General features: G+C 32.3%; 4 protein-coding genes across 6 annotated transcripts; 3 read left to right on the forward strand and 1 right to left on the reverse strand.

Annotated features, from left to right (window-relative positions):
• Positions 1-10,577: 10,577 nt before the first annotated feature.
• Positions 10,578-64,099, forward strand: LOC139489293 (voltage-dependent calcium channel gamma-5 subunit-like). 2 transcript variants are annotated; one of them, XM_071275570.1, is made up of 5 exons: positions 10,578-10,692; positions 59,461-59,825; positions 61,631-61,717; positions 62,684-62,818; positions 63,715-64,099. In XM_071275570.1, exons 2-5 carry the CDS (start codon positions 59,582-59,584, stop codon positions 63,993-63,995), a joined length of 747 nt encoding a protein of 248 aa, XP_071131671.1. In that variant the 5' UTR covers positions 10,578-10,692; positions 59,461-59,581; the 3' UTR covers positions 63,996-64,099. The 2 variants fall into 2 exon arrangements, with proteins under 2 accessions (XP_071131671.1, XP_071131672.1); XM_071275571.1 differs by lacking the exon at positions 10,578-10,692 and adding an exon at positions 50,302-50,418.
• A 2,671-nt stretch (positions 64,100-66,770) lies between these two features.
• LOC139489294 (trypsin-1-like) lies at positions 66,771-76,663 on the forward strand. The gene is made up of 7 exons (XM_071275572.1): positions 66,771-66,871; positions 69,825-69,967; positions 72,271-72,374; positions 73,392-73,657; positions 74,300-74,442; positions 75,369-75,426; positions 76,513-76,663. Exons 1-7 carry the CDS (start codon positions 66,826-66,828, stop codon positions 76,614-76,616), a joined length of 864 nt encoding a protein of 287 aa, XP_071131673.1. The 5' UTR covers positions 66,771-66,825; the 3' UTR covers positions 76,617-76,663.
• Positions 76,664-95,943: 19,280 nt separating this feature from the next.
• Positions 95,944-108,816, reverse strand: LOC139489296 (meiotic recombination protein DMC1/LIM15 homolog). Of its 2 annotated transcripts, none has more exons than XM_071275573.1 (14): positions 108,704-108,816; positions 107,704-107,771; positions 107,008-107,052; positions 106,210-106,260; positions 105,970-106,065; positions 105,617-105,699; positions 104,258-104,352; positions 103,586-103,658; positions 102,829-102,920; positions 102,538-102,611; positions 101,840-101,954; positions 100,137-100,197; positions 97,118-97,234; positions 95,944-96,326 (listed from the first exon to the last, which is right to left on the reverse strand). In XM_071275573.1, exons 2-14 carry the CDS (start codon positions 107,761-107,763, stop codon positions 96,257-96,259), a joined length of 1,032 nt encoding a protein of 343 aa, XP_071131674.1. In that variant the 5' UTR covers positions 107,764-107,771; positions 108,704-108,816; the 3' UTR covers positions 95,944-96,256. The 2 variants fall into 2 exon arrangements, with proteins under 2 accessions (XP_071131674.1, XP_071131675.1); XM_071275574.1 differs by having other exon boundaries at positions 108,662-108,776.
• A 16-nt stretch (positions 108,817-108,832) lies between these two features.
• On the forward strand, positions 108,833-115,329 carry LOC139489297 (NHP2-like protein 1). Its single transcript, XM_071275575.1, has 5 exons — positions 108,833-108,951; positions 111,948-112,065; positions 112,648-112,751; positions 114,031-114,064; positions 114,794-115,329. Exons 1-5 carry the CDS (start codon positions 108,949-108,951, stop codon positions 114,916-114,918), a joined length of 384 nt encoding a protein of 127 aa, XP_071131676.1. The 5' UTR covers positions 108,833-108,948; the 3' UTR covers positions 114,919-115,329.
• The last annotated feature ends 17,911 nt before the right edge of the window (positions 115,330-133,240 follow it).

Below are 133,240 nucleotides of genomic sequence, written 5' to 3' on the forward strand. Positions count from 1 at the left end.
TTTCCATAGGAAATATCCAATTGTTACTCTTAAAAACATCCAAACAGGTCAATACAAGGTCTTTGATTATAATCAGGTGTCTATATGATATATAGTTATCAAAGGTGTCAGGCTTATAATTTGATGCGTCAGACGCGGGGTTTTTCATAATACTCATCAGTGACGTTTAGATGAAAATAGTTAGAAACCCAAACAAATAAAAAAAGATGAAGAGCTTTGAAGCCCCAAAATTCCAAAAAGTTGTGCCAAATACGTCCAAGTCTAAACAAAAGTGTATGTAGATTTTTTGAAATTTCTTATTTATTAAAAAGTCCAAAGCTCAGTTGTAGTTTTCGGACAATAACTGCTGTCTGCTGTTCTTGACACGTGTATGGATATAGGACACATGTTTCTCCACTATATATCATTGGTGATGCATCAACATATGTTTTTAGATAATCTGTCATAGTTTAATCTATAGTTCAGTTAAAGTTAAAATAAGGAAAAATATTTAAGGTATAATAATTACGCCTAACAAATATATGGGATAACGCTCGTGGCAAACTAGGGGGAAGCCAAAAATATATGTATAGAACTGTAAAGTGCGATGGTACTCTAAAGTACGATGGTCACGCTAAAGTGTGATAGTGTACGCTAAAGTACGATGCTGTTTCACGCTAAAGTGCAATGAACAAAAAGTGTAATGTTAAAGGGCTTAAAACGTTAAAGAACACGGATGTTGATAAAAAGTTTTTTTTTGTAAAAGCTAGAATGCTAAGGTTTTACAACATATGTGATAGGCTTTATAATGTACCGGTAGTTTTAAGTGAGTGTTTCTGAATTTTAAAGACCGACCATATGATAATTGTTGAAATGGTAATTTAGGTGGGACAAACATCTATATATCTTGTGTATGATTTTTTTTTAAATCGGGCTTATCAAATATTTTTATAATTATCGTAGCTTGCAGTTCACATGTAGTCTATCCCTTATGTGAACATCTCCTCCTAAAGTCGTCATCGTAAATTACGGATACGAAATTCGTTCATTGTCTAACATTCATTTATTAAAATCTTAATTTAAATAAGAGAGAAATGCAATGTTCTTCGAGCTTTCTCCTTTTTCGCAGCGAGTACAGGTTGTATTTTCCTACAGTGTACAAAATAATGTGTTAGCGGACAACTTATGATTTACGCATGAAATAATGTACCTTTATTTTACCGACTCTAATTTTTAATAAAATCGACAATAGTTTAACGGAGACCGCAACAACTGCAACATAAACAATTATTTCAATGTAGACGTTAGAAACTAGATAAAGGATACTAGTGCGCATACTTTTATATCTGTATAGTAAAATGGTCGACTACAGGACACAAGTACTTCTTCCAGGAGACCGGAAAAAACAACATTTGCATCAGCCGGCACAGCACGGTTATGTTTACAATAAAAAAGTCATGGTCATTTGGTTTAAAGTTGTTAATCAAATATTTTACATTTTTCTTTCGGCAAATTCATTTTTTGCTTGTATAAATGACTGTTCACGTCATAATCCATAGTACGTTTATTAAGTTTATACTTTCGCGGACCATTGCACTTTAGCGTGTGTAGGCATCGCACTTTAGCGAAGACCATCGCACTTTAGACTTCTACATATATTATATATATATATACATATAGCGAAAGCTCTTTTTTTGAGAGCCCAGGTGGTCGTGTGGTCTAGCGGGACGGCTGCAGTGCAGGCGATTTGGTGTCACGATATCACAGTAGCATGGGTTCGAATCCAGGCGAGGGAAGAACCAAAAATTTGCGAAAGCAAATTTACAGATCTAAGATTGTTGGGTTGATGTTTAGACGAGTTGTATATACATTATGTACACAGCCATGTATCACTATCATTGATGGCGATCCGATGGATACATCTGTTGTAGAGTTGTCACTGACTCAGACGTACTTATAAATTTAATTATTTTCTGTGACTGTATATTACATTAATTTGTAGGATCCTTTACTATAGATAATTTAGCTGATCTGTAACAATAACATCTTCATGCCTTATATATCATGTACTGTAGTACGCCGCTAGATTAAAACTGACGAGGAAAGGTAACACATGGCCAGCGAAAGCTCTTTTTTTGAGAGCCCAGGTGGTCGTGTGGTCTAGCGGGTACGGCTGCAGTGCAGGCGATTTGGTGTCACGATATCACAGTAGCATGGGTTCGAATCCCGGCGAGGGAAGAACCAAAAATTTGCGAAAGCAAATTTACAGATCTAACATTGTTGGGTTGATGTTTAGACGAGTTGTATATATATACATATATATATATATATTGTGAGCATTCAAACCAACTAGACATAAACAATACAGCATAAATTCTATGGTCAGCTTAATCTTAAGGAGTTGAAACATAAGTGTTGGCAAACGGTAAACAGTGAAATAATTTAAACAAAATAAGCGATAAAAAAAAACACAAAAGAAAGTAAAAGAAAATGTCTTTAAATTATCGGTGTTGTGTGATGATAATGTTCTCATGGAAATAGGTCACAGAAATAAAATCAAGAATGGATACGGGAATATGTCAAAAAGACAACAAACCGAGTGCAGAAAATAGACACAAACCAACAAAGGAAACATGGTTCTAAAACATGAAATTTCAAATAACTGAAATTAAAGGATGAGAACATGAGGTAATTTGGATTACTATCAGCTTTAAATGTAGTGACATGTGCGTGTTTACCACAACAATTTGTATTTCAAATGTTTCATTCTGAGAATCATCTCATTTATATCTTGAAAGCAATGAGTCTATGTCGTTGTTCTCCTCTTATATTTAATGCGTTTCCCTCGGTTTTAGTTTGTTACCCCGATTTTGCTTTTTGTCCATGGATTTATGAGTTTTGAACAGCGGTATACTACTGTTGCCTTTATCTACACAGAAGATGAATTTAATTCTTGAATTTGTACTTAGAGCATTTATATTTGGGTCTACACACAGGAAATAGTAATCAAAGGTACCAGGATCATAATTTAGTACGCCAGACGCGCGTTTCGTCTCCATAAGACTCATCAGTGACGCTCAAATCAAAATATTTATAAAGCCAAACAAGTACAAAGTTGAAGAGCATTGAGGATCCAAAATTCCAAAAAGTTGTGCCAAATACGGCTAAGGTAATCTATGCCTGGGATAAGAAAATCCTTAGTTTTTCAAAAAAATCAGAGTTTTGTTTTCAGGAAATTTATAAAAATGAGCACATTATTGATATTCATGTCAACACCGAAGTGTTGACTACTGGGCTGGTGATACCCCTCGGGGACGAAACGTCCATTAGCAGTGGCATCAACCCAGTGGTGTAAATAGTTATCAAAGGTACCAGGATCATAATTTAGTACGCCAGACGCACGTTTCGTTATTATTGAGGAACAACATTTCATCGGATTCGCCGATTATTATTCTTAAGCAAAGGAAAAATGAGTCCCAGAATCAAAGAAAATCCTATCAGAGGCAAACCATATAAGGGTCAAGGGTTAAAAACAAAATGATTTTCGAGGCAACAGAGAAAATACTGTGTGTTGGAATCCAAAACAAAATTCTGTCCAAGGTAAACAAAAAAATCTTGTCGAATGCATTCACAAAAAAATGCTATTGGAAGCAACCCAGAAAATTCTACAGAAGACAAAGCAGAAAATTCTGTTCATAATATTGAGCGAAGGCACATCAAACCACCCTGTTTTATGCACCCAACAAATCTTGTTCGAGCCAGACCATAAATTCTTGACAAGGACAAAAAATAAAATACTGTCCAGTCAACCGCAAAAATCAAGCCATGGGCAAACCTTTAAATCTGAGGCAATCATTAAAATTCTGTTCGATGCAAATCATAATATTTTCTTCATAGCCACCTTCAAAATCATGCACATGTCAAACTAAAAGATACTGCCCCACGCAAAAAAAAAATTCACATCGTCATAGACAAATATAGAGACCAAACAAACAAGACATTTTGAGATCAGTGAACAACTCACTCACACAAAATGTTTCTTTATTGTAATTCTTTAAAGTTTTATATTTGGATCACAAAGGAAATATTTGATATTAATACCAATTACTATGTTACCACTTATATGCTGTCGTCAAAATATAATAATTCATTGCAGGATTTTAGGTTTTACTATTAAATCATTACTTTGGAAAATGATTATATGGTGCATTTAGTGGCATCGACATAACTGATGTTTTATGTTGCGTTTAAAAAAAAATGAAGGATCTATTTTTGAACGAACCCATTAATAATTGTGCAGTTTAATTCCAAAACTTATTTTTGTGGCAGTTCTGATGAATAAAAAGCACGGAACACACTTTATTTTGGTAATTACAATGTCAGAAAATGATTTACATCGACATACAGGGTGACAACTTCATAATTGAAAATAAAAATGAATATTCATATACACAGAAAAATGTCATGGTGATTGACTAAAACCATATTCATTACTTTGTATCGATTTTGATCTGAAAATATTATTTACAGATACAAGATAAGCATCTAAAGTCTCCTAAAGGTATAATTAATACCAGTAATTGGTCATTACAACGTGCAAAACAAACAGGTTAATGTCAATTACCAATAAATATATTTTAAATCGCCACAAATCGCTTTCTTATAGATCATCGGGGTAATTTAAATCTCTTTTGAACAAAATAAAAATAAAATAAAAAATAAAATAAAAATTCGAAAAAGCGTTTGGATAGTAAGAAAGTTGTTGTTTACATGTTCTAATAGAAATTTTTTTCCACCATTGTTTTCAGTAATTATTAAATTTTTAATGTGTTTTTTTTTTTTGTTATTCTTAACTGTTGGCGTTGCAACGTAAAGTAATGATTATATATAGAATAATACATTCACCACGAGAAACCAATAGCAGTCCCGAGGGTCGAAGATCCCGAGGGCTGATATTGGCCGAGTGGTGATACAGCATGCGATCCGGATTTTGCCATGCATTATTCTGTTTATCATAAACTTTAATAGAATAAGATTCATGGGATATCCCCTTTTTTTTAAATCGTCCGAAATTATCAGCTAGAAAAGAACGTTATCAATATTTTGCTTTATTTTTCCAGCTGACTTTTTTTTTTATAGACTTCCTTATTTGCTTAATATCCACATCATAATGTCTCCTTTAGCCTTAATACTTTCTCAATATACGTTAAAGACCATGCATTAAAATGTATCCACTAACGATACTGTCCTATTATTTCAACTAAAATTAATAGTTATCAAATTAGATGTAGAAATGTTTTAAGTTTTATTGTTTATTTGGCGATGGTATTATTTATGATCATTTTGATTTTCTAACGAGTTGAACAGCAAGAAAAATATTTCCTGAAAGTTTGTTATCTATTCTTACCAAATTATAAAACCGTAAAAAATTGCATTTGTGTTAATGAAAATTATGACCAAATAAACAATAAAACTTCAGACATTTCTACATCTTATTTTGTCTTTATATATATATATATATATATATATATATATATATATATATATATATATATATATATATATATATATCGCTCGTAAAGTTACTGGGTAATAATTTTTGGAAAAATATAGATTTTAGTTGAAATGATAGGACTTTTTTTTTATTGGGAATTCATTTTTTCCTATCAGGAAATACAGCAACTGGACGTCATAGGTCAAACGTTGACGTCATTCGAATTATGACGTCACGCAAGGTATGCGATACGGGTTTTGCTATGCGGTATGGGGTATGCGATACAGGGTATGTGATACAGGGTAGGTAATACAGACTGAAAAAAAGAACCTTTATAAGATATACAAAATTGCTGTATTTTGTTCTAAGTATAGGATAAATAGAATCATTGGTTAATCAAATAATATTTTTGGGGCAACTATGTCACTTTCAATATCACCCTGGCGCGAATACTTGGCATAACAAAAAAGATACGGCAATTTTCCTGACTTTAACCACACCACGAGCCAGTTTTTAATCTTTACTAAAATGTAAATTGTTTTGGTTAAACTGAGAGGATCTAACCATATCATATTGTATTTCCAATCATGTTACCAAATTAAAAATGCTTTTAGCTGAATGAAAGAGGGACGAAAGATACCAAAGGGACAGTCAAACTCATAAATCTAAAACAAACTGACAAACGCCATGGCTAAAAATGAAAAAGACAAACAGAAAAACAATAGTACACATGACACAACATAGAAAACTAAAGAATAAACAACACGAACCCCACCAAAAACTAGGGGTGATCTCAGGTGCTCCGGAAGGGTAAGCAGATCCTGAAAAATGCATCAATAAATAATTTTGGCAAATTTCAAAGGGTTAAAACAAAACAAACAAGAAATAAACAAACAAACAAGCGCGAAAGAACTAAAAGTCACTTCAAAGTAGAATAATATATTATCTTTATGGTACAAACTGTTATATACTGACCGACTTTAGAAAAGCAACACTTGATTATGTTTGTGTTTTTTTTTTTTAATGAATGTGTCACCGTCAAAAACGGTGACAGTCTGTTACAAACGCCAATATGATTGTCAGAAAGGTCAACAAAATCTGTCTGACATGTTTTAGGTTCTGTTTTACACCTTCTGATTTTGCATTTGTTCAACCCGTTTATTGGTTTTGTCAATTAAGCGGTTGGAACTTGAGGGTTTTAAAGGTTTTCCTTCAGTCGATTCTTTGGCAATTCAGTAGATGGGAAACATTTATGGTATGATCTGTACTAAATGACACTGCGCAATTTGATTAGCAGTTGACGTTGCGGCCGTAAACATGTCTTGCAAATGACGTTGCGTATTAAAATTCTGTTGACGTTTCATTGTCACTACACGTTGATCTGTTCATTGATGGCCAGCAACAAATCTTGTCTACTTGTATCGTTGTCGGAAGGACAGAGTTGCTGAAGTCACAAAGTATGGTTGCAGCACGTTTATGTTTTCATGTTTGCAATATTCGTAAGGGCTAATTCAGTTTTTGATTTCTCAGTCTTGGCAAAATGGAGATGCAACATTTTTCGACTGAATTAAGTGGGGCAAAGGATTGAAAGAACTGTTTCACAAAGCAAAAAAAACTGAAACAATCTTTCATGGGTCCAACATTTCGCTTTAAGAAATTCGTGCGACTTAACAAATTCGGTATTTTCAATAACCACAGGTTAGTCAGATTTAGATTTTTTGTAAGGAGAAAGATGTATGATAAGCATGAAAAGAAGTTAAAAGAGAATCAACCAAGATTTGGTAAAAAAAATCAACAAAATGAGTGTTGCGTTTCTAAAGTCGTTCAGTATATATATATAAACTTGGGCTTTACTATGTTTCATCACCTTTAGTCTTCGATTCTATGAAAGAATTAAATGCATGAAAAATGTTCAAATCTCTGTTTGTTGTACTATGGAGTTTCTATGTAAGCCTTGTATATAACATTTTGTCAACGAGTTGATTATATTGCTTTTTTTTTTAATTTTGCTATTTACAAAAAAAAAAGTAAGGAACAAAAATATTGAACTGCAGGGGAAATTCAAAATGGCAAAACTAAAATCTTAAACAGATCTAACGAAAAACCAAAAAAACGTTCACATTCCTGTAACCAAAGTAGACAGTCATTATACACAATATATAATATATAACAATTCCAGTCTAGGATTATATTTGACGCTAACCTTTTTGTGATTAGAACATGTAGAAGAACGTCAGACTTTCAACATATTGATCTCATAAACGCACAATATCCTGAGCTAGTCCACTTGCTGACAAATGATGCTGAAATAACAATTTATATCTGTGCAATTAATTTTATTCCATTAATACAATTGAAAGTGGTGATATAGTATTTATTCAGGACACAACACCTTATTTCAAGCTTATAACCATGCATGCAAAACATGACAATGCTGTACTATCAATTCTGCTTTGTTTTATCGTACTCAACGTCTTTTTAATCCATCATTTTCAACACAGGAAAATATCTGTGACAATTCAGCAATATAACAGTTGTTTTCCATTCATTTGATGTGTTTGATCTTTTGAATTTTCCATTTGATAAGGGACTTTCCGTTTTGAACTTTCCTTTGCCTTCGAATTTTTATTTTTTATTTTACTTTTGACAATTACAGATCAGTTCATTCAATTTTAATGAAAAAAGAAAATTATGAATTTAACATTTCTTATTTTCACATACCGTTATTGGAATTTTTGTTATCATGGTATAATTCTAAGTCGGTCATTCATTTTAAACAAGTGTTTGCATCAATCTTTGACTCAAGTTAGATTATAGTAATAAAGTTCGATAAGACATTTAAATGCAATGCAGCTTTATTTCAATGCATCCATAATGTTCATGATGAAACTAAACAGCAATGAAAACCATGGTACTTCTCTATAACGATAACAAGATTTGAAATGCTGACATTTCAATTCTTCCAAAATTACCATGATGTTTTGTATCTGCTAGTTGGCATTATGAATTAACTTCGACATATAAATCACCGCTGCGCTTCCTAATTCAAGACAATTCATTAAAAAGGCAATAATTAACTTTAAATAAATTGAGAATGGAAATGGTGATTTTAAACACTTTCACAGATTATCAGTTTTTGAACCAAATATATCAATAGAGCATTATTTTCCTTTCAAAATATCCAATTTACAAACCAACCAATGACCCATGGCGCGAAATGTTATCACTTTACCAATCGAGCATGAGGGGCGTTATGCACTCGTTTCACTTTGATCTGTTTTAATAAGCATTAAATCATACCGTATCCCCACATTTTCATATTATCATTTCATCGTCATATTTGAACATATTACATTTTAGTTATACCCTCTATGGTATAGCAACTAAAAGAAAGGTTCATTTTCTATATGTCAACCTCTAAATTGCTAAAAGTCTAGGCAAACCACAACTATATTTAACGCATAGATAACCCCTAGTTTTTTGGTGGGGTTCGTGTTGTTTATTTTTTAGTTTTCTATGTTGTGTCATGTGTGCTGTTGTTTGTTTGTCTTTTCCATTTTTAGCCATGGCGTTGTCAGTTTGTTTTAGATTTATGAGTTTGACTGTCCCTTTGGTATCTTTAGTTCCTCTTTTATCAAAGATTTGCACCATCACCAAAATACACTAACGGACTGTAATTTGCATGAAAAAGATAAACCATTTACGAGTTTCATAACATTAAGACAGGGCATGTGGCGGAATTAAACCAGTTCCTTGAAATCTCTGATTATTCTTTTTATATTGCGTAGAAAGAAAGTACAAAATGAAAAAGTTCAGAAAAAAACTCTATAAAAACCGGCGCAACCGACAAATAAAAACAAACAATAGTGAAACAGAGATAAACAATCCATACCATAAAATACGGTGGTTATAGAACTCAAACCTTCTGCTATAAACTAAAGCTGTTCAAAACTTTAACAATTGCGGCTTTCATACAGGAATGATATTGTGCTATTCTCAAAGACAAATTTTCTAAAAGACAAAAGAAATAACAAAACTATACAATCTGCATGAATTTGTTTTTGACGCCAAAATAAAAGATCTCCCAATAAACAACATTACGTCCGGAAGTGAGAAATGTTTGATTTATTTCATTTGCCATGATTTGAATTATATTTTGATTAATTTTGGATTGTTTTCCAATAAATGAGCCAATTCCTTCAAACAAATCTGTCGACGAAAACTATCAGTTGTTTTCGGAAAAGCAATGGAATGGTGAATGGTGAGATGTCGTGAAGTTTATGCACACACTGTATTTCATAAAAGACTATGGTGGACTAAATCGAAAGAGCACAGCAAGTCCCCAACATTCAATTTCCAATGAATCGACACAGGTTTTTGTAAATATGTTTTCTCTTTTTCAAGAGCGACACAACATATTCTATTCGAGGCTTTTTAAATCAATTTCTAATCTCAAAGAATAAATGCATATGGATATTAAAGTTGTGAGAAATTATTATTTTTAAACTTAAATATTGACTTAAGTGTCTTTAAAATGAGACACTAGACATATACGTCTTAAACTGTCTCTCAAGTGAGCAATACATTATAATTAAAGATTGTTTAAAAAGAACTCTTTCAAAATAAACAGAGATAAGGGAATATGCCTCACATTTATTGAGAAATGTGTCTTTCTTTTATCGTTCAATATTGCAGAAGATGTCAATAATCTATATACATTATCCGATGTATTAATTATTGTTGCATATCACAGGAAAATGTGATTGACATATTCTCCAACAGAAAACCAGAGTCGGATGCAGGACTATCACGGGAATTGTTAAAAGTGTGAAATTGTTGAAAGCATAGCAATAAAACAGGACTAAATCAAATAAATGAAGGAAAATTTACACAATATAGTAATATAGCTTGCAAGTAATGGATTTTCAGGAATAAAGCAATTGTTTTGACTGAATCGTTAGGTAGTATTTGTTGTTACATGTAAGGTAATTAAAAGAAAGAAAACAAAAATAGAAGCAAATTGGTGAACTAAAGCTAAATAATGGATAAACATTAGACAAGTGACGAGTTTACCAACAAGTGACAATTCACACATTAAATGAACACGGGAGATTATTGCTTCATCCTGATTCGTGGTATCGTAATTTATAAATAAGTTCTTATATCACAACGTGTTTCCAGCTTGTAACAAACATTTTAAGGACGTGGTTTATGTAAAGGTAAGACACATTTAAAGCTAGGTGATTTTTTTATGATTAATATGAATTCAAAGAGAAAAAGAATATCCTTCCAGTAAACAGATCTGAAAATTGGTATACTAATAAAATTTTGTATATGTTAAATCTGAATTCAAAGAGAAAACGATTATTCTTCCAGTAAAATGATCATAATATTGGTCTTACAATTTGAAACAAGTCTTATTTTTCTTATAGAGTCATTTGAATACGTTCATGTTTAAAATCATGGTATTTGATATTTATCGAATGTAAAAAGTATCTCATATCTTGACATTTCTAATGACTAGCACTCGTATTAAAGGTTTAAAGTTGAGTATTTGTTCAGAACTACATAAAAATTCAGTGCAGGATAATAGAAAAATAGATATTTTTTTTTGATATATTTGTCAAAAGCTTTGATATTTGAAAAAATGATTTCCGAATGGATCAAAACAGACACGAGCACCTACTTTTGAAAGTATGTGGTTGGGCCTGAGCATAGAAAACAAATAAATCCGCACAAACCGGTTCGATTAACAGTCTTACCCTTACATTTAAATGTGAAGTATTGTTTAGTTTTTTCGTGGCTTGAGATGATGATCATCAACAACAGCGCTGTATCTTTTTCTCCAATTGAAGTGCGCAAAATGTCACAGTGTCATAAACTAGATTAATACAATTATCCATGCCCTTTGTGTTTTATTCCTTAACAACCCTTAAATTTTATTGAATTATTCATTTTTCCACTGATTATCTAATATATATTTTATATTCTTTAAGACATATCCAGGAAGTATTAGATTATTCGGCAAAATATTCGTGAACGAGGTAATATGCGCCATATTCTTTTTGATTGACCAGTCTATGCATCAGTTCTCATTGAATATAGAAATATACGTGAAACATAAGAATATTATGCTTTAGTTACAAACGGTGATGACAATGACTTGTTCATTGGTATGACTGTGATAAATAACAAACAATCATCTTAATACATATTGTTCTTGATTACAATTATCAAAATAAGTAAGGTTAAATTTTCGATATTAGAAAATGCCTGTACCAAAAGAGGAATATGACAGATGTTATCAATTTGTTTGATATGTTTTAGCTTTTGATTAGAGACTCCCCGTTTAGAATTTTCCTCGGAGTTGAGTATTTTTGTGATTTTACTTTTTCCCACTTGAAAAATGATTATCAAAGTCCAACCAAAAATATATGTCAAATTCATTCAAATATTGTTTTTATTATTGGATCGCTTGGTTGTAAAAGTATATATGTCGTTCGTTAATAATATAGAAAGAATTAAATGTGTTGTTACTATGAAAATGTTTCTCCCACCATTTTCTACACAAGAAAATGCATGTACCTAGTCAAAGAAATATGACAGTTGTTAACTTGTTATCCATTCGTGTGATGTGTTTTTAAAATTTTTTAATTTTGCCATTTGATTAGAGTCTTTTTTATTTGACATTTCCTCGGAATTCATTTTTTTAGGGGATTTTACTTTCAACAGCTTTATGTGACTATATTACTTGCACCATCCTGATTTTTTTTTTTTATTTTATATCACGGCTTCGTGAAGTCTCATATCTTTGACCCGTCTTTGATAACTTAAACCTGGCCTTTGACACGACAGTTTGACCTGCATAACATGTACATTGTTTGACACTCTGTTTATAAGCAGATCTGATCATATCCTCTTCTGAATTGCAAGCAAAGCAAAGAAAGCATATTGTTTTTCTTATTAAAACATACAAATAAAATCAGTTAAATCGGCGATGAAAAGGAAATATTTTTAAACTCGTCCGATGTGTTCACTCATTTAAAATATTCATAATGTGATTTGTAGTTGATATATTACGTATCAATATGCAGAAAACCTGGTAATCGGTACATGTTGCATACATAGCATTTTGTAAAGTAAACGTAAAGAAAAAAAACAAGAAATTCGATTCAAAGAAAGCAAAATGACTCTTCAGCGGCCAAGGATGCACTGAGAAGGATCGTCAATAGGACTGCTCTGAGACAAACGCGTTAAAACAATAGGTACATGGTTACATGGGACATTACATCTATTTTAGATCCGATCAGAACAGCTAAACCCGTGAGTAAATAAGATTTTAACTATGTGTACAATCAAACCATATTACTATGTGCTATACGACACTACTGTAAATACATTTTCTGACATAATCAGATTATTTTGTCACATGCTTTAAATTGTTTGTATTATTTTATGATATATTCTTTAATGAAAACTAGAGTCCACCTAAACTGATTGATTTAAAAAAAAATCATCCTTTTTTAGATGATATGTATAATTATAAACTAAAGATTAGCTTTGGACTGCTATGCATATGTTATGTAAATCCTGGAACAAATTTCAATTATCAGATCACATTATGAAGCTTTGTGAAATTTTAGAAGTAGCTGTAAAGAAGAAAAAAATATTTATCCTATGTAAGAAACAGTTTATTGATAATGTTATAGAATATACATTTCTATCAATAATGATTTAGCCAAGAAAGCTAGATAGGCCTTGTTTGTATTATATTCTATATATTGGTAAATATTGGTAATGTGCCAATCAAAGAAATATTCAGGTTTTTTTATTCATTAGGCAGACCTATATTAGCTAATATTGTGAGTAGTATACACGATCGACTCAAACCTAAAAAAAATTCATGAACGAACGTTTGTGAAGACAGAAAATACAACAATGTTGATCCTATTGTTTTACGGATAATTCACCTTTTAAAAGTTTATAATTTGTCATCTAGCTATTACATTATAAGAACTTCAAGGATGACACATGGAGCTGCGATGCTTTCTATTCAAGTAAAGATAGAAAGACTGTGTGAAGATGGCTCTCTTAAGAAATAAATTCAGACGAAATTAGCCGTACTTCGTTTAAGTGATAATTTTAAAATGTTTTATGTTTTTTTCATAATTTAATTGAAACTTGAACGATTGACGTTTGTGCAGCCTAGTTCAGTGTTTAAACCTTTTAAAACGTATATTATGAAATTAAAACTGTTTTATGTGCGTCCTATACAGATGTTTGGTAAATAATTCATTTAAAAAATTCAACATTGATATATAAACAGCTTAACATACTCAAGAACAATTAATAGATAAGAAGGAGAACAAAAGATAGGATTTGCTATCAACGAAAATCAAAAGTAAAACTATTCCTCATTTGAAAAGGTCGACTTTGAAAAAAGTTATTTTTATTAAATACCGAAAAATGTATGTTTATCCTTTCAAAACTGTGATTTAGACTTTGCGGGAAATTGCAATGAATTTCTGCACGAAAATCACCACATGTTTATGCAGAAAAGAATATATTTAATTTCAATATTTTTATATAAAAAATGATTTCTCAGTTATGACATATTATGAAAAATATTTCATTATAAACATCACAAAACTGTCCACATATATGTGTTAAACAGTAAACTAATAATCAAAATCAGACCCGAAATAAGTTTTCAGCAATGTTGTAGAGAAAAAAATGTTTTCATTTAAAATACATGTGGGGAATTTCCAAGAGGTCTAACACTTTAGATGTAGAGCTGTAGTTCTGTGTATCTTCGTTTGTGGTATTTGTCTTCCACCATTATTTTTTTTAATTCGTTGTCAATTAACACACCTGTTCACAAAGGGTTTTGATATGTATCTTGGTGTGAGTTTATCTGACCACATATACCCTTCCAACTGTATCATTTTCATCGAATACTAAATATAATAATGATTTCCCTTATTATAATTAATTTTAAGATTTCTGACTGAAGTCATGAACTATGGTTCAGTGTCATGGTAATCAAATAAAGGCACATTTCTTATCGACTATTCTGCTAATACCAACAAATGTTTGTATAACTATAAATCACTCAGAATTCTGAAGATTTTGATACAACTAGCTAATATTACAAGGACTGATTGATTATATTATTTATTAAAGTTAATAACTGACACCTATTTTAGTTGGCATTACTGATGACAAGAATATAACGTATGATTGATATCATTTTCAAGACCACAACAACTTGTTTTACTATACGCAAAGTTATGACGTCATCAAAATGTTTTATTGGCAAACTGGACTCTTGCATCTTGGAACGGACAAGGTCATTATTTCTACTTGACATTTCCCAAGCACCGGTCTGTATTCTTACATACATAATTCAAACTTGCCTACATCAATATATTTATTTTATCAATTATTCAATTTATCTTAGCCATAATATCCATTCCTTTGCTTAAAGAACTGACCTTAAAGTTATCCCCAACAAACGCACAAATAACGTAGTATAACGTTATATAAAAACCAAATACTTTTAGACGTGTCACGGTACTTGTCTATCCCAAATTCATGTATTTGGTTTTGATGTTATATTTGTTATTCTCTTGGGATTTTTTCTGATGCTTGGTCCGTTTCTGTGTGTGTTAGTTACATTGTAGTGTTGTGTCGTTGTTCTCCTCTTATATTTATGCGTTTCCCTCAGTTTTAGTTTGTTACCCCGATTTTGTTTTTTGTCCATGGATTTATGAGTTTGAACAGCGGTATACTACTGTTGCCTTTATTTTACACAGTAAAAGTAATAAAACCTTATTTTGACTCTGCTTAACAGAATAGCAGAACATGACATTTCATTTGATATTTCATTGCAAGCATTTAGCCATTACTGATGACGTCACAGATATTAGTTAGAAATATTTTGTGCAATCACTGTGAAACTGTGTATTAAACTAGTTCCAGATAGTTATCAAAGGTACCAGGATTATAATTTAGTACGCCAGACGCACGTTTCGTCTACATAAAACTCATCAGTGACGCTCATATCAAAATATTCAGAGTCACTTTCAATGTGTGCGTGAAGAACCTGTCTTTATAAAACTGATTTCAGAAGTAAAAATTAATCAATACTATATAAAATAGCTTTTAATGAAAACACAACTCTTAAATAAACAAATGACATCGTACACTTCCTGATTGACACGTTTATAATGGTTGTTTCAACTATTGTAAGACATTAGACGCTATGTATATATCAATATTGCCTTACTTTAACTTGGTTTTATTATTATAGCCAGGTTTTAAAGATGTTTTTCATTTAGTTATTTTACTGGAAAAACTTTGAATTCAGTCTTTGTTTGTTCCATCCCTTTTATAATATATGGCTTCTGTTAATATAAAAATATTTAAATTTGCTTGGAATTGTACGGGGAAGATACGTTACTTTATCTTTTTTAACTTTATCTGAAGATTTTGTTTTCATTTCTTTCCAAAATTGTGAATCACCTTAAACACGTCTGAATTAGAAAACTGTTTCCGTTTAAAATTCTCAAAATACGTTATCTCTCTTTTGTATCGGTTTTATCAATGTAGCATTTGAATTCATAATGCACATTTTTTTTTATCTTTCGGACTTAACTATGGCTTATTGCCAACAAATCAGTCATTTTTCGCTTACAAACTGATGGTATTCGACATCAATATTTAAAATATTGTTACATTATATGTTGGTATGCTATAATGTTAAAAATTATTATAAATTAAGGATTGTATCTCCCTCATGCAAAGCTTTGATTCCTTTCACGGATTTGGCTATACTTTTTGGAACGTTTGGATTATAGCTCTACATCTTTTATATAGGCTTTGGATTTTACATATTTTGGCCACGAGCCTCACTGAAGAGACATTATTTGTCGAAGTGCGCATCTGGTGCAGAAAAATTGGCACCGTTAATGTTATTACTATAACATTACAGGAAAATGTCTTTCAATGGTAGACAAACTCAAAATTGATAGATGGATGATATTTGCATATTATAGGTTCAAAATAATTGAATAAGTAGAACTGTATATTGATTGAGCATTTCCTATTTTTTAACATATCTATCTTGATTCACTTGATCGTCATTTGAAATCATTGGTTTTATCATTTTCCCCTTGTCGATATATTTTTCGAAGATCGTTTTCCAAACTCGTAATTTCTACAAAATTTCAAATAATTACATGCTCAAATTTGATGAGCGAAATGGGCAGAACATAACTGTATCAAATTAAACATCCCTGGACATATAAAATGGTATCAATGGAGCAAAGAAAAGTCGTTAACTGATGAAAAATACATTAACTGACGTAAAAACCAATGAACAAGTACTAGTGTGACAAAAAAACCAGAAACAAACAGATAAACAACAAACACATTACATGAAACCTAATATTGAGTAACAAGAACCCAACTATCAGCCGGGCACGACTCAGATGCTCTTTACAGTAAATAATTCGTTAATAATCTCTCGTGTACAAGTCCGAAGATGATTCACAACTTATGATAAATATAATGAGGGAGAGAGGAATTATGTCTACAACATGGTGATATTATCCATGATATGCCAGGTCAGCTGTGACCCAAATCATCATTCCAATTTGAATTGTTCGAATGCACATGACTGCCCCACACGTGACTGTCGTCGGGATGCTTAATAATGTAAAAAGTCAAGAAAACACGTTTTATACAATAATTTAGAATTGAAGAGGGGCGAAAGATACCAAAGGGACAGTCAAACTCATAAATAGAAAATAAACTGACAACGCCATGGCAAAAAAAGGACAAATAGACAAATAATAGTTCAAAAGACACAACATAAAAAAATACTAAGCAACACGAACCCCACCAAAAATTGGGTATGATCTCAGGTACTCAGAAAGGGTAAACAGATCCTGCTCTAGTTGTGGCATCCATCGTGTTGCTCATGTTATTACAAACCCGGTAAATAGTCTAGTTCGGTAGGTCAAGTTCGTCGTGAACGGAAAGCTGGTTGTAATTACAACATAAGGAGCATATCTGATATCATCTGTGAAATGGTTATTCCATAAAGATCAACCAACTCGTGATAGCGAATGAAGAGGATATTCCTTTCATCAGTTTAGTTATTTTATTGACTAATGTTTATAAAATATTGCAAACATAGACTTACAGATAAGGTTAGTGTGCCTTTCGTTAATATAAGTATCAATATATGATCACGACTGTCAATTTGCTTCAAATACACAAAAAGTTGATATACCTCTGACGGAATGTCTTACTAACAAATTTCAGCAACAAGGACAAAATGATTCGTACTAGTATGTTGAATTATAATATCCCTAGATGGCATGAATACAACACCAGACATTTGCTTTAAATGATATAATCTATATATATTAAACTGTTTTATATTTTATAATTCATCTAATAAACGATGTAAAACTCTACTGAAATTGATATTACACATAGGAATATTTAGGTTGATTAGTAACATAAAGCCTACGACAGTTGACTGGTATCTGTTTGTTTACAGCATAATATATAATATTGTCTACAATATCAATTTAGGTAATGGCTATTGTTCAGTTCAGCTTAATGGAAATGCGATGTTATCAGTTTTACATATAACTTTCTCAATGTTACCTGTATCATTTGTGGTTTCCAATTGCAGCAATTCATAACCAATGATCTTCAACTTCGTACTTTATTTGACCTTTTTAACTTTATTTTTATTATAAATTTTATTCATAAATTGACTGTTTACAAAATTTTGATTTTTTAAAAATACTAAGACTTTTCTACCTCAAGCATATATTACCTTAGCTGTATTTGACAAAACTTAGGAATTTTGGTCCTCAATGCTCTTCAACTTCATACTTTATTTTGGCCTTTATAACTTTTTTGGATTCGCGCGTCACTTATGAGTCTTTTGTAGACGAAACGCGCGTCTGGCGTATATATAAAATTTAGTCCTGATATCTATGATGAGTTTATTTAATATAACGTAACTGAAGAGTCTGTGTAGACGAAACGTGCGTCTGGCATAAATAAAAAAAATCAATCCTAGTATCTACGATGTGTTTATTAAGATGCAACGTCTAGTAAATAGACATTGTCTACTCGTCTGTTCACTTTGATTTAACTTTATAACGATTATTTTTTGAAAGGATGCTTTTAATGTTATTGATTCAATACTGTTTTAAGGTGATTCCTAATCTAGTATTCTTTTTAAAACAAAGAGGTTCCACCCGGAAAAGTGGCTCCTATCTAAATACCTTTTATTTCTGTATCCTACAAATCATACACATATGATGTAACTACTGTGAAAGTACTTTAATTCGTGGGTATCAATTTTCGTGGTTTGAGCAATATTTACATGTTCGTGGGTTTTTAAATTCGTGGATTTTAGTTTTCTAAAAAAAAAAAAAATGAAAAATTGAAGCCTTTAGAAACGAAGGTTACAAATAGTCTAGATTGAAGGAAATGGCAAAGTAAACATTGACCCGTGTAAATCGTAGTGATAACACTAATTAACCCATGATAAAGTGATCAACAGATTAAAGACCATCAAAGGTGTTAATTAGGCCATTAACATGTCACCTAAAGAAAACAGTAAAATAAACAAATGCTATGAATTGGCAAATAATTCTTAGCAAAATCAAGACCAGCATAATTTTTTTATTTCTCATATGTACGAGAACTATGAGGATATAAAATGAACATTTTATCATACTAGCATATCAATACCGGAAATCTGACTTTCATTGATCAAAAACAAAAGTTGTACATTTTAGGTTATTAAAGATTAAATGGGTATAATCCTGCATGCGGTTGTAGTTATGTGACTGCTATTAAAGTATTCTCAGAGTTGGTGCTATTCAATATCTTCTCTTAGACTAGATCATACATGTCATATCAGTAGTCAAACCTACCGATTGGGATCTTTCCAGGTCTTGATTTAGACAATGGTTATTTTATTTCGTTGGACACTTAAATTCGTGGATAAAGTCATCCACGAAAACCACGAAAATTGGTACCCCACGAATAAAAGTACTTTCACAGTACTTGCAATTTTCGAACACGACAGTTCCATTGAGCGTCCTGAAGTGATTATGTTAATAATGTTTAGCTATTTATAAAACCCGGTTTAATCCCTCATTTTCTACATAAGAAAATGTCTGTACAAAGTCATATATGTTGTTTTTAAAAAGAATACTACATCATGTATTACCTTTAACAGAATCATTGTGTTCAGTCTATAAGCGATAACATTCAAAGCATCATTTAAAAAAATAAATCGTTATAAAATTATAGCTCTTCTTGTAGTTGTATTTCTACGCGTCAAACAAATATTTACGATATTATAGAATGTAGCTAAAAATATAACTAATGTACCGTTAACCTTATTACACAACCAGCTACTGTCTAATTTCATAATAGTTACAACATTGACGATTGCACAATAGTATTTACGGACTCGATAATAACTATTTAAGCAGAAACAGAGCGTCTTCAAACAGATCAAGGCTTTTAATTTCATTGTTCTTATAATTAACTGAATAAAACAAAACATCACAAACAGATGTGTCTACGTTTATTTAATCATAACAACAATAAGATTGGAATTAACAGAAGGTTGGCTATTGATTATATCGACTTGTTGAATTCTAGAACGACAGCAAGTTGACCATATAAAAGTGCAAAAATTAATATGGTGATACTTTCTGAACAACACATTCCAACAACTTTGTTATAAAAGGTTATATTTGATTCTAAAGTTGGTTTTTTTCTAAGAAAATGTTAACCCCTCAAAGTATCTCTGGTTAGTTGCAGTTTATAGAAATATGAAACAAATCTCTCCCTCTCCAAAAATATCTGGTTAGATGCAATGCAGATAAATGACTTTCTAAAAGCACTATAACATAACCATTAAACAAAGATAAATGCAATGTTCATACTATTTTTCCGCAATTAGGAACGTGGCAAAACACTTTATTATGAGATAAACACCATAACTTCGAAGACAATACAGAATTTAGTTAAAGGTTTACTTAGGAATTTTCCAATAACACCATCCCATAACACAAGCAATTAGTCAAAACAGAAGAAATGGTTGATCTGTGTTCAACGTATAAAAAGTACGACTGAATGATTTTATCATATATTATAAGAATATGTAAGAACCAACAATACCAACCGATATTCAAAACTTAACAAACAAAGGGCAATTTTTGTGCAATCTCAAACTAGTACGAGATAGTAATCATTGACAGGTTTAACGTCTTATACTGACCATGTATGCGTATCAACAGAATTACAAGTACATCTTCAACATGTCAGGACAGGGGTTATGCTCTAACTACTTAATGTAATATAGTAGTTTGTTTGTAAATTCATACTAAAACCCACCAAAAACACGTCTTATAAAGAAGGACATGAATCGGAGCTATGCATTTCTTTTGGTTTTATTCTTTTTTGTACACAAAAGTGTTGTTTTATATGTTATGATAGTTGTAGAAGTTAAAATTAAAACATTCTGAGACAATAGATATCTTTATTGATTGTAAATGACAATATGGCAGAACCTTTTTTGAAACATCATTTGGATTATTACTGTATATTATTATCTGTAAAATGAATATTCCAACAGACAAAAGCCACGTTTTAAGTATAAAATAGTACTATATACAAGATAATCTTGTCAATAAAAGAACAGATATTAATATCGAAAAACAGAATTTTATTCGTGCATGAAGTCATTTCTTTGTGCTGAATTTTCTTATTTTGTCATATTTCAATTTTATGAATTCTTGCTTTGGTTAGTTTTAATTGTCTTTTGCTACATCTTTTTTTATGTTTAATGCTCTGCAAATACGTAGTTGATACTCTGAAGCTGTTTGGTTGCTAATGATAACATTCATATGTTAGTTTTTTTCGCTGGAATGTAATATTTTTACATTAATTAGGCTGTTTGTTTTTTTCGTTTGAATTGTTTTACATTTGTCATTTCGGAACCTTTCTAGCTGACTATGAGGTATGGGCATTGCTAAAGGCCTTACAGCGACATATAGCTGTTGATTTCTGTGTCATTTGCTCTCTGTTGTGGAGATTCGTCTTCTAAGCAATCATGCCACATCTTCTTTTTTATATCATTTGTTAATAGATTTTCAAACTTGAAAAATCATTTGAATACTGGTATGCAAATCTAGATAAAACAGTGCATTGCAAAAAATCTAAACATAGCGACATGGGTGCGTCGACACAACAAGCATCTCTTGTTATTCAGGTGATGACCTGTCATGCAAGTTCAGATACGTCACGAAAAAGTAATAATAGAAAAAGAACAAAATCGGTAAATTTACTTATAAGGCGTGCTTTCATATATTTCTTGATGGTATAATACTAAACACTTAACAGGAGGGATTGTGCCTGATATTCATTTGATGAAGAGATCTGCAGTTGGCATGTCAGTAACTGTCAGTAGTCTGTTGTTATTTATGTATTGTTGTCATTTTGTTTATTTTCATTGATTTCATATTCTGACATCGGACTCAGACTTCTATTCAACTGAGTTTTACTGTGGGTATTGTTGTGCGTTTGTTTTTCTAAATTGTCTAGAGATATAGGGGGAGGGTTGATTTATCAAAAAACATGTTTAACTCCGCCGCAATTTTGCACCTGTCCCAAGTCAGGAGCTTGTGGCCTTATTTATTCTTGTATGAGTTTTAATTTTAGTTTCTTGTGTATAATTCGGAGTTTAGAATGACGTCCATTATCACTGAACTATACATGTTCCAATGGAATTCGGTTTATCTTCCTTGGCCCGATCGTAGTCCGTATTTGAACCATATCAAGCATATATGGGACACTATTGGGCGTAAAGTGCGCGAAAGGACACCCCAGTTCAAACACGTCATGAATTAATCAATGTCCTTCATTTGGAATGGTTGTGGTTACCTAAAAAAAACAAATTAGTCGACTGGTGGCAGGAATCAGAAGACGTTTAGAGGCGGTTATCCGTTTGAATGGTGGCTGCACCAAGTACTAATTCTTTTGCGTATAACGATTAACCATGATGTCAACAATCATCTTAAGATTGATTTTGAAATGTCTGATATTGTAAAGTTCGACTACAGTAAGCAATTCATTTTGTTATCAAAATTGTGGTTAGATAAAACCTTTTTTTTCATACATTTTTTTATTCGTTTTAATGCCAATGTTATCATTAAGTATGTTACAATTAATATTATTTTACAAATATTTTGTCATATTCTATCCAAAATAATAGGCTGATTTTTCAAGGTTTAAAAAATCAAGGTGTTTCAATACTTTTTTCCATGTGTATAGTATACATATTTGTTGAGGGGCCAGTTGAAGGACAGCTCCGGGTGTTGGAATTTCTCGCTACATTGGAGACCCATTTATGGCCTATGGTCGGTTGTTGTCTCTTTGACACATTCCCCGTTTCCATTCTCAATTTTATTTCTACTATATCAGTACAAGAAATTTTATCATAAAAGCTCGTCAACAAATTTGCCAGGAGACTTCAGAGCAAAATTATTTACTCTCAACTATTTAGTTTTATACAGGTCTTCTTTTGAAGAAGATTTCACATAATTTAATATGATCCAGATACAATTAAATACTAATACCAGTAGTAGCATATGTTTATGAAAACTTTTATTTACCTTACTTTGATCAGCTAAAAATTAATTCAAAATTAAATATTGAACATTACTGTGGATTTGTCGACATATTCAAAACAATGATTGCAAAGACTTATTGGTATCTCTTTTTGTTATTTATGAACGATAAACAAAAACAAATTAACCTCAAGGATGTTTCTAGAGCTAACGATAATGTCAAGGCTAAACAATTAAGAAGTCTTAGAAACAAATAGAAAAATTGATAAATATTATGAAGATTTATTCTTATTTAAACTATCATATTCTTACAGAAATTTTGTCTTACAAATACTAGCATTAAGTTACAGCTAGACACATACATAGGTAAATATAAGGAAACAAGATATTGAATATATATACTGCTAAGATTGAAGTGTATTGGTTGCTAAGAACTAGAGAGCCATGTCATCCACAGACAACAAAATATAATCCGGTCTCAAGCCTTTAAATTGTTGGTTTCTTTGTTGTACATTAAAATTGTGTTTGACGTCAAAATCGCTTCTAACATGTAAAAGGTGTTTGTGATTTTTTGAATTAGGAAGATTCGTACCGTTTGATTGGCAATCAATACAAAATTCCAATTTGGATATAAGTTTTTTATTCTAAACATTAAAAGGTACTTTCCACTTAAAAGAACAGACAAGGTTCCAACCAAATATCTTATTAATGATATCTAAGAAATAATTCATGAAAGCCATAGATTGTTGGAAATTTATACATGGCCTGGGCCGTGATATTCGTTAATTTTATCCCTCGCTGTTAAAATAAACGAATACCACGGCCCAGACCATGTGTAAATTTCCAACAATCGATGGCTTCCATGAATTATTTCGATTCTAATAGGACAAATACGGTCATTAAAAAACTGAAGCGAGGGTTGGTTTGGTGTGTGTGTGGCTTATCTTTTTTACTCTCTGTTAGATAAAGCTAAAATATCTTAATTAATCCGTACATTACATGGGTTATTTCGTGAAAAACCGCTAGAAAAAAACCTGTTTAATTTTTCCAATTCTCAAACCCAATTTTTGCCATTTTTAATTTATATGATTTTCTCGTAAAAATCCGTCAAATTCAAAGTTGACATTTCGTAACTAAGTAGCCGCCATGTTGACTTGCTGAAATTAGTAAACATGCAAATAATGCAATAGAATAGAAAATTAAACAAAACCTTCCTCAAAAATAAGTTTTAATACAATTTCATACGAATTTCTATGGTTCATGTAATAGAAAACTTTTAACTTCAGCGATTTCATTTTTATGACGTCATGTTTTGAAGTGACTAAAATGCGCCAAAAAAATTAATAGACTTTCGCGGAATTTTATTTTATTTTTATTTTGTGGATTTCTCCGAGCTCTTGTGCATTACTTCTTTTTATTATGCATCCGAATAAGAATAACAGTTATTTTGTCTTTTTATAATTGCACTTTTTAAAACAATAAAATCGGCAAAGGGTCTACAAATAGGTTCCAATACATGTAGATTTACGTGGGGATTATATTGTAACAGCAATTATTATGTATAACTCTGAGTCTGTGCTTAGTATAGATATATCGAGAATTTTATCACAGTGTTGTTTACAAAGCCAAAAAAGCACGTCATATTAGAATACAATATAACCAAAAAGCGTTAATAACTAATAGATGGCGAAAATATTAGCTAATTTTATAATCTTTAACATAGCAAATAACGTATACATACTGTGACTTGTTTACTACATTCAAGCCATAGAGAGATTTCATGTCAATCACGGACACTTTCTCATAATTATAATTCGTCATCCTGTCTCATTTCTTAGAACTATGTTTAGAATCAATTTGTGTTTTACTGCAAAATGCAATTTTTCTTTTCTTTGTCATTTCCTGACAAAGACGTTAATGATCCCATGTAATAGTTCATTTGCTAGTTAAAGCTGTTAAATATAAAAAGAGAAGATGTGGTATCTAAACACCATATTCAAGAATATTGTTGTTTGTCTTTTTAAAGATTTTTTGGCATGGAGTTCTCTATTTTTCTTTTGTATGAAACAAAATTTTATTCCGTTTTATTTATTTAAATGTTTTATGCACAACAATATTAAACTTTTTTTTTAATATTCATTTTTTATGGTGATACAGAAGACAATGGCATGTCACATTTATTGGGAGTACATTGTTGTGGTTTTTTTCAATCTTGACTTTTTTTTAGTATACTTTTCCAATATTCGTACATTTACGCAGGCACAGTTAGTTGATGATGTTCAGTCGATAAAAAGAAAATTTATCTGTAAACTGTTGCAATAATTGGTTATTTTAGGGAAACAAAAGATGAATGTTATTGACAGAATTAACTCGACTGTAATACTGGCTTATTTAATCAGAACGGCGGATGACTATTTTTAGAAAGCGTTAATAGACAAAATACATTGGTTCAAGTTGCTGCCAATGTTTATGCCGGATAAACAAGTAAATTTTTATGAAAGGTCTTAATCTGACACTTAATCATATTCCCCCTTACAGTATAACATTCTTCTCTATTACCCTCCACCAAAACTTTTCACAAACCTCGACTATTTCATTTCTAGGATTATTCTTTTTGTTGTTTACACTTGAATCTTTTACTGAACGACTTGCTAACATTTGTCAATTACCAATTTTTCTCATTTCTCTACTAGATATTGCAGTCTACTCATGATTTTGTCTGATGAGAATTATGTGTAAGTGTTAAAAAATAGGTCGTCTATATGCAGAATTCATTTACACTTAAAGTGAATTTGACTGCTAGTATGGAAATTCTAGCTATTTTAACAATTATCACGGATGACGAATATTGTCTTGAGTTATAATTTCTGGTACTTTTAAAAATTTGCTCTAAAACATTTTGTGTTAATGACTTTCTAAACTTTAGTCGAAACCTGATGACTATTATTCAAAGACACATGTTTTCTTCATGAAAACAGTATCACAAAGTCATGTTATTAAATACATAACTAAAACTGAGGTTGATACGGAGTCCTTTTGATAAAAAAAACAAAAGTAAAAATGGTAGCATTTCAAAAACAAAATATAAAAAAAATGTAATCGTTTAAATTAAATTAAATTTAATACACTAAATATATAATATTTTGATATAGTTTTCAGCGGTAGTTTTCAGTAGCAATTTAAATTTCTTATTTCATATACGTATATTGGATCATGTCTTATGCAAAAGTGACCTGATTAACATTCCCAGTTACTGATATGGCGTACATGTCTTCATTAGTATATGGTTTTATTAGTTAAAATGCATTTTACAATCATAACAGAACGTAACCGGATTGCATGCCAGGATTTGTCAACTAAAAATAGGAAGGAAATAATTAAATAGGTTTCAAGAATAACACAATTTTAAAGAATATTATGTGTTTCACAACTATCAAATGCTATCCATTGAAACCTTTAAGGCTTAACCAAAGCCTTTTTGTGTATTTAAAACATTATTAAGAACTGGTTGAAAGGGGGGGAGAACTGTAAATTTGGAATACGCTCGGTCATTTGCTTAAAAATTTAAATGTATACAGTCGATGTTTTGGAAATAACAAACGTAATACTATACATCCTTGAGATAAACTTCGAGGAGGCATAATAAGGCATGTAATTTGATATTATGATATTACAGAAAACGTAAAATTCTTCTGTTTTGTGATGCAGTTTGATAAAGAAAAAGAAACTGAGAAGATTTCAATTGTCTACTGTAATCGCAAAGTGATTCTCGTTAGTAGAATTTTTAAACTTGGTTTAGCTGAGCGTATTGCTATGTGTTTCTTTATTCTGCATTGGCTAGAAGTACAGGGGAGGGTTGAAAACTCACAAAACATGTTTAACACCACCGCATTTTTGCGCCAGTCGCAAGTCCAGAGCCTCTGGCCTTTGTTAGTCTTATATATTTTTTAATTTAATTTATACGTTTTGGAGTTTAGTATGAGGTCCATGTTCACTGAACTTGTACTCATTTTATTTAATGACCAGCTGAGGCCGCGGGATTATCTCGCTGCGCTGAAGACCCATTAGTGGCCTTTGGCTGCTATCTACTTTTTGGTCGGGCTGTTGTCTCCTTGACATATTCCCCACATCAATTCTCAATTTTACTACATGGTCATAAAATAAAAAGGACGAAAAAAGACTATCAAGTTCGAAAAGTATCACATATCAACTAAAGACTGAACAACACAAAACCTACATAAACCGGAATTGATCTAAAGTGATCTGGAAGAATCGCGACATCTTTCGTGATTCTCATTAAAATTACTTGTATGCCAGCCGCTATAGTCAGTGAATGGTGCTCATATCACACTTTTGATAGATTTTATACTATAAGTGCTAATGTTGGTGATGATAAAATAGACTGCAAATGCAATATTTGCTGAATTCGTATGATCTTTGCTTTTATTTTTCATTGAAAAAGAAATGTATGTCCATAATGTGTATGCTTTCATTAAATTGGTTTTAACATTTTGCAATTATGCATTATGATAGTTTATTTTAACTAAAAAATATTATGTGTAAAAAGTAAAAACACAAAACTACTGAACTCCGAGGAAAATTCAAAAAGGAAAATCAAAAATCAAAAGGCAAAATCAAAAGTCCAAACACATCAAACGAATGGATAACAACTGTCATATTCCTGACTTGGTACAGGCATTTTCTAATGTAGAAAATGGTGGATTGAACCTGGTTTTATAGCTAGCTAAACCTCTCACTTGTATGACAGTCGCATCAAATTCCATTACATTGTCAACGATGCATGAACAAAACAAACATACTCAAAGAGTAAAAATGTCAAAAAATGTCAAGCATATTTTTTAGCATTTTTAACAATCAATCAAGCTTAAGGTCAAGGATTTGGTCAATCTATTTTGAATTTAATAATACAAGGTAAACGACTGGGTGATTTTAATTCATTGAATCTTTAGATCACCAATGTTTTTGAGTTAATATTTAGATAAGAATATTTACCTCATTTATCTAATTTCAGTCAAGTCCTTTTACCAAAAAAATAGGCGATACAGTTAGATTTTTTTTTGTTTTAAAAGAGAAAAAAATAAAAGTTGTTTTCTTCAATTGACAATAACAAACCTTGATAGAACAGGGCATCCTCCTACGCTGTTAACAATCATGAATACAGCTGTTAAAAATGCAAATGTACACTAATTGCTCATACTGGTCTGTTTCATAAATCTTGACTTTTGCCCAAGGGATATGATCGTTTATCATTGGACAGTAAATTTAACATGCAGAACGTGTATTCATTCCCAATAGTGACTATTACCCTCATTCGTTATATTGTGTCAGATCAGCAAATTAGTAATAGATTGGATTGGCATTCTGAATTATAAGTCTTGATTGATCAATTTTCCAATGTTTTTATCTGCAAATATCTACACCATTTAATATATGACTGAAAGGCAATATCACAACATATTGTGCTGATAGATAAACAAAAACAAAACAAAACAGCATCACGTTTATATGTGATGTGGATAAACAATTTTTGATCTTCTATACACAATGTTTTCCCATTATTATCGCAAGTTATTGACAGTATAAAACACAAAACCCCATATATTTCAACCGTTGCTCTACGAATCATTATCCATCCATTATCAGACATACTATAATTCAGAAAGTAAATATCATTTTTATACATTGGTATTTTAAATAGTATTATACTTTACTGTTTGATGCTTGGATAAAACAATATGTAAGTACCATATACAAAATTATTAATTTTTTTTTATGAATAAGCGTTTTAATATATGTATATGCATATATATTTATTGCTCTGAACTTATACACTTATGTGTGATTTCAGTTTTAGGAAAAGCTACAGTACGATTCAGTATCCTGACGCCAAATCGATAGAGAGAGAATAGGCATAAATATATATGTAAAGATTCAAACACTTTTTCATTAGAATAGAAAGGTGTTTTTTTTTAATTTTGGATTCCGTTTTGTTCTCTGATGGATTCTTATTGAATATCTGTGAATAATAATGTATTTATAGGAACAAATGAACCATGTTCAGTGGTTGTTGTTTGTTGGTGTGGTGAATATGTGTTGCTCGTTATTTTTATATAGATGAGACCGTTGGTTTTCCTATTTGATATCTGTTCGGTGTGAGCATATGCTCCGTGATAAAGATTGTACTTTGACCTATAATGCTTTGCTTTTACAAATTTGTGATTTGGTTTGAGATGTGTATTATTGGCAGTCATTCCAAATCTTTTTATATCTTTTATAAAGATTGTTTTTTATCAGTTTAAATTTTCAGTTAATCTGACTCCATAAATTGATATAAAACTAAACATTTGCGATGTAAGAAATGGACGTGTTTTTATTTTTTTTCATTTTATTTTTTAAGCAGTTGATTCAGTTAACTAACCTATAGTCAAAGTGGCTCGTTTGTTTTTATTTAATTTGCTAGTGATAGAAAACAGGATAAAGCGCGCAACACTTGAATTAGTGTTTTTTATAAGTGTGTTCTTCAAAATATTTTTAAATACTCAGTGTACAATATCCTTTGAGGGATAAACACCATTTTTCTTTCTTTTCATTGCTTTCTAATTGACTGTAAAATTACAAAATGGTTTCGTGTTCTGAAAAATAAAGTGTATTATCTTCTCGATTCAAATCTATAATACGGAAGCTATTATTTTTCTATTTAGAGTATAATTTCGGAAAACCTTGTTCTTGCTGACTTGTATTAATTATAATATCGGGTTAAGGGCTAAAGTTGCAATTGAAATATAATAAAGGCTTTTCTGTGAAATATGATTATAAAGGAGCTTGATGGAAGACTGTATTGCGGTTTACAGCAGTTATGTTTATATTGCACTATTATGATATATATGAAATAATTAGATAGTTCTATAAAGGTGAACGTTTAAATCTCTTATTTAACATGAACCAAGACCGTACTTTGACCTATAATGGTTTACTTTTACACATTGTGTCTTAGATGGAGAGTTGTCTCATTGGCAAACATACAACACCTTCTTATATCTAGTGACTATAATATGAAATTCACCAGATAAAAATTAACCAACAGCAATGTCTGATATGTCGTTTTCATCTTTAAGACGTCGTTATGGTAAGAGCCATTGCCCGAGAAACTTCAAGATGTAGCCTTATCGTTGCAAAAATATATGTTGTTATGTCCCTATGACGTAATAAAGATGCAATATGTGCAAATATACCGACTTATATTGAAGTTGTATCATATTGTACACTCAAAATAACCTAATCGTAAAAAGCATTGAAGTCATAAACACATATGTACTTGTATACGATACGTGTGACGGTAATTTCTTTTCGGCTGAAAACTTGTCAATCATTTCTCGATTGTCATAGGCATCATAAAAGGTGCCACACGAGTACCATGAACTACTTTACCAAATTACTCGAGTTAGTCAAAACAAAATATGGATTACATGGTAAACACTTATTCTACAAGAGGAACGAAAGATACCAGAGGGACAGTCAAACTCATAAATCGAAAATAAACTGACAACGCCATGGCTAAAAAAACCAGACAAACAATAGTACACAGGACACAAAATAGAAAACTAAAGAATAAGCAACACGAACCCCACCAAAAACTAGGGGGGATCGCAGGTGCTCCGGAAGGGTAAGCAAATCCTGCTCCACAAGTGGCACCCGTCGTGTTGCTTATGTGATAACAAATCCGGTAAATAGTCTTATTCGGTAGGTCACATCTATGAAAGGGAAGGGGATTGTAGTTACGACGTAAGGAACATATCCGATATCATTTGTGAAACGGTTATTCCATAACGGTCAACCAACTCGTGATGGCGTCCGTAAAATTTACGAAGGGATGATTTCAACTTCACCATTTGGAACTCTTGGTTTAATAGCTTCCTTGTGAGCAGCAACCTCTATCAAGAAAATCATGATAGGAAATGTAGGCACCGGAATATCGTATCAATTGGGAGATACATACTCCGTATGCAGGTGCTGCTGGAATGTTGCTACCTAGAAATGGAAAGTTCCCAATTGGAAAGCTGAAATCATCTCTTTTGTCGTAAAGTTTTGTTTTCAACCGATCCTCATTGTCTAAGTTTCAATGAAATATTTTATAAGCTTTGTTAGAATATTTTTTTTACTCTAGTAAACAAACTGTATATTTTATGTCATTTTGTGTAACCCCACCAACATATGGTTCAACACATCAAATTTCATACGAAAAAGGATTAACAATTATTCCCTCGAATTTGATCGTTGTGTGTAATCAACTCTGTATTTCATTGCAAAAAAAAGAGTCATAAATATATATCTTTGGTATTATAAAGCCTCATTTTTTCCCTTATTCATATAAGATATTTTGGATAATTGAAGTGACATGGTCACTTAAGCTTGTAAACAGGAAAAAGTGTTGACATTTTATTGATTTATTATCTGGTGATGGTTACAATCTTATATGTAATGAAATATGATACTGTAGATCTATACAAAATAACACTTTACTCATGCCATGTATTTCTTTATTGCAATCAAAGAAACATTCTGCACATTTTTTACAAAAAAAATGTCCATTCAACAGATACCAACAGTGGAAAACAATGGAAAACAGTGGTGGTATTACACCATAATGATTTGTATTGGCCCATTCTTCCTTTGGTTCTAAATGAGTATTACAGATACAGTCAAGTAAGCCACATAATTAAACTTACATCTAGGAATTGACAATAAGGGTTGGCTGAAATAAAATTTTTAGACAAACGACAATATTTCAGCCTCCCAATTGGGAATTTTTCATTTCTATGTAGAAACATTTTATATTCGACGTATGTTATTGAATATCCTTTTGGTATCTTTCATCTTTCTTGGGATTTGGGGGTCTGGATGAGTGGTCCTTCATTTCAGAATTTTCTTACATTTTTAGGCTATTTTCGCTTTTCGTCATTTTTTTTTGTCAATTTTTCTCTATTATTCTTTTTATTTATGGTCTCTTTATCTTCATTATTTATATGTATTTCCCATTATTTTCTATTGAGTTAATCCCCATCAACACCCTCATATATTGAGTTGTCGTCCAATAACAAATAGATAAAAGAGATGTATATGTACTCTATATGACCTTCTTACACGTATTAACCCCTGCTTAAAGTCATTACTCCACAGATGAATCAATATGTGAATGTTATATATGATTATTGAATCACAGTGTTGCCTCTTAATTACGATTTCAAAGAATGAGCACTAATCATTAGAAGGAAAGGAAACCAATACCAGCCAAACAAGTTTTACGATCTGTCGTAATCGTTAGATCTATTTTTTTAATTCTGGAACTTAAAACATTTATCTTAATTCTGTCAGTAGACAAGTTTGTAATCATTAAAATGTAGTGAACAAGATTCTAGATCTAAAGGTTTGTTTGAGTCTAAAATAAAATATTGCTTTTTACTGTTGAAAGAAAGAAAATCGGATTGAGAAAAATACAAAAGTCATTTCGTATTCTTTGTTAAAAACAACGTTGCTTTTTGACGTTAAATCACTATACTGTTTTGTTTAATTAATATTACTTCTAAGTTTTTCTTAGTCTTGGAAATGTTATTTATGTATTTATTTCACGTGGCTAAAAAAGAGGAAAAAGACGATTTTTTGTAGTTTAAAGAACAATTTTATTTTATATGATAACAATCATGCAAACCTGACGCAAGACAACTCATAAGGTTCAGGAAAGCTTTAATTTGATGTGTATGTTAAGACCTTGAGTCTTTAACGTAATCGTAAGATTAACTTACTTTCACCAACAGTTTTCAATATGAAATGACAATTTTCTTTCTAGGCATCAACTTAATCTGATACTGAACAGTGAGATATATAAGAACATAGAAACAATGTATATTATTCTTACTGTTAGTGCCTTGGAAAGCTTGCTTCACTAACTGTCATAACAATATTACATGTAGATGACATCGTCAGTACGTTTCACACTGTAGATAAAGAAATCGTCAATAGTTAGTATCTTCAGAAGTTGTCATTTTGGTAATTAAAATCCAATTTCTGTTATTTGAATATAAAGGACATTGATTATGCACCATAGATAGTCGATTCTCGTTTTAATCATTTTCAGAAGCAATATTTATCATTGTATATATTGATCACTTCGACCAAAGTAAACCGTGAAACAAATTCCCAGTGGATCTTTTTTAATTATTTCGTATAGTTGAAAATGGCTTACGTTGTCCTACCCAATTTCCAATCTCTTTAAACCAATACCAATGTTTTCATTCTATTGTATGATAAATTTAAATATTCATAGGTTGTAGATAACTTGAATGTTGTTTTCTGATCTCTCTGAAGACACTCTGTTTGAAGTTAAATGTGTGGGTTTTTTTAATATTATATATTGGCGAGTTTTGGATGTGTCTGTGAGCCACCCGATATCTCTCGACCGGAAGTCGGAATAAAATTCTCGGAATATCTCGAAAGTTATTGATTATTTATACAGGTATGTATCTACGTCTTTGATATGGTCCCTCTATGGCTATGCTACCATGTGAAATTGTACTATATTCAACAATCAAAGTAAATTGGAAACTAAAACAATAAAGACTAACTTGCAGTTAATAAATCGTTTAAATATATGAACCGATATGCCTTTTCACAAAACATATGTGTTTTTAATAATGTGATTGTTTATAAGCGCATTGATGTGAAAGTTTCTAAACATGTGTAATTACATCCCAGCTCCTTTGTTCTAACAGGTGTGATCTGAGCCGGATCACCCCAAACAGAGCACCCCAGTTTGAGTTTCTTTGTTATGCATGCTTTCCTTTGTTCTGTAACATTTTGGCGGGAATGGCAAATCCACTATAAAACTTATAATTAATTATACGGAAAAGACTATCTATCAAAATTCAGATAGAAAAATCCAGTGTATATGCTGGGATTCGAACCCAAGACCTTTAGCATATCAAGCCACGACACATAACACTACACCAGGACGACTGGATACGAACTTACAGTAATTTAACATACTAAAAGGAAGCAAGATCTTTTTGTAAGTGGGACGAGTTTGCAGACCTTTTCGTTAATAAGTGAGTTGTCAGACTGATTGTTCAATTTGATTTTACGCTTTTTCAAAGTCGGTAAACAAGAGTGGGGCGATTTTTTTATAAAGTGGCGATATAGTGTGGGCCGATTGGCAAGATGGGCGATTTGACATTGTTTGATATCTACTCATCGTGTTCGGGGGTCATAAAGGGTATACATTATATAGTAATATATAAAGTATATTATAATGGTTGTGTGGCGTTCTAAACTAGATTTTGTGAATTGTAAATGTTTTTTTGTCTAATCTATTACAGCTGAGATGTAAAATAGTTATCCCACTCCGACTTGGTGTGTCAGTGTTAGATCACCCTCTGGCCTCCGGTCATCGTGGTGATCTTACACTGACAAACCGCGTCCTTGTGGGATAACTATTAATGACAACGCATTTTTATTTGTTTTGAATCGACTCCTGTACACTGTGTGTATCTAGGTCAATTATAACGTAGTATTATAACATGTAAACTAATTATGTCTGTAATATTGTGTATTTTCATCATAGACTTAGGACAGAACATATTTATATTAGATCGGAAAACAGACAGATAATATTATTAAAAAAGTATTTAATTTAATTAATTTAATAGAAATTAAAGAAATATATACAAAATATTTACTGTATTTATGTTTCTGCTGAAACTAACAATAATTGAAGTCAGAATATTGCAGAGTTGCAGATAAGAAATAAGTATTTTATATGACAAGATGCTCTGTATTGGTATGTTTAAATATTCATGTGTAAATGAAACATAATAATGAAATCTGAATACATCCTTGCATCCTACAAACAAATGTTGATCAAAAATAATCATTATATTTTTACCAATTATTTCATACCGTTTTAGTAAGGTGTTATAAGTAATCGTTATTATTTTATTTGACTGTATTGTTATCTATCCATAAAAAGGATACCTAACTTTGTAATTTATATGGCCTTTTAACTGTTTTCATTCGAACGTCAGGGATGCTTTTTTGTAGACTCAACTCGCGTCTGACGTACATCATTTTAATTCTGGTATCTTTTTATATCTACATACCTTTTTATATAAATTGGTTATTTTGAGAGTATGTACAGGTATTCATTAAACTTCTAAATTAAGATATTTTTTTGGCAAATCGAAGTTTCCTTGTAGAATACTTGAATTGATTTAAGAAAAATCAGGAAATCCTTAAAATATGAAATGTTTTATGAGACCAGAATAAGTCTCTTTATAAGAAGTCCAAATCAATTGCATGCCACAGGTGTCACTACACATGGAAATTGGACTTTAAATTTATCTTTACAACATCTACCATGAGTACATACAACTTCAATGAGCCGAGAATATGAAGGCATCCAGGAAACAAACTATAAGTAATACGTGCATGTCAGTTAACTGCTAGTAGTCTGTTATTATTTATGTATTATTGTAATTTTATTTATTTTCTTTTGTTGCATCTTCTGACATTGGACTCGGACTTCTCTTAAAGTGAATTTTAATGTGCGTATTGTTATGCGTTTACTTTTCTACATTGGCTAGAGGTATAGGGGGAGGGTTGAGATCTCATAAACATGTTTAACCCCGCCGCAATTTTGCGCCTGTCCCATGTCAGGAGCCTCTGGCCTTTGTTAGTCTTGTATGATTTTTAATTCTAGTTTCATGTGTATAATTCGGAGTTTAGTAAGACGTCCATTATCACTGTACTAGTATACATATTTTTAAGGGGCCAGCTGAAGAACGTCTCCTGGTGCGCGAGTTTCTCGCTACATTGAAGACCTTTTGGTGGATTTCGATTGTTGTCTACTCTATGGTCGGGTTGTTGTCGCTTTGACACATTCCCCTTTTACTTTCTCAATTTTATAAAGATATGATAGATAAAATAAATGCATCCAGAATAAGCTGAATTCCAGATCATAAAGCAAACTGATTGCATAGATTTTTATTGCGACTGTTTTTTGCCATTTGAATAAGTCAACCGGTTTGTAGAAATTTGGTTTGCAAAAGGGTTATCATCGGAAAAATAATGTACATTCCCAAGTAATAAATAAATTAGTCGAGCTTCAAAATGTATATTCAAATATTGCCTATAATATACGCTTTCAACTGGCTTCTTCTATTCACAGTCAATTATTTCAAATTTCAAAAGCAAACACAAATTCTGCAACAATCTTTTGGTGACCCGGCAGGCAGCGGTCTTATGTTCACTTATTGCTTTTCTTTTTTTTGTTTAAAGAAAGCAACTTATTTCATTACTTTTTTAAAAAATCCATCAACAGAACAGTGTTTTTGCCTATCAATTTTTTCTGGACTATATCAAACCTACATTTTATATTGAAATGAAAGAAATTTTAAATAAAAGTTTTTGCTTATTTAATGTAGTATAATACACGAAATCTAAACGATTTACTAGGGTATATACAGTTTGACCCGACAGTCTTCAATTGCGAAATTTTAATGCTTGTGATGTAGCCACATCGGTGGTCATAGAGACGTTACATCAAATGATTATTGAAGAGATAGTGAAACGAATTTTAGCTGTAAGAACAATCATAACAATAAGTCTTTGATGGTTCTTTTCAATTGCAAATTTCTGCACTATCAAACATTTCTATTTTTCCTACTAAGAAATGGGAAGTTGATGATGGGGAAAACTTAGAACGTTAGGTTTGTTACAGATCTTTGTTAGAATTGTCTTTCTGTGTTTTTTTCAAGAAATAGATCAATATAAGAAACAGATCTTCTTATTCCCAAGACTCCTTACATGTCATGTTTACATGGATATATGTGATTCAAGCACTCTCTAACACGTCATTTTTATTGTCAGCAGACACAAACTGGTCAAACACGGGGTTTTTTTTTTTGGCATCTTGTCGTTTAATGTTACATGATAAGTTAAGCTTTATTCTTAATCTTTTGATACTTAATATCAAAAAGTAATATCGATCTAGCCAGTAAGCAAAAGTATATCATTTTTGTTCACACGTAAATACAATTGGCTTTAATTATAGTAGTTGTGCGAATTTATAGATGTTATTACTAAAATTGATTTGATTTTTACATTCAACTGCACTTTGTAATATTTAGTAGACTGAAATAGATGGCATATTTTCCCGTTCAATGTATCCGATACCTTTGAGAACGTTATTGGATTTCAGCTATATTTGATAAATTTCAACATGCACACTTTTTAAGTTTGATTACATAATTTAGAGATCATGTGACATATATACTTGTACAAACAAACATTTTTCGCAGAAACTGGAAAAGGGCCATTTTTGGAAAAGTCCATTTTCGTAAATCTTTTCTTATAGATTTGTTAATGTTGCCTGGGTGTTAAGAAATTTATATACTATAGATTGTGTGTGTTTATATTTTGCAAACTTTTCCCTCAATGTATATATTTAAGGTTAAGATTATGTAATTTGCAATTGATATAAATTTAGAGAGAAAAAACACACCTTCTTATATATAAAAAAAAACCATAGGCATATAAACAAAATGTCAGGGTTTAAATTATGGTCATCTATTTTGTTGTTTTTTGTTTATGTTTTGAAGAATTTTGTTATCGTTTTCAAATGGCATTGTCTATGAATATTTTACGTGAATGACGCCGGAGTTCATAGACATAAGTAACTAAACAACATCGAGATGGCATCATATTTGTAATAAATAACCGTAAGTTTTGAGTACGAATACTTAATCTGTTTATACGATATATATTATTTTTCACCGACATACAAGAACATATTTCAAAGTATTTAAATCAATTATGTACTTGAAAATACTTGGTAAAGGCTTTTAATTTATTTTTACAAAAAAGAACATAAATAACTCGTATTTTTTTTATCAAATGCATTAGACTGTAAGTGAGTTGTGTAAATGCATAGATAATTAGTTGGTTTATAGACACTGAATTCTTTTATTTCCGTGGTTATCAATTTTCGTGGATTAGAGAAAAACTTACATTTTCGTGGATATTTACTATCGTGGATTTGCCATAGCCTGCATACAAACCGACATAAAAATAGGCATTCATTGAACTTGTAATTCCGCGGTTCACCTTTACCAACGAAGTCCACAATAATTGCTATCTAAATGTCCTTATTTGAGTATTGTTGCAAAGTATGATAATAGCTCCAGAATTGTTGCAGGTCGCTTATTATTGTTATAGTGAAATCTTATAATCACTCTGGAAACGACTGGAAACCTTTGCGAAGTATAAGTAAACGAGTAAAAATGAACTGATGTACAGCATTCAGAAATGACAAATACTAATAATATACGAACACTTAAATCACATCAAGTACAATCTATTCTTCTATATAACCTTTCGATAATACTGATCTGATGGTGTCATTTTGTAGGTTAAAACTTTTCTTAATACAATAAGTTCGTAGAATGAAATCTCCATTAAACATGTTCAAGTAATACCTACAAAGACATCCTGTCAATTTAAATCCCCTGAACACAATTGTCTTGAAAATCATAAGGTAAATAAAAGAGTTGTTGAAAACCTCTTCAACACTCATGTTTAACTCTAAAACCTGAGGGTATCTTGATTTTAAAAAAGTCTCATTTTTAATAACTCAGGTTTATGCTCTTAACGTATACAAAATATTGAGAATATGTTCGTGCGAAAGTTTTCTCAAATCGTTACTTGCTCTTTGGTTGGATTATTGTTTCTTTGACACGTTCCCGATTAACATTCTCTACTTGACCAAGTAAAATTGAGAATGGAAATGGTGAATTTGTCAAAGAGACAACAACCCGACCATAGAACAGACACAGCAGAAGGTCACTAACAGGTCTTCAATGCAGAGTGTTTTTATTGACTAAGTAGAGTTTTACTTATTGAGATAAATCCATTGTCTGTAATCCTTTTGTTAAATATTTCGAACCATCTTCATAAATAATATATTATGGTCTTAAAGTATAGATTCTAGGTACTGACGTTGTTTATTATCTTAATTAACTGATAAAGTGCTCTTTTATTTGTAAATTATTTACCCATACTGTTTAGCTCAATCTTGCCAGTATGTTATATACCTTTGATAACTATTTACACCACTGGGTCGATGCCACTACTGGTGGACGTTTCGTCCCCAAGAGTATCACCAGCCCCGTAGTCAGTATTTCGGTGTTGACATGAATATCAATTATATGGTAATTTTTATAAATTTCCAATTACAAAAACTTTGTATTTTTCGGAAACTAAGCATTTTCTTATTACAGAAATAGATTACCTTACCCATATTTGGCACAACTTTTTGGATATTTTTGGTCCTCAATGCTCTTCAATTTGGTACTTGTTTGTCTTTATAACTATTTTGATCTGAGCGTCACTGATGAGTATTATGTACACGAAACGCGCGTCGGCGTATAAAATTATAATCCTAGTACCTTTGATAACTAATTATAGTATTGTGGTCTTTTTTAGTTTTCTTGTCTTTCATTTGTGCTTATGTGATTAGTCTTTATGCCGTAATAATTTTTATGTTGACAAATGTGTTATAGTTTCTGATTAGAATTAAAATACAATGTTAAATGTTGCACCCTCTATTTTTTACATTGATTTTTACCTACTGCACTGTTTGTTTTGCTAACACATTGTTGTCAAACTAATGCAATGTATGCGACTGTCATAATAGTTAGAGGAAAAAGTAAAATAACAAAAATGGTGAACTCAGAGGAAAATCAATTCGGAAAGTCCATAATCACATGGCAAAATCAAATAACAAAACGCATCAAAAACGAATGGACAAGAACTGTCATATTCCTGACTTGGTACAGGCATTTTCAAATGTAGAAAATGGTGGATTGAACCTGGTTTTATAGCTAGCTAAACCTCTCACTTGTATGACAGTCACATCAAATTCCATTATATTGTCACCGATGCGTGAACAAAGCAAACATACACAATAGGTAAAAATATCAAAAATAGGGGTACAGCAGTCAACATTGTGTTATCATCTTAATCACTATAAAAACAACAAATGTAACGATGAAGCACAGAGTAGAGGTTTATCTAGCTATAAAGCCAGGTTTAATCAACGTAAGGAAATTCGTGTGCCAAGTCAGGTGTATGACAGTTGTTTTCCATGTGTTTGAGCTTCGGACTTAGCATTCGAATTTCTTGGAGTTCGGTTTCTATTTATTTTTTACAACATGGTAAACGTTTAGTTTTCATCATTCCGGTTGATGTTTTATATGATATTATCCCATAGAATTTACTCAATCATTCTGACGTCATACAAATGATTGTGAACGTTAGATTAAACTGTAAAAAGTCTGAAATTGGAGTAAATTTTTGTTTTCTTAATTTTATCACAACATTTTTGCAGAACATCTCTATAGGGGATGCACTATATTAATACAATATTCCCGGGCGTGTGTTTCTTATCGAGATTTAATTAACAGAGGGTTGCTTCCTATTTAAGTATTTATACAATTTGAGCGTTCCTTTTGAACGTTTCTCAAGGCAACAGTAATTTACCGATGTTCAAATATCATGGTAACAAACAAAACCTAAAGGAATTGCATAAACTCCAAAATGGACGATACCGGTTGCGTCCACAAAGTAAGCTTCCCGGGCTATGTATGCTTCGTCTGCCGTGCTAATCAACACACAATTGAGATGTCACAATCGAAAATAGGACACAATATATGAGATAACCCATTCGGCTTTACTGCTATCTATAAATATACGACTTCTAAAACAAGCCACAAGTTAGTTACGATTAAGCGGAAGTTATATCGTATCGGTCAATCAATTCATGCTAATGATGTTAACATTATATAGTTTCGATATCAGTCATCTCCCACATAAAAGAGGGACGAAAGATACCAAAGGGACAGTCAAACTCATAAATCTAAAACAAACTGACAACGCCATGGCTGAAAATGAAAAGGACAAACAACAGCACATACGACACAACATAGAAAACTAATGAATAAACAACACGAACCCAACCAAAAAACTAGGGGTGATCGCAGGTGCTCTGGAAGGGTAAGAAGATCCTGCTCCAGATGTGGCACCCGTCGTGTTGCTTATGTGATAACAAATCCGGTAAATAGTCTAATTCGGTAGGTCACATTCATGAAAGGGAAGGGGATTGTAGTTACGACGTAAGGAACATATCCAATATCATTTGTGAAACGGTTATTCCATAACGGTCAACCAACTCGTGATGGCGTCCGTAAAATTTACGAAGGGATGATTTCAACTTCACCATTTGGAACTCTTGGTTTAATAGCTTCCTTGTGAGCAGCAATCCTCTATCAAGAAAATCATGATAGGAAATGAAAGCACGGGAATATCGTATCAGTTGGGAGATATATACCCCGTATGCATCTCTGTTATAGAAGAATTTTAATGTAGGGAGCACAACCCTGCAAATACATGCAGAAGATGTGGTATGATTGCCAATGAGACAACTCTTCACAAGAGACCAAATTACACAGAAATTAACAGCTAATTAACACAGTACGACCTTCAACAGTGAACAAAGCCCATACCGCATAGTCAGATTTAAAAGACCCCGATATCACAAATGTAAAACAATTCAAACGAGAAAACCTAACGGCCTAATTAATGTACAAATTCATTAACGAAAAATAAATAAGTAACACAGCAACAAACGACTACCACTGAATTACAGGCTCCAGACTTTGAATAGGCACAAACATACATAATATGGCGGGATTAAACATATTAGCTGGGTCCCAACCCTCACCCTCATCTGGGACAGTGGTGTAACAGAACAACATAAGAACGAACTAGTTGAAAACAGATTAACTCATCAGATGGACACAAATAGAAATATATATAACAAAACCACAGAGAGGACATGAATGGGTACTGGTACATCCGAATAACAAAAAGACATTAGGTACAGATCTGAGAGTACTTGCAGTTACTGACAGAGAGTTCAAAGACAATAACAACTTTAAAATAAAATAATTCATCTAAGACTAAGTAATAAATGAATAAGGTATACATAGTAGTACAATGCACGAGCCAAAAATTGCGCTTAAACGCACCAATCCATATAGTTTTTATTTCACATTTGTTTTTTATGTTATTGGATTAGTCCCTTTTTTTCTTATTTTTCATATCTTTATCCGGCTCGCACCTTTTTATTTTTCTTGAAAAAACTTAATCTGCCCACATCCTTATCATTAGAAAATGATACTTATGATTATTTTAATGTGTTTTTTTCGTTGCAATATTTGAACTAAAATCATTTCAATCTGTAACCAGTAAGCTAAACCAACGTCAAAAAATAATAACGGAAATTTAATGAATACAAACCGATAATAACTGGGATTATATCAGGAAATATTTTTTCTTCTAATGACAGTGACAAATGATTGTTACTTAATCTTTTAACTATGAGCCAGATAATGTCCTTGGAATTAGGACCTTGGAATAGTAATATGTTGAATTATTGATCAAAAGTCATTAAAACTTTACATGATTATATAAATATCTGCTGATGTTAAAGGTTAAAATTAATGTATTCAACATGATGTTACTTTCTTAAACTTTCTGAATCGAAAAGAAAGCATTTAAGGTGGAACCTAACACTGCAGGGAGATAACTCTGTAAAATCAGCTAAACGTTTTAATTACGTTGTGTTGTTGAAGGGATATTAAGCTTCTCAATGATAAAAATGAGTGTTTGTCAAACTGCTATATAACCAGTGTAATTTTTCTGATAAAACGGTTGGTTCAAAATTTTTAAATTTTTTATATTTTTGTCAAAGGGTCAAAGTAAATACTTTGTCAAAATTTTAAGAAAATTAAACGAGTCAAATCAATTTTAGTTACAGTGTTAGGTACCACCTTAATTTCTAATCGAATCCTTACTGCAATAACAAATGATTATCAATGATACAGCTATCCATTGGAGACCAAGTCAGGTAAGTTATGTCACTATATAGCTTTCAACAAGGAGTCTCTTACAGGTCAGACTTCCATATCTAGATCTGGTTTGCTTGTAAGTTAATTTAATTTATTGGAGATTACTGGAAATCGGTAGAAATTTATCTTGATATTACCTTTTTAAAAAAATAAAAAATACGTAAGGTTATACTGATTTCCCTACGCACCCTGCGTGTTTCATTAAACGCTCTTTAAATCCAAAAAATAAAATTCTAAAGGATATAGACAGAACGGTAAAATCATCAGTGCTACCCAAGGGTGATGTATCCTCAGTTTCTTTTAAGATTTAAAAAGTTTATGAAGTAGAACATATGCACATTTTACATTGTCGGCAATTAGTTCTAAACATTTCTCTTTCAAAATTGTGAATGTAGGGGAAATGTTACTCGCGATCAGCGAATTTTGACATTTTATCCGATATTATAAAATTCACAATGGTAATAAAAGCTAAAGGATTTATACGCAGTCTGCATTTACTTTTAAAAGATAATGCCCCTTGGGATTAAGAAAGTTGGAAAATATCAACTGTTAAAATGCATAGTATAGCTTTTAAGATTCTAAAAGAAGAAGTATATTGACAAAATGCATTCAACATAATATAAATTTTATAATATAATACATATATGGGTAAACACATTTCAGTGAATAGTTTAACTGTTTAATTGCACCTCTGAATAATAAAATGATAAAAAAAATGGTCGAGTAATTGGCATCGAGTTTCTATAGCTTGCATATAGTGCAGACTTACTTCCAAAGATTCAGTAATATTGAACATTTCCTATCTTGAATATAGTTATCTAAGGTACCAGGATTATAATTTAGTACGCCAGACGCTCATTTCTCATAATATTTATTTTCTTGGCGAATGAGGCCGTTAGTTTCCTCATTTGGATTGTTTTATTTTATTTTTTTTTCATTTCGAGGCCTTGGTTTAAACATGTTTGTTTATATTGGATTGGGAAACAAGTTTTGCAACTTATATTAATACCTTTCCACTTTGAGGCTGCGAGTGCTGCCTTGTAGCGGCATTAGCCTGCTCTTTTTCCAAATCTACAAGGGTGTCTTTAACGTGCAAGAGATATGACTCTCTCTTAACACGAGTCAGCCATTTATTGTCCCCTTCCGACGGACTACCATCGTTTCCTCGAGACCATACTCGCAAATGGTGTCAAGTGAGAGTCGAGGCCTTGAATACCTGACTATACGATATTGGCTTTGGTCATCGTTGAAGGTCGTACGCTGACCTATAGTTGTTAATTTCTGTATCATTTTGTCTCTTGTTGATAGTTGTCTCATTGGCAATTATACCAGATCTTCTTTTTTATATTGAAATTAAGACATGATTTACAAATATTAGAAAAATTACAAAATAAGGAACGGTAACAAATGTAAGCGACTATTAGAACACAAGGAAAGAAAAACAAAACTAGCGACCATTGCAACATAAGGATCTTTAATAAATGCTAGTTACTATTAGATATTTCCATAAAATAACATAACTTGAAATAAATTGACATAACCTACCTACCTTAACTTATATCAGCCTATTACATTGAAGCATGACGGAGGTGGGCATAGACTTAATGAACCTGTGGTTATTTGAATACATATACCTGGTTTGAATAGAAGATATTAAGGAATTAAACCCACTGCTATTCTAATATTTACATACTTTGATTTAAAATGTGGGATGATTTTATTGACAACAACTGTCGTAATGCAAAAAAGGTGTACACGACTGAATTTGTTTAAGCGTACTTTTGTAAATCAAGATACTTTTGTCAGCGGAAGAAATTCAGATTACCTGATTCTTCCAGTAAATACTTTGTTATTTTCAGTAGAATTTTATAAGAATGCTTTTGTTTAGAAGGATAGTCCTTTTAGTTTTATAACCAACCTCCGAAGGTAATAAGGTAAGAAGAAAACTATATTTCTCGTCTGTGCGTATGTTCGTTTGTCCGTCCAAAAGTTACACCACATTTGCCAAATCAGAGTATCACCAGGATGAAGTGGTTCATTTCATGCGATCGTCATACAAGTGAGAGGTTAAGCTAGCTATAAAACAAGGTTTATTTCACCATTTACTATTTTAGAAAAATGACTGTACCAAGTCAGGAATATAACAGTTGTTATTCATTCGTTTGATGGTTTGAGCATTTGAATTTAAAATTTGATAACGAACTTTCCGTTTTGAATTTTCCTCGGAGTTCAGTATTTTAGTGGTTTTATTTTTTTTCATAGTTTAGAAATTAAAATGAAGACATGTTGACTTCTTTACCATGTACATATAATATTATGATAAAACGGTAAATCATAATAATAATCTCTCTTTATCTATCTTTTTATAATATTAAATTTTTGGCTAGGTGCTTTACTTTTCTGCATTGGCTAGAGGTATAGGGGAGGGTTGAGATCTTACAAACATGTTTAACACCGCCGCATTTTTGCGCCTGTCCCAAGTCAGGAGCCTCTGTCCTTTGTTAGTCTTGTATTATTTTAACTTTTAGTTTCTTGTGTACAATTTGGAGTTTAGTTTGGTGTTCATTATCACTAAACTAGTATAATATATATGTTTAGGGGCCAGCTAAAGGACGCCTCCGGTTGCAAAAATGTCTCGTTGCATTGAAGACCTGTTGGTGACCTTCTGCTGTTGTTTGCTCTATGGTCGGGTTGTTGTCTCTCTGGCACATTCCTCATTTCCATTCTCAATTTTATTCATCATAGCCTAAATCAGCGTGTCGGTTAAGTACAACGTCTGCTCTGTATTTATCTTCTCGTCCTGGATATGCGTATTTGAAAATCATGTGCAGTAAACACTAAATGTATTTTAAGAGGTATGTCATATTTGTACTTAAAACGTCTTTGGGGTTTGTACATTCCAATTAAATAAAATCACACGGAAAAGTCACCAATCGAGCATGCCTTCTCAAATACAACTTATACATGTTATAAAGAGAATGTTTTTACATTTTCAGTTATAAACAATAACATACCTCTTTTTTATGTTTTCATTTATGGACAAATGAAGAATACATTTAATTTATAAATCAGATAGAAGAAATAAATTTATCTCAATTTTCAACTTTATGAAAAGATAAATATTGACAAACACTGATTTCATCATTGAAATTGTCAGAAAAATATCATTCTAAAAATATTTTCCTTTCAAATAATACATAAACAGATGTAGAAAGAAAGAATGTATCGGATAACGAAAATATAAGCATGTAAAATATAAAATGATGGGGCGTTTAATTGCATAGTATTTAGTAAAATAGATGTCAGAACTCTAGTCGATCGTATGCTAGGTTATTGTTTTCTCTTCCTTGTGTTATAAGGTCGCTGACATTTATTACCGTTCCTTGTGTTATAATTTTCGCAAATATTTTATTTTGTAAATCATGTCTTAATCTGAGTTTTCTACGCAGAGAAAAATAGTTATAAGTCTAAGTGGGAAAATGTTCAGCAATCATTGAACATATTATCTATCATTTAAACAACGAAAGCAAATACAGTTGACCGTTACAACATCAGGAACCAAAACAAATAGGTTCCGTTTTTTTTTCACCATGTTAAAATTATTAAATAGGAACGATACAACCGGTGTATGATTTGAACGTCTTGGAATACTTCGTTTAGATTTGAGCGACATATTTGAACAAATTCAGGGGTTTGCAATAACCTGTACCATTATTCTGTTCATCGAGTTACGTACAAATGTCATTTTATCGGAAATCTCTATTACAACATAATGAACAAATCAAAAACTTTTAATCATTTCACGAAAAGTAAAGAAAACAATTGATAGTTACCTTTAAAACAACAGGGAAGAAAACAGTTACTATCGAACTTTACAACTACAGGAACTTAAATAAATACTAGCAACCATTAAAACATAAGCAACGAAAACAAGTACAGTCGACCATGCACCATAAGGAACAAAAACAAACAAGTTCCTTAAAGCTTAGGTTTGAATACATTTTCACCATATTATGCTGTTCTGCAGTAAAATAAATGATAAGGACATAACCGCCGGGATATTTTTTAATTGTTTAAAAATTACACAAAATGTAGCTACGTCCGTTTGTATGGGAACCTTAAATAGTATGTTGCTAGGCAAAAGGTCTCCTTTTGTTTCGTCTCATTTTCAAAGTCATGACCTACATCCTAGTAAACCCATTGAATATGACTACATGTTCGATTTATTCGTATGCTCTTGTCCTAAAAATGCGTGAACTATTTCCCCATGGATTAAACAAAAATAAACCGATAAGAATAATGATAATGTAAGATTTTTTTTAAAATAGATGTCTTACCGATGTAACTTTATCAATTACAACTTATTTACATCTGAGGGCTAATGAATGATAGATGATTTCCATATGAAGATTTATTGAAAATTTAAATTTGACAATAGTTGCATAATATTTATTTGGCCTGTTTTATTATCATGATAAGATATTCAATCATTGAAACTGTACAATTATGATGTTTTGCTCGTCAATTTCAATTCCTAAGACTCCACAGACATAATTAAAACAATGCCAATCATTCATCAATGTCTGAATGTGCGAACCATTTTAGATAATGTGTAAAGTTTCTTATCTCTAAATAACAAATAGATCATAAATGACAAACATGCGATGTGCATTTTTCCTTATATATATTACCACAGTTGAATATTGACAAACTGATGCATTTAATGATTATTTCGTATTTGTTTCTAGTTTCGTTTTAACATTGGTTTTCTATCTAAGGATTAAAAAAAGACTTTTCCGTTCATTTTATAATCGGGTGCTTCTTATGAAGTCTTATTGGGATGTACAAACGTTGACCATTTATGAATATTTAAGCTTACATGTAACTAACTGTATTTAAATAAACACTTTCGTCACCCTCTAACAGAGGTCGAATATACAGCGCTGGAATAAAAAGAAACATAAGTCGTACAAAGATTTATAAACACAAATTCCAAAAACACGTAAGTGATCTTTGCTTGCCAAGGGTTACAACCCAGTTTCCTTCTCTCCATCCTTGGCAGATTAATCTTTCATTTGTGATTACAATACTGCGCCATCTATCGGAAGTTAAAGATAAATTCTGATAAACATTTATTTCGTCATTTCTGAAATTGTAAGAAAAATATCATTAAAAAATACATACATATTATTAACAAAATACATAGATAGACACGCTCATTCCGAAATAAACATTATTGACCAATGGAACCACATTGACTGTCTTTAATGTAGAGGTGTAAAAATGGTCGTGTCTAGTGCTTACCAATTTCGTGAAACAGGAGCTTAAAATATATGTCGACATCTCAACATTTGTGCCAGAACCATTCCCGCGATTAGTTAATTAAGAACTTTAAAATAGTCACCAAATATCGTTCTACAATTTGCGGTTTAAGACTTTTTGTACAATCAGCACGTGGCAGTTGTTTATTAACATTTTCTAGTTACACGTGATCATCTGAAAGATGCTTTTTCATTGGATGCAGCCAGTTGCATATGCGACCAATAGAAATCAAAACTTTGTGTCTACGAAATTCGATCTTAATCCGCCAAGAGTGGAGAGAAGGGATCTGGATCATAACCCTTTGCTAGCGAAGATGAGTAATGATAAACAGTATTCTATTCACTATAAACTCGTGAGCTAAAAAAAGAAATGAACCAATAAAGTGTTTAGTTTAAGAACTAAATTTTTCCTCAACGTGTGTCAACTTTCCTGGGGGTCAAATGTGCTTGATTGGGTTTTTTTCGCGAATATATCTACACTACACCTTCTTATTAGTCGAGTGTTTCTTTGACAGCTTAGGTCAATTGCAGACTGTCATTTACCTGCAAAATTATCTGTAATGATGTTTTATTATGTGTATTTGTTCAGTTATATTAGAGATTGGTTTCGTCAAATTGTGAAATTTTTAATATCTAATCTTATATTCGTGTGCATTGTAAAAGCAAAGCATGTTGGGTTTTTTAACGAGTTAGTATTTGTACAGGATTGAGATTTTTTAGATTTTGTTTACACATTATTATGTACAATCAAACAATGAATAATTTAGGAATGTTTAACTAAAATGAAATGTTCTATCGCTGAAATAAAACGTATATGATTTGTTATTTAGATGAAAATTGGTTCCTTTTAGTTTTGTATGATCTTCCATTTTCAAAAATTACATAAAATTAGTTTTTATTTTGTATGAAAATATCTTCAACCGCTATAGCTTTTTGACATTAAAGATATTTGTAAAACCGTTTAAAATTTGCAACGTAATATCATAAAGCCTCTTTGATATATATAAATCAAAATTTTCTCCAACTCTTTGGTATTTAACTTCGTTAATAAAACAGATTAAAAAGCTATTAGCCAACATGGCAACATTTCGATAATTATACTTTAAAGTTGAAAACAGAAACAAATGACTTGTTACATTTTAAAAGCCAATTCTTGGACATCTTACTTGAGTGGGTTAAGAATTTAAGGTCGCTGTATTAATAAGATTTTTTTTTAAATCTTGCACTTAAATTTTGATCGCGAATACATTGTTACAAAAACTTAATGGTTTTGTTATTACTTATTCATGCATTTTGTATAACAAATTTATGGTATTTTAAAATTTTCTCGGCTGTTCTTTATACTCGTTTGGTCCCAGAATGTCTTAAATTTCAAAACCTGTATATGCTCGGATGTCAGTAATGGTTCATTATTGCGTAATTTCTTTAGTTCAATCGTGAATTATAAATATCGAAGTAGAGAAACTGTTATACATCTTTATTACAGATAAATATTGTATTGTACTTTTATCCAATAAACTACAATTAAACAATTACTATTGACCGAAAACTGCAGTCTTCCATTTTGAACATTTTTGAAACTGACAGCGAGCAGATCACATTGGGTAAAATAAACACGTAATTACATTTTTGATAGATTAAATTTTCTTGGTGTGTTGATCTCTATAATGGCATTTGACAAGGAATCCTTTTTGATTGCTTTGCTTTGGGGACTACTGAAATACAACTACATTTATTTGATAAATTTCTATGCTGCGATTGTAATGGCATTTTTGGAATTAGAAATATGAGAAACGGGACTGCTTTTATATGTGATTAATAAATAATGAGCATGGTTTTTAGATGATATATAACTAAATGTCAAACATAATATTCTTGTTAACAAACAATGCAAGGTGAAGAATCAGGTAGGCTGTACATTTATTTTACCTTAATGTTCTTAGAATGATCTTGTAAAATCGGTTAAATCTGAATTTTTTTTAGCTTGTAAAATGAATTAACTTTCGTCAGAATATTTTTAGAAATAAAAACAACACTTAAAAAATGCCATGCGTCCAGAATGGTACTACTTATTATCGTTTTGCGAGTAACTTTTATTAGTTATATATACCGGTATTTTAGAGGTAAGTGATTTTTTTTTTACCTGATTTTTGAATATTCTTATATTGATCTTTTTATTTTTACCAAAAGATAGAGATTTTGATAGTATCTGTAAAACTTTAAAACGTTTGGTGATTTAAACTTGGATAACAGACTGTAGTGTATTTGTAGATAAGTACTTTTTCAAATTGACGTCGAAGTTGTTTTTTTTCCTAATACGTTATGGAATGTCTTCGGCACTTACTTTTATGTCCTTTTAATTCTCCTCTTCTACCTATATTTTGTTTTTGTCGGTGTACTATAATCTATCGCCATATTTCAAAGTGGTTTTGTTGATGTAGTGCTATTTTCTGTGTAAAAATATAAAGACTTTCAGTTGTCGTTTTTCTTTTTTTCCAAAGTGTTGACTTTGATAAATCATTTCTATCTAAGATATCCACTTCATATGTTCATACTGGTTTCACTTAAACTACTTCGCTTCTACCTTATGAAATAAACTACACACAGTCTATATTCGTGGTTTAAATCAAACAATGTTTGCAAAAATTTCGAAAATTTTAAACAAATATGTGGGACATCTTGAAAAAATAAGTTTTTTTTTAAAATGTTGGGCTTCTTTTTAATTGTAAAAGACAAAAATTACAAATTAGGAAAATTCATAATCTGAATAAAGACACTTATAAAAGGGCATATGGACATTAATTATCTGTTTTCAAATTAGTGTAAAGGCTATTACTTACAAGGATATGTGTTATGTTTAACATATGCGAAGTAGATATTAAGGTAAAAGGAATTCAGATAATTGACTGAATAGCGAAATCGCGATGAAATCGTGGTGAAAAGTTACAATTGCCCAAATGTCGAAGGTTCGATGTGAGAAACGTAACGAGGATTTGATAATTATGTTTTTTGTGATAAATGATTTTCAATTTACGTTAACATGACATAGCTTCAGTGACCGAATACAATACCGTAATATATGTATCGATATAACATAGTGTATCGCAAGAACGCTTTAAGTTAGTAGAAACTTAAAAAGACACACATCGAAGAAAGAGCTATATTTTACGGAAGGAATCAAAGAAGCAAGCATGCACCTAGCAAACAATATAAACAATGTTAAAATTGAGAGTTAGTTTGAAATTGTAAATATACTATTACCTTGTTATGCAATGGGATAAAGGTTGCTTCAGATGAGAGGAAGTGTCTGCTCAGTAGGTGGCACATAGGGTCAAAGGTAATATAAATCCGGAATGAGACGCTAATGAACATATTGATGCATAACAATGAACAAACATACGGTCCTCAGCGATAAAAAATAATTTGTCATAGTGACAATTAGTTCTAAAAGATCTACCACCTTTAGACTTAGGAAGCAAAAACAAATGATATTTTTCTCTTTAGTAAGTACTGCTATAAACCAATGATCTTCTGTAGACGAAACGCGCGTCTGGCGTACTAAATTATAATTCTGATACCTTTGATAACTGTATACATTGTAGCTCCAGTTCTTATATATATATTTTTTCATATATTTTTTTTTAAATTTTGTTGCATTAAAATAAAACGGGTAATCTTTAAGGATATTTTATTCTTCACTTAATTTTCTCACAATGGAAAATTTCAAACCAATTCATGGAGCCAACTTTTATGTTTTGTTGGGTGCAAAGTACCCAATAAAACATAGAAACCTTCCAGTTACTTTTAGGCATAACTATTAAACTAGATTATGAAAAAAGGATTCGGGCTACATGCATGGGAAAAAGTTTTTAAAAAATAACAGAACTTTAAGGACAATTCCAACAGGGGAAGTCCATCAAAACTAACGAAAACATTAAAAGTTATCAACCAAGGGGAGATAACAACTGTCATATTACTGACTTAAGAGAAGAATTTTCTGAAGAAAACGGAGGGTTAAACCTTGTTTTATAGCTAGATTAACCTCCCACTGGTATGGCATTTGTTAATAGTTATCAAAGGTACCAGGATTATAATTAAGTACGCAAGACGCGCGTTTCGTCTACACAAGACTCATCAATGACGCTCATATCAAAATATTTATAAAGCCAAACAAGCACAAAGTTGAAAAGCATTGAGGATAAAAAATTCCAAAAAGTTGTTCCAAATACGGCTAAGGTAATCTATGCCTGGAATAAGAAAATCCTTAGTTTTGTCATGTTATTTTGACAAAATTAGGTGAGCAACCTCAACAGACAAAATAGACAATTGTCACAATAATTGTGATCCAGCAGTCAACATATTGTTTCTCTGTGTTACGTATTTGTTTATTTTGTAGTAATTAAGATTATAACATAATGTTGACTGTTGTACCTACGTATTTAACATTTTTACCTATTATATATGTGGTTTTTTTATTCCAACATCGTTGTCAAAATAACGGAATTGCATGTCACTGTCATACAAAAAAGTTAAATCACAAAAGTACTGAACTTCGAGGAAAATTTATAACGGAAAGTCCCTAATCAAATGACACAATCAAAAGCGCCATCACATCAGACGAATGTATCACAACTGTCATATTACTGACTTTTATACAGACATTTTCTAACTAGAAAACGGTTGGTTAAACCTGGTTTTATAGCTAGCTAAACCTCTCACTTGTATGACAGGCGCATCAAATTTCATTATATGGACAACGATGTATGAACAAAACAAACAGACATAATAGGTTAATTTGTTCATGTCGGAATCTTTAAAACTTGTTACAGTGTTTAAGGTAATTATATTTTGATTGATTACAGGCCTATAGTAACTTACAGTTGCTAACGCCTACGCAACGTCATTCGGTATGTGGTCGATATTGGTCTCTTCATACCACGTCTCCTTACTTTATATTTAGTTTATTCAATGCGAATTGAAAAATTTCTTCGTAATATGTGATTTTATGATCTTAAGATTTTTTTTCTTTTGAATACTAATCCCTATTTTTAAATCCTGTCAACTAGACATTGTTAAGTAATTAAGTTTGTACACTCAGACATACTGTAGTGAATGCTTAGATTAAATCTTTATGAACACTACCAGTTTGACATTTAAAGTTTTCCTCATATGTAAATACAGGATCGTTAAATGCAGCACCATCCTCATACTAATCCTTATACAATGTCACAATTCACGCTGATGCTGTGAAAAGCTTCGCTCTATCAAGCATTTTACTAATTATATCATTTGATCGTTAGTTCTCTTTAAATTCCAAAGTCTAGTCAACGCTTGCAGAAACTTTTCTATCCATGAGCTAATGAAAATCAATTAAGACACATTAATTGCCTTTTAGGAACGGAAATGATAGAGAGTGCTCCCGCAGAAAACAGAAACACATTCTAAATTCTTTTTATCTTTTTCTATATTATCTATACATACAGTGTGGTATTATTGACAATGACATGTCTAGTGTCTGTGCAATTAAGCCGTCACGTTACACAATGTACAGTAAAATTAGGAAGTCATGTGACATCATTGAAAAGTTGATGTCGGGGTAAAGAAATTGCATCGCCCTTTAATTACTTATATATTATTCCAATATATTTCTAACGGATATTTTTATACTTTTTTGGTCTTTACAGGAGATAGTAGTAATAACTAAAGGCAATAGTAGTATACCACTGTTCAAAATTCATAAATCGATAAGGAAAAAACAAAACCGGGTTACAAACTAAAACTAAGGAAAACGTATCAAATATAAGAGGACTACGACACAACACTTAAATGTAACACACACAGAAACGAACTATAATTTAACAATGGCCATTTTCCTGACTTGGTACAGGGCATTTTAACAAAAAAGATGATGGGTTGAACATGGTTTTATGGCATGTCAAACCTCCCGCTTTAACTGAAATGCTTATAATAACATTAAAATGGCAACATTACACGACAGGACTACAATAAATAGATGGGAGAAAATATAGGACAGAGAAAAAAACAAATAATAGCCAACAAAAATAAATAAAATTCATATTTTAAAGATGTTGTTGAAAGCCACTGCATTAGAAATGTATGCTCAGGTCAGTTGTTAATATGTCAAAATGTTGTGCAGTTTTATTGATTATAGAGATTGTATAGTGGTGTCAGGTGATTTGTTCTTAATATACAAAACAGCAATTCTTTCTAATGAAATAATTGTGATTTTTGTCAATTTGTTTGGGACTGAATCATTTCATGATTTGAGTTACCGGTAGGGTCCATAGTCCAAGACCACACCAATGCAAATAAAATAGGTTATGTCACACTTAATCATTAAACATGGAGTTCTTCAGACGATAAATATAAATTTAGTGTATAATACCGTGGTATTATAAATATAAATATGTTTGCATTTCAATTCTTAAAATTCACGGTAAGAATGTTCATATTTATTAACCATATAATGTATAGGTGTCTAGGCTATCAATGATAAGATGGCATCAAAACTACAATAGCAAATTGACGATATAAATATAATTGCAAATGAGACAACCATTTCAAAGTATCAAGTGACGAAAATACCCTCCACAAAACACATCAAAAACAGTTTTATTTTATTGTTATAAGAGTATTAGACAATCGCTTTTTTTCAGCATCAATATATGCACTGTGTCATTTTTTCTGAAGAGAATGAATGTATCTTTTAACATAAGTGTTGGAATAATATAACTATTCACTAAGTAAACTGATCGTCAAAAAACACCATCAAAAAGACAGCTTAAGTTTACGACAAAAGAGATGATTTTAATTTGTTCATAGTGACATTAATTTCCATGCAAATAATTGGGTCCATGTTTAAATCGTGTTTTTGAAGATTTTTTGCTGTATGTCTGTTCGTTGTGGAGGTGGGTTTTTTTTTTTTTGGGGGGGGGGGGGATATTTTGTCCTTTTTCTTCTTGTAATCTTGATTTCACTTTCAGTATCTTCGTCCCCATTATTTAGATCACCCCTAGTTTTTGGTGGAGTTTGTGTTGTCTATTCTTTCGTTTTCTATGTTGTGTCATGTGTACTATTGTTTGTTTGTTTGCCTTTTTCATTTTAAGGCATGGCGTTGTCAGTTTGTTTTAGATTTATGAGTTTGACTGTCCCTTTGGTATCTTTCGTCTCTCTTTTAGAATGTTTTACTTGAATGATAACAACAGGAATCAAGTATGACATATTGAATGAATAAGTCGTTTATAATTAATAAAATATGTTTAATACAGAAATGTAAAAGTTGACGAATTGACAGAGAAATTTGTTTCCTACTTGCAATTAAAATTCTAACGTGGTAATATTGTCAAAGGTCATTAAAAAAAATGTTTTAAAGAGATAGTCGTGTCGCTCATTTGTAGTAACCGAGAAACATAGATTATTAATCCATCAAATTGAATGATCTTCCCGAGTTTAGATTTTAAACAGATAGAACAACGCGAGATCATCAAGTACTAGTATTTGAACATCTTCCTCGTTTAGAAAGTTTGTTGTCTTTTTAGGTTTATAAATATAGGCAACGGTGGTATACCGCCGTTCAAAAGACATAAATCGATTGAGAGAAAACAAATTCGGGTTACAAACTGAAACTAAGGGAAACACTTCAACTATTCGAGGAAACAACGGAACAACAGAAACACTGAAGTGCAACAAAAAAACAACACCAGTATATATACACAGAAACGGACAATTTGATAACCATTGCCTTATAACTTGATACATGACATTTCTATTAAAAATGGTGTGTTGAACCTGATTTTATGGCTAGTCAAAACCTTTCTAATTTTATGGAAATGTTAACAAATATCGCTAAAATGACAATGCTACACTCAGAACAGAGAAATGCATAAATATTATGATAGTACATATATAAGCTCTTCGTATTTTCTTTATGATATTTCAAATACTGGTTTCGAACATCTCTAAATAGAAATTTATTATCGAAATACGGTATCTTGCGAAAAACGTTGGTACATTTTATGTTATTGGACATTTACAAACTATTTCAAAGCATTTCGAGTCCATTGTTTTCATTAATGATAATGTATATACAATACAGAACAGGCTAGAAGAGATGGTAGGCTTTTGTTGGAAAGCATTTGTAAGGGAGTGTTTGCTCATGTCCGTAGTAATCAGTAACTAGTAAATAAACTCGTCATAGATACCAGGACTAAATTTAGTATATACGCCAGACGCGCGTTTCGTCTACAAAAGACTCATCAGTGACGCTCGAATCCAAAAAAGTTAAAAAGGCAAAATAAAGTACGTAGTTGAAGAGCATTGAGGACCAAAATTCCGAAAAGTTTTGCCAAATACAGCTAAGGTAATCTATGCCAGAGGTAGAAAAGCCTTAGTATTTCAAAAAATTCAAAAATTTGTAAACAGTAAATTTATAAATATAACCATATCAATGACAATTCAAGTCAGCACTTTTTTTTTTTTTGGGCTTGTTATACACTCGGGGAAATAAATCTCCACCAGCAGTGGCATCGACTCAGTGGCTGTAAATAAACTCATCATAGATTCCAGGACTTAATTTAGTATATACGCCAGACGCGCGTTTCGTCTACAAAAGACTCATCAGTGACGCTCGAATATTCATCTACAAAAACTTCATGTATTTTGTCTATTCATTAGAGAATTTACAAATTAAATGTATTATACAAACAAGTAAGAAGAAGTAAAATTCTTAATAAATGTAAACAAAACTTTTTATTTGATGTTTTATTTATCAATATAATGATAAAAATGAAAACTGTACGTATTCTGCACAAGATGCTTTGGTTTGTTGGAGACTGATGGAAATAAAAAAAAAAAGAAAAAATGGTTCGTCTACTAATTGTATCAAACTATGAAAATTCGCTTGCCCGGTATATTTTTAGAAAAATGTAGTCTATATATAACAATATCATGAATGATATTTTAAGTAAACTTTGTAATGTTACAGACTTTCCGGACTATTGATTTTTAAAGCCAATAAGATTCCATGCAACCAGTTTTTTTTTTTAAATATATCTGACTATGTAGCTTGTCGGAATAAAGATATATTTCTTTCCTATTTAGACTGACATGGATACAAAATAAAATCCATATGAATAAGACGCGATAAAGGACGATTCTATGGCTTTGTCTTACTCGGCTGTATAAAATTGTGTGCCGGTTTATGATGTTTTATGTAATGTATCCGTTTCTATTCTGTAGTTCGTCACCACTTCGGTTTTATTATGTATATCTATTATATAGTCATTTTATAAAATTTAATGTTTGCAAAAGTATGAATTATTCTAAATAATAAGGTTGTTCTTATCCCAGGCAGAAACCTTAGCTGGTAGCTGTTTAGGTCACAATTTTTTGAAAATTTTTGGTCCTGACTGCTCTTTAACTTTGTATTTGTTTTGGCTTTCGAACTTTTTTCATCTGATCGTCTCTGGTTTGTCTGGTGTGGACGAAACGCACGTCTGGCATATTACATTTTAAACCTGGTGCCTTTTGTTAGCTATTATTCGTATGTTTCTCTGTCCAATATGTCCTCCCATTTATTTGTATTGTAGTCCTGTCATGTAATGTTGTCATTTTAATTTTAAATTCAATATTGAAGTCCTGTGTTGTCATTTTGATGTTATATTTCACATGGCCATAAAAGTGCGAGGTTTGGCATGCCACAAAACCAGGTTCAACCCACCATTTTTTCCTTTAAAAATGCCCTGTACCAAGTCAGGAATATGGTCATTGTTATATTATAGTTTGTTTCTGTGTGTATTACATTATAACGTTGTGTCGTTTGTTTTCTCTTATTTTTGAGTGTAAATTCACATTGCGATAAGACGTGTCACGGTACTTGTCTATCCCAAATTCATGTATTTGGTTTTGATGTTATATATATATGTTATATTTGTTATTCTCGTGGGATTTTGTCTATATGTGTTACATTTTAGTGTTATGTCGTTGTTCTCCTCTTATATTTAATGCGTTCCTCGGTTTTAGTTTGTTATCCCGATTTTGTTTTTTGTCCATGGATTTATGAGTTTTGAACAGCGGTATACTACTGTTGCCTTTATTTGCCATAAAAGCGGGAGGTTTGGCATGTCACAAAACCTAGTTCAACCTACCATTTTTATCTTAAAATTTCCTGTACCAAGTCAGGAATATGGCCATTGTTATATTATAGTTCGTTTTTGTGTGTGTGTTACATTTTAATGTTGTGTTTCTGTTGTGTCGTAGTTCTCCTCTTATATTTGATGCGTTTCCCTCAGTTTTGATTTGTAACCCGGATTTTTTTTTTTTTGCTCTCAATCGATTTATGAATATTGAAAAGCAGTATACTACTGTTGCCTTTATTAACGAAACATCAGACCATTCACCCAAATAATCAAACGACAACTAGATGTCAATAATCCCCTCAAAAATGAAAGAGTGTCTTTAATTATTATGAGCTCGTAAATGTTATAAATTTTGTTTTTTAATTAAAAATTGCTTAGTTAACAGTAACAATCAAAGAACTTCCATCAACATCAAATGTTCCATGAAAACACCATATTTACACAATCACTGACACAAGACAAACAAGTCTACAAAACACGTCATATAAAACTTAAAGCTGAGCAACACAAAGTCCATTAAAAGAAAAGGAATAATCTAATGTGGTTTTGAAGGGTAAGCATATCCTGCTCCACGTGTAGTTATATTTTTCAGGTGTATAATTATAATACACGGTAATTTTCTATATTACAGGTGATCTTTTCGAATATTTGCGTCACTATACAGTTAACTACAATGCTTACCTCAAATCTGACTAAGGGATGACATAATATATTTTTTTCTATTTTACAATCAATTAAATTAGAGTTCAGGGATAATGGGTTTCTTTAAGATTTTTTATTTTATATTTTTAGAAATACAAATGGACAAGAACAAGCAGTAGAAGAGAGATTAGTGTATCTGAGATCTATGTAATGACAGACTCAACACATATAACATGTAGATTAGACGGCTGTTCAGTCTTATTCATCTACTATGCATTGCTCAAAGTTTATGCTGGCTTGTGTAGCATTTAGTTTAGGAGCTGTATCATTAGCTAGCATTGCACTGGCCATTTCTACGGATTATTGGTTAATGTTAAGTGAAGAAGTTACTACTGAAAGTATGCTTAGCATATCCGAGATAACCGTGATGAAGGAAATGAACTATAGTATGCCGGAAACGATTGAGATCGCCTCAAAAATTGGTCTTTGGCGTTTTTGTATCATATATGCTGAGGGTAGGTCATACGAACCAATTAATAAATTTGCCTTTTCCGTATCAGCCCAGGTATCTTCTCTCGCGATGTAATATAAGGCGTAATTGCTTATCAGCGCGTGTGTGTGTGTGTGTATTTATGCTAGTTACCTATCAAGTATATGATAAGTTGCTATTAATGACATGAAACAATAGTATACGGTGTTCAATGCAAATCTAGTTAATCAAATTTGAATTTACACGTACGTATGAGTCCTTATTAAGGGCATACGATACAGTTACAGGGGAGGCAATGACGTTGCTAACGTAAAATGTTATTTTCGAGACGTCAAACTGTGACATACCGGGAAAAGATGCATTTTTCGACTGATTTTTATTATTCTAACTGATTTTATTTGAAAACGAGTGCATAGACCCCTATTTTCTAAAACGACATTTTGTTTCATTTTGCAGGGAGATTATGTGAACCAAATTTTATAAAACTGTAAATAGTGCGATTTTTTTAATGTTGATAAATATACAGCAGTCCATGTCAGTTCATGACCATTTGATAAATATGAGTTATTTCTGAATAAAAAAGGCATAAGTTTTTATAATATTTATAAAAAACAGAAATTACAAATTATTTTCCTAAAAACAATTTGTGTTTATCTTTTAAAACAAAAAAGGTATGGCTTTCTTCCGGAAGGGAAAATACGGCCACAAATCCGGATTTGAGCAAATATACAAAATTGCGACCTCATTTAACTCAAAAAGTAGCACATGAAAGTATATTTTTTGTTACATATTCGTTTTAAATAGCAAAAAAATAGCCTATATGGAAATTTTCATCAAACTGTAAATACCGGATCAAAACTGTATCATATGCCCTTAAGAAGAATATCGTATGTCTCGACAGGGTAAGCTGTTCTAACCACTCGCTGCCAAATCCAGACTCGTTACAATTTATCAATTAGATATGAAATATGATACAATTGGTAAAAAAAAACAGGATCAGCATAATTCATAAAAAAAAATTTCCAAAATACCGAACTACGAGATAAATTCTAAATGGAAAGTCCATAGCAAATGTCAAAATCAAAACCCCAAACACATGAAAGGAATGGATAACAACTGTCATATTCCTGAATTTCATATATATGTAGGCAGTTTCTTATCTTTCGAAATGGTGGAATAAACCTGGTTTATGTCTAGCTTCACCTTTCACTTGTATGACTGACAGTCGCAAAAAATTCCATTATACTGACAACGATGTGCGAACAAAACAAACGAACATATAAATAGGTAAACATGTCAAATATATAGGGGTACATTCGGTCAATATTGTGTTAATAATCTTAATCACAACAATAACGATTAAATATGTCAACCAAGACAAGCAAAACGTTATATAGACAAAGCACATTAGTAAAAACGATAGACGAGAATGCAAAATTTCTGCCATAGCACTGCAACACAATGACAGTATGTACAAGTACCGAGCCATGGCATCAAACGGATAATGACAAATAAAAGAATACCATAACACATTATTATGACGATAAAAAAACGTTAGTACATAGAATTTATACTTCAAGACCATCGTGTATTATTTCACATAAAACCTTCTCTAATACAAAATAGAGAAGGTTTCTTGCCAAGATCTTTAATTCAACAATGTTTTTCTTTCCTTTTTTCCGTATGTTTATAATGAACTGTCGCTCCCCAACCATCATGTCAGCTACATTTTGTATTGCCTATTGCATATCAAATATTTCATTGAAGAATAAAACTTTGTCTAAGGTTCTTCTTTTACATTAATAACAATGATAGTAATTATTGTTTCAGGCAAGGCTTGTACACCTCTAGATTATACAAGTAGTTTAAAGAAAAAAGATAAAAACGATAAACAAGAAACAACTACAGCAATCGCAGGTAACATGAGTTATGTATTAAAAATATATATATAGAATTAACCTTCTATAGATAGGGTTTCATTAATGTGATAAAGACAATAAATAAAGAATATTGATCACGCATAAATACAAATAATATATAGTTGAGGGAACAAAAAGTGAAAATACATGTACACTACTAAAAAGAAATCAGCAACACAACTTCCTACTATATGCAAGACAATAACAATCAAAAGCAAGGAGTAAACAAGGACTCACAAAAACCAAAGGATATTTACATCAACAGTTATAAATAATAATTAAGAAACAACACGAACTCCACTAAAAACCGGGCGTGAAATCTGGTGCTCCGGAAGGGTAAGCATTTATCATGTTATTTCTTAGTTCAGTCCGGTAATGATGGGAGATTATTATGACTGTAGTAAATTAATAAAGGCAACAGTAGTATACCGCTGTTCAAAACTCATAAATCCATGGACAAAAAACAAAAATCGGGGTCACAAACTAAAACCGAGGGAAACGCATTAAATATAAGAGGAGAACAACGACACAACACTAAAATGTAACACACATAGAAACGGACCAAGCATCAGACAAAATCCCACGAGAATAACAAATATAACATCAAAACCAAATACATGAATTTGGGATAGACAAGTACCGTGACACGTCTTATCGCAATGTGAAATTACAAACGTAGCACATTTATATTGGTCAAATTCGATAGCTATCACTGTTAGCAAAATTTGATGATATTTTGATCATGATCTACGGCTAAAAACATGCATAAAACGCTCTATTTAACGATGTGGCGAATCTGACGTCATTTTTTACAATTACATATGACCAGAAAAAAACATTTCCCTCGCCAAAAAAATTGATAAAAAAACAAGACGGGCACGTTTTTATTCTCCAAATTTGTATCATAAATATTTAATCAAATGTTAAAAAAAATCCAATCCATTTTTTTTAAATTATTTATTAGAGGCACAAAGGGCAGCAACTCCAGTGTTTCTAACGGGCTTCTTTCTTGTAATTTGCTCAACTTTATTCAACATTGTCGGAAATATACGAGGAAATGTACTAACATTGTTGGCAGCTGTCTTTTATATAAACGCAGGTAAATAACTAACAATGCAGAACTGTCATTTGTATTTTTAAAACATCATACATGAAAGATTGGGTGTGAATCAAACTGTAATCTCAGAGGGGGGTTTAGGAGAAACGGAAGTCAAAGCTCATTTTATGAAGGTACATGTATGTTTATATAATTTGTAAATAGCACACTCCCAGCGTTGTACCTTCTGCTTCAATTCAAAATCATTGATCCGCATCTAATATCTATCTCTTTTTCTTTACCGTATCCTTTGAAAACGGGTTTACTAATAGTAGCTGAATTTTACTTGCACTTGATTCGTTGGACATGTTTCGGAAACTGTAGACATCCGCGATTTCAAAGAGTAAAAAGATGTCGTCAAACATCATAAAACATCATAAAAAAACATATCAATCTCGGAAAGACGTTCTGTTCCATTGATCAACAAAAAAGACAGAATGGGGTAGGGCAATCATTAACATGATTCAAAGATACTGTTTAAAAAAAGAAATTCTAAATACAAGCATATTGAAAATTGATACTTTAATTCGTAGTTTCATGATTACAGCAAAATCATCGAAAACGGTTTCCACATATAGTAAAAAATATAAATAATTTGATAAAAAAAATGTGTTTGAATTTTAAACTTCTTACCGTAAGTGTTGTATTTGTATTTCTAATAATAATCTACTTTGTTCGAGAGCTAAGAAAGGTAAGTGGCCGTTTTGGAAGATAAGAAATAGTATGGTTAGGTCTTGTTTAATCAAAAAGCGTTCCTTGACGTGTATGAAAATCCTGAAAAGCCCTTCGGTCGCACATTTACAAACTTTTCATTTCATATTTTCCATTCAATTTTAACATATGACATTAACATGAACACAATGACCATTGATTAATTCAGTTACATGTGTATTTTCCAGGTCTGTGTATTGCAGTCGGAATGGTATTATATATAACTTTTATAAACGATGAAACTAGTCACGCTAAGAAAAGCGAGGATTTAGCATTTAGCTACGAATACAGCTGGTCCACCTATCTTGTTGCTTTGTGCTTTTTTGCCTCTCAAACTGCTGCTGTAGTGTGCATTTCAATATTTATTAAACGCTTTCCCTCCAGTGAGGATAAACTAAGGATTATCCCTGGATTAGAGAGAAAGTTTTCAGTGCCTATGGATCAAACTAATCCGACTATTATTCTATAGCAAAAACAATTATAACAGTTTGTATTGTATGTAAATTTTTCTATTTTTGTTATATGCCTTCTTACAATGTATTCGTGTATTATAAATAAAGTGTATGTGCTTATTTATTTTGGAATAACGGATATAGTCGTTGAAGTGCAATCTTAAAAGTGTATTTAGGACTCGGTTCCATTTTGATTTTTCATTTTCGTGCTTTTGTTCCAGCCATTCTTTTAAGAATACATTTACATTTTGTTAGAAAATGTTCGGTTCATACAATACAAGTATTCTAAAAATAAGGCTGCAACTCCTGCAGGAAAGTGGACGCAGGAAGACTTCGACTGTTTTGCGAGGTGTTTTTTTGCAGTTATATTATATCTTTTGCTATCAATGTATTAATCGATACTAAAAGCGACAGGTCATGTTTATAATGACAGCAATTTTAGTATTGCGTGGCAAGCACACTGAATTTGGTATCAAATGTTGTGTTTAATTATTGTAAAGCACACCCATCCTGTTGCTTTTGGTATTGATTAAAACATCGTTATAAGTTATAGTTTTCAATATCTGAATTAGAACATGTAATATTACGTCATTCATCTATCACTGAATGAGGATCATAATCACTTTTGAACGAATGATAATTTCTACCTGCCAGGTCTTTTCTGTGCTTATTTGAACTGCGTATTGACGTCGAGCAAAAATAGTCTGTTTTAATGAACAATTGTGAGGAAGAAACCAGATCAAACTAGTTTAAGAACCTAATGATATACTCTATATAACTGTTGGTATGGTGCTTTGTATAGGGGTTGCATACAATTTTCTGAATGTATATCATACATCTTAGATAGATAGTTCAACATCCAAAGAATATCTTCCAGTTTTAAATTTTTTTCAGAAAGAAAATAGATCTACGTGCCTTTCTAGTGGCTCTCATTATATATTGAACAAAACTTTAAGAATTCAAAAGATTTACAATTTAATGGTTTTCCAATTTAAAGTGTTCAGTGTTCTAAACATAAATGAATGAATAAGATAAGAGCTGCTGCATAACGGAGGAATAGCCTGACTTCCCTTTTAGCAACTGGCGTGACTAACCGTACAAGTAATAATAAAATCGATCTAAGTTATGAAGGTCATATAATTGTTCTAAAATTAGAATACATCCGTGGTCAATATGCAGTTCAAATATGCACAGAAAAGACCTCTGATTTAATCTGAACTTAAAGGGGAACACTATATCAATTCTACGGAGTTCAGTATGGCGTTCATTGTCACTAAATTAGTATATATATTTGTTTAGGGGCAAGCTGAAGGACGCCTCCGGGTGCGGGAATTTCTCGCTGCATTAAAGACCTGTTGGTGAACTTCTGCTGTTGTCTGTTCTGTGCTCGGGTTGTTGTCCCTTTGACACATTCCCCATTTCCATTCTCAATTTTACCATAAAAAAATAATACTTAGTACTTGGAATTTGAGAAACACTCTATCAAAAAAGAAATTGATGGAAAATCTATTCATTTAAAGATGAATGTTTTCAATGAAATAATTGCATTCCACCCCTTGGTGTTTGACACAATTCTTTCATGTCTTAACTCTGTGTGATCGTAATAACAGACACTAATAGTTATCAAAGGTACCAGGATTTTAATTTAGTACGCCAGACGCGCGTTTCGTCTACATAAGACTCATCAGTGACGCTCAAATCAAAATATTTATTAAGCTAAACAAGTACAAAGTTGAAGAGAGCATATGTCTAGAATAATGACAGCGTATGTTTTGTGGTATTTATTTTGAAAGGTATTCATGTTTCAAAAGTTATTCTGTAGATAGTATATCATATTTTAAATACTAATGTCACAATGCCGATCGTCAGGAAATTGTTCTGCAGATCACCTAGATATTTGAAGAAATCCGGTCCTCTAAACTTAAACTACATGACAGAGAATCACGTTTGATCCAAGTAAGAACTGTGTATCTGTGAGATTCAAGGTGACATATTTTCTTTATTGATAACAAACTAAGTACTAGTATATTTAAAATTTGTATTGGTTTATTGAAATCTTTTACAGATACTAATTTCTTGAAATGTCTTACAGATAATAATTTCCAGAAATTTAAAAAAATACATAATTATAAAATGAACCAGCATTGAATAACTATCAAATTTGTCTTTAATTTGACCTAAAATAAGAAGGTATGGCATGATTGACGAGGAGGTAACTATACATAAGGGACTATATCAAATAGATTTAAGCAACTATAGGTGACCATTAAACATTTATCATTTTCAGTTTGTTTAAAGAGCAACTAAATAGTTCAAATTGTGTGACGGCCACTGATACCGATTATAACCAATATAACAAGACAAAGCATGTTACCTTTATATTTTGTTATGACATTTGAAGTAGATACATATGTAAGAGATCATTCTTTTGTCGGATATGGAGCCATTTGTTTAAATACTTTCTTAAACACTGAATGGTTATATGTACACCTAATAAGTAGTACATGAGTGTCACTTCATTGTTTCTGTTGTTCTGTTGTTTTCCTCTTATAGTTGATGTGTTTCCCTCGGTTTTAGTTTGTAACCCGGATTTGTTTCTCTCAATCGATTTATGACTTTTGGACTGCAGTATAGTATTGGTGCCTTTATTTAAGTTGCATTATTGTTTGTTAAGCATCTTCTCGTTAGACCCCTGTTTTGCAGTTGAGCAATAATTTATTTCGACACTTAAGTATTTTTCACAATTCAGATTTAAATGACCTCACCATATAGAGCCTCTTGAAATATATATGTACAAACTTCAGATAAGAAATCTATAATAACTATCATAACATTTTATCAATTAAGATGAAGCAACTAGTTTTCTTATTTGGAACTCTTGCATTTGCACAGGGTAAGTTATGCGTTTTTATATACTCGTAATAGTCTTAAATGTTTGTGCATTGGGCAAAAAGACATTTGCAGAAACATTTGCTTAAAGAATAGTTATGTTATATCCAGAAGAGCATTGAACCATTCTAATTTCATTTAAGACCGTGACCGTTTCTTAGTAGAGATCTGTTACTGTAAACTCAAATTCTTAAATTATATCCAACATATGGATAAGGGTTCATGGATAAGGGTTTTTGAAAACGGGCCTTTTCTTTTCCTTCTTTATAACAAAAACGTCATCAATAGCGGCGCTGTGGACATTACAGAAATAAAGTTCATTTTCATACTCTCAAACTTTTTATATTTCTAGGCTACCGGGCCACGTCCACTTGTATTTTTGTCCATCTGATGAGTTAAGCCTTTTTCAACTGATTTTTATAGTTCGTTCTTATGTTGTACTGTTATACCACTGTCCCAGATTAGGGGGAGGGTTGGGATCCCGCTAACATGTTTAACCCCGCCACATTATTTATGTATGTGCCTGTCCCAAGTCAGGAGCCTGGAATTCAGTGGTTGTCGTTTGTTTATGTGTTACATATTTGTTTTTCGTTCATTTTTTACATAAATAAGGCCGTTAGTTTTCTCGTTTGAATTGTTTTACATTGTTTTATCGGGGTCTTTTATAGCTCACTATGCGGTATGCGCTTTGCTCATTGTTGAAGGCCGTACGGTGACCTATAGTTGTTAATGTCTGTGTCATTTTGGTCTTTTGTGGGTAGTTGTCTCATTGGCAATCATACCATATCTTCTTTTTTATATTTGATCCTATCTTTATGTCTCCCGAATTTCATTTATTTATTTTAGGTGCTTGTATTCATAAAAAACTATAGAACTAAGACTTACTTTTTTCATGCATATCCATTAATTGAATTCCTACGTCTTAACTTTATATATAGATATTTATTATATTGTGTTTTTTAATATTTGATTTCTATATCAATAGAAATAGGGACTTACATCATTTTAACACACACACGGCAATTTTTTTATTACTGTTTTAAAATAAACGTGCTGTTTAAACGAAATTCTTATCAATATATTTTGCACTATCACCGGTATGGTCAGTTGCTGCAATGTGTGGTCAATTCGTCTCCGAAGGTACAATTTTAACATTTAGTCAGTGTTTCCGTATGGTAGATTTTGCTGATGATTTCCAGTTTTAAAAATTATGTAATCACGCAACTTTGAAATATTTGGACCAGTGTTCACTTACAAATGTATGTATATCGTGAAATACACGCCCTTAACGCCCCATTCCCGGTTCCGCCTCTGATTATTTACATAAAAATACAGCATTGTTCGGTCATTTTAATGTTGATTATTATTTACCATTTCTCGTAATACATTTTTTAATTCGTATCTGAAATAACAAACTTTTGGTACTGCAACCTATTTACATACGAATATGATATATTTTGTCAGGATAATTCTAGAGGTCTATATGACCTATGTCAAATTTGTTTTCTCTCAATCGATTTATGACTTTTGAACAGCTGTATACTACTGTTGCATTTTTTTCATGTAAAGATTTAAATATAATCGAACGCTGATATATACTAGTAGGAACAAAAACAGTTATGTATATAAAAATACCTAATTTTGCAATTTGTAAGCATCAAAATTTTACAATTTCAATGTCTTATTTATTTTAGAAATCTTTATGATCGATATTTTTGTTTTATGAAATTCGACAATTCCAATGTCATAATGCAGCCTTATATGGAATTAATATGATTTAAAGTGTTCATGGTAACAATATTCCTTGAACACATTTACAATCATTTTTTTTTAAACCGCATTATGTGTTCACATTCAAAAGTTTGAGTTTTAACATACCAAACTTTCTACATCTATTTTCAAATGTTCGACACGAACTTCAAAAGTGTATATAGTAAAAACTTTGACATGAACTTCAAAAGTGTGCAAAGTGCAAAACTTGTGTAAAGTATATACACTTCTTAACTTTTTCCTTACAATGTTTTCGATAAATACCTAAGTCTTATTTGATAGTTTCACGGATTTGGCTATACTTTTTAAACCTTTTAGATTATAGCTCTTCATCTTTTAAATAAGCTCTGGATTGCAAATATTTTGGCCACGAGCATCACTGAAGAGACATGTATTGTCGAAATGCACATCTGGTGCAAGAAAATTGGTACCGTTAATTTTATTACAACCACTGGGTCGATGCCTCTGCTGGTGAACTATTATTGCAAGAAAATTGGTACCGTTAATTTTATTACATTACATCAAAAATACTAAGAAATTCAGAAGATACTTAATTTATCATTGAAAAAATCCTGTTTATGGTAACAGTATTCATGAAATTGCTTCATTTTCTTCCTTTGATTACGTTGATAACATAATGTTCAAACGAATGAACCATCAGCTAGAAGACTGCGTTATAATATTCAGCAAAGTTAGAGTGTACGTAATGTCGACCCCATACAAAGGCTAGCTCATGCTTCATTTGTAATGGAAAAAAGTTTTTAAAAAAAACTAAAATACCGAATAGGAAAATTCTAAATGGAAAGTCACTATAATCGGTAAACTATACATCAGTTTGAACATTAAAGAAAAAGAGGACAGGCATTCTTAGTATCCATGCTTCATCGATTCCAGAATTCAAGTGTGTAATGAAATAAAACTACTATCTATTTAGTCTCAATCTCAAAACTGGAGGAAATTTATCTTTAACAGAGGTTGCTCTGATATCTTACGGTGCTTTTTTCTTCTTGGGGCCAAAGAACTAAAGCATGCCACAAAGCGGCTGCGCAATTTGGGAGCAGTCTATATAGATGGTTCTTTAATACATTATATTGAATATTTATGAAATATTTCCAGTGGGCGTTAAGTTAATGTAAATAAATAAATCTTTTTCAAATAATATATGCACTTGAAACGGTATTTTTAAGGTATATCTATCGGTACTTTTTTGAACTGTGGAAATACAACGGCATGTGGAACTCAGTTTTACCCACCTCATACACCCCCGACGGGTGCTTCATCACGTATTGTAGGCGGGAGGGAAGCCAATCCTCATAGTTGGCCTTGGATGGTAAATATTTATTAAGTGTCTTCTTCACTAATAATCAAAATATTAAACTTAAAAAAATATCGTTTAAATTCTAAAGATGTTTCCATCCTTAAAGTATTTTTATATTGTTAGATAAGATTTTCTAAACAGCTAAACATAGTACACGTATTATTTTATACCACATGTTTCCTCATATAGTATTCAGTCTCTCTCTCTCTCTCTCTCTCTCTCTCTCTCTCTCTCTCTCTCTCTCTCTCTCTCTCTCTCTCTCTCTCTCTCTCTCTCTCTCTCGTTCTCTCTGCCACAACTGTTAGTTGGTGCATACTCTTCACCAATTAATATTGAGTAAATTTATATTACTTTGAACAAATGTATTTGTATCTTTTTAATCAATCAAATCAATGTTAATCATATGTAAATCTTGTGTACAAGTTATCATTTTTACAAATTATAATTTGTATTTTGACTTTGTACAAATAGTAATTTGTATAAAAAGTGCCTGTACAAATTACAATTTAACGACAATTCACTTATATTTGGCCTTGTTTACTTTTTTGGATTCGAGCGTCACTGGTGAGTCTTTTTGTAGACGAAACGCGCGTCTTGCGTATTTACAAAATTTAGTCCTTGTATCTATGATGAGTTTATTTATAACTTGAACAATATTTTATAATATATATTTTGGTGAAACCAGCATTGATACACACTGCAGAATTGCTCATAAATGACCACACAATTCACAAAATTCCCTTTATTTATCAAATACTAAAATAATTCTTTATCATTCGTTTGAGATGGCATCGGGAATTGCACAACATCTTTTTACTTTCACAAAAGTTCTGTACCCGCCTATGCATTTATATTTAATAAACACCTGACAATCTGTTTTTAAAGGCTGTTTAACTACATTAACTGCTTATAGTTAAGTTGAAACTCGAGAACCGTTGTTGTAAATAAACATGTGTCTTTCCGAGCTTCAATTTAACTGTAAATCATAAATATCCTGTTAAAATTTATCCAGCTTTTCTTATTTGGTAACCAACATCTTCAGATTCAGCAATTACGCCTTAGATATGTCAAAGACAGGTTTAGACACGAAGTGACGATCATACTGAGGAATGTATTTAATGACATTAATCCCAAACAACAAGTTATGATAGTTACTGGTTGGTTTCGTGGTAAGATATTAGTCTTGAATCTATTGTCCACACAGTGCACACTTCCTTGCAAGGAAGATCGGTGTTTCAATCAATATCAGTGTCATCCAATTTAACTATAAGCCCATTATGCTTGTCTTTGGTGTACACATAATTGTTCTTTCGTGTATCATTCCCCGCTAGGTTCAGAACATTTTGGACACATTTCTCCTTGTGTTCAACAATGCCATCCATGTTTACACTATTACATCAATTGGGTAAATGACTAAACATGTTATAGAGTGTAAATAACAAATCTTAGGATAATATATAGCTTTGGCAACTGCTTAAAGCAATTGATCACAAAGTAATAAGCCGTTGCAAATTGTTTAAGACGAGATAAATGTGAAAGTCAAAAGATGCAACTCTCGATGCCATAATTCAATCACCTGCCCTAATGAAATAGAACAATTTTGTTTTTTTGTAAATAAGATGTATTGCATGGTCATTTAATGACAATCGTGTGTATCAATGTTTTTCACCAAAATCCATATTATGAATTATTGTACAAGTTATAAGTGAATTGTCGTCAAATATTGTACAATTTGTAATTTGTACAGTCACTTTTTGCACAAATTATAATTTTTTACAAAATGAAACTTGTACACAACATATATATCACAATTTGTAATAATTATTATGCTCTTCATAAACGCATTGATTTACAAATAAAACTATTTTTATTCTTATTCTTATTAAATATTTTTTCATGTTATATGGGACAAAGTTTTATTTGCCTATATTACTGTTACCAAATAGATACCTGGATTGAAATTTTATATTTACACCAGACGCGCATTTCGTCTACAAAAGACTCATCAGTGACGCTCGAATAAAAAATGTTAAAATGCCAAATAAAGTACGAAGTTAAACAGCATTAAAGACCAAAAATTTCTAAACGTTTTGCCAAATACTGCTAAGGTAATCAAAGTGTTTTCTATCTCTATTTAAGTTTTGATTATGAAAATTTAAATTTATTTTTAATGTTTTACGTTTACTGGTCATTATTTGATGTATCTCTTTTCTCGATTCACATTTATTTGGTTTAATAACTATATGTATTGCATTACATTGCATTGTATACTTATATGTCTTCAAGAATTTGAACACTTGTAAATTCTATGTCAGGTTTTACTACGGTATCGAACAAGTACGCTTTCATGCGGTGGCACACTAATAAGAACATGTACTGATGAACTTGTGGTACTCACCGCAGCCCAATGTGTTGAGGGGTAAATATAAAATAATTATATAATATGTTGTTCTTAACTCATACTTTTACACATAGCACATGTCTGAAAATAATAGCATCAAGGTATTTAGGAACGTGTTTTCAGAGATAAGTGCCTGTATATAGTATTCATGCAATAATGTCACAAGCTTACTAGGACTTTATTTGAATAAAGATTGTTTATAATACGACTATAGCTACCTGGTGTATCTTATTGGACAAATTCTGAGACTAACGTAATGTAATAACTATTAGAGAAAAATACATGTTTGTCAAATTGTTTTCATTTTATAAAATAGACCGAGTATGCCAATAGTGTACATCAGTAGTGGTATGAAAATACCATATTGCTTTATTGAAATTTTAAGTAACAAATCTAAGAAAATTAAGGAGTACGTCTCCCTCGTGCATACAGCTGATTCTTTAACCGGTGTGGGTTTTCTTTTTAATCCATCACGGTTATAACTGATATTCGGAGATAGTATAAAGTTTTCGGTTTTCAAAAATCTTGGCCTATGATATCATTGAAGAGACAGTAATTATTGAAATGCGCATCCAGTGCAGTGCAATCTGTACCTTTACATTTAAATGTATCTATCAATTGTTGCATATTTACCTAATCCATAAAAAACCGCGAATATTACACAGGAACTGGTTTTCACTCATTAATTAAGACAAACAAAATAGTTTACTGGCATCAATTTGCGCGGGTAGTTTACTTTGTTCCATAATTGTAAGTGTAACCTTACGAACCTTTATCTATTCGTTTTGCTGGTATGCAAGTGAATTAAAACCATTTCTTATTCTTTTGGGTTTTTCTTTTAAATGCGTTTAGCGAATTTGTTGACTATATCTTTTATTTCCATCCTCATGTATAATACATTTACAGGTAACACACATATCCCGTGTGTACACAACTCATAAATGAATTTAATGTAAATACAATTATAAAAGAAGTCCTTTTTAATCACAAAGAAAGTGTTAATTACATGTATAGTAGTAGCTTTCTTTTTCCCAGATCATTGGCTGCAGACTGGCAAATAGATGTTGGTGTCCATTCAAGATCAGCCAATGAACTTAACCAGAAAGCGTACCAAGTCAGTGAGATACATGTTCATGAGAATTACAGTGCTTCATACCTCCTAAGTGATATTGCTCTTTTGCGTTTATCAACACCTATCGAAGAAAATGCAGATGTAACTCCAATATGTGTGACGTCATTACCAATTGAAGATTTCTATGGTAAAAACTGCGTAGTAACAGGATGGGGAACAACGATGGAAAGTGAGTATGACATTTCCTACATTTTTTCATGTTTCAGTTTTAATTTTTAGTCTTTGGTTTTCTGTGTTGTGTTTTTGTCCTATTGTTTGTCTGTTGACCGTTTATTTTTTAGACATGACGTTGTCAGTTTATTTTCGACTTATGAGTTTGAATGTCCCTCTGGTATCTTTCGTCTTCTTTTTTCTTCACAGTTACTAGAATAAAAGATTTTTATAGCTAAACTCGCGTTTCGTCTACAAAAGACTCATCTGTGACGATCTAATAAAGATGTTAAAAAGCAAAAATAAAATACGAAATTGATGAGCCTTGAGTACCCAAAAAATCCGAAAAGTTTTGGTAACTACAACTATGAAAATGAATCTAATACTGGGGTAGAAATTCTATTTCAAATTCAAAGTTTTGTAAACGATTAATTTATATCAATGGTAATTCACGTAAACACATACTATTCTTGTATCAATATCTATTACTTAACATAATATTGAAAGGCTTAAACATTACTTATTTTCTGCAGGGTTTGATCTTAAACATTTGATTATTTCGGTACTTACACTAAAGTTGAGCTACTGGTTAGAAATTTGAGAAGAATAAAAGCTATAGAAAACTATAAATAATAACATATACGTATGTATCCTTCGTTAGGTGGCTCTCTTGCTGATAGACTGAAAGAAGTGTACAAACCAATTCTACCCAACTCAGAATGTCTAACAAACATAGGTGGCGCTTTCAATCCAGACCATATGACTTGTGCTGGATACTTGGAAGGAGGCAAAGGCTCATGTCAGGTACTATTTAACTTTGTTATATTAGTTTAGTATAAAAGTCTCATTTATAATATAATACAATAAAACACATATTCTGAATCAACACGAGTAATAAAACAATGCATGTTATATTCGTGGGAACTAACGCATCCATGGACAACCCAAACAAGTCTTGACACAAATTCAGTTGAATCATATTTGTCAGTCTAGATTAGAATAAATATTCTGCTTTCGTGATACTCTTATATATATATACAAATACGCAATTAACATAGGTCCTAATAAAAGTTAGTTTCAATCATATTGCATAATTGTTTGACATAAAACAAACAAACATGGTAGACCTCCTGCTCTGAAGACGCTCTGATAAGCGAACGGAATCAATAAAGTCTTTCGTGACAACCGACTGAAACTAAAACAAACTACATATATGAACTAGTATATATTTGTTTAGGGGCCAGCTGTAAGACGCCTCTGGGTGCGGGAATTTGTCGCTGCATTGAAGACCTGTTGGTGACCTTCTGCTATTGTCTGTTCTATGGTCGGGTTGTTGTCTCTTTGACACATTCCCCACTTCCATTCTCAATTTTACATTCAGCAATCAAGAAGAAAACACTACAACCAGACCACCAAGGAGTTTATCGCAAACTTTCTATATTGTCAAAGTTCTATAAATTCGTTTGATGTGTTTGAACTATTGATTTTGCCATTTGATTTGGGACTTTCCTTTTTTGAATTTTCCTCGGAGTTCAGTATTTTTGTGTTTTTACTTTTTTCTTATATCATAGTTCATACTCCCTCTTCCATCCAAAAAACAGTCACAAGTATATATCTATATTTTCCAATGTTTATACATTCTTGGAAAAAACTATTCCTGTAAATGACATTCGTTATGAAATGTGAATTATTTTTAAGAATGTGATAACACTTTTGCTTTATGTTTTAAGGGTGACCAAGGTGGACCTCTTGCTTGTTTTAATAGCCAAGGAAAATACGATTTAATAGGTATGAAAGTACTATTTAAAAAAACATAGAGTACAGTTTGTTTTATTAGATAATAAAATAGAGGCGGAATATAATAAGGGAACATTTAATTCTCATAAGATGAAGAGAATCTGACAATGAAAAATAAAAAAATCAGTTAAAAAACTAAAGACTTAGTTAAATGAACTCTACAGTCGTTTGGCCAAAGACATCAAAGGAATAGTTAAGAAGAACAAGAAAGGACAAGAGATACCAATCCATTACACAAAATCAGCACATGCACAAAAGAAAACATCAAAATCAAAGGAGCAGCAATTTCATTGCATTTCTTCGTTTCAAAGTCACCTTCAAAGACTTTCATCTCTCATTTTACTGCAAGTTTAAGAAGACCCTTAACATAGGGTAGAAAAAGACAACTTTTGCAAACTGAAGATCACATAACAGTTGTGAATAGTTATCAAAGGTACCAGGATTATAAATTAGTACGCCAGACGCGCGTTTCGTCTACATAAGACTCATCAGTGACGCTCAAATCAAAATATTTATAAAGCCAAACAAGTATAAAGTTGAAGAGCATTGAGGATCGAAAATTCCAAAAAGTTGTGCCAAATACGGCTAAGGTAATAATCTATGCCTGGGATAAGAAAATCCTTAGTTTTCCGAAAATTCAAAGTTTTTTAAACAGGAAATTTATAAAAATGACCACATTATTGATATTCATGTCAACACAGAAGTCTTGACTACTGGCCTGGTGATACCCTCGGGGACGAAACGTCCATCAGCAGTGGCATCGACCCAGTGGTGTAAATAGATATCAAAGGTACCAGGATTATAATTTAGTACGCCAGACGCGCGTTTCGTCTACATAAGACTCATCAGTGACGCTAAAATCAAAATATTTATGAAGCCGGAAACGAAGTGACAATGGCATGGCAAAAAAGTAAATATAACTAATAGACAAACAACAGTATACAAAACACAACAAAAAAAACTAAAAACTGAACGACACGAAAACCGGGTGAGCTCATGTGCTTTACTTTTTTCATTACTGGTCATTGGAAGATAAAGCGATGTTGTATTCTCTTATATATATCTTTCTCATATTAGGAATAGTGAGCTGGGGATTCGGCTGTGCAAGAGAAGGCTTCCCAGCGGTGTATGCAAATGTTCACAAGTATCTAGATTGGATTGCAAGCCATGCGTCTTCGTGAAACCAACAACTGATATTTATAAATTATCAATTAAAAATTAAATCCTTTATTGTTATCTAAATTATTGATAACACATGACCAGAGGATCTGAAAAGTATGTGTATCTCACCAATGTGTATGTGCATTTTCAACCAGTGTGGACGATATATATATAAGAATTCATGACAACAATCTCTTTTTTGCTGATCAATTTTTTGGGTAAACAGTTTCCATGAAATTTCTCTCAGTACACACAAAAGATATTATAATATATATATATTTAACCGTGAAATCAGCATTAATAGGCAATTAGTCCAAGACGGAGTCTACTATAGAGTTCGGCTAAAATTTCAATTATTTGAAGATCTTGGTCATTTTTCCTATATACAGTTTTTATCCATCTTTTGTAGTTTTCAATATAATAGGCAACAAAAATTCAAGATCAAGAATTCAAATAATTGAGACGACTGAAGATTTCGATATGTTGACTTATTTTGTAGATCTTGTCTTGCTGATATCTCAGTAAAGCGTCTATGGTCTGCGCATGCGCGGAAAGGAAGTAGTGAAAAATTCTGGAGAGAAATTATTTATTTAAAATCGCGTTAAATCCGATTATTTAAAAGCCATCCGACATATATTATATGAAAATCATCAACTTGAATTTGGAAGCCATAAAAAGAGATATGGAGGAGATACGACGGGTCAAGCTGTGTATCTTTCCCAATATACCACTTTGAAAATCATCATAAACCACACCATACAAACAACGTGGAAGCCAACATTCATTGATACCCTCACATACCACCAACTTTAGTCATATAAACGCATTGCTATATATTTACCAACACCGACTCACTGAATACCAACAAACTTTGATGTTAAAAAACAAACTTTTGAAGCAATTAGAGCGTCATCTCGTACCGCCAACCGGTGAACGAACGCATACCCCCGCCGTACTTTCCGACAGTAAAGGAAAGTGGCTAGAGAGGAAAATCACCAACCCCCTGGAATCAAACATAAAATGGTGGACAAAATCAGGTGAAACTACCGAGAAAGGTTACAGCTGGTTAAAAAACAACATCAGAAGCAAAACGAGGAAACACGGTCAAATCTGGTTGTACATTTGGTATGGTACCTGCGACCTTACATCAAAAAACAAAAAATACATAGCTCTTACATCAGAAACAGACAGCGCAATAGATAAAGCCGCTAAATACCTTGGTAAAATAAAGGAACTTGTCAAACAATATCCTAGCTGAAGAGTCACCTTCCTTGAAATACCGGTCTACTCAATATCAGAATACAACAAAAACAAAGACCATAAAACACCTGACATATTCAAGGAACAAGACAAAAAACTAGAGGCACAAATAGACAAGTTGAATGAGAAGATCAGAAACCTCAACAAGGATGAATTAACATACTCGCCATTATTCACAACCGACATCATCCATAATTCAAAAACAATCAAAAACAAAAGAACTAGGACATCAACTACAAGAAAAACATTCAGCTTCTGGCTATATACGCTGACGGGATACACCCAGGACCACTTCTAGCTAAAGTCTGGCTAATGAAAATAACAAAACATGCATTAATCAACTGTTTGAAACAAGATCAGTAAGGATTACCCTTGCTATATCTATTAAACATAAGCTATAACCAATCCAATCAGTAAGGATATCCCTTGCTACATTGGACCGCCACCTCAAGACAAAATCAGTAAGGATTTCCCTTGCTACATTTTACATGCAACTTAACCGATCAGTAAGGATTTCCCTTGCTACATTGGACCAACACAAAAGAAACATTCAGTAAGGATTTCCCTTGCTACATTGTACGTACTGATAAAACCTCATAACAACAACAATCAGTAAGGATCTCCCTTGCTATATTAGTTACAACATGAAGTATACACTGTTACTTTTCCTAGCCAGCTCATTAGTTCTGCATATCATAAATGCACATACAGGGTCGACAAAACAAAATCTAGTCAACTTGCTAAACCCGAAATTACATCATAGCGGAAGAAGGCCAATATCATTACCAATACATGCAAGGCAAAATTTAACAACAGCACTGCTCATCATACTACTATCAGGTGACATTGAAACAAATCCAGGTCCAAAAACAGCAAACGTCTTCCCATGTGGTCTATGTGAAAGACTCGTCACATGGTCAACAGAGGGAGTATGTTGCGATTGTTGCAGCATATGGCACCACCGCTCATGCATCGAACTGTGCACGACAGATTACGAACTTCTACAAAGGTCAAACGTGCAATGGATGTGCTGCAAATGTGACAGCTTAAATGTATCCTCATTCACTTACCATGCATACGAGATTGAAAACATAAGCTATTACGAACCTCTAACAATAGACCTCAGCTTTATGGACTCCTTTTCTTCATCATTTAGTCCGCTTGTAACAAGCAGTCCAAAAGACAAATCAATAACCAAAAATCGGTCAGTTGTAAACAGTACAAGAAACAGCGTAAAGGACACAACACCACCACCCTTTAACATCATCAATAAAAGAAACCTCAGAATCATGACGGTAAACTGCAGAAGCATCAAAGATAAAACCTCGGAATTCAAAACGACAATACAATACACAAAGCCAGATATCATTATTGGCACAGAATCTTGGCTAAAAGGGGTAAAACCCGGAAAGAATCCAACTAAAGATGCTATAAAATCAGCTGAAGTATTCCCTGATAATTACACATCATTCAGGAATGACAGGGGTACCTTAGGAGGAGGAGTATTCATCTTAGTCCACAACAGCATGATTAGTACTGAACAACCACAATACATAACAAAATGTGAAATTGAATGGGTAAAGCTCAAACTAAAAACAGCCCAAGACCTAATCATCGGCTCATTCTACATGCCACATAGAAACAAAGCCCAACTAGAACAACTAGAAAAATCCCTGGAAAAAATCACAGAGGAGAACAAAAGCAGTAACATCATACTTACAGGCGATTTCAACTGCCCAGACATAATGTGGGACAACCTCACCATTAGGAAAGATGCTCAAGATCCAGAAGTTCAAAAACAGCTAGTAAACATCACAACTCAATTTGGCCTTACACAATTCCACGAAGAACCAACAAGGGAAAACAACCTACTGGACCTCGTATTCACAACAAACCCGTCACTTATGTAAACATCAACAAACATATCAGGTATTTCTGACCATGCAATCATCATAACTGATACAGACATCAAACCTTTCTACTACAAATCCAATCCTCGGAAAAACTACACCTGGGCAAGAGCCAACTGGGATGAAGTGAATAAAGATCTAGATTCACTATTATCACAGATAAGTAACAGCATCCAAAACAACCAAAATGTCAACGAAGCATGGCTGATGTTCAAGAAACACCTATTTGCCAGCCTTGATAAAAACATACCATCAAAAATAGTCAAGTCCAACAACAGACTACCATGGATAACACAAAAGATCAAAAAGATGCTGAAGAAAAAACAAAACTTGTATAACCAGGCCAAAAGAACAAAATCATGGACAAACTACCGCCATTTCCAAAAAACATGCAAAAGGGAAATTAGGAAAGCAGAAAACAATTATATTAACGACGCTATAATTGAAGGAATGAACAAGAACAACACAAAACCCTTCTGGAAGTATGTTAAGTCAAGGAAACAGGACAACATAGGGGTTGCACCACTAAAGAAACACGGACAGCTCATAAACGACAGTAAGGAGAAGGCGCAAATTCTACTGGAGCAATTTGCGTCCGTCTTCACAAAAGGAACAACTCAAACACTACCCAAAACAAACATCAGGGTAAAAGACTCCATACATCAAATTACCATCGGATCAGAAGGAGTAAAAAAGCTGCTACAGAAAGTCAACCCATCCAAAGCATCAGGGCCTGACAACATACCAAACAGAGTACTAAAACAATGCGCCGAACATCTGGCACCAATAATAACACTCATATTCCAGCTCTCACTAGACAGTGGTACACTACCAGAGGATTGGAGAAATGCAAATATCTCTAGCATATTCAAGAAAGGAGACCGACATGCAGCCGAAAACTACAGGCCAGTCTCATTGACATCAGTACCATGTAAACTACTCGTGCACATCAAATGCCGTCATATACTTAAACATCTGGAAAAGTATAATGTATTAACATCACTAAATAAAGGCAACAGTAGTATACCGCTGTTCAAAACTCATAAATCCATGGACAAAAAACAAAATCGGGGTAACAAACTAAAACCGAGGGAAACACATTAAATATAAGAGGAGAACAACGACATAACACTAAAATGTAACACACATAGACAAAATCCCACGAGAATAACAAATATAACATATATATATATATAACATCAAAACCAAATACATGAATTTGGGATAGACAAGTACCGTGACACGTCTTATCGCAATGTGAATTTACACTCAAAAATAAGAGAAAACAAACGACACAACGTTATAATGTAATACACACAGAAACGAACTATAATATAACAATGGTCATATTCCTGACTTGGTACAGGGCATTTTTAAAGGAAAAAATGGTGGGTTGAATCTGGTTTTGTGGCATGCCAAACCTCGCACTTTTATGGCCATGTGAAATATAACATCAAAATGACAACACAGGACTACAATATAAATAAATTGGCGAACACAATTGACAAAGAATCACACGAACAACAGCTAACAAAAGGCAACAAGTTCAAAATTTTAATACGCCAGAAGTGTATTTTGTCCACACAAGACCTACGTGTGACGCCCAGATACAAAAGTTTGAAAGCCGAAACGAGTACAAAGTTGAACAGCATCGAGGACCAAAATATCAAAAAGGTTGTGCCAAAAACGGCTTTAGATCTGGATACTCCTGTGAGACCCAACTTGCCATTACAATCCATGATATGCTACAATCCTACGATAAAGGAAACCAAGTAGATATTGCGATTCTGGATTTTTCAAAAGCGTTTGACACAGAACCTCATGATAGACTCTTGCACAAAATAAACCAATATGGAATTAGAGGAAATATCCACAAATGGCTAACTTCATTCCTAACCGAAAGAAAAATGCAAGTCCAATTTTGACAGAATCCCACTTTATTTAGAAAGGAATATTATTATTTTAACAATACACTATGATCCAATACATGATTAAGATTTATTCAACACAAAAAAAATGCTGTATCACTTTATTTTCAGACAATGAAAACAATAATACTTATAAGAATATTACTTGATTACAAAGTTAAAATTGGGCGCGAACATGTAGGGTGCGAACGGACTTTGGGTGCGAAAGTGAAAGGGGGCGAACATGAGTGGGTGCGAACGTGAATGGGCGCGAACGGACCTGGATTCGAGAAAACTCAAGAAATGCTTCAGTTGAATCCGGAGTCCCCCAAGGAACGGTACTAGGACCCATCCTCTTCCTGTGTCACATAAATGATCTCCCAGAGGCAGTAAACTCATCAGTCCGACTATTTGCAGACGACTGTCTGCTGTACCGGGAAATCAAAAACCAAAATGACCATAACAAACTACAAGAGGATCTGAAATCACTAGAAAAATGGGCCGACGACTGGGGTATGCGCTTCAACGCCAAAAAATGTTATATGCTTAGTCTGAAAAGTAAGAGTCAGCGATTTTACAACCTTAACAACCACACGCTTGAACAAGTGTCATCCAACCCATACCTAGGACTCCAAATACAAGAAGATCTTAAATGGAAAGAACAAATAACAAATACATGTAACAAAGCCAGTTCTACCCTAGGCTTTCTTAGAAGGAACCTACAACACTGTCCTATGGAATGCCGTAAAACAGCATATATAGCTCTCATACGATCAATTATGGAGTATGGATCAATTATTTGGGACCCATATATATGGCGCGGAATCAGGGTCATAAATATCGATTTTAGTATATCCTAAAATGATTTCAGTATATACTAAATTACATTTTAGCATACCCTAAATTGATTTTAGGATATCCTAAAATGATTTTAGTATATGCTAAAATCATTTTAGGGTATCCTAAAGTCAATTCAGTATATACTAAAATCATTTTAGGATACCCTAAAATCAATTTAGCATATACTGAAATATTCAGCATATACAGAAATATTGGCGCGGAATCAAGGTCATAAATAACGATTTTAGTATACACTTAATTGATTTTAGTATATCCTTAATTCAATTTGCTAATAGTTTTGTTCACCAATGAAAAGATCGCTTTCTGGACGAGTTGGAAAGACAGTTACTGCGGACCTTGCTGAGATGTGGCAAATGTCCTCTCACTTGATTTCAAACCTTTAAATAGACTTATTCGGAAAGGATATATTTACGATACTGTTGACAGGTCATTAAGGATTGCGATGATATTTTGGTATTAATATTGATTCACTCATATTGTCTTTGCATCGGAAATAAACACATGTATTCTATAAACAGTTGTTGGCATAATACGGGTTATGTTCTCATTTATTTTATGATGGTAAGATACTAAACCCCTAACGGGAGGGATTTTACTTGATTTTCATATGATGTAGACATAATCTTTCAATCAGTTTAATTGAGGTCTGCGGCTGGCATGTCAGTCCTTTGTTAATTTATGTATCACATGTTGTCATTTTGCTTGGTTTCTTTTGTTGCCTTTTCTGATATCTGACTCGGACTTCTTTTAAACTGAGTTTTACTGTGCGTATTGCTATGTGTTTCTTTATTCTACATTTGCTAGAGGTATATGGGGAGGGTTGAGATCTCACAAAACATGTTTAACCCCGACGCATTTTCAGTTACGCCTGTCTCAAGTCAGGAGCATCTGGCCTTTGTTAGTCTTGTATGGTTTTTTTTAATTTTAGTTCATTTATATGTTTTGGAGTTAAGTGTGACATCCATTTTTACTGAACTAGAACACAATTTATTTACGTGTTACCCTTGTCCGTCCGTACGTATGTGCGTATGTCCCAACAATATAAGTTTTCGTTCTCTCAATTTTATTTTGCCTCAACCAAATTTTATGAAATACCATATACACAATGCTTATTACCATAAAACACAGTTCAAATGCGAATTAGGGTGAACGTTCTTGAGTAATGACCCTTTATAATGTTATATATGCTAGCTGGGATATTATCAGTGTCCAATGGACATATTTTCCATATATTTGGTTATATTCAGTAGAAGGTCCGAGTAAAATCATACATTTGAAATATCTATATAGCAATAAAGCAATAGGATTTGTGGGCAAGGTGGTAAGAGCTCAGAGAGACAGGTTGATAGCGGTAACGGAGCTTGGAGAGTGAAACAAGACGAACAAGAAGGTGTAGACAGCAACGGGCACCGAGAAATCTAGGTGAGGTAGTGGCTGACACGCCGATCACATGTGGGCAGTATGAGAGACTTGCAATAACTTAACAAAGAGGAACTCAATCCTTATAAAAACTTCCTCATAGTGGACACTGATATGTAATGGTAGTTGTATTGCTCTTTTTTGGAAATGACACCACAAAATGAGATTTGTCACTGGATTAGTACTTATGTTATATAGCAATATACATAAACTTTACCATCCCCTTTTCCTTGCTTTCTTACAAATAAAGCATACTGTGTGTGTAATATATGAGCATAAGTATGTAATCAGTATTTTTCATAGGACATCGCTCCTCTATGCACATTTAATTTTATTTACAGTTTTTCATCTTAATCAGATGAATGTATGAAGATAGTGATGATAAAGCCTTTTTTTTTAAAGAGTTATGTTCTTGCTTTCCATAACTCAATTGTCCAAAATTACCCAAATTCAGATATTACCCTCCTTTCTTTCATTATAAATCATAGCTGTTATTTTATGAAAGAAAGGAAGATAATACCTAAATTTGAGTAATTTTAAACAATATTTTGAGTTATGAAAAGCAAGAACACGTTTAGATGATTGATTTAATGTTAAAGTTAGAAAGAAATGCATCGTTTGAACTAACAAAACGACAATTGACAAACAGTAGACGTATTAGCAGCGAGTGTATAGTTTGTCAAAGTTTATGCAAACTTTGCAAAAGTATGTTAGAAACAAATGATCAAAACGTGTGCACGCTGAACTGTTTGTATCGCTAGTGTAAGAACGAAATTCGCTGCAAATTAAAAAAAAATATTTGTATTTCGTCTCCTTTTTGTTTGAAATTACGTAAAAAAGTTCGAATGAAAAAAAAATTTACAGTAATAATGTGACCTATAGTTGTTATTAATCATTTCTATGTAAAACATCATTTCTATTTGGTGTTCTGTGAAGAGCTGTCTCGTTGACAATTGTACTTCATCTTTATGCTAGTGCAAACATTTCTAGACAAACGGAAAATACGGACAAACAAAACAGAAAATAGCCCATAAAACAGGTAAATATAATCTTGATCGATGTTTTTATAAACCAACTTCGAAAGATAACTTAGTCGTCAGCAGTCTGATAATGAATGCTATAATTGCACAATAACTTTCATATTTGAAAAATCCGCCGGTTGCCAAAATTGCAGGATATTCTTCCCTTCCGGAACACCTGAGTTCATACCAGGTTTTTGTTGGGTTATATGTTTCTAAATTTTTAGTTTTCTATGTAATATGGACTGCTGTTTGTCTTCTCGTCGGTTTTCGTTTTTTGCTATGGCTGTGTCGCTTTGTTTTCGACCTTTGAGTTTGATTGTTCCTTCGGTGTCTTTTGCCTCTCTTTGAAAATGTTACCTCTCCTTGCAAAAGTAAAGACACGTACTGTACATAGAGGGATTTTTGTACAGTTACATATGATGTTGCCAATATATTTTTGCGGAGGCAGAGTTATGAGAGTTAATTAGATCTGCACACACTTTTAGAGAATCGTGTAACAGTCATGTGTTCTCGTGTATGGGCGAAGAGTGGTCGAATGTGCCGCGAAGGAATCGGGTATTGGTCGAGTTGGTCTGGGATAAAATAAATATAGAAGTGGCAGTGATGTGGGAGCGATCGGACATTGGTAGAGTTAATCTTGAAATGATCGGACATTAGTCGAGCAAAGGTTGAAATGATCGAGTACTGATCGGTAAAATTTTTGTATTCCGACCAAACTCGATCTCTACACGATCCTTTCCCGATCAACTCGACCGCTACTCGACGAATTCTCGAGTGACTTGCTTCTCGGTCCTTACTCGATTGTTTTTGACATGTTAAAAACTCTCGAGTAGAAAGTCAGGTCAATTACGAGTAAGGTAGACTATCCCGAACATCATTGTCGATTGAGTCAGACCAGTCTCCGGATCAAGTAATTTGTCTTGATCGGGCTTGATCGAGTTGATCTGATCGGCAGTGTGAACCTAGCTTAAAGATTGTACAATTGTGAAACTTGATTGGTATGATGCTGCAAACTCATAATTTTGATCAAATTCAAGTGTAAAGCGAACATTTAAAAAAAATCTAAATTGATTATAATATCTAATTTTTTGTCGGGCGTTTTGACATTCATTGATTGTAAATTAAAGCTCTTGTTCTCTCCTGGCAGCTTCAATATGTGGTATGCGATTTTGGAAACTTTATTTTTTTTTCTCTCTTATGTTTGAGCTTATTGTAACGAATTCTCGTAAATTTTTGTTACAACTACGACCTGGGACTATTATACTACATGTAGTATAAGAGTCCCAGCTACGACACACATCATAATGTATAGATGCAAATATTATGTACGGACATCAAACCGACCAAACATTTGTCCATTCTGTTAAGTGGACACATAAAGTTTATAAAGGCTCCGTGTTGAAGATCGTACTTTGATCTATAAGGTTTCCTTTTTAGCTCACCTGGCCCGAAGGGCCCAGTGAGCTTTTCTCATCACTTGGCGTCCGGCGTCCGGCGTCGTCCGTCGTCGTTAACTTTTACAAAAATCTTCTCCTCTGAAACTGCTGGGCCAAATTTAACCAAATATGGCCAAAATCATTATTAGGGTATCTAGTTTAAAAATTGTGTCCGGTGACTCGCCCAACCAACCAAGATGGCCGCCATGGCTAAAATAGAACAGAGGGGTAAAATGCAGTTTTTGGTTTATAACTCAAACACCAAAGCATTTAGAGCATATCTGACATGGGGTAAAATGTTATCAGGTCAAGATCTATCTGCCCTGAAATTTTGAGATGAATCGGACAACCCGTTGATAGGTTGCTGCCCTTGAATTAGTAATTTTAAGGAAATGTTGCTGTTTTTGGTTATTATCTTGAATATTATTATAGATAGAGATAAACTGTAAAGAGCAAAAATGTTCAGCAAAGTAAGATCTACAAATAAGACACTCCTTTAGGAGTTATTGCCCTTTATAGTAATTTTTTTTACCATTTTTCCTAAATCTTAGTTATCTTTTACAAAAATCATCTCCTCTGAAACTACTGGACCAAATTAAACCAAACTTGGCCACAATCATCATTCGGGTATCTAGTTTGAAAATTGTGTCCGGTGACCCGGCCAACCAACCAAGATGGCCTCCATGGCTAAAAATAGAACATAGGGGTAAAATGCAGTTTTTGGCTTATCACTCAAAAACCAAAGCATTTAGAGCAAATCTGACAATGGTAAAATTGTTTATCAGGTCAAGATGTATCTACCCTGAAATTTTGAGATGAATCGGACAACCCGTTTATAGGTTGCTGCCCCTGAATTGGTAATTTTAAGGAAATTTTGCTGTTTTTGGTTATTATCTTGAATATTATTATAGATAGAGATAAACTGTTAACAGCAAAATTGTTCAGCAAAGTAAGATCTACAAATAAGTCAACATGTCCAAAATGGTCTGTTGACCCCTTTAAGAGTTATTGCCCATTATAGTCAATTTTTAACCATTTTTCCTAAATCTTAGTTATCTTTTACAAAAATCTTCTCCTCTGAAACTACTGGACCAAATTAAACCAAACTTGTCCACAATCATCATTCGGGTATCTAGTTAAAAATTTGTGTCCGGTGACCCGGCCAACCAACCAAGATGGCCGCCATGGCTAAAAATAGAACATAGGGGTAAAATGCAGTTTTTGGCTTATCACTCAAAAACCAAAGCATTTAGAGCAAATCTGACAATGGTAAAATTGTTTATCAGGTCAAGATCTATCTGCAACAACAAAAGAGAGTTTTGAACGACCTCAGCTGGCTAAACAACCCTTGCACAATCAACTGAATTTTGCAGAAATCATTAATACGATAGATTGCCCTTATATGATAATTTTTTATTACCTTTTTGTTTGTTTGTTTTTTTGGCATAAAGGGGGCGGGGGTTCCGCAACTACAAAACAACTTCACAACTTTCTCATTACTTTGCATTTCTCGTTAGATAAATTTTACAAAATTCTCCCCTGAAACAACTGTCAAATTTAAACAAACTTGGTTTAAATCACCACTAGGATATCCAGGGACCACTGTGTATGATGACCCTGCCTGCCCACATGGCTGAAATAAAACATAGGTTTCAAATGCACTTTTTAGTATTATATCTCTGAAACTTAACGACAGTACAACAGTTGCATTTGTCATGCATCAATTGTAAATAAAAATATCATGTGAGCGACACAGGGTCCTTGGACCCTCTAGTTTAAACTGTGACTTGGGTGGAGAGTTGTTTCATTGTCACTCATACCACATCTTCTTATATATATTCATCCAGTTTCATTTGTCTGAAATGCTGGTGCATATGTGTCCAAACCCGACTGTTTTCATTAACAAGAAGATAACACAATCTGAGGTCCAGAGTCATGTCTGTTAGGAGGGATTGTTTGTGGTAGTAAACCATGCAGACTAGCATATTTTTTTTAAATACTGTACCATATTTGAAATCCCCTCAAATGAAAAGGTATTATTCGGAGGTCTATTAATTTTGTTTATATTTTCTTGGTATTTTTATTACTGTTGATGTGTTTAATCAAATATTTTAAACAGGACTCTCCAATACTATAGGTCGGTGTATTACGTTTGCGCGCATTACCATTACATTTGCGCCATTTTTTACCCTAAAGGTAACAGAAATACATCTCGACAAACTTATTTGTCGTCAAAAGTATATGTAAAATTTTGTTCGCTTTCGTTCTCCGTATCTGGAACGGGATTTATCTACGCCTTTTTAATTTAATTTACCCAATAAATACATATCTTTGCCTTCTTTGGATAGTTCACGCTTAAAGAGTATGTGCCTTATTATTTCGTCCTGTTCAAATTGGTTGATACGTAAAAAAACCACGACAATCTCTAGTTATTTTGGCCACATTCAAACGATAAAGTTATTTATACATTATTGTCTTCAATATAAAGTATGACATTTTAAGATTTAAAAAAATTATAAAGAACAACAAGATTATTTAATGTGATCTAATTGTATGTTTTTTTCAGCTTGTGCTGCCTCAATTAGTCCTTGCCACATGTTTAAAGATCATTGTATTATATACAGCATTATCTTTCTTGAAAATGAACGCAACATTGAAAAATTGCCTTTGTTTCTGTTTCTGATTTTACATGGCGTTAAAAAATACCATTGAAAGTGTTTAATCGGATTGTTAACCTGGTCTATCCGTGATTTTAGAGATTTACACGACGGCTGATACAATCAGTAACTTCTGATCATTAATTCACAAACATCAATTTAAAAAATTGTCTGCTCGTCGCTGTATAACCTTTTCGTACTGGAGTTGCATATTTATTTCAACAAAGTTAAAATTGAGAAAGGAAATGGTGAATATGTCAAAGCGACAACCACCCGACCATAGAGCAAACAACAGCCGAAGGCAACCAATGGGTCTTCAATGTAGCGAGAATTCCCGCACCCGTAGGTGTCCTTCAGCTGGCCCCTAAAATATGCATAATAGTACAGTGATAATGGACGTCATACTAAACTCCGAATTATACACAAGAAACTAAAATTTAAAATCATACAAGACTAACAAAGGCCAGAGGCTCCTGACTTGGGACAGGCGCAAAATTGCGGCGGGGTTAAACATGTTTATGAGATCTCAACCCTCCCCCTATACCTCTAGCCAATGTAGAAAAGTAAAAGAATAACAATACGCACATTAAAATTCAGTTCAAGAGAAGTCCGAGTCTGATATCAAAAGATGTAACAAAAGAAAATAAATAAAATGACAATAATACATAAATAACAACAGACTACTAGCAGTTAACTGACATGCCAGCTCCAGACCTCAATTAAACTGATTGAAAGATTATGTCTTCATCATATGAATATCAGGTACAATCCCTCCCGTTAGGGGTTTAGTATCATACTATCATAAAATATATGAGAAGAACATAACCCGTGTCATGCCAACAACTGTTTTTTTAGAAATAAATGTGTTTAGTTCCGATGCAAAGACCCTATCAGTGAATCAATGTTAAAGCCAAAATATGCAATCTTTAATGACCTGACAACAGTATCGTAACTATTAACAACTTTATTTATAAAGTCAAACAATATCCCGCATCTCATTGAAAATGAATACAAAAAGAAATTGAACTGTGACCGCTAAATAGTATACATATATTTGACAACATTGTAACAGTGATTAACCAGCTTAAACAATCTCGTGTATACATGGCGATGCATCCAAAATTGTTAATCATTTTTCGTAAAGCGTATCAAAATAAAAGACGAAAACTTTCAGACAGACTTTCTTCTCTGTCGTACATGATTTCTTTTAAGCAAATGCTCTCGTGTGATTAACCATGTAAGATTTTCTGCATTTGGCAAGCATAATATTGCACCAAATATATACATTATTTTCTTGGGTTCTTCATGCAATAACTTGCCGTACCTGAAGTATAAAAGAAATCTAGCTGCGGAAAATAACTTTTAGCGATTTCTAGAATTTTTTTTTTATTTAATACAACATTGTTATTGTTTATATATAGTGAAGAAGGTTAATACATGTATAGTATTGCATCATTACATATCGTGATATTATGTCATAATGAGACTTAGTGATGTGTAGGGATTTTTTTTCCAGATTTCAGAGACCTTTAGAACCAACATAACAATTTACAGGTAGTTTAGACACCTGTCTATTGTTGAACACTATATGTTGCACTTTAGATATGCTTATGTGGTTCATAAGTGTTTCTCGATTTTTATATAGATTAGACCGTTGGTTTTCCTGTTTGAATGGTTTTACACTAGTAACTTTTTGGGGGCCCTTTATAGCTTGCTGTTCAGTGTGAGCCAAGGCTCTGTGTTGAAGACCGTGCCTTGACCTATAATGATTTACTTTTATAATTATGACTTGGATGGAGAATTGTCTCATGGGCACTCATACCACATCTTCCGATATCTATTAGGTGTTTTTTTGTCGTTTGATTGCTGTCTGATTGACGTATAACACACATTTTCTACAGTTTTAGTTCCGTTTGATGTACTTTTAAATCGTTAAATGAATTTGCCAAGAGGAAGATTAACCGAGAAGAGATGTACATAAATTTATTGTGCATTTAGTAAACAAAACAAACAAAAAACGTTTAACTTTTCAATCTTTAACTCCCCCCTCCCCATATTGTTTATCTTTATTCATTATGAAAACATGTCTCATCTAAACGAAGTCTGATTGATTTCCAACTTACTAATAAACCCATATGCCTTTGTAAATCCTGCATCCACCCCACGAGATATTAGATAAGATTGAAAATGGAAATGGGGAATATGTCAAAGAGACAACAACCCGACCAAATAGCAGACAACAGCCGAAGGCAACCAATGCGTCTTCAACGCAGCGAGAAAATCCCGCACCGGAGGTAGTTCTCAGCTAGCCCCTAAATAAAATTGTATTCTAGTTCAGTAAAAATGGATGTCACACTAAACTCAAAAACATATCAATGAACTAAAATAAAAAAACATACAAGACTAACAAAGGCCAGATGCTCCTGACTTGAGACAGGCGCAACTGAAAATGAGGCGGGGTTAAACATGTTTTGTGAGATCTCAACCCTCCCCATATACCTCTAGCAAATGTAGAATAAAGAAACACATATATAGCAATACGCACAGTAAAACTCAGTTTAAAAGAAGTCCGAGTCAGATATCAGAATAGGCAACAAAAGAAACCAAGCAAAATGACAACATGTGATACATAAATTAACAAAGGACTGGCATGCCAGCCGCAGACCTCAATTAAACTGATTGACAGATTATGTCTACATCATATGAAAATCAATTAAAATCCCTCTCGTTAGGGGTTTAGAATCATACCATCATAAAATAAATGAGAAGAACATAACCCGTATCATGCCAACAACTGTTTATAGAATAATTGTGTTTATTTCCGATGCAAAGACAACATGAGTGAATCAATAGTATCGTAACTACATGTATATCCTTTCCTAATAAGTCTATTTAAAGGTTTGAAATCAAGTGAGAGGACATTTGCCACATCTCAGCAAGGTCCGCAGTGACTGTCTTTCTAACTCGTCCAGAAAGCTATCTTTTCATTGGTGAACAAAACTATTAGCGAATTGAATTAAGGATATACTAAAATCAATTAAGTGTATACTAAAATCGTTATTTATGACCTTGATTCCGCGCCAGTATTTCTGTATATGCTGAATATTTCAGTATATGCTAAATTGATTTTAGGGTATACTAAAATCATTTTAGTATATACTGAATTGACTTTAGGATACCCTAAAATGATTTTAGCATATACTAAAATCATTTTAGGATACCCTAAAATCAATTTAGGGTATGCTAAAATGTAATTTAGTATATACTGAAATCATTTTAGGATATACTAAAATCGACATTTATGACCCTGATTCCGCGCCATACATATATCCAAAAAGACATTGACAAACTAGAATCCATACAAAAGAGATGTGCTAGATAGACGTATTTACACTTGTATGCAAATTGTCCGCCATTACGTAAAATCACACAGGTTCCCGTAAACTTTGACATCATAATTTAAAATATTTGACGTCACAATTTAAAAGTGATTGTTGCTTGACGTCAAAAGGTGATTCGGAGTCGATCTAAGGTCATTCGGAGGCAAGATACAGCTAAATACCAAAAATGTAAATACGTTTATTCATTACCAAAGACTACAAATCAAGAGAGGAAGGATGTATGACAAAAATGCTAAAAGAACTTCAGCTCCCGTCATTACAATCAAGACGCCAACAACAACGACTGATCTTCTTTTTCAAAGTGGTTGGGTGGAAGATACCAGCGCTTCCTCCCGACGATTTAATCAAATTTCACAGACCAAAGAGACAAATCAAAGCAACAACGTACAATAACTTTGTAACAAAAAACATTATAGACCACCAAGTCCGTAACAACAAACGTGCGGTAATGGTTCCAACCAGTAAGACAGAACAATTCAAGAACTCTATTTTTGTGCGCACTGCAATAAACTGGAACCATCTGGAAGACTCAGTAGTGTGCGCCACTACTACCGAGGAGTTTAAATCAGCACTCCCTAGCAAGCGCGACTAATTGTGCGCAGACCAACCCGTCACATAATAGCCGAAAGGAATCTGTGACGTACCCATCCTAATTTCATAAGTGGGAAATACAGATACAGATACAGACAGATCTTTTATAGTTTTCATGATATCATTTTTTTTATTTAGTGGCATTTCGTAGATCTTGCATTCATTATCATTCTACTGTTTTTAATGTGTATACCTATCCATCATCGAAGTTTTCAAAATAATTGACAAATATAGGAGGTGATAAAAATAAATTCGCAATATAAAGGCCAGAAAAAATGCTTTTAAAAGTTTCTTTCTGTCCACCATAGCTTTTTTCAAAAATGCAAAAGTAAACGGCTAAAACCCATCTTTCAAAAGTAGTAACTCCACTAAAGGATCAATTGACTATTTTAAACCTGTTGACTCATTTGTAGTCCCTATTCTGTGGATTTTTTTCACGTTGCTATATATTGTTGTTCTCCATCATAACGACACTTCCTGCTAATTCATTACACTAGATGCTTTAAAAAGCCATTGTCTCTGACCTGCATCTTCAAAAATTGTCACTTTTTTCTGATTATAAAAGGGCATGAACTCCATTTAGACTCAACTGACAGTTTCATTTATATTGATATATGTGTAGCTTTTGTACTGTTGACATTTTAGCTTTTTAAAGTCTCTATCTATATCTACTACAGTTAATAAGCAAAATCATGACAAAAACGTCATTTCAGGACAAATACTTTTAGCAGACTAAGGAGTAAATAACTTGATTCAGCAATGCTGGCTATTTAACTATTGATTAAAGATCATACATAGAATACTCCAGTACAAGACTTTCTGAGCACGCTCACGTACCCCATGCACCCAAACTGTCACTGAGCAAACATTTATCACCAGATCCTCAGTTCAGACTCACAACTCTTACAAAAGTCAAATGATAAAACATTCTTATGAATATGCACAGGTACATAGTATGTCCATATTATGTTTCACAGCATTCTGTTGTGTAGATTTAGAGAATTGCCAGGACAAACTGCTGCAGTAGTATTATTATTGACGAAATAAAATTCCATGGGCACAACTCCTAAAAAGAATAAAATTATAATTTGTTCAGTTGGGAATAATAATCAAATACTGATCACAAGTATAAAACAACACAAACGTTTATAATGTTAAAGTATACTGAAATTTTATGAACGTTTAGGTGGTTTATGTACTACTCATGGCAGCATGTTTAATGAAAACCATTCAAGCTAAAGTTAACTAAATGCTTCGGTAGGAGAGGAAAGTTAATGTATTCAACAATTGTCTCTTGAGTATCTGCAGAATTCTATACTGATTGGGTCATCCTCTTATTCTATCCTGATGTTCATTGATGGAACATCTATAATTCATACATAACATTTATTAACAAGAATATTTCATTTAATCCACATAGTCATTTTTAAAAATAAATTTATTTCTTGATGTTGGCCATCTTAGTCTGCCAAGGGATCATGGTGCCAAACTGGAGGAAACTTAATGGAACATAAAGGCCAAGCAAGACATAAAAGATATTAAACAATAGTCTGAAATAATTTTATTTGAACAAAAACAAAACAAAATTATAGCATGATCAACAAATATTGCAAGATATAAATAACAAGTATAAAAATATAACAGAAACAGAACAATATCACATTCATGGATCAGTATTTTTTTTCAACAATTAAAATCTAAAACAGTTTTAGACTATTCAACAATTCAACTTATTTACAAGGTTCAACAGGTTTCTATCACAGATATTGATGACGCTTTGTCTATAAAAAAAATAACACACTCACTGTTTCACCATTCACACAAACTAACAATTGTAATGCTCAGCAATAGTAATCATAATATATACATTAATAAGAATAAACAATCATACATAATATAAATTGAAAGATAGAAAGGTTATCTCACAAAGCAAAGTTTTCAGAGTTTTTACACCACTCACTTACAAAAAATACATACTCACACCACTGACATACATCACTAGTAAATTATGGTTTAAAGATAATTCTTGATTAAAATTAAATGGAAAAGAAAAAGAAACCAATTTTTTAAGTTCTGACTTCATTCCTATGCCAAGCACATCCATTTTATTGGAAACTCACTTGGCAAGATGTGAATTATGTTATCACATACTTAACAATCTGAGATGGTGTCATTAAAATCTATTTTTAACAGTTTCAATGAATTGACAGTTGAGGGAAGATGAGAGAAAAATCAATAAACAAACAATGAGTTACACACAACACTAATATACACTTGGCTGTTGTGAAAAGGGGTACATTGAGTTACACACAACACTAATATACACTTGGCTGTTGTGAAAAGGGGTACATTGAGTTACACACAACACTAATATACACTTGGCTGTTGTGAAAAGGGGTACATTGAGTTACACACAACACTAATATACACTTGGCTGTTGTGAAAAGGGGTACATTGAGTTACACACAACACTAATATACACTTGGCTGTTATGAAAAGGGGTACATTGAGTTACACACAACACTAATATACACTTGGCTGTTGTGAAAAGGGGTACATTGAGTTACACACAACACTAATATACACTTGGCTGTTATGAAAAGGGGTACATTGAGTTACACACAACACTAATATACACTTGGCTGTTATGAAAAGGGGTACATTGAGTTACACACAACACTAATATACACTTGGCTGTTGTGAAAAGGGGTACATTGAATTACACACAACACTAATATACACTTGGCTGTTATGAAAAGGGGTACATTGAGTTACACACAACACTAATATACACTTGGCTGTTATGAAAAGGGGTACATTGAGTTACACACAACACTAATATACACTTGGCTGTTATGAAAAAGGGTACATTGAGTTACACACAACACTAATATACACTTGGCTGTTGTGAAAAGGGGTACATTGGTTATAAAATTGTAATAGTATATTGTGCATGACTTATGTCAAGACCTTTTAAAGAAAAGAATTGCATAATAAATATATTATTAATCATAAACAGATAACAAATAAAGAGGAGACAATTTTCATTGAACACATATCTCAGCATTATCAAACTTTTGTGATAACAGATTTACCACTTTTAACCTTTTTTATTTGTACTCAATTAAATCAAACAAGAGCAAAGTGTTTATAAGACTGTACACATTGCCAAATTTGTTTCCAAAAGAACATATCATTATTCCTTAGCATCAGCAATTCCTCCAGCAGTAATGGCAAAGGTGGCTTCATTTTCTGGTAAATCAGGACTGAAAGAGACCAAAATTACATTATTTATCACCATTAAAGTTTAATATTACTTCATAATCTTTCCTTCACACTTTAAGTCATGCTTTCATCTTAAAATCCTTACCATAAAGGGGAAACACTTTATGACTCCTTTGCCAACGGGGTCACAAAAAAGTGGCCTTAAATCTTCAAAATTATAAAAACTTATTGCCAATCTAATGCAACAGATTGAAATTCAACATTAAAAACAATCAGTGGCTCTTAATAGCTTCTTGCACACAATTTCAGACTATCAATCATAGACAAATGATAGAAATTATGCCCTAAATTATGTCAATTATCAATTCAAAATTAATTTCACACACACCATTGCAGTAGAATCACTTATTCTTTCCTAAAGGATGAAAAGTTATATAAATGAGAATTTTTGTTTAATCTAATATGTTTGATTTTAAACATTATACAAAGGCTGAACCTGAATGTATATAATGTACCATATTAAAAAAAAAAACTATATTCATGCAACAAATTTAATCTTGTTTTCTTTATATTTGTTTAAATTTTTTGTCTTTTTACAACTTTTGTCTTTTTTTTTCAAGTCGCTAAATAGCATAATTGACCTATTTTTATGCCCCATATGTATTTTTGTTTGTGCATTCCTTTGTTTGTTCATCTGTTCGACTTCAGGTTAAAGTTTTTTGTCAAGGTAGTTTTTGATGAAGTTGAATCTGTGTACTATTGACACATTTCAAATGTTTCACCTTGAAAAATCATATTTATATTTATAATTAAAAGTAAATAAAAATATAACCTGTCATATATTTTAGCAACCCTATTTTCTCCTCTTCCTTTACGTAAACTTATTCTAGTGGTTGAAGCATGAGCTAAAATATTTCCACCAATAGGTTTCTTTGGATCAACTTGAAAACTGAAATAGAAATCATCAAGGATTGAAACATGAATCTTTTATTGATAACAATCAGATTCATAAAACTACAAAAAAAACTAATGTTTATTTACAAACTAGAGGCTCCCAAGAGCCTGTGTCAATCACCTGTATTTTACTGATGCTTTCTTTGGATATCATGTAAAATAATTTTAAATCATAATAAATAGTATTAGATATTATGATGATATCTAAGATAATAAAAAAAAACAAATTCTGTAAAATTACTAACTCAGCGGCAGCAACCCAACAACGGGTTGTCCGATATGTCTGAAAATTTCAGGGTATGATAAATCTAAATCTGATGAATATTTTGCCACCTATCAGATTTGCTCTAAATGCTAAATAGTTTCAGAAATATGACATAAAATCTGTATTTCACCCCATGTCCTATTTTTAACCATGTCTGCCATGATTGTTGATAGGCGGGTCATCAGACACATTTTTTTTAAACTAGATACCCTAATAATGATTAGGGCCAAGTATGGTGAAAATTGTCTCAGTAGTTTCAGAGAAGATTTTTGTAAAAGATTACAAAAATTTACGAAATATTTACTATAAAGGGCAATAACTCCTAAAGGGGTAGACTGACAATTTTGGTCATGTCCACTTATTTGTAGATCTTACTTTGTTGAACATTATTGCTGTTTACAGTTTATCTCTATCTATAATAATATTCAAGATAACCAAAAACTGCAAATTTTCCTTAAAATTACCAATTCAGGGGCAGCAACCAAACAATGGGTTATCAGATTCGACTGAATGTTTCTGGGCGGATAGATCTTAACCGGATTATTTATTAATAATTTTACCGCATGTCAGATTTGCTGCAAATGCTTCAGTTTCAGAGATATAAGCCAAAAACTGCATTTTACCCATATGTTCTATTTTTAGCCATGTCGGCCATGTGTGTTGGCAAGCTGGGTCATCAGACACATTTCTTAAACTAGATAGATACCTTTGTGATGATCGTGGCCAAGTTTGGTTAAATTTGGGCCATCAGTTTGACTTTCAAAGAAGAAAAAATTTGAAAAATTTAACTGACGACGATGGACGACAGATGCCAAGTGATGAGAAAAGCTCACTTGACCTATTAGGTCAGGTAAGCGAAAAATGAATTATTTTGTGCAAATCATTTAACTCTATCAATTGTTAAATGTAAAGTTGTTTATTTTTGATTGAATGTTAATGTTTTTGAGGATAAACCTGTTTGCAAGCTTATTATATATTTTTACCATTAGGATTTTCCACTTTGATATTTATCTTTTTATCAAGATCAATTTTACAAAAAAAAATATATGTAGTAAAATAAGCATAAAAAAAATGCCCTTACTTACATGATATTTTTTCTTAAACCAAAAGTGTCATCGCTTTCAGTTTGTTAAAGACAAAGTAAATGTAAAATGAGTCAATTCAACCCTGGGATCTATACATCTTCAAGTCTTGCAATGAATGACCTCCATATTTGATTTGAAACTGACAAAGGCTTGTCTTGAACTATGTGAACTATGTGAATCTTGTATGTTACCTTCAATAGCATCCTTTAGTCCCTGTTGGATAGTTATCTCACTGGCAATCATATAAAATCTACTTATTTTTAACCCTTAGACTGCTGCATTGATTTATATTGTACTTTTGTGTAATGCTGAGTAAAATTTTAATCACTGATGAAATAAACATGTTCACTTACAATTGCTGTATCTTTGTAAATATTGAATATTCATCAATAAAAGTTATATAAAAAAGTATTGTTAGATTCTGTATTTTTAATTTATTATATTTTTGTGTGAGTCTCTGGTCATGTTTTACCTGTACAGGTGCGAAAATAGGTAAACAAAGGTAAACTTATTTTTTCATGTTTTATTAAACGATCCATCAATGTAAAAGTATCCATGACTTCAGAATTGAACCAATATAGTTTAAAATCTCTTTTAAGAACTAAGTTCCATTGTGATTATCAAAAAATAAAAGTTTCTTCTCAGACCAACGGCCTTTATTATGCAAATATTTTCCGGTATTTTCCTCCAACTTTCACTGCGCCGACTTTTACTTCCATGTACAAATATATTTACACGACAAGTTCATTTTTAAAGCTTTCATCAATATATAATCTTGACAAACTTAAAGTTCGGGTCTATCGATGTTAGTCAATATTGATTCATATTTGAAAGGCGAAATGATAAACATCGCAAATCCTGTTTCATGTCATCCATTTTGAACAATGTCTGGGAATCCCCGTAATTCTCGCTTTAAAAGTCTTCTGTTTGCAGTTTTGATAGAATACTTCCATTTCTGTCTATTATATCTTCGGTTCTCGTCCAAATCCTTTTAATCGTCCGCCGCTGTTAAATCGTTATCATTGAAATACTTCTGAACGTGTTGGCCATTTCTCCAAACAATGTCCGCCATTTTGTCACTTTTTTCATCAAAAATTTTCACTTTCGGTTTATCGCTTATACCTGATTAAAAGTCAAGAGACACTCGAAAGAACGCAGATTTTAAGCCAATCAGAATCCATACAAGTCGAAACTGCCGCAATCTCATGAATATTGACTCCGCCCATTCCATGGTAACTGTGTAAACAAACGAGTACGGAAAACGACTATAGTCGCGAGTAGCAGTAGCGGACTGTCTTATCGGAACGACAATAGTCGCGCGTAGCAGTCTAAGGGTTAAAGAGATTGATTTATCATCCCTTTATTTTGTACATGTGATAAAACTGGAATTATTTTGGGTAGTAGAAGGCAAGTCCCGGCAATATAAATTGTGGGTTCTTTAGTCTGAAGCTTCTCACAAACAAAACATTATGAGGTGTAAAAACTTTTGAATGTACTTTTTGATGTCAAATTATTTTTCATTGATCAAATATGAATATTGTACATACGATAATGCTGCCCCTGGATCAGAAGTCATCTGATTGGTTATAAACACTGCCACATTATACTCTAAAATATAAAAAACATATTTATATTGTTATCAGTAAGTGTTAGGGGGCACTGATCCTGTTTTGTTTTAAACAAAGAGTGTACAATAAAGCCACAATTTTTTTCTTTTGTCACTAATTATTTAAATCTTATTCATTAATAAGCATTATTGTGTTATCATGTGTTCAAAATGAGAACAAAAATAAGTCAAAAAAAATATTCCCTTGAATTTGACAGTTGTAGGTAATTAATCTTACATTTCATTGCAGTGAAACATATCTTGGTCATAAACATATATATCTTTGGTATTTCAAAGTACCATTTTAAAAAAAAAAAAAGAGGGGAAAAGGAGTAAGTTCGGTAAGGGTCATATTTGGCCTCGATTATAAAGTTCAATGCTATAAGATAAAAATGTTTAATGAAGGCTCAAGGGTACAAGAAAATCAGCAAAAATTGACACATTTTTTTTTTCATTACAAATTTTAATTTTTACTGTATTAGTTGTAACTTTATGGTTTGGTACAAAAATTCACCCAAATATCAATTCGTTTTGGCCCAAGATTACTTTTAAAATGTTTATATCATTGAAAAAGCTCCAAATTATCTCCCTTTGGTGAAAAAAATGCATTTTTTTGCATTAGCATTGAAATATCTTGTATAACTCATTGGTGACCTATATTTTTTATTATTTTTTTTCAAATAAACTGAACTGAAACTAAACTAATATGTTTAACCCCGCCGCATTTTTGCGCCTGTCCCAAGTCAGGAGCCTCTGGCCTTTGTTAGTCTTGTATTATTTTAATTTTAGTTTCTTGTGTACAATTTGGAAATTAGTATGGCGTTCATTATCACTGGACTAGTATATATTTGTTTAGGGGCCAGCTGAAGGACGCCTCCGGGTGCGAGAATTTCTCGCTACATTGAAGACCTGTTGGTGACCCTCTGCTGTTGTTTTTTATTTGGTCGGGTTGTTGTCTCTGACACATTCCCCATTTCCATTCTCAATTTTATTGTAAAATTTAAGTGATTTCTGTAATTTAGTTCTTTTTTATTTCGATATTACTTTTAGTCCTATTAGTTCAACAGATAAAAGTACCTCAATATAAATGCATGCTTCTTGCAACGACAGATTGTAAGCTTAAAGGAATGGTGACCCAATATATTTATTTTATTTTTCCATTTAATATATGATAAAGTTTATTAATAGAAAAAAATAGCGAAATCCTATATTTAAAACAAACAAAAAAATTATACCAGGGAGTCTCCTTAGGGCTTTCCCAGAATTAATTGTATAGGGGGAAGGAAGGAACAATTTGACAAAATCGGCCGGATTTCAACTAAATTTAGGACCTGTCACTGAATACAGATTTTCTCTTATACATTTTTTGAATAGATATTGGTTTTATGGAAACAGTTTTACCTTTCATATCTGGAAAGTGAACTCAAATATATATCATCAAACAAATAGAATTTTGGTTCCACTTTTATCCTTAACACAAACTTTTTGAACATTTGTGGTATTTGCCTAGACATGTTAAGTAAAAAAAAAAGTCTGTATCCTTAGGTTTGATTACATCTATCCAATATTATCCACATATGAATCATGAATTAAATGGCATCTATAATTTGTCAATATGCCATACTGAAATTACGATTCTCATACCTTCTGAGATTTTCTGAAGTCTTGATAACATTTGGGCTAGCTTCTGTTGTCTGTCTGCTAGTTCACCTCTGCCACTAAAGTCAACTCGGAACAAAGCCATAATGGAATCTACTATCTATATCAATAACAATGAAACTTAGTTTTATTTATCGTGTTTGATGACGCTGGAACTTTTACTTAGGATTATTTTTATAATTTGGACTCTTTTATAGTCACAAACCTCAATTAACAATATTGGTAATAATTGGTAACAATTTTTTTTTTTTTAAAAAGAACTAGGTGAAAGGAACAAACAGGCCTTGAAAAGACTGTCTTCAACTCATAGCTACAATGTTATCCCTCTAAACTAAAAGTGTTCTAACATTGAGTAACAGAAGTCTTACCAAAAGATCATATGGTTAAGCCAAAAACAACAATTGACAATGTGTGTGAAGTATTACTGAAAACCAAGAGATATCAGCTTATTTAGAGGGGGAACCAGGTCAGAATGTCATACAGTCCCAATAATTTCAGAGCTGGTGTGTATAGTAAACCAGTCTTCAGGCCAGTTTATAGACAATACAACAGTTTACACAGTTCTTAACGTACATCAATGAACTTTTTTTAATTGCTTTGGTTGATTTTCCCAGTCAGTCAAATTCTAAGCAATTTGCACAGGAGGCAAAATTTAAGATTACAAGTTCTTATGTAATACATACCAAAAGTTTAAATACTCCCGGTTCTTCATAAAATTTAGCAGCTACAAAATCCAATAACTCATGCTGGTGTTCACCTGAAATTATTAATAATCTATATCTAAAAGGTGATATATTTATTTTTAATTTGCAAAAGGAGAAGGAATATTAATAACAAATTTTCTTCCGTTTCTTGAAAACATTTTTTATACGAGGAATTATTTCATTCAAGGAAAACTGCAAAATCTGCCAAATATCAAACATCTGAAGAGATTTTTATTTATGTCTTTACTTTTCTATTCTTAATAAACTTACTTGTATAAGCTCTGGCATAAATAACATTATCTAATACAGCGCTCTGGTCCAGATTAAATCTGTCTGCAATGGTTCTCAGTCTGTCAGGACGACTTATCGTATGTTAAAGAAAATCTACATATGTTAATTAGATTCAAAAACTATTCCTAAAAATATCCACAAGGAATATTTGGACAATATTGAATATACAGAATTTTGCAATCACTATAGTGATTGAGTGATTGCTGATTGCTTCATGAGACGTCCAGTGGCAAATATATCATACATGTTCAGGACGATCACTATTATGAAAAAAGTCATGGTGCATAAAAAGATATTCAGCCAATGTTAACTTTAAACTATATTCTGTTTCTAAGCTTTGCAGGATTAGGTTTGTACAAGTTTTATTAAAGTGAGAGTTGTTAATTGAATTGCTTGGAGTCCTCTTTAAACAGTTGCAGCACACATGGGGGAATTCCTACAAATATGTTGAGCAAAATTTTTTGTTGTGCATTTTAGTGAATTGTAGATTTTACTTATATTCTGCAGATATTGTTTAAAAAAAAAGAAGACTTCATATGGCTTTTTTCCTTATTTCTAAGTTCTGATTCTTTTTTGTTCTTTCCAACATAAGCCACTTTATCAACCCCTATATTAGTCAAAACTGTTTTTTTCACTGGTTGTCAAGCAACTTAATCTAATTCAATTCTTGCACTATGTAATTATTTTTTAATTTTTAGGACACATTTCAGCAGTAATCAATAAATTGTTTGGATACAAGGTATTCTCAGTATCAATAAGAACCACTTTGCCACCTGTATATCCATTGGCTCCAGGAAGCTGTGCTGTTACTGAAATAATAAGTACATATTTTTGTACTGATGTGAAATCACTTTTTAAAAAAATTGTCACAGACAGATGTTCTTATTTTACTTTTAAAAACATAAATTTTTAAAATTTCTAAATTTCCCCAAAGAAGAACTTCCCATCAGTTTTTTATAATACCATTCAAGGAAAAATATTTCTTAAAACGCCTCCACTTTGTTCTTTTGTCAATAGTAATTTTCATGGATATCTCATTTTCATTCTGTTCTACATTTGTAATTTTTAATATACTGCAGCTATAAAATAAAACATACAGGTTCGTGGAAATTTTACGTCTTCCACTCAGAATTAAGAAATGATGGTTTTTTCCCTAAATTCTTCATTTAGAACAGTTATAAGAGTTGCAGCATATAAAGAATGACCATACATTGTCTCGAAATATTAATGTTATTTGTAAAAGGCTTAGAAACAGGTAGAAAGCGAGGCTGTGCCTTTAGTTCATGTGTTGCTCTCAGACAAGTGATTTTGAATGTGTTTTGGCAGTCTTTATATTTTACTCTGTATAAAACATATCAAACATGAAAAGCAAATTATATTCTCAGCATATAAATTATTAAACGCTTACCACACATTGTATGAGACAGCTGTGTTTTCCCTGTTCTGAATTCACCAAAGGCTTCAGTTATTGCCATGCTTTCTAATCCTCCTCCACAAAGTTTACTGAAAGGAAATTTCTTCTAATAAATCTTAAATAGCAATTTGAAATTAATCATGCGTATAAGGAATACAATGGTGTATATTTCAACTAAATAATATTTTCTACTGCAGCAGGTTTATCTAATACAGAAACATAATGCTAAGCTACCAAGGAAGTGGCAAGTGTTTGGAATATGTATCTATTAAAATTCATTGTGTTAAATCATAAGTTTTAGTTTCTTTACTATATATGTATGGCTGTGCAAGAGATTTGGTAATGTCATTTGACACATGAAGTTCCCAGATACTCAATTTGTGTTTAGCCTTGTCTATCCAATTTTGTGATTCTCAAATTTACTTGATGTAGTTAAGTCAGGAAAAATCCAAGTTTTATTTATTCACGACATTTTTCTACTCGCAAAAATAAATCACTTGCGATATTTAGATAGTTACAGTATAATCAATGTTGCAAAGTAAGAAAGATTTAATTTTCTATTGTAATTGTCGATAACATCTTTTTTTATTACATCCATTGCAATCTTTTTTTTTAATAGAACATTGATATTTTGTTTGCTCTTGTACAAGGCCAAATAAAATAATATGTGCGTTTCCTATATTATCTTTGAAAAAAAAAGGGTAGGTAGGTAGATAGGGATTTTTTTATTTTACATTTTTTTACATTGAGTCTATGGGAGAAAAATTCTTACATTATAAACAATGATTATTGGAAAATGACCAAAAAAACTTTAAGGTAGGCTATTTCTAAGCTTAAAATATAGGGTACTACCCCGTAGGTAGGGAAAAAGGTAAACTCTTATTTTTTTATTTGGCCTAAACATCTATGCAGAGGTTTGTTATGAAATAATTAATTCCTAAATCACATATATTGTCAGAAGTGAAAATTTGTAAAACTTTTATAAATAATTGTGACCCTAGAGAGTCTTCATGATGAACTGTTAAATCTACATGCCCAGAGCTCAATTTTCCAATTTTTTTAGTTAGATTCTGTTGGCGGCCTGTAGATATGATTTTTACAGGCCCGAGAGCAATTTTACTAGCCTGGGCTGCCACTCAGGGTGAAGACTGCAGGCTAGATATTCTTTTGATTTGTAGGGACCCACCTGATATTTTCTCAAAATTAAAGATCCATGCAACATGTGCAAACAATTCTTTAATCAACTTCTAATCTCAGTTTTGTATAATGTATAGAAATATAAAAGATTTTACTTTGCTGTACACATAATGGTATAAAAATAAACAATGTTAGTATAACTAAAAAACTAATTACTCTAATTCTATGCTTCCAGTCGTTATTCTGAAGACAGCTTTTCTTTTATCTGAATACTCTAAAGCTGTCAAAAAACCTGGATCCTGGAAATACAAGAATGAAATGAGGCATCTGCTACTGAAATTAAAAAAAAAATAATAAAATTCTCCTCATTCATCATTAAACTGTTTGACTTTGAAATACTAATTTTTGACTTTTTCAACTGGACCAACTCACTCCTTTGAAAATTAATGCCAGACTTTAATCTTTTTCTGGTGTAACTATGTTCCCTACTTATATATATTTTATTCTTAAAACAGGGAGAACTAGTTTGGGAAAATATATTAGGATGATGACAGTAGGTTAATACATACACAGAGCTTATTTGCAGCTTCTTTGATTTTTTCCATTTTTGCTTCAGAAATTCCTTTTACAGCACAAAGTCTTTTCTTTGTGGTCATTTGGATTCCCTGTAATAATACAATTTTGCATATTTAATGGTTAAAATTTCAAAAAAGTATGAAGAGATAAAAGGTACAATATAATGCACTTGCTATTGTTTGAGATTTGATAATAAATAACGAAGTAGTACTTAAAGTTTATACAATACTTGCCTTTATGGTACATATTCCCACTTGCTTCAGTTTCTTTATGTCAGCTACATTCTATAAATTAAAAAAATAATTAAATGATGCAAATATAAATGACACAAAGTTTGGATGGGATTTCCTTGCTGCTTTGAAGACCCATTGTTGGTTGTGGGCTGTGGTTTGCAATTTGGGCGAGTTGATGTCTCTTTGACGCATACCCCAATTTCCTTTCTAACAATTCACATTGAAAAAAGGTTTGGAATATATTGGTTCCATTCCTTCATCTGTTTTACTAAAGCAGAGAATAATAAAAAAAAAAACTCCATATAAAATCTAACATATTTTCTAAGGCACCTATACTGTTTACATCCATTTCAAACATTGAACTGTGCTCAGCAGTAAAATCTTTCTACCTCAATCGTCTTTTGTGATTACAAAATACTTGTACACATGTCAGAGAAAAAGACTGAGATGTAGTTTGAACCTAGATAAGAAAAATTACCTCTTCTTGAAATTCAGAGTAGCAAAACTAGTTTGGAGACCATCTAAATATGTTTTGACTATAGGATGAATGTAAAATCATATAAAATTTCTGATATTGTAATAGAGTACACATTATTGTTCTTGTACAAACGCAACTTTAAACTTTTCTATACATTTTCCAACTGGGAACATCCTGAATTAACAGTATTTGGATTATAGCTGTTGTTAACAATTAAGATGCCCATCCCCCTTTTAAGCACTATAACCTTGATAAATGGTGCTAGCTATAATATATATCAACTATTCTATATTAAATGACTTATATCAGTTAAGACTTACAATTCCATGATTCTGCAGAAGATCTATGTCCTGGAAAAGTGATTCCTGAAATAGTAAATGATTAACGACATAAACACTCCCCTCAACTGGGACGTACTAGCTATCATTCTAAAAGAAATAGGAAGCTGAAGAACATAATATTAATTGAAACTGTCTTCTGGCATGTTATAACCTGTACTGTTGATTTGAATTTTCTCTACATTTTCAGCTCAACCATTAGAGTGCACTCCTTATATATATAAGAACAAATATGTATAAATGTAACATCACTGTAGGTCTATAGGTGAAAAATACTGATCACATCTATCAGCTGAGTGAGCGTTGCCTTGTCATCATTTGCATCTCATTTTATGTTAATATGTCCTTGAAAACAGATTAATAGACTTCTACTATACTTGCACAAATTCTCCACAATTAAAGTGGTGCACCTGCTATTTCATTTTTTGACACAAGCAATTGTGACACTAGGAATTTCTTATACCAAAACATTTTAAATGTAAATCATTTGTACAAATGTAGGTACGGTAGCAGCCAACACATTTTTTCCAAGGGAAAACTCATAAATTATATTTTAATATTTGTTTATTGTTATTCCAATAAAAATAAATAAAGAGACTGGACTAGAGTTTGCAGAGAGAGTAAATAATATGGTTAAACTAATTTCAAAGAGTTGTTACTCAATGCAAGGAGCCATACCTCTTCATCATCTTCATTCACAACTAATTCTTCTTCAACAACCTGGTCTTCCTGCTGCATGATTTTCTCTATAAAAAAAAATCTCGATTTTTTCAAAATCTCTTCAATAATTACAGCGTTATAATTATCATTGATTTCTAATCACTATCAGTGTCACCAAACAAATTAACAATGACCAAACTGGACACTTCATTGATGAGTTTATTCCAAAACACCTATCAGTAGATGGACTGGTCAATGATGAACGCACCGTTTTAACTCCGCCCAGTCAAGTGAAATAAATCAAGTAAGACATAATCTAAAAGCAATGTAAGGGAGATAATTCATATAAAACATTGTAATTAGTGTTGTTTAAATTTTTAATGTTTATTTATCAAACAAAACAAATTCTATAGCCTCAAATCACAAAAATTACTTCCCTTTGTCAATCGTAGAATGGTTCTATACTAGACAAAATTGGCTTTTGCCAATGCAAAGCAGTGGCAGATCGAGGGTGTGTGTTGAGGGTTGGAACCCCCCTTTTTTTTGGACGATCAATGCATTTGAATTAGGACATGTGGTTGGAACACACACCCCCCCTCCCTTTTCGTGGAAAAAATTTGGTTGATTATATAGGTAATCACTGAAGCATGACTGGATCGCCACCCCCCTTTTAGGTCAGTTAGCGGGCCCCCCTTAGGTCAAGTTCTGGATCCGCCACTGTCAAATATATTTCATTGCTAATCAAAGCACCCACAAGGAGCAGAACAATCAACATTAATTACATACAAATGATTACACAAGTGATTCAATTATATGATTAAGACACAATGTCAATGTTATAAAAAATATTTATTAAGACAAGTAGAAGAATACAACAACTTGACAAGCACAGTGTTTAATAATATATAAACTAGGTTAAAAAAAGGTTATTCATGAAGTTGATGCTTAGCTCTCAACTATTCAGATTTACAAAAACCTTGAAGTATGGGAAAACTAGAACAGTCATAAACTTTCTTACATAGTTCTTCTGCACGCCAGTTACCAACTTGCTCTTTCTGCTACAAAACTTGTCGTCTGCTAACACGTGCGAGATAATCGACGTCTTTAAAATGTTTGTATATTTATTTTAAGTCCGTAACAATAAACCCTTTAAATACGTCGATTGTTAAATCAACATCCGGTTTTTAACACGAGGCACAAACGAAAACATTACCACGAGGCCCAGTGAAGCTTTCAGCCGAGGGAATATTTTGAACAACAATCATGGTAAAACACCTTTACAATATAGTATTTTTGTCACAACCTTAATATGCTTGAATTGAAATTTTATTTGTAATAGAAAACATCAACCAAAAGGCGCATTTCAACCTTGAAAAGATTGATAAATGATTTGTTAATAAAAAAAAAGGGGGGTCGTATGGTATACTTTCTTTCAGAGGTAGCATTAAAAAAAGAAAGTTATTAACTGGCGTTCCCAAAGTATAATGTCCATAACCATATAATAATAACAATAAAGCTTGATATAACAAAGGTAGCTCATTTAATTATTAATTTAATAATACCAATGACATGTCAATCTTTAATACCTGAGGCCTTTTCGAATGATGACCTCAGCATACACATGGTATGATCTATTAACTTATCAGAAAATTATATACTATCATGCATGTTATTCAATCCATCTTGTATGGGAAAGGATTTGTATAGGCACTGCCTTTTGTCCAATCCCTTTGTTTAAATGTACATTTGATATTTGAACAATAAAATATTGGCACTGGCTACGGTTACATGGAAATGTAACAATAATAATAATATTATTGTTACATTGGAGACTAAATGCCGAAACGCAAAGTCGGGTAAGGAACCGATTAATTACGAATGTAACAATAATTACTGAGGCTACGGTTACATTGCGTTATTGTTACACGAAAAACAGCAATATACGATGGGTCTATTAAAATGTACAAGATAATAAAAAAGACATTTATTTTATATTTACAATACTATAGTGTTATTAACTGGCTGTTTCTGTATTGGCACTGGTATAGATTCAAGGTTTGCTGTATTGGCCTCGAGACCTGTAGGGTCGAGGGCCAATACAGCTGACCGAGAATCTATACCAGTGCCAATACAGAAACAGCCAGTTCATAACACTTTTATTAAATGATTATAAGAGAATTAAAAACCGGAAGTGAACGTCCCGTATTAGCCCATGGGCCAATACAGCTTTTTTCCCGCTTTTTTCTGTATTTGCCCTGTTTTTTCCGTTTGAAAACATTAAGACATTACAAAACATTGCACATCATTTAACCTGTTTATTTTATGACTTTAATTTAAAAATTATTATACAAATGTTTTTATGCATAACGATACTTCAAGAGTAAAGTAATGGCGTAAGAAAATTGAAAACCGGAAGTGAACGTCCTGTATTGCCCTAGGGCTAATACGACTTTTTTCCCGCTTTTTTCTGTATTGGCCCTGTTCGAAGAGCAATATTAACTCTTGATTTATATCGACAGTGGAACGTTTTTAGTATTGCACATGCTGATTTATCCGTATTAGGGCTTATTTGCTCATATCATTTAATAAATACAATTATTAAATATAAATTCTTTAATTATTTATTTGCAATGACATTTTCTACATATCCAGTAAGTGGTTTTTGGAGCATTTCTAAGTCCGACACATTTTTGGTGAAACCACTCCAAGCAGCCATCACACACCAGTGATGCCGCACTGTGAACGTCCGTATCACACACTGTACAGTTCCATTCTGCGATATCCCGTTTTGATGATAAGGCAACCTTTCATGTTTGCCATGCTTCCGATGAGAAATACTTTTTCACTCTAGCAATGTTTATATTCTCATCTAATATTTTGGTTGGAAACATGTGATGTAGTTTTATGTCATCTTTCAGTATGGTCACATTGCCGTCCATTACGGATGTAAGGTTTACCTCGGATTTCAGTATCCAACTTAGCATAGCTGAAAAAAACAATAAATTATAAAAATGCAAGTCAAAAGTCAAAAGTTCATCAAATACTAATAAATAGTGAATTATTTTCCATTATTCAAACTGACATCGCCATGGCTAAAAAGTAAAAAGGCAAAACATACAAATAAAAGTAAAAAAAACACAACATGGAAAACTACAGACTAAGAAACACGAACCCTATCAAAAACTGGGGGTATATCAACTGTCCATTTTTTTAAAAAGTTATTTACCTTCTTCTTTTTCCTTTGGTCGTCTTTTAAGAAACGGCATGACTCTCTTCGTACTTTTGGGCAATCCAACGACGCAATCTCGCATGAATATAATGACCCATTGATATTCGTTTATAGGTTAAACTTAACTTACCTTTGGTTTGGACGAGCTCCATCTGATTTTGAAACGACATTACGTCCTCCGTGGATACATGTATACAGAAGTTCACAGTATTTTACTTCACAGTTAGCAAACTTTGCTATAGATGAATCATTTTTTTTAGAACTGTGTTTGTATAGCTGAATGAAATTTGTGTCTTGATATTGTTTCAGTTTTGTTTCAAACGAATCCCAAGTTTTAAATTGTTCACCCAAAACAAAATTGGTCACAGGAATCTCTTCATCCATTGTGTAAAGTAAAATGACAGTTATACGAGTAGGTGTGCAGTTAAATACTTAAACTAAAGTGAACACTTTTCTCAGCCCGAGTTCTCAACAACAAATCATTGGACTATATTTTCGCCTTTGGCACTACTTATCTAAAGTAGTATCTTTAAAACACCAAATGTGACCATTTATACGTTAAAAAGACCAATTTAAACACCATTTGTTAATCGATAATATTTATTACTTATCATTATTACAAGTATTATTTCGTACAGATGCAAGATTAAGGCAACCGTTAAACCATAGAAGATTTAAGTTTAATAAATCGAGCGTACATTGCTGTTTTTCATGTAACAATAACGCAATGTAACCGTAGCCTCAATAATTATTGTTACATTCGTAATTAATCGGTTCCTTATCCGACTTTGAATTCCGGCATTTAGTCTCCAATGTAACAATAATATTTTTATTATTGTTACATTTCCATGTAACCGTAGCCAGTGCCTAAAATATTTTGAATTGAATACACATGGCATACACTCAAAAATCCTTATTATAGACCTTAAATAAGAAAGCGCAAAATGGATAAAAGATAAATATAAATTCAACATTTTTCTGCCATACATGGCATCTGTTACTTAATGTTAATATATTTGTATTTTTATTTCAGACTGAAGAAGTAAATCCTAAAGCTTATCCATTAGCTGATCCAAACTTAACTCAGAAAATATTGGACTTGGTACAGAAGGCAGCCAGCTGTAAAGAATTGAGGAAAGGAGCCAATGAAGGTATAATCAATCATAAAAGCCAATATCTAAACCTTCCATTGGTCAAATCTTATTGTGTTTGTATACATCTTCCTTCATGAAAACATTCGAAAAAATTCTGAAAACAAATGAAGAACAAAGAAATGCAAAGCATTGTATTTGGTATTTTTCATGTGCTATACATGTACAAACTTGTGCACATGTATCCATTTGAAAGACACTCAAATCTAGCTTAAAAGTGAAAAAAATACATGTATAACTGAGATAACTCTATCTCTGTTTTTCAAATATGGTATAGAAAATTTGAATGAAATAAAAAGATATTGTCTTTTTTTTTAAATGACTAAATGTCATATCTGATACTCGTATAGTACTTTTTTAAATGCCTGAAATTATATTAAAAGCATAGATTGGCAAAAATAGAAAATTCAAATAAGATCATGAATAAACTTGATAACTTGTACAATCAAAATTTCAAAGCCTATTGGCAACTATAACAATACTGTGAGAATACTATCAAACTAAAAAATGGTAAGAATACTTTAAATAGATGACAAAATTTTCCTTGCTGAGTTAGTTTTAATTTACTGTATTTGTTTACAGCCACAAAGACCTTAAACAGAGGAATTTCAGAGTTTATTGTGATGGCTGCAGATGCTGAACCTTTGGAGATTTTGTTACATCTTCCTTTACTGTGTGAAGACAAGGTAAAAAGTACATCTTCTTGTGTACAATTGTGTTGTATGAATAAGGAGATAAGTTATGATTCCCAATTAGACAATAACATTTGTAAATATCAAAATTCAAATGAATTGGATGTACATTATTGTAGGCCACCGTACAACCTGCCACAACACCCCATACTATATAATGTCTGGTTGAAAAGGCCCATACATGAAAGTGCAAAACATTCACTAGAAAAAACTTTTTTAATTTATAACAAAACAATTTAAGAAAGATCAATTTGACAGACATGAACCAAAGACAAGAATTTAACTACAGACACTTAAAGAATGATGCAGTACAAATAGTAACAATTGAAAATGATGATCTCAGCCACTAAACTGAGCAGGGATAAATGTAGGGGGTGTTTCATAAGAAAAAAAGTACATTTAAAATGTTTAAGAATTTCCATTATGGATAGTATTGCTTTCCAATTTTTTGTATAAAGTCAGACTTGGCCACATGTCAGTGATATTGTTTGCCTCAAATTACAGCCGAAATTCTGCCTTTTCCCCTGGAGAAAATTCCCAATTACTAAAAAAAAAAAACTTAAAATTCCTCCCAAAAAGTTTTACATTTTCCCAAAACAGTGATGGCATTGGTAGTAATATTTGTAAATTTCGTATTCATGTTATTATTTTGATATTAAATTACCAGTTTTCTGATCAGAATCATCATGGTGTTTGTAACACAGATGGTTTTCAATGCATTAAGTACCATCATTGTTGGTTTCTTTCCCCTCTATGAAAAGTACCTTTCTGGTTGAAATTGTCTGACAACCAAAATATACATGAAAAAACAGTGCAAAAAAGACAGCAAAGGTCAGCAAAAAATAGAGATGAGTTAAGAATCAAAAATATACAAATTTCCCAATTTCAATAAAAAAATATGCAATTTTCCCAATAAAAAAACGGTAGAGGTACATGTAGTTTTGAAAAAAGACAACAGTATCACTGCATGTATGCCTATGTCTGCTATGCCATTTGTCTCATTTTAAGTTCAAGGAAGTTCACATTTAAGTTATGATCACATTATCTTGAAACTAATCTAGAACTGTTACTCTCACTTTCTTAATCAAATTTAGAGCCCCTTCCCACCAGACATGGCTAGGGGTACATATTTTTGTATTATCAGATAAAAGTAATGGATCTATAAAACAAATTCTCATCCATTTTAAAAGAACATATACATGTACATGTAGATATCATTTTCTTGCATTTTTTTAATGAACCATATATCATTAGATTATTTCTTATGTTTCAGAATGTGCCATATGTGTTTATAAGGTCCAAACAAGGTATGTATTTTAAGTCATATAGTGCAAACAAAAATGTTCAGTTAAAAAGAGGGCATGGCGGTAATATATTTAATAGTTTTAATCACTATGAGATATCTCAGTATATTCATGGGTATCAGAGAGTTCAATCTAGATCTCAAAAATCCCACTGTGTCTTCCTACACCAGCAACAATGACTTTTAATTGAATCAACTTGTGAGGTATTTGAAGAAATATCATAGATGCTAGTACAGGACACACAAGGAGAACTCTTATTGGTGATTATATCACAGTAAAATCTGGTGATTGCAGACGATTCACTGTTTGATAGTTCTGCGTATTCAATAAATGATATATGACCTGGGTTGTAAATCAAAGTGTTTGTACCAGTATAATCACTCTTAATTACAAGCAATACCTCATGTTCCCTGTGTTTCATAGCAAAGATGATTTTGTTTATACATATAAAAAAAAAGATATTGTATGATTGCAAATGAGACAACTGTCCAAAATGACACAGACATTAACAACTCTAGGTCACTGTATGGCCTTCAACAATGAGCTAAGCCCATACCGCATAGTCAGCTATAAAAGGCCCCCATATGACAATGTAAAACAACATGTATGTTTATGTTTACCCTTATTTTCACTTGATACCATGATACATGGACCCTTATTTTCTATTGATACCATGAATTGAAAAAGATTGATATCTGCTCTATTAAACAGTTTTATGAAATTATTTTTCAGCATTGGGAAGAGCCTGTGGAGTATCAAGACCTGTAATCTCCTGTTCAGTCACTGTCAATGAAGGATCTAACCTAAGACCACAGATCCAGACCATCCAACTGGCCATTGAGAAACTTCTCATTTAAATATGTCATCTGATGGACAGAAGGAAAAGACATTTCTTTATGATTATGGACTAATAAGTTCACCTAGATAAGGATGCTTACTTTTTTTTTATGATTTTTATCTTCTGGGTGTCCCAGATATCAACTTGTATAATTATTCAAATCATAATGTAAATTAAATATAAAGAAACGAATAGAGTTATCTCCCATTGTCCATATCTGACGTAAAACTACAGAGTGATATAAAGATCAACGGATATTTTTAGCTTGTGTTCAAACTCTTACATTTTATCAAATCTCAGATGAAAGCAGTGTCATTCATTCTAATCATTTTCATATTTTATCATTTATAGTGTACACTTTTTGTCAGTGTACATTTTTGTTATAGGAAACATTGTTAAGGTTTTATAAAAATAAAATGTCATAATCATAGTCTGTGTTTTTCTGAAAAACTCTCTTACTCTATTGTAGAGTTGTCGGGAGGGATTTTCCTATACTGAATTTTATCGTAAATTTTTGTATGTTTCCACTGTTCAGAATATAAAAAAGGGGGAAGGGTAACTTTTGTAACTGACTCCCTTTATATTTGTTGAATCTTTCCTGTGCCTAAATCTTCCATAGAATGTTTTACCATTATTCCTCTCATCTTGGTAGGTTACTTCATTAGTGTTCAATCACTTAGTAAGCATAGGCCAAATCATTTCAAATTATGATATTTTGGCAGGACCCACTAAATAAAAAGGTATTTTGCATTTGACATTTTTCACACTAAACATTCTAAAAGTATACCTCTTACAAGAGGGACGAAAGATACCAGAAGGACAGTCAAACTCATAAATGGTAAATAAACTGACAACGCTATAGCTAAAAATGAAAAAGACAAACAATAGTACACATAACACAACATAGAAAATTATAGTACACATGACACAACATAGAAAACTGAAAGAGTAAGCAACACGAACCCCACCAAAAACCAGGGGTGATCTCAGGTGCTACAGAAGGGTAAGCAGAAAATAACCAAACTTGTGAATCTTCTCAAAACATGTGAAATTTAAATGCTTTGCTAGAAACAAAAATATTTTTTATGACCCACCTATGATAGTAGAGGGGCATTATGTTTTCTGGTCTGGGTTCGTTAGTCCGTCTGTCCTGCTTTAGGTTAAAGTTTTTGGTCAAGGTAGTTTATGAAGAAGTAGTCCTATCAACTTGAAACTAGTGTGAGTGGTCATCTATTAACATTGAGCACATTCTTGTTGAATTTGACATATTTCAAATTATATCTTTTTATGATGTGAAAATAGTCAACTGTAATACATGCATTCAAAATCTTGTAAACAAAATCATCTGAAAGTCAATATTGGGAATCACTGCATATAGATCCAGTTCTAATCATGAACATCACAATAGTTATCAAAGGTACCAAGATTATTATTTAGTACGCCAGGTGCGCGTTTCGTCTACACAAGACTCATCCGTGACGCTCATATCACAACTTTGACACTTCAGATAGGTTCCAATATGATATCAAAATCTTATCCTTAACTAACTAAACTGAAAAAAGGAACTATTAGTCCAGCAAAACTAGCATTAATTTGACCCTAACCTTAAAGTAATTGCAACAGAATATTTTTACGTTTTAATCTTTAGCATTATACCCCAAATACACACAGAAAAAAGTCCAATAAAATCTAACATGAGGAAAACTAAAAGATCATGATTCTAAGATTCCTATGGAGATTTGCATTGATATGGGAGATAACTCTGCAAAAAAAGGCACAAATATCAATAAAAAATGATTCAATATCAAAACTTTACCGCTTCTATTCAACAGAATGTATTGATTCTTGATATTTAAGCCGTCTTCAGAGTATAACAAACCACTCTAAAGGTGTTTTCATATCTTTTACCAAGCTTCAACCTAGATTTAATAATTCATTTGTTGACCATTTATTAGATTTTTCAGCATGTCCAGGTAATGAATCTCAAATTGAATTATACTTATTAAGCATATATTCTTCTTTTTGTGGTTTAAAGTTTCTTTAAACAAGGTAGATGCTGAACAAATATAATAAGGGCCCCGCCAAAGGCGGATCACCCTATAGTGATCAGTCTGTCCGTCCGTCCGTAACACTTCAACTTTGTGTCCGCTCCATATCTAGAGAACCATTATGATTTCATACTTTATACTTTACATGTTTATTAACCACCACCAGAGGGCGTGTCATGATGTATGTACAACTTCCTAGGTCAAAGGTCAAGGTAAAAAAAACTTTGGTTTCAGTTGACAACCCTTTTTCCTGTGGTGAAGATTGTGTCCGCTCTATATCTTGAGAACCGTTATGATTTCAAAGTTTATACTTGACATGTATATGAACCAACACCAGAGGGTGTGTCATAATTTATGAACGACTGCCTAGGGCAAAGTTCAAGGTCAAAAACTTTGGTTTCAGTTGACAACCCCATGTCCTATGGTAAAGATTGTGTCCCATCTCAATGATATCTAGTTTACAGATATAAACAATACCAAATATTCACATAATTTTTATACGACCGCAAAATTTGAAAAAATTTTCGTCGTTTATTGCTATCACGTTGGCGTCGTCAGCGTCATCGTCGTCGTCGTCGTCGTCGTCCGAATACTTTTAGTTTTCGCACTCTAACTTTAGTAAAAGTGAATAAAAATCTATGAAATTTTAACACAAGGTTTATGACCACAAAAGGAAGGTTGGGATTGATTTTGGGAGTTTTGGTCTTAACATTTTAGGAAATAGGGGCCAAAAAGGGCCCAAATAAGCATTTTCTTGGTTTTCGCACTATAACTTTAGTTTAAGTTAATAGAAATCTATGAAATTTTGACACAAGGTTTATGACCACAAAAGAAAGGTTGGGATTGATTTTGGGAGTTTTGGTTCCAACAGTTTAGGAATTAGGGGCCAAAAAAGGGCCCAAATAAGCATTATTCTTGGTTTTCGCACAATTACTTTAGTTTAAGTAAATAGAAATCAATGAAATTTAAACACAATGTTCATGACCACAAAAGGAAGGTTGGGATTGATTTTTGGAGTTGAGGTCACAACAGTTTATGAATTAAGGGCCAAAAAGGGGCCCAAATAAGCATTATTTTTGGTTTTTGCACCATAACTTTAGTATAAGTAAATAGAAATCTATGAAATTTAAGCACAAGGTTTATGACCATAAAAGGAAGGTTGGGTTTGATTTTGGGAGTTTTGGTCCTAACAGTTTAGGAATAAGGGGCCCAAAGGGTCCAAAATTGAACTTTGTGTGATTTCATCAAAAATTGAATAATTGGGGTTCTTTGATATGCCGAATCTAACTATGTATGTAGATTCTTAATTTTTGGTCCCATTTTCAAATTGGTCTACATTAAGGTCCAAAGGGTCCAAAATTAAACTTAGTTTGATTTTAACAAAAATTGAATCCTTGGGGTTCTTTGATATACTGAATTTAAAAATGTACTTAGATTTTTAATTATTGGCCTAGTTTTCAAGTTGGTCCAAATGGGGGTCCAAAATTAAACTTTGTTTGATTTCATCAAAAATTGAATAAATGGGTTCTTTGATATGCCAAATCTTACTGTGTATGTAGATTCTTAATTTTTAATCCAGTTTTCAAATTGGTCTATATTAAGGTCCAAAGGGTCCAAAATTAAACTAAGTTTGATTTAAAAAAAAATTAAATTCTTGGGCTTATTTGATATGCTTTATCTAAATATGTACTTTGATTTTTGATTATGGGCCCAGTTTTCAAGTTGGTCCAAATCAGGATTCCATATCAAGTATTGTGCAATAGCAAGAAATTTTCAATTGCACAGTATTGCACAATAGCAAGAAATATCTAATTGCACAATATTGTGCAATAGCAATTAATTTTCAATTGGAGTTATCTTTCTTTGTATAGAATAGTAGTTGATAATATATGTTGGAAATTTGCCAGACATGACTATGATGTCATTTTCTATTTTTATTTGCCAATAACTTTATGTAAATAACTTCATTGGAAATTTGCCAATATAAAATGTTGCTGATGAAGCTTTTTTTCCATATCTTATCTAAAATATTTTTAGATAATGTATGTTGGACATTTGCCAGACATGACTATGATGTCATTTTCTATTTTTATTTGCCAATAACTTTATGTAAATAACTTCATTGGTAATTTGCCAATATAAAATGTCGGTACGTCTAAACACTGCTAAGGACTCCTTAGTGCACTAAGGACTATACAATGCCACTAAGGACTAGAAGGAGTGCTGTTGTGTGTATTATTTTGACATATTATGTTAGAGATTGATATTTCATGCATAAATTTCAAATTTTATAGAAAAATAATCATAAATAAACAAGATATTCAACATTATTTAGGCACGTGCCCGTTTTTCTTTGATATGCCGAAAATCAATGAACCGTTTGACACGTGCCAAATGACAAAACAATTCATTAAACAATCATAATCTTTTTATTTTAGGTAATAAACAATTGTATCTAAAAAAATGTATGCTTAATATTTATAATTAAATGTGTTGTTCTTATGAAAAATGATTACAGAACAAATAATTTTGTTTTTGTTTTACTTCTTTCCCGACAAAGTTATTTGCCACAGGTGCACGACTTTGATGTGCGCCTACTAAATGACTAATAAGTTAGAGTGTGGTCAGCTTGTTATGTAAGAGATATGAAGACAAAATAAATATATATATTGATAAGTGTTTTGTTTTTATTTTAATTTCGACAAAGATGCGTGTATATATACAAATGATTTCACTAAAACAATACGATGGAATTGAGAGAGAGAAAATTATGTGTCGTTCTTGGGGTTTATCCAAACCACTAGTTTTCAACCAGCTTGATATTTGTTTACAAAGGCTCCATACGGCACTTATTTGTTTGTATATTTCGACATTTTATTATTCTTCTAAAACACGGCCGACACTCGGCTAACCGAGAGATTGGTCGGTTAAGCTATATTGAGTATGCGGCTATATGGGCGATTGGTCTGTTAATCGGGTTGGTTATACGTCTGTTAAGAGTAAAACGCTTAATTTAATGTTAAACTCTATTAAATATACAGATTTTTGGCATGTTATATGCACCAAATCAAAAAAAGAAAAGTGTCTGACAAAATGATACCTATCATAGAACATTTTGCACTTGTAAAAACATTTCTTAGTTTGCGCAGTTTTCAGTAAAACTAAAAGGCGTCGCGCAAGTATGTAGTATTTATGCTTATACGCATAGCAATTTTTTTTAATAAAAGGCGAAACAAACAAATTTAGATATCATTTAAAGGACAAAAAATAGTACTGTGGTTCTAAAAAATAAATCGACATTAGTAAATATTTCATAATTGTAAAATAACGTGAATAATACCATGTTTTAGGGAAAATAATGGGAAAAAAGTCTGTTAATGGGTTGGACAATTGAAATTGTGTCAGTTAAGAGTTATTTAGCCACGACAATAGCTTTGCTACTTTTATATTTTACCCTTGAAAAATTTAAGAATGAGATGTTCCTGAGTAAACAAAAATGACAATACGGTGCAACAGTATCCAGCTAGAAAGAGCAATTTTATTTTTACTTTCTTTGCATTATATTGAAGGGTGTGTCACTTCAATATAGCGTGATATGGATTGGCCTCTGGAATATGCATGCATTTTTTTTATTGACGTTTTCAACCAGCCTTAATTCTTGTGTCTGTTCGAAGTAGCACGTTCTCAATTACGACTAAAAATGTCTTTCTAATACAACACAGGGTACATATAGGGTAACATGACATTTGTTACTGGACGTTAAACCCTAATTCGTCAGCATCATCCAATTGTTTCTTTTCTTCTATTACTTAATCATATGTTGTTTACAAATCACTCTAAGGAGTAAACGGAAAGGAGCGAATGCAGCTACATTTGGTTATTTTAAGTTTCAAATCATTTTATTCCGTTTAGTTCCTTTCTACATAAGTGCAGAGGAAAACTACAGTTGTCTATGGTGTCCGGTGAAGTCCATTTCGCGTTTTCGCGATTTCGCCTTTCATATTCTATAGGGCGAAAACACGAAATCGCGAAAAATCGGTTTCGCGTTTTTGCGTTTTCGTCATATAGAATATGTAAGGCACAAACGCTAAAGCGCTAAAACGCAAAATGGCATTAACCTGCCACCATAGTTGTCCGCATGTAAACTTCTAGAATTTGTCACCAATATAAGTACATCCGTTACTGTTTCAACAGCCATCGGTGTTTCATGTGTGTATTCTTATACAAGTATTATTTTCTCTCGTTTTTAGCAATGTATCACTCTCTACTGTCCTTATATATTATTTTATATTCTGCGTTTCCATCCAGATTCTCGTGTACATACCATGGGGATCCGGATTGGGGGTATTGTTTATTTCTGTATTCTTTAAATTGTTTCTACATTTTATTTATCTTACTCATTATTCTTTCTTTATTTTTCATATTTTGTCTCTCGGTTAGCCGAGTGTCGGCCGTGTAAAAGTAAAAGAAGTTAAATAAATCATTTCCCGATTTTAAGTCAGATTAAGTTTCATTTCAATTTTCAAATATATAAAAGAGACAAATGTTTTTTAAATGTTCCACAGTTTTTAGTACAGTATTCACGAATTTTTTTTCAGTATGTGTAAATTTAGAGCTAAAGAGAAAGAGAATGCTTCGTATGAATGCCTTGAAAATATGCCTTTACCACATGATGTGTAAATAATTATTTTTTGTAATGCAATATAATCAGAATATTTTAACCTAAATATATCACGCGAAAAAAAGAAAAAGCCGACAGAAATATTTTCAACTATAATTTCTTTAAATCTACTTTTCTTAAAGAAGAACAAGTATCACAAGCACTTGTCTCAGGAAAGGTATATAGGAATTTTTTTTCTGAGACAAATGCCTGTGGCAAGTATGTCAGAAGGAAATCCGATTTGTATTGTTTTTAACAAATTGTCTGCTTAACATATCGTACGAAATAATTTATGAAATAATGACTATGTGCTATGCGCTTTACTCACTGTTGAAGGCCCGAAATATATTACTCAAACGGGTCATATATGAACTTAGTGTGTTGCATGTAGTAAAAATGCATTATCTTATTGGTTTCGTTTTGTCCAGTTATACATTTCTTAAAATGTCTTCATATATGAAAATAAATTTTGAACAGTGCACCATAAGAAACAAACTAAAGTGTTCCAGCTCCAAACCAGTCTATTGTTCAAACGCATGTACGTCGTCGCCTGTCACCACATTAAAGCACGCTTGCAAGAAAAAATAAACAGAATAGAGATACGGGTACAAAACACATTATAGATAATGTGTCCGACCACCTGAAAAATAAAATTGGTTCAAGAGACAAAGAACGCTACGAAATATTAGATTAATTTTTCGGTACTACCGGGCTTATCACAGCCCAATAACAAGATGAATTTAATGAAAACGCAACAAGCATCTGCCGGTTATCAAAACTTCAACACGTACTTTAAAAAAAATATATATAAATGTGAATTAAATATCTATAAAAATTTGTATTTCAGTCACTTATTAATATGAACATCAAATAAAAATCCGACATTAGATATATTTCTCTGGTCACAAATTTATTATTTACAAGAAATATACACTTGAGAAAATACTTCTTCATTCAGATTTTTTTGTTAATAAAATTTCAACAACAATTCATTTATTAGTATCCAACTTTACCAAAAGGATTCCCGTGTAATCAATTAATATATAATTTGACACGTGTCAAACGGTTCATGGATTTTCGGCATATCAAAGAAAAACAGGCACGTGTCTAAATAATGTTGAATATCTCCTTAATTTATTATTATTTTTCTATAAAATTTGAAATTTATGCATTAAATATCAATTTCTACCGTAATATGAAAAGAAATTGCATGTAACAGCTCTCCATCTAGTTCTTAGTGGCATATTATCAGTCCTTAGTGCACTAAGGACTCCTTAGCAGTGTTTAGACACACCCATAAAATGTTGCTGATGAAGTTTTTTTTATTGTTTTATACAATAAACAATGTATATTCACTTTTACTACCAACCAATCTTTACCATTCAGTGATAACAAGCACTTTATTTTACATTTTAATATTTTATGATGTATTTAAAAGAGTAGTTATTGTTGCAAACTCCATTAGAAATTTGAATTGATATCAGTTTTGGAAAAAGGGAAACGGGGATGTGAAAAAAAAGGGGGGGGGTTTAAATTTTTCTCATTTCAGATTTCATAAATAAAAAGAAAATTTCTTCAAACATTTTTTTGAGAGGATTAATATTCAACAGCATAGTGAATTGCTCAAAGGCAAAAAACTTTTAAGTTCATTAGACCACATTCATTCTGTGTCAGAAACCTATGCTGTGTCAACTATTTAATTTTAGATTTAAAAAGTTTGAAGAAGAAATCTTTAATTGATTTGTAAAATCTTGACATTTGTTTTGTGTAAAAAAAAAAACCATGTAATGTCAAAAATTTGATCACAATCCAAATTCAGAGCTGTATCACGCTTGAATGTTTTGTCCATACTTGCCCCAACTGTTCAGGGTTCGACCTCTGCGGTCGTATAAAGCTGCGCCCTGCGGAGCACCTGGTTTCAAAATGTTCACAAAGCCATAAATTTGCAATTTCTTTAATGAAAAATTTGCCCAAAAAATAAAAATACCCATAAAATTGATGTTTTGTACATTTCATGAGAAGAAGATTATATATTGTAGTCAAGTACGATCTTATAACCCCATCGAATATGAACTTTATAAGAAAATTAACCAAAAACATACACCAAAAAAAAAGACTCAATTTTGCGGAGTTATCTCCCTTTCCAATGTTAATTTCCATAAGAAATTAAAACGCAAAATTGAGGTTTCTTCATCTTAGATTTTGGAGGGCTTAATTCTATAGATAAGAATTAAAACATTTTCTGGTGCAATTAGTTTGACTGGACTATATGTACTAGAATAGCTAGACACATATTTAGTTGGAAAATATACAGCTTTTGCTGTTCATACATTGAAGGACAACATCACTAATGCTGTCCATAAAAAAGATCATCTTTAGATCATCTTTATTGCTGTTCACACATGTTTACTATTATAAGAATAACATCTCTTCTGCTGCCCATACACGAGGAGAACATCGAAACTGCAGTTCATACACACGGAGAACATCGAAACTGCTATCCATACACGAGGAGAACATATCTACTGCTGTTCATACACACAGAAAACATCGAGCCTGCTATCCATATACGTGGAGAACATCTCTACTGCTGTCCATATATTAGAACATATCTACTGCTGTCCATACACATAGAGAAGATCTCTACTGCTATCCTTATACGTGGAGAACATCTCTACTGCTGTCCATATATAAGAACATATCTACTGCTTTCCATACACACAGAGAACATCTCTACTGCTGTTCATACACATGGAGAACTTCTGTACAACTGTCAAAACATATAAGCAGAACATATCTACTGCCGTCTTCATATAAGAAGAACATCTCTACTGCTGTCTACATATAAGGAGAACTTCCCTACTGATGTCCATACATGTAAGGAGATAATCTCCTCTGCTGTCCATACATGTGAGAAGATAATCTCTTCTGCTGTCCATACATGTAAGGAGATAATCTCTTCTGCTGTCCATAAGTGTAGGGAGATAGTCTCTTCTGCTGTCCATTCATAAGGAGAACATCTCTACTGCTGTCCATACATGTAAGGAGAACATCTCTACTGCTGTCCATACATGTAAGGAGATAATCTCTTCTGCTGTCCATAAATGTAAAGAGATAATCTCTACAGCTGTCAATTCATGTAAGGAGATAATCTCTACTGCTGTCCATACATGTAAGGAGAACATCTCTACTGCTGTCCATACATGTAAGGAGAACATCTCTACTGCTGTCCATACATATAAGGAGTATCTCTACTGCTGTCCATACGTGTAAGGAGATAATCTCTTCTGCTGTCCATATATGTAAGGAGATAGTCTCTACAGCTATCCATACATGTAAGGAGATAATCTCTACTGCTGTCCATACATGTAAGGAGATAATCTCTACTGCTGTCCATACATGTAAGGATAACATCTCTACTGCTGTCCATACATGTAATGAGTATCTCTACAGCTATCCATACATGTAAGGAGATAATCTCTACAGCTATCCATACATGTAAGGAGATAATCTCTACTGCTGTCCATACATGTAAGGAGTATCTCTACTGCTGTCCATACATGTAAGAAGATAATCTCTTCTGCTGTCCATACATATAAGGAGATAATCTCTACTGCTGTCCATACGTGTAAGGAGATAATATCTACTGCTGTCCATACATGTAAGGAGATAATCTCTAAAGCTATCCATACATGTAAGAAGATTATCTCTACTGCTGTCCATACATGTAAGGAGATAATCTCTACTGCTGTCCATACATGTAAGGAGTATCTCTACTGCTGTCCATACATGTAAGGAGTATCTCTACTGCTGTCCATACATGTAAGGAGATAATCTCTTCTGCTGTCCATACGTGTAAGGAGATAATCTCTACTGCTGTCCATACATGTAAGGAGATAATCTCTTCTGCTGTCCATACATGTAAGGAGATAATCTCTACTGCTGTCCATACAATAAAGGAGATAATCTCTACTGCTGTCAATACATGTAAGGAGAACATTTCTACAGCTGTCCATACATGTAAGGAGAACATCTCTACTGCTGTCCATACATGTAAGGAGATAATCTCTTCTGCTGTCAATACGTGTAAGAAACTAATTTCTTCTGCTGTCAATACATAAGGAGAACATCTCTTCTGCTGTCCATTCATGTAAGGGGAACATCTCTACTGCTGTCCATACATTTAAGGAGATAATCTCTACTGCTGTCCATACAATAAAGGAGAATATCTTTACAGCTGTCCATACATGTAAGGAGATAATCTCTACTGATGTCCATACGAGTAAGGAGATAATCTCTACTGCTGTCCATACATGTAAGGAGATAATCTCTTCTTCTGTCCATACATGAAAGGAGAACATCTCTACAGCTGTCCATACATATAAGGAGATAATCACTTCTGCTGTCCATATAAAGGAGAACATCTCTACTACTGTCCATACATGTAAGGAGAACATATCTACTGCTGTCCATACACGTAAGGAGAACATTGCTACTGCTGTCCATACATGTAAGGAGATAATTTCTTCTACTGTCCATACATGTAAAGAGATAATCTCTACAGCTGTCCATACATGTAAGGAGATAATCTCTACTGCTGTCCATACATTTAAGGAGATAATCTCTTCTGCTGTCCATACATGTAAGGAGATATTCTCTACTGCTGTCCATACATGTAAGGAGATATTCTCTACTGCTGTCAATACATGTAAAGAGATAATCTCTACTGCTGTCAATACATGTAAGGAGAACATCTCTACAGCTGTCCATACATGTAAGGAGAACATCTCTTCTGCTGTCCATACATGTAAGGAGATAATCTCTACAGCTGTCCATACATGTAAGGAGAACATCTCTACTGCTGTCCATACATGTAAGGAGCACATCTCTACTGCTGTCCATACATGTAAAGAGATAATCTCTACTGCTATCCATACATGTAAGGAGAACATCTCTACTGCTGTCCATACATGTAAGGAGAACATCTCTACTGCTGTCAATACATGTAAGGAGCACATCTCTACTGCTGTCCATACATGTAAAGAGATAATCTCTAATGCTGTCCATACATGTAAAGAGATAATCTCTACTGCTGTCCATACATGTAAGGAGATAATCTCTTCTGCTGTCCATACATGTAAGGAGAACATCTCTACTGCTGTCCATACATGTAAGGAGCACATCTCTACTGCTGTCCATACATGTAAGGAGATTATCTCTACTGCTGTCCATACATGTAAGGAGCACATCTCTTCTGCTGTCCATACATGTAAGGAGATAATCTCTTCTGCTGTCCATACATATAAGGAGATAATATCTTCTGCTGTCCATACATGTAAGGAGATAATTTCTACTGCTGTCAATACATGTAAGGAGATATTCTCTACTGCTGTCAATACATGTAAGGAGAACATCTCTACTGCTGTCAATACATAAGGAGAACATCTCTACTGCTGTCCATACATTTAAGGAGAACATCTCTACTGCTGTCCATACATGTAAGGAGAACATCTCTACTGCTGTCCATACATGTAAAGAGATAATCTCTAATGCTGTCCATACATGTAAAGAGATAATCTCTAATGCTGTCCATACATGTAAAGAGATAATCTCTACTGCTGTCCATACATGTAAGGAGAACATCTCTACTGCTGTCCATACATGTAAGGAGAACATCTCTACTGCTGTCCATACATGTAAGGAGATAATCTCTACTGCTGTCCATACATATAAGGAGAACATCTCTACTGCTGTCCATACACGTAAGGAGAACATCTCTACTGCTGTCCATACACGTAAGGAGAACATCTCTACTGCTGTCCATACATGTAAGGAGATAATCTCTTCTGCTGTCCATACATGTAAGGAGCACATCTCTACTGCTGTCCATACATGTAAGGAGATTATCTCTACTGCTGTCCATACATGTAAGGAGCACATCTCTTCTGCTGTCCATACATGTAAGGAGAATATCTCTTCTGCTGTCCATACATATAAGGAGATAATATCTACTGCTGTCAATACGTGTAAGGAGATAATCTCTTCTGCTGTCCATATATGTAAGGAGATAATATCTACTGCTGTCCATACATATAAGGAGAACATCTCTACTGCTGTCCATACATGTAAGGAGAACATCTCTACTGCTGTCCATACATATAAGGAGAACATCTCTACTGCTGTCCATACATATAAGGAGATAATCTCTACTGCTGTCCATACATGTAAGGAGAACATCTCTACTGCTGTCCATACATGTAAGGAGAACATCTCTACTGCTGTCCATACATGTAAGGAGATAATATCTACTGCTGTCCATACATGTAAGGAGAACATCTCTACTGCTGTCCATACATGTAAGGAGAACATCTCTACTGCTGTCCATACATATAAGGAGATAATCTCTACTGCTGTCCATACATATAAGGAGAACATCTCTACTGCTGTCCATACATGTAAGGAGAACATCTCTACTGCTGTCCATACATATAAGGAGAACATCTCTACTGCTGTCCATACATGTAAGGAGATAATCTCTACTGCTGTCCATACATGTAAGGAGAACATCTCTACTGCTGTCCATACATGTAAGGAGATAATCTCTACTGCTGTCCATACATATAAGGAGAACATTTCTACTGCTGTCCATACACGTAAGGAGAACATCTCTACTGCTGTCCATACATGTAAGGAGAACATCTCTACTGCTGTCCATACATGTAAGGAGATAATCTCTACTGCTGTCCATACATATAAGGAGAACATCTCTACAGCTGTCCATACACGTAAGGAGAACATCTCTACTGCTGTCCATACATGTAAGGAGATAATCTCTACTGCTGTCCATACATATAAGGAGAACATCTCTACTGCTGTCAATACATGTAAGGAGATTATCTCTACTGCTGTCCATACATGTAAGGAGAACATTTCTACTGCTGTCCATACAATAAAGGAGAACATCTCTTCTGCTGTCCATACAATAAAGGAAATCATTGTTTTTCTGACCATACCTAAAAAGAGAACATTTAAAAGGACTTTTATCTTCAGATAAAAAGCCGGCAACAATTTCAACAAGCACAAGACCGGCGTACCATGCATGTAGGTTTCTTTTGGTTTGTTTGTTGTTTGTTTTTATTGTTTTTTTAAGCTGCTTATTCAACCTTGCATCAGGTTCATTTCAGCCATGTTCAAGGGATAATTAAGTGTCTTAATATCATAATACCATTCTAATTAAAATATTGATCTCTGAGTTCGTCTCATATGTAGTATAACGAAATCAGAGATCAATATTTTAATTAGATTGATCATAATACATGTACATGTATGTCGTAGACGAAAATATTGGTTTGTCCTCGTTAACATGCAGAAAATATTTGAAACTAGAGATTCAGCATTCAGGAATCAATCGTATTTGTTGATTTGCATGAATTGAATGAGAAATGATATTCGAAACCTTTTTTTTTTTTTCGGCGAGCCTTGGAAATAGAATTGACCGTTAAATTAAGTTTTATGGGTTTAAATTTATAAAAAAAATATAACATATAACGTATTATATGGCTATATTAATTATAACCAGTTTTCCTAAATAAAAAAAACCCTTCTCACATTTAAATACGTTTAGTAGGTACTTTTTTTACATCAGAGGCCCCTGAGGGGCCTCGGGTGTATTGCCATCGCCTACTTTTCAATTCGCGCAAAGATCAAAGAGATGCATATATAATTAGTTTTGGAATAATAACCGACATTATAGACCCGCGGACCTATATAGTGCAGAATAAAATTCCGTATCACTTCTTTTGAATTCATGTTTTCAATGGATACTCAGTTTTTTTAATTTTTCTTAATGCAAAATTTATAATATGAAAATGTTTTGTCGTTAGAAATATTTGTATTTTAATCAAACGATCTTCAATATATATATATATATCAAAAAATTGTTGTTGCGGATGAATACCACGAGTGCGCAAGAGGGCAAGAGCGAGCGTGTAGAAAATCGAGAGGAAATCAATTCACACATTTATACACAGAAAGGTAATTATATTTCAATTATTTGATTTGGAGTAACCTTTTTAAACCGTTTGTAGCATATATTTGTCTATAATATTAACGTAGCAAAACCAGGAAAATTTAATCTGTCATAATATTAAAATAAATTATCAGGTCACGTCCCCCGCAGCCATTTTGAAAATACCAGCAGATTGGGTAGGAGTAACAAGAACCTGCAAGGCCTTTAAAGATAAGGTTACTATTTGTGTATTTTTTATAACAACAACTTGTGTTTATAAAGATCTCAACAATTTTTCGTAAACTTCGTAAATAACAAGTAGATTGATCACTTGGACACACACACGGAACTATTTTCTGTTTTTTTAAGATACTGTTTCGGATTTTCGCTCCTTCTCCGACTTAGTTTGTTGCATTAGTATATGTGAATATGTCCCCTTGACTGGAAAATACGCGGAATTTGTAATGACTTTGACTATGTCTATGTAAGTAATTCTAATATATAATTATTGGTTGAATTTGTTGTTTATATAAAATTCAGAGAAGACTTTTTCTTCTTCCTATAGAGTTGGACTCTTTTTGAGTGTATAAAGACTTGCTCGTAAAATCAAGAGTCTTACTTTACACTGAAATGTCAGAATTTGGGTTAATCACATTTACTGAATTACTATAGATATATTGGGAGAAACCTTACAGTTTTGGAGATATAAATATAGATTAACTGTCCTGTTTTTTAAGTCTTCCTTAGCTTGTAGTATTGTATTATTTTGACCATACATGACATGTATCGCCAAAATTATATGATAATTTGATGACATACTTGTGCTTATCATTCTCTACAGCATTATTTAAATTAAATGTGTAACCATATCCATGTCAAATTTTAGTAACTTATATTAGACATTTGTTCACACATACATGCATATACATGTGCATATGAGAACTTGAATTGAGCAAATATGATTAGTTATATCTATGAGAAATACAATCAGTTAACTTTATCTATGAGCATCCATGAGATCTTAAATTGAGCAAATATGATCAGTTATATGTTGAGTAAAATTTGAGCTAGATCTACTCAATTGAGTTAGATATATATCAATATTGAGACTAATCTAAATGGTTATTTGAGCACACATGAGCCTATTTATACTATTGAGAGCAATATTGGGATACTGCATGAGCAAACTAAGCAAATCTTTATTGAGACAAACCTATGAGCGCTATATTTTTAAATTTGTTCTTGACAATTTTTTGTTTATTTTTAAAAAAAATATAGGGACAACAGAGTTGGTGTATGTGGGTTCGATTCCCACCCTAGGCATTCATTTATATTGGCTGGTGCAAAGCGGGCAGTTTAGCTTAGTGGCCCCACACTGACACTGTTGTTCATATGTTACTTAAAAAAATTAGGCGGCATCGTTCAAGTCTTGCCATCTTTATTTTTCTATTCGAAAATCAGACACAACAAAACCATTGAATAATTGTGAAAATTATACCACAGATAACTCTGGTAAAACTTTAATTGTTTTTGGCATAATTAAACTTGGCTGCCATCCAAGATCTAAAAAGTTTTTATATTGATGAATTATATATATCAGATTTGGACATGTTGGATTCTTTTGGTTACAAAACATTTTGGATGGTACATGTAGGTAGCGGCCAAATCTTTATTCCTAAAGGCTTAAAGCTTTCAGGTCTGAAAATTGCCCAAAATCATCACATTTTGACAAATTTGGAACATAAAATGTACTTTTATGAAAAGAACTGATTTATTGAGTGTTAAGACTTTTGAAATAGACCCAAATTGAGAACTTTTTGGAGTTTTATAGTTTAGGCTATTTTGGGCAATAAGTGAAACTTAATTGTCCTTTGAATCAGTGGTTTCACAATAACCATTATATACTAAGTATCTGTTAGAAGATAGCTCTTTCACAGTACATTGTTAAACTTAAAGATAAATATATACCGACAATGACCAATATTAATGATGGAATGAGATTATACATGTATATAATTATATATACTGTTTTATATTGTTACATGTACATACATAAATGAAAATTAAAACCAAACTGTTGTCATTATTCATAAAAAAAGAAAAGGGAGGTATGATTGGTATAAATCAGACACCAGCTCTAGACAAAATGATGAAAAAGAAATAAAGCTTATAACCATACAACATTTTTACAATCAGAAAAAACCTATACATAAATCAGTTAGAAATAGCCATGAAATGTCAAATGTTAAACAATATATACAAGAAAACTAATGGCCACATCAATGTACAATCGGGAAATCAAGATATACACCAAAAAATTACAAGGCCTGTTTTACAGGTTTCTTTAACTTCTTATAAAGGACCGACACATTCATATGGTAGTTGTGTTCTATATGTATAGTGCAAAATGTTCTCATTGCTAAACCAGTGGTATCCAAAGTATTAAATCCAGAACAAAGTAAAAAAAAACTAACAGTTGAAAAACTATCCAAATGTTGTGATATTCAATTAACAAAAATACCATCATTAGCAAATGGCTATCTACATATAATACATTGTAATATTTACAATGAACCATTTAATAATTAAAAACCAATTGTTCAAAGAACAATTGAAGGTCTTTCCACAAGTGAAGATCTATTTTATTATCAAAATATTAAAAATCAATCTAAAATGTCAGTTCCTATGGCTTTATAATATATAAATATGAATTTAAAGCAAAGGTCAAAATCTAGAACGTGCAAATTACCTATGACCTTGACCTCAATTTCAAGGTCATAAACCAAGGATCTCAAATCAAAAGACCCTAGGTCTTTATTATGTATGGTTAATGAGTTATATGACTTTACGCATAATTCTAAATATAAGATGGGCAAAAACTCCTATTTATTGTTTACACACCCTTTCAACCAAAATTTATAAGTAACGGCATGTCGCAACTAACAATTTAGTGAAAATAAGATGTAGATATGTTATAAGGTTTTGAAAATAAGTAAAAATAAGCCAAAATAAAAAATTTAGAATATGACCTTGACCCTTGACCTTGACCTAATTTTCATTTTTTTTGGACCAAGGATCTCAAATTAAAAGACCCTAGGTCTCTATCACTTATGGTTTACCAGTTAGAAATGCAAATCACTTATATCAAATACATAAGGGGGAATAACTCTCATATGCAGTATCAGGATAGCTTCAGTTAAAACTAAACTCCGAATCCTGAAGATGTAACGAGCGATTTGGTAAAATAAATTTGTCGTAATCTTTTACGGTTGCGAAGGAGTAGTGGCCACAAGAAAAACAGTGTTTGGGGAGAAAACTATTACTGCGCGGTTGTCAGTTTTAAAGCGTATAAACTATACGATATCATATTCCAAATATCTAAGCGACATCTTTTGAAACAACAAAATTACGCCAAAAAAAAAATTAGGCGGAAGAAAAAAAAAATAATAATCAGAACAAAATCAATAGGTCTTTCCACGGAAAGGTGGAAAGACCTAATTAGAAAACAGAACCTACAATGTACATGTATAGCTGCTAATTAAAAAAAAAATATATAATGGATAAATGATTGACTGTGTTACAATAAAACCAAGATACAAATGTAACTCAGTGAAGCTATTTATGA

The sequence above is a fragment of the Mytilus edulis genome, chromosome 9 (genome assembly GCF_963676685.1).
Source record: "Mytilus edulis chromosome 9, xbMytEdul2.2, whole genome shotgun sequence".
NCBI classification, from domain to species: Eukaryota; Metazoa; Mollusca; class Bivalvia; order Mytilida; family Mytilidae; genus Mytilus; species Mytilus edulis.

Excerpts from the sequence above, each read along its gene's own strand:
- LOC139489297 (XM_071275575.1), top strand. Across the intron at positions 112,066-112,647 it reads GAGGAAAGGAGCCAATGAAG|CCACAAAGACCTTAAACAGA; the intron begins GTATAATCAATC and ends ATTTGTTTACAG. Across the intron at positions 114,065-114,793 it reads GTTTATAAGGTCCAAACAAG|CATTGGGAAGAGCCTGTGGA; the intron begins GTATGTATTTTA and ends ATTATTTTTCAG.
- LOC139489293 (XM_071275570.1), top strand. The coding sequence starts at position 59,582 with ATGCATTGCTCAAAGTTTATGCTGGCTTGTGTAGCATTTAGTTTAGGA. Across the intron at positions 59,826-61,630 it reads TTGTATCATATATGCTGAGG|GCAAGGCTTGTACACCTCTA; the intron begins GTAGGTCATACG and ends TTATTGTTTCAG. Across the intron at positions 62,819-63,714 it reads TGTCTTTTATATAAACGCAG|GTCTGTGTATTGCAGTCGGA; the intron begins GTAAATAACTAA and ends TGTATTTTCCAG.
- LOC139489294 (XM_071275572.1), top strand. The coding sequence starts at position 66,826 with ATGAAGCAACTAGTTTTCTTATTTGGAACTCTTGCATTTGCACAGG. Across the intron at positions 66,872-69,824 it reads AACTCTTGCATTTGCACAGG|GTATATCTATCGGTACTTTT; the intron begins GTAAGTTATGCG and ends GGTATTTTTAAG. Across the intron at positions 69,968-72,270 it reads CTCATAGTTGGCCTTGGATG|GTTTTACTACGGTATCGAAC; the intron begins GTAAATATTTAT and ends ATTCTATGTCAG.
- LOC139489296 (XM_071275573.1), bottom strand. The coding sequence starts at position 107,763 with ATGCAGCAGGAAGACCAGGTTGTTGAAGAAGAATTAGTTGTGAATGAA. Across the intron at positions 107,053-107,703 it reads TGAATGAAGATGATGAAGAG|GAATCACTTTTCCAGGACAT; the intron begins GTATGGCTCCTT and ends TTACTATTTCAG. Across the intron at positions 100,198-101,839 it reads ACTTCAGAAAATCTCAGAAG|AGTATAATGTGGCAGTGTTT; the intron begins GTATGAGAATCG and ends TTTATATTTTAG.